Source organism: Megalops cyprinoides, chromosome 14, assembly GCF_013368585.1.
Source record: "Megalops cyprinoides isolate fMegCyp1 chromosome 14, fMegCyp1.pri, whole genome shotgun sequence".
In the NCBI taxonomy this organism is placed as follows: Eukaryota; Metazoa; Chordata; class Actinopteri; order Elopiformes; family Megalopidae; genus Megalops; species Megalops cyprinoides.
Window position 1 is genome coordinate 14450232 of NC_050596.1, and position 144179 is coordinate 14594410.

The window sequence follows — 144179 nt, forward strand, 5'->3', positions numbered from 1 at the left end:
AGTCATGCACTCCTGTCTTGCGGTTCTACAGCGGAGTAAGCAATCATAAGGAATCATATGGAAATCTCTATTTGGGGATAAGGAAATGTTTCATATGCAGTACTCGACTACCCTGGAGGCAAGTCTGTTTTCAAAGTCACTCGGATAAACGGCAACATCGTACACGTTTGATCCGCGCAGTTCTAGTTAGCAATTGTCTAGTTATCTTTTCGCCGTCGTAAAGGTAGCAAGCTAGCCAGCCAACAAGCAAGCGAGTACTATTGCAACAAAAGCCTGGATACTGACGCACGGTTGGTTTTCACGCTTCTCCAAAGGTATGACAATAGAGTAAGAACTCTGCAGATGTAGACTGCGATTCCACCTCAGTCCACGGATCGTGATGTGTTGAGTTCCCTGTGCTGATGTTGACTGTCTGACCTCACTTCTACACAGCTGTGTTTGAAGCGGATCCCTCCTGCGCTTAGACTGGGGGTTCTCTCATCCTGAAGTGTCGCCAGCATGCACTGCGCTGTCGACAGATCATCGTACGTCGGATCAAGGAAAGACGTTTATGGTTAACACCAGTTACTAAAATGGACGAGTCGTCGCTCTTGGATTTACTTGAATGCTCCGTATGTCTGGAACGGCTGGACACGACAGCCAAAGTGCTCCCTTGCCAGCACACCTTCTGCCGACGCTGCCTGGAGAACATAGTCAGCTCCCGCAATGAGTTGCGCTGCCCGGAGTGTCGGATACTGGTAGACTGCGAGGTGGATGATTTACCAGCGAACATTCTCCTGGTACGGTTATTGGATGGGATTAAACAGCGACCGTGGAACGGAGGGAGACCGTCACTGACCGGGGTGTCCCTGGGATATGCAGCCGGTATTTCAGCCTCACCTCCAGGAACAGCCATCCGAGACTTGTCAAGTTCTACTCGGAGCTCCCCGGTCAAGGTTTGTACTAACCAGCGACGGTCTGGCGTGAGCGTTTAAGTGGATCATTCACTTGTGCAAATGCAAAGTAAGCAAGTGCAGCGTAACCATGGGGCAGTATATCGTTTTTTGACGTTCGCCTACACATCATAAAGAAATGCAACTGTCGTAATGTGTACCAATGAACTAGCAACCAATACTGTAGCAACCAATCCTAGTCACGCAGATGTTAGCACTGAAGCACAGCGGTCTCAGAGTTATCAGTAGTCGCTGGTCCAGAGAGGCACAACAGCTAGGTCACTTACTTTTTATTTGTATTTTTTCACCTCCCCAGAGTGCAACACGGCAAAGTAGCCGGGTATATGAAGATGGAATCAGACAAGTGGCATCTTAGGTTATGACAGTTTGTTTTAATAATCTTCACAAGAACACGATAGTCTCCAACATTTCAGCACCGACGAATTCAATCAATTTTGAATTCATAGGGCCATTCAAAGCCAAATTGGCACTGCTAATTCTGGGGGTTACAGCGGCCACATTTAAAAGCAGGTCGCAGAATGTATAGCCTCAGTACAGATAGCTGCCTCCCCTCTCAAAATATTGGTAAAACGCTTCTGCGCTGTTAATAGGGATTTACTGCATTATCCAGTGTTATGGCATGGCAGCGGAAAGCCTGTCAAAGCCCCAATTGGACTCGATGCTTCATATCCTCCAAAGACGATTTTGTCCTCTAAAAGAGATAGTGCCTGAAGACAGCTCGGGGCAGAATGTCTGTGTGCCAATTCCTTGAAAGAGTTCGGATTAGAATAGTCAGTGTTGTTTATGATAGTGGATTATTCTGTGCTGCAATGATTTCATGATATTGGGGGAAAGTTTTTTTTTTTTTTTTTGAAAGACAGAACAAGCAGTGTATAGTTGACTGTGGTGTTGCATATCTTTTAATAATGCTGTGTTTGGTGCAGTGTGAGTAATGGGAAGGTTATGTTTCATTTCAGGCAGCTGGGGAGCAGCAGAAACACACATAAAACAAATGAGCAAAAAGAATTTGAATGGATGAATCAATTTGTGTGTACTTTGAGAAAAAAAAAGATTGAATTCAAAATGGTAAAGACACAATTCTATCTGCTATAAGAATTTAAGGTGAAGCACAGGACTCTGAGAACCAAAAGTCCAAACACTGTTAGAAACCTAGCAAACATGCTGTTGAATTAAAGCATGGCACAGACAGTGATTGGAACCATTCAGTCTTTGTCAGGTCAGAACATTTTCCAAAGTGACTTAATGAAACACATTGGGGAGGAGCCTTTCCATCCCCTGTGCTATGTGTGCATATGGGTTTGCCTGGCATCTGTGCTCATTAATAGACATGTGTATTCTGTTGGAATTCTGACACTTTTACATCCTGTCTGCTGGACATCTGGAATAGTACAAAGACAAATCTGACACAGAGGTGGTTTGAGGTACTGGTCACTGGGTTAGAGGTCAAATTAGAGTTTGCCTGCTAGTTAGAAAAAAGCAAACTGAGCATTGAGTGCCTTTTTAGCAACTGATAAAAAGTAGCTAAAGCCAATTACTGTATGTCTACTGTTTCTCTTGACCTGCATTGACATACATACCTGCAACATGGATTTGTCATAGATGTGGAATATATATAAATTTATAGAAACTGCTTGAACTTAGCAGATGAGTGTAATGTAGTCAAATGTATTTTTGAAGCGCAGTATTACAATCAGCATAGGATTCAGACATTTGGATAGTGTGAAGAAGGCCTTTGATGTGGTGGTGCTGGAGAGTGTGAGACTGGGCTCAGCTGAAAGCTGCTCTGTTATTGTTTGTTCAACCTTTTGTGAGATGGTGGTATCTGTGAACTTTAGCAGTGGTGAAACCACTCCCCCCCCACACTCCCCCCTTCCCAATGGAGAAAGTACAAACTAATCTTGTGCTGCTACAGCCAGGCTGGGCAAAGTAAGGACAGGGTTAGCACTGCAGAGGACGAGGGGAAAAGGGAAAGGCCCTTCATATCATTTCAGTCCGGGCAGTAGGGCAGTAATTCAGTGTGACAATAAAGGGATGTGAAAACCCCATGCACTAAATAAAACTACAGGGTACACAAAAGGTTACGTACCCTTATTGTTTCAATTTAAAAGCAATGAATACACAAGGCACAGTTTAGTGGAGTGTCCTCGGGGCTTGCAGTGCAGAAGCAGGAAGCGTGTTGATGCAGCAGAATGGAACAGCTTGCACACATTCTGAGGACTGGTTCCAGGACACCGGAGGTGAAATATGGTCAGGCTCCACAGCAGTAATTATTGTGCTGCTTCCAATTCACAGTCTAAGAGTGTCAATTTATGAAGGTGTTTGGCAGAGTTTGCATTCATTGTAGCAAAACACTCTGTTGTGTTGAATCTGTATGTAATCATGAATAATTTAACAACTGAACTCTGCAGAATTGTCTCTTGTTTATTTAATGGTGATGGCAGTTCTATTCAAACATGCTGAGAAACCAAGCAAAGAACTAAGCTGACCCAAAAAGTGTACAGGAAACTATAAACAGATTTTGGATTAAAAAGAAGAATACAGATTATTACAAAAGTGTCAAAAATGCCAAACTGTATTGCTTTATACTCGCATATTCTGCACAGGTGATGGATTCTTAAAAAGATAATTTGAGAATTTACAAACTATCATGACAGAAAGTTCCAGGATACAGCCTGAACTTGATTTATTTGACATGATTGGTAATGAGGGGAGAATGGGCAGAGGTGTAATGGGGCCAGCCCTCTGTGTGAATGAATAATGATTGGATGAATAAGACATGTGCTTTGGATCTTCCATAACCTATTGTTTGTATGAAGTCCAGGGTCTGATGTTAGCAAGTTGCTTGTCTTGTCCTGAACCGAGGTATTTAGACTGACATCAACACATTTCTGGGACACTCTTTTTTATATAAACTTCCATATACAAAAAAGTAGTGCAACGAGAGTATATATATAAAAATATATATTTTATTTTCTAGCTTAATAAATATACTGGAAGCATGTAAATAATTGCCATTTTGAATATTGTTATATTTACATTGCATTAATATAATTTAAATTTATTTGCAATATATTCTTGGGATGAAAAAAATATTTCACAATATATTACAATATGTTTCATTTTTGTATGGGTCCAATGCTGCAAATGTGCTTCCACAATCAAATCAAAACAGATATACACATCATTGTAAGCAAGAACAACAGTTACAACATCAGTGTGGAGCTGGCAGCATTCTTCACTGGTCTGAAGCATCTGTCATTGCTGTGTTTTTTCATTGGTTCTTCAGAAAACCCACAGCCTACATGATGCTGCAAGTACTGCATTGGTTTTCCATCCATGTTGTGAATAAAAGTATCTGCTCCTGTCTGTCAGCTCTGCAGGATTTACTGTGAAAGTTTAAGGAAAGCTATCAGGAGGCCACTAATTGATTGTGTGATCTCATATGTGCTCTCTTTTAGCCACACACACACACACACACACACACACACACACACACACACACACACACACACACACACACACACACAGAAAGAAGTCTCTGTTCACACACAGCTCCTCAGTGCCAGAGAGAATCAGGTCTCTTAGAATGCGGGTGGATGTCTCTTCATCCTGCTAGTCTGCAGCTTTTCTGTTTCAAAAAGTATAATAAGCCAAACATCTCCAACAGGCAGCTGCACTGCAGCATTTACATGGAGAGATTAAGAAATGAATCAATGCACACTTCTACCATTCAAAATCAAATTGTTGGGTACTTTGTGTTTGTGTGTATGTTTTTAGTCTTTTTAGTTCTGTATTTTAATAACTTTATAGGCTATGATCTATCATCCAGTCCCTGGGATGTGGGTGGCTTTGGTTTCTTCCCTAGGTAACGTTTTTGTATCATAAATATAAATACTCAAAAATGTCAGAAATGGTTTGGGACATGAGCACAGTGAGACCTCAGGAGGAAGAAGCTTTGTTTCGCTGTTTTGCACATTCTTTTACTTCAGCATCTAGCCTGTTTGTTTAATGGAAGTGCTATACAGAAGCTTCTGCAAACCAGAACTCTCCAGACAGAGGTAAAGTGGAGCAGCATCAAGACTGTACTGGCACAAATGTCAAAATACAGCTACGTTAAAGAGAGAATCCTTAGACAGTAATCATGAAAGTAAAAGTAAATGCTAGCCCTACTGCACGGTAGCAATCCTGCTTCACCTTGAGGTCTGTGGAATTACGAATTTTCACTGCTTTAAAAAATGAAATCTAGAATCTGTATCCCGATCAAGAAACATTTTCCACTTTCCAAAGAATTGTCACGCTGTTTATTTGTAAGGTACTTTGAATTTTAGGCCAGGTGGATGATGGCCAGGAAACCGCCAAAGAGTGCAGGGCACCGAAGGCTGCTGATACCACTGACACTGAAACAAGAGATGCGCTCGCCCCTCGCTGCTGGCCTGTCTGGCCCCCTGGCCGTCATATCAGGAAGTGAATGGACCGAGATGATTACTATTCTTTGTGGAACGGTCTGTCAGGAGGTCAAAAACAAGAGTGTATTATGAACAAGGAAAAATGCCAGTTCCACCTGGCTGATGATGGGAACGAGGTTTGTCTGCCAATGCAGCTGCTCAGCTCTGAGACTCTGAATTACCATGATACCTCTTTTACTGGTAGAAAACCCCTTTGTGAGCTGCTGCAACTGGTGTCTTGAGGAGTCTTTCGTGATCGCTTTTCTAAAGAGAAGCACTTTGCTCAGACAGCAGATCTTTAAAGACACTGCTATATAATGTAGTCAAGCTGTTAAAAGGCAAGTGGCATTTTGTTTGATGTGGTCTGAAGCATTTGAATAATGTCATTAAAAAGTGATGCTGTGAAATAGCCGAGTTTAATCGATTTCCCGTGGATGGAGGAGGTTTATTTGACAAGAGATCGTGAGGGCATAATTAATCCACTCGATGAGGATCTGAGAGGTAAAACACACGCCTGAAGGCTGCAGTTGATGATTTACTGGCCTTGATTAGAGAGGATTAGAACTTTATTAGTTATTAAATGCAGCTGTGACTTCATAGTAAACTTCACAGAGATTATCTGAGCTTTCTGCGTGAGTGATTGAATCGGAGACATTACCTGGTTAATTGAAGCATAATCAATAAATAAGATTACAGCAATGCAGAGCCAGTGAGCAATGACAGCAGCATGGTATATTAACTGGCCAACAGCACTACCGCAGCGGTCAGGATTGACTGTCCCTGGTATCTTTTCAAGAAGTTCCTTTCATTTAGTCATTTTCTTCTTAAACATTCCACTTGCTAAATCATTCATCCAAGGAACCTGCCAATTTCACTGTGGACATACTTGCATGGCAATTTAAATTTTCCTCTGCAAACTAATTTGGGAGGTACAGTCAGCATTAAGTGAGCTGTAGTTTTTTTCTGTGAAACAGTACAATTGGTTTGGTTGGTCTTCATTTATTAAAGGGGAATCTCATGTTGAGTTTCTGATGCTTTGTCTCATGACACACATCCCATGATACAGATCTTTGAAGAGGTTTTTTTTTTTTTTTTTACTATTTTATAGTTTTCATGGGGAAGTCATGCAGCATTCATAAACTGAGTATATAACCCTTCTTACATGATTCCTGGAGGTTATCTACATTGGGCCCTGTGTAATATGGAACTCTAATCAAAACACCGAAGAGATGACACAGCCATTCAGTACACCATATAAATGCTGTTCATGTGGGTATCAGGAGTTTCAAGTCAAACCACCAGAAGTTTAATGTGCCTTTGCTGAAGGCTGAAGGCCTTTGTCACACAGCAATATAATCAACTAGGACAGCATTTTAAATATTATGGAAAAGCATGCTTGTTTGTATCCATTCTTGGAAGGGAAGTTAAATCCATCCGGCATTCATAATTAAGGGACAATGTGCTTGTGTTGTCCTGTTGAGTTGTAAAAGTTTTATATGGAAATATCTGCAATGATCGTAACTACAAATGAGCATTTTAATTGTTTGCAGATGCCTGTTTTACAACATTTTTTACAACAAGGTCGAGCTTACAGTAGACTGTAACATTGATGCACGATTTGGATATAATTGTGCTCCTGTTTGTAAATTCATTTTAGCCATAAAAATGCTACAAAAATGTGACTGAAGATACATTTCAAAGAAAAATGTAAGCCTAAATGAAACTAACTGCATTTATTAGTCGAGTGGTATAGATTTTGTGGCATTTTGCAAGGTAATGCTAAAGATGATCACTGTGATTTTAAAACCGTGGATTCAGAGGGAATAATCATTTGTGGGAGTGGCAGTGGCCCCATGTATTACTTTCAGCTTTATCTCAGTTACCCATATTAGTGTGCTGCATGCATTCATGTAAATATGGTGACCAAGAAATAATCTGATGCACATGTGAAATATACAGCCTCAGTTACCTCACTGAATAGATTAATATATGCTTATCAGATCTTCAGCTTAGACTACTTGCTGGCAAATGGCACTATCCAAGCCATATCTATCCATTTTCTTGAACGGTAATGAATATCATTAAATGTGCACAGTTAGGACATATGTAAATATTAATTCATATTTACAGATGAAATTACCTATTCAACCCAACTCCTGGTTCAAACCCTGGTACTCTCCTGCCCTGACCACTGCATTTGCCTTATCTGCATATGCGATCAACACCCTGTAGGTCATCCAGAAGGCTGTTGATTCGCTGGTCCACCATGTCTTCAAATTACTCCCATGGCTCACCCATTCTGGTGTCCCTGGCTACTGTTGATGGCTTGCATCTGTTTCAAAATGCTGCTGTTAGCCTGCTGGGCAGTGCGGGGAACTTCTTCCCCTGATCTTCAATCTTAAGATCATTAGACCTTACACACCAGCCACTGCTCTTGGCTTCTTCAGGATGCTTGGCTTTCCCCACCTTTTGCAACCGCATATGCAAGGTACATACTCTGTCCATCTTGGCCCCTGTGAGATGGAACAAGCTTCCTGTAGCAGTCAGAACAACAGATTTGCTTGCCACCTTTTGTCACAGAGTGAAGACCCACGTCTTTAGGCCACACCCCCGCAACCCCTACCCGTGCATGATCTTTCATTGTGCTTTCATTCCGCTTATGTGTAATCTTGTATGTGGAGGTCTGACTGCAGGCTATGTGGCAGCTCTCTGTTTGTAATGGTGTTGGCTACATTGTGTTGCGCTTACATGTCGAACCAGGTATGCACTTGTGAATTTAGCCCTTTGATTGGCCCACATCTGGTCAGCAGCGTGCAGTTTGGGACACCATGTAAAGTTATTAAAAGTCTGATGCTGGCACTAAGCCGCTTCATCATAGCCACATTATCAGATGAACTCTAGGTAAATGATGAAAATGTACATGTAAATGGAAATTTAATTTAAAAAATGTTGTCTGTAGGAGATGTCAGTTCATATTGATACTGTTTCCCTGGAGACAAGGCAAGCCAGGTTAGACCTATTCAGGGGCAAAAGCCTTACATGAGGAGACCTGCCACATACTGATCCGGGGTCAGGATTAATCTCTTACTACAGTTTGAAATCTGATTCTCTCCCTCTTTTGTTTGTGTTGAATATTTCGAAGCCTCTTTGAGCCTCAAATGAGCCCATGCTTAAATGAGAGCTGGAAGAGGTAATGCAATGAGCAACCACTCCCTGTCGCCCTTCTCATTTCTGCACGTTCATATTTTCATTAAAACACCACACTCTCGCAATCAATTGAACATGACGCACTGGCAAAGGAGAGAGTGAGGTCATCCAGACAGAGGCCTCTCTGACCTGGGATCTGGAAGGCTTTGGGCATGCTGGCATTCACCTGTATCACAGAGTCTGCTGGCGTCCTGTGCTAAACCTGACGGAGTGTGAGGCTGTCGGCGCACTAATGACAGCTCCAGAGCAGAGCGCTGAGCCAGCTAGGCTGGCCTAATGGGTGCTAGAGAGGGGCAGCCACAAGGGATGCAGGATGAGGTAATGGCCCAGAGCGGGCGAGGGGTAAGAGAGCTAAACGCAGCTATTCCCGCCTCAGTTTGTTTGGGCTGAGCAGCAGGGTGGCGTATGGGGATTGTGTGGCAGGGGTAAGGGGTACATTTTGAGGGATTTAGGATGAAGCAGTTAGAGGCCCTGTTAAGCTGTACGTCTCATAACCATTGCAAAATTGTTTTCTGCTCGAGAGGTGGAGCATTCTGTATTTTAGGAAATTAAATCATAGAAAGGCACATGCTATTTTTCAGCATTTTGCTTGATTTTATGTTGTTTACGTCTACTCTGAAGTATGGTTTTGTCTCTTAAGAACATTTTGAATACAATGAATACCACATTTCAGTGATGCCGCAAAGATGTATTTATTGTTGCCTTCTCCAGGCTGTCTGCTTATAGTTGTAGCATTATAAATGGTGTCTTCAAGTGTCACACTGAAGGTCTTACTAACAATGTTTGATTTTTGGCAGTACATAGCAAAATATTTTTCTCATGGCCATAAAGTTGGTGTGAATATTTTTCACTTCTTCTCACATAGAGATTTAGCCTGGGGTTCTGTACAACCAGAAACTCCACAAATAGGATTCTGCAGCTCAATATAAACATCGGCTGCTTTTAAAATATATGTTTTGAAAGCTTTGAATTTATAGTTGGACCTGAAATACAGATTTACGTAAGATGATGACATACACAGCAGAAAAGAAACACGGAAAACAACCCTGCAGCTTTCTAATGCAGGAAGCTGAGACCAATCCACATTACCATTTTAGTTACAATTAATCATGAGAGACTCTTGATGGCCTTTTTTGTGAATCACAGCAGACCATTTGAGGATTATGTTCTTACTGCAATTGTATGTGAGGGGAGTGCATGTGAATCATTTCCTGGTGCTGGCCAGGGTTCGATTTTACTTGGTCTTTTTCAGCTTTGAAGGAAGGAGAGGAAAGAGGAAAGAAAACATGTTGTCTAAGAGACCAATGAAGATAAAGATCTCAATCCCTCCAAATCCATTGCTCTTCAGATAGACCACCTCATCAAGTCACCATTTCCAAACAGCATTTGTCACTATTACATACGTGTCCTCAGTATACTGGGGAAATGTATGTTGCAGCTGCAGATTGCACAGTACAGTGAAATCTCAGCCATTATTTTCTAATGATTGAAACCGCTATGTAGACCTGTACCAGTGGAATTTGTTGTGATCTGAAAATGCAAGTCCTGATCATGTAACTTGCAGTCTACATTTTGACTTTCACTCTTCTCATTTAACTCGATGTAATCATCACTGTCTTTGGTCATAACTAATGTCATTTGGCTCAGGACTGGAATGAACTGTAACAGAGAATGCAATTTCATATCAGTTGCTGTTTTATCCATAAGGTCTTCTGACTGACATGTGTACCTGTTGATCTGTATGTTGTCCCTCTGTGTGCTTGTTGTCTGATGCTGTTCTGTATCCTGTGCTGAAAGACTTGTTATTATCAAACAGGTAATTGTCAGAAATGAGAACTGGTTTTCTGTTGTTATACTAGTTAAATAACAAATAATTCCATGTTAATGTCCATGTCCAGAAGAAAAGAGAATTGGTGGAGACATTATTCTCTGGTGAGATAGTGATTGCACTGTTTATTCAGTATGCCTTTCCCTGTACTCTCTGTTCTTGGCATATCCGTTCAGTGAGATAAGCTGTCGTGGCCAACAGTGTGTCTGTTACCCATCCCAGTTTTCACATGGCCCGCTTCAGCTGTGTCTCCATTTTTATCACTGTACAGACACTTGAAGATGAGAAGACCTGCAGTTTGACACAGTGTATCTGGCTTTGATTAACAATGCCTCTCTTGGTTTGTTTTTGAACTGAATATGACTTGAAAGTCTTGACAGCTTTTCAGTCCATAAAGCATCTCAGCTACCATTCACCTGGAGTTAACTCTGCTGTTTGACCAAAAAGAACCAAAAGACCCAGGGAAAATGCTGTGATATGGAGCAGTATAATTCATTTTCCATCAAGAGATCAATGCAATGAAGTGTTCCCAATCGAAATGAACAAACAACAACAACAAATTATAAGATGCAATTTTAATCAATCAATTATTATTCTACGTTGCATTTCTGTCAGTGTCATAAACTCACCCTTAGAGTGGGAATTTAGTGCAGAAGGCATTTCCTTCTGCAATGAACCTTCTGAACATATTTTATCATAGATTTTACTACAAAGTGCTAGATGATAGATGTTACAAAGGGTTCTGGAATTGGGTTTGCAGCTATAAGGTTTTATGTTGAATTCCCAGAGTGCCATTATACTGTTTATCAAGTTCCTTTAAATGTCTGAAAATGTAAATCAATATCAGTTGTCAAGTAGATTTTAGTATTTGGTGAGCAAATAATCACTTCAATAATATAATTTTGGAGGAAAGAATAATTAGTTGAAGTTTTAACCAGTACAATAAATTAATACAATAAATAAACAGACCTGATATTTGATGCTGACCTTAACACACCTGATTGGATGTATATGTAACTATAATAATAACTATAATAACTATATTCGTCATCAGATATATGCCTAATGGTCTTATGTAATAACCTCAAGGAGTTTAGATGCATTTCATTGCTTTCTCTATTTCTGCATTAAAATACCCACAAGACACATTTTATTGCAGCCATTGTTACAGCTACTCCTGGGAGCTTTTGAGCAGAACTGATGATCCTGATTTCAGCTTTGGAAGGGAAGATATTTTCTTGCTGTGTGTATGGGCCAGAGAGGGAGAGAGAATGCTATTGTTCATTTTTGTGGATTTTCTTTCATGACAGCAGAAATACGTTAGCGGGAAAGTGTTTGCTCACATTACAGCTTTAGAATGGCGGTGTTTTCATCACCTGGGATGAAAACTGAATGTGTGGGTGATGCTGGAGGAATAATCCCAGCCTCCATGCCCATGGGCACCCTGCCGTTTCTCTCGTCTGAATGTCTACTTTGTCTCTGCCATAATGCAGCATATAGTCAAGAGAAAGTCTCACTTTATCTCATCTTAGTTTCACAGATATTTGGAGGACAACAAACAGGCCACAGAGGACACAACACGTTTTCTATTTATTTACAAATCTGTTTTGTTTGACTCTATCTGCACATACTTGGTAGTCAGTTTGGTGCCTTTCTATTGTATATTTTTCAGCAACACGGTATTGAACCTAGTGCACAATCTGATACATATTTATTTTGCTTTATAATCTTCCAGCCACCTGGTCTGTCTCTGATGGTCCATTTCTCATTTTTGTCGCTGTTATTGTGGGTTGTTATTCTTCTTACTCTTCCTATGTGTTTTTGTTTTCACATTTACAACATATATCATGTAATTTTAATTTCACTGACCTGTCTTGACCTCTTCATCAAACTCTGTGTGTCTACCAGAGAGCAAGAGATACTGGCCAGGGCTAAGGAACTGTTATCAGTAACTTTGTGTGCACATGTTTCAGACAGCTTGTTAGCAGGTGAAGTAACATATTTTGGCAGCATTCTGCTGACATGTTGCTGCAATGAGAATGCTTGGCTTTCAGATCTAACTGTCCAAGTGAAATACAACACTGTGCATAAACTAATGCCCCTCTCTCACTCTAGAGCTGGTTAGGTTCCTTTTGGTTATGTTCGGGGTGGTTTTCCATTATTCATTTTGATGTACTGGCCTGTGTCTCTTCAGGCCACTGGTTTTACTGAAGCAGGCTTCGAACATTTGAACATCAATGAAACCATGTTTCATATTTTGGCTGTATTCTAGGTTTTACATTTTTCTTTTTCTTTCTTTTATTATGTGTTCATTTAAATATCTCCTGATAATTAGATGTAGTCACCTTGTATTCTTTCCCCAAGAAAGAAACCCTAAAAACTGTCCATAAATACATTCAGACAGGAAATTAATCATATCAATGTACTGTATCAATGTGTTCCTGTCCAAATGCTTATCTCTTTCCTGTGATTTTCAATCATTATTTACACAGAAAGACCTGGAGTTTCATTCATTGCTTAGAGAAGAAAATGTGTGGTTGAATTATCTGAATATGTCACCATGTAACCATAACTGTAATATTCAAGCACCCTATTTTAAGTATGAATTCCTAACTGTGTATGAAAATACAAATGTCATAAGAGTCCTGGCTGTACTGAGAAAGCTGCACATAGTCAAATTGATAAACCACTCTAAATGTTCCTGTTACGTGTAAATTTGAAGAAATTACCATGACCTACTGTTGTGATCAGTTGAGCTGGTTGTAGGGCCGTTGGGAGGGTTTTGACTTTAGACTTTTAGTCGGTGAAGTGAGCATTTTTCTTTCTGCGATTGGTGCTAATAAATCCTATTGTAAGCAGTAACAAATTTTATCTGTGAAGTCTGCACAGATGTGACGTGCATTAGGGTTTAAACCTTAGTCGACATTTTCTTTTTTTACCTATAAGTGAAATCACATTTTCAGTAAAAGAAAAATCACATCACATCTCAAGCTTGCAAGTGTGTCTGATTTTATGAATAATTATGTTCAAAATGGTATTGAAAATATGCTTTCATTTATTTTCTATTTTTCCGCATTCATTTTCTGTGTTCTACACAGAATAACCAAGTTCAGAAGGATACAACTACCATGTTCAGATTATGATAAATGACTTGATAAATCCACAGTGACATTTTAACCCAGTGGAGCTTGCACAGGTCTCTAAGAACACGTGACTCAGAGGGGTAACTCTCAACCCATGAGGCCACCCTTAAGTGTACACATTACCTCATGAGACAGCTCTGTGTGCGCAGCTGGCTGTATTTTTGACAACTTTGTAATTTTTTATTATTTATATTCTGAGCAGATGGTGTTTTCCAGAGCGACCTATACAGGTTACATTTTTACAGCTGTTTGTTTACCGAAGCAACTCAGCTTGGCTGAAGGGCGTGGCAGCTGTGTGCATCCCTGTGTTCAAACCTGCAAATTTGTGCTCACCAGTTACTCAACCACCATGTCACAGTTTGCTCTCATGCTGTGGGCTGAAAAGATTGATGTTACGATAACACTTTTTTACAGCCACAATTGTTAGTGCTCTTCATAAATGTGAAATCAATGATAAAGAACAGCTAATATGTCATTATGCAAGCAATGGCAGATTTTGATTTAATTAGCATTTGCTCTTTTAAACAGGAAGCAGCTGTGACTGAACTTCATTTTAAATAAATCTTTAAAAGGAGCTCCCTTCTCAGAACCAGTTTTGGGACACAATGTGTACATGTCAGATAAGTGGATGTCACTTTTTAGGTGGTCTTTTTGTGCGGTCTAAACAAATTGCTAATAGTATGTGTGTTGTGTGCTGGTGTCATGTGAGACCCACTGCAATCATACTGTTCAAAAAGATCATTAACCAGCAAAACGTTCAGGCATACAGATACCTTTGTAGTCTTGGGCAGACCTGCTGATCCTTAGCCACAGTCATTTCCAGGACACACCACCTGCAGCCCTGGAGATCACTGTTCTTCCTCAGCAGTCTGCAGACAGATGGGCTGGGTCGGTGTCCTTAGGAGGTACAAAAAAGATTAACTCTCTTTCATGTGCTGTGACTAAACACCATGATGAGCGAGTGTAACACGGGTTTGTAGAGCAAGCGTTTGTTGAGAATGTGTCATCTCTGAGAGTATGGGAAAATGTGATGGGGTAAACTATATTGCCTACAGGAATGTCAGAGAGAAAAACAGCCAGCGGCCCAATGCCCGCTGACAGCATACTGTGACCGTCTCTAGACATGCTGCATTGCCAATGTTATTGTGGTGTCTCTCACTGCTTGCTTTTGGAAGGGTGTTGCAAACTGCTAGAATATAATAGTGTTTTGAAAAGATTAAAGTCAGTTCTCATACTCCTTTGCGTGAACACCTGTGCCATATGTCCTTTGTTATGCGATAAAGGACAATCTGTGATTTCTGATCACTGTTGTATGAACCACTTACTTATTTTTTATCTTAAGCCTGGTTTTTTGACTGTTTTTTTGGCTTCTCTTTTATTTTGAAACACAGCACACATGGACATGTGTGAGGGCTGTGTAGAGCACTGTTCGTCAGACCGCGAGACATCCCAAACTAAAAATAGGTGTTTAGTCTGTACGGCTGCCTTTGAGGCTTGAGTCAGCCGTCTCTCTGGGAAAATTATAGGCAAAGTGGAGATGAAAATCCCTGTTTGGGCATTCTGTCTCCCGATCATTCACAAAATCCACCTTTGTTTCACTCTGTGGTTTTCAATTCATGTCTAGTAGGAATAATTGAGCTGGAATTGTGGCTTTCTTTTCTGTCCACATGATTCTGTTGGCAAGAACTGTGCGTGTTAATGTCACGGGATATGTAACCCGACCCATCAAATGCTGCCTTGGAAACATTGTTGTAGGCAAACTCCATCAGTCAGGATCTCATGCTGTTGAGGTCTTTCAGTAAGTAACTGCTGTACCTTTCCCTCTAAGCACTTCTTGAAAGTTCCTGCATTCCCAGATTGTCCAGGAACAAACAAGTAAAACTTTGAAGAATGATGCATAAAGATAGCATCGGGAGGATTCATCATTAGCTAAGTGAATCTCAGGGCTCATTTAGTGTAGGTCCATGTGGACAAATAGAAAATCTGGATCTCTAAGGCTCCAAAGTAGTTCAGTTGGTAAGGTGCTTGCCTAGAGTTCAGGCTGAGCCCTACAGCCTGTGTTCCTTGCCCGCCATGCCGGAAGCTAACAATGACTGGGAGCCCTCAGCAGTGGATCAAATTGGTTTTTGTTCTGATGGTACAGAGCTGGGTTTGTATGCAGGGTTTCCTCATCTGTCTGCTCCAAGGCACCCTATGACTCATCTGGTGCCTGTGAGCTGTTCAGATGATGTTGATGGAGCTGAGTCTATCCTCAGATCGACACTTACTTCACTGTCGTCCACTGTAGGAAATGTTGTGTGGAAATTAGTAGTTTGTTGTGTGGGATTATTGGAGTGTTGCATTTGTCATGTGTTCCTCACTTCAGTGCTTCTGCACAAGTGCAGAGGTTGTTGCGGTGAAATGAGCCTAATATAAGAGTACCAATTCCAAAAATGGGTTATATGCAGGACAAAGCATAAAAAAGAATCTCCATCTCCCACACACCTTTATTTATTCTGAGTCTAAAAGACTGAGGACCCTTTATTCATTGTGATCAATGTGTCTGCCTGATGATTAACATTCTTGTTGAGAACAAAGCTAACTGTACTTTACTGAGGGTGGAAACTCCACAGCATTCATTGAAATACCAAAGAAACATTTGCTTTGCTTCTAAAATGCGCGGTGCGGTTAGGTTGAACCCAAGCCAGAGTCTGAAAGCTGTAGTGCTAGACTTGTGGCCTCTAAGGCTACGGGTGCAGAGAGGGGAGCAGGTGTTGGAGTGATTGTGGTTATGGAAGTCTAGGGAGGGATGACCTGGTCTGCCCTACAGAGTGCCCAGTGGTCCTATGTGAGTGATGTGACGGAGCAGCTGGAGTGGAGTGAATTTTCCAAGGTCTCTGTGGTAGAGACTGTTTAACAAGAGACTGTCAACTCCGCATTCCTCCCGTCTGTACTTCTGTGACTCCTCCCATCTCTACTTCTGTGACTCTGCCTGTCTGTATTTTCTACCTATGGATGTTTTGGCTTTGTGCACTCTGCCTATTTTGGACCAAAAATGTTCAAATGGCATGTAGTCCCTAGTGCGTCAGTGCTATCACACATACTGGCATGTGTCATCTGCATAGTTACACCAATATTTCTGTGGAAAATGCACAAAATAAACTGTGCGGTAGAGGTTTTGCTTGATGTTATGAAACATAACCGTCCAATTCTGGCTTCTCCGTAAATTGGGCAGACACGGATTGGTGTCAGAACCTCAAAAGAACCTCAGAAGCCCATCTGAAATGATTGAGACTGTTGCCATAAAGCTGCAAAGTTATCAAGTTAACTGCATATGAAGCACATGAGGACAAGAAGACCTTCATCACAAAGCTTGAATGGTCAGGGCATCAGACACATAGTAAACTCACAAGTGTGTTATTATTCAGAACACTGCTTAATATTCCAACGGTGCCCAGCTATTGCTTTCAACTAGGAGAAATCTCATTTGTTCAATTTACAGTGGTCAGGACTCACAATGTCATTTCAGCTGACAGAAAGCTTATTTACTCTGAACCTCCATGGCAGTCTTTATTTAAGTAATGAGAGGGGGGAGAGTGAAGGTTGTAATTTCTTTTAGAGCTGAAGTAGATGCTTCTAACACCCTGACTTCCAAAGAAGCACTTACAGACAAAGAGCTCAAGGTAAGACAAATAGCTGGGTGCTACTAATGAGAACAGAGCAGGTCTTCATATCTCCACTAGCAATATGACAAGGAGATGGCAACAGGCTACAGCAAATTACATTAACTCTTTTTATGCATATTTTGTTTGTGATTTAAGTGTCATTAGAAGCAATTAGACAGTAATGTCCGAAGAGGACCGCAATGCAAGACCATTGTGATGAGTGACAAATGAGAACTTTTTTGTTTGATGGGTCGGTGTGTATGAACTATACTTGACCTCTTCTACAAGGACATGCCTCTGGTATACATTTAAAGTATAGATAGGTCTGTTCTCTGAGTTTGGCTGGATGCACACAGCATGTAAGCTTGTAAAGGGCTGTTGCCTGGATTTGCCTAGTACATCCAATTTAATGTTCCCCTGCGGTACACTTAAATACAAGGTATAGTTGTAATGTAAACTACTCCTTAGTTTTAACAGAACAGTTCCAAATGCCCTTTGAACTTATGTAATGAAAAAGAAAAAAATTGTAATGCAAGAGGGAGGTTTTTTTGGCTTCACTCTAGGGCAGTGTCACTGCATCCTGGTCTGCTCAAAATGCATTATTCAGGCAAATAAAAATGAATCCCCTGTTTTAAATGCGCTAAACTATATCGTGGACTAGATCACAGGGCTTAAATGTGGTTTGCATAGCCAGTCTGGTACCTGAGCTTCAAGTCAACTGATTGATTCTAAATGAAAGTAATAAAATGGATGATCAGAGCTATTATGTAACCGGTGAATGAGAAACACTTAGGGCCAGAGTAGCATTTGCAATGAGGGAGAACACATTTCCTTTGAAGCCTATGAAAAATGATCCAATGGCCACTGCAAAGATGAAGGGGTAGTTTCATAAAAAAAAGACAAGCAGCACAGCCTTCCTCTCTGATGTAGATGAGTGTAAATGACTCTTCACAATGGCCAGGATGGGGGGGAAGGGCTGATCTTAATGATGACTCCAAAGACATACAAATAATGCAGTATGCCAGGGACACATTTGTTGTCCCAAACTGGGCCCTGTCTCCAGACAGACACAGAGAGTGCCACACAGTATGCATTCTGGCAACATGGCCTGTGATTTCACCTGTCCCTTGATACTGCCTGTATAGGCATACTGTTAGAGAACTCCAAAGAGTGTTGTGGGTAAAGACCTCTTCAGCTGAGATAGAGTTCTTGTGGGCTGAGCTTTTTGGAAGGCTGTGATTATGCCTCAATACCTGGCACCTTTTTTTTTTGCACAGAAGCTTTCCACATGGCTGCAGCTGAAATTCAATTAACTGATATAGCTTATAGTGCACTGTTAGGAAGCTCACCCACTTTTGTACCAACTTTGCTATACTTGGCAAACTTTTTAGTTTTAGTTTAAGATATTGACACCCAGGTCCACAGAGGTTTTCACCATGTTGGTAAGATGCAAAGACCCAACACCCATGGTTTTGTCTTTCCTCATACGAAAGGCAGATATGAACCCTTCATTTGACTGCCATCTTCCAGGCAATTGACCTTTGTAGCATAGTTTTGCTGTCAGCTCCAAATAAGGATTTTCTCTGAAATACAAAACCATGGCCCACAGATGAAATCTGGATGACGCTGTAGATGAATGGAACTGTCTGGTTTTGATCAGCTTTGACACCTTGCTCTCCTTCTAAACAGAGGAAATGTCTTAAGGAGTAATTAAAGGTACTTGTGGTTTTCTGTTTCTGTGTATGCATGGTTTACATGCCATGAAGCCATACAGCATCGCTGTTGCTTTATAGCCAATGGGCCTTAGGGATTGGTTTATGCAGGCAGACAAAGACAGGGTCAGCCATTTGCTATATTTGTTTTGTTAAGCAGTCCTGAGGCTTGGGGACTGCACATAATCTCAGTCACACTGTGAGCACACTCTCAGACAGCCAGCCAGTCACACACACACACACACACACATACAAACACACACACACACAGCTGATAGATTTTTGCACATTAAGCTACACAACTAGAAGGGAAAAATGCTAATTACATCTCTTACGTGACTTGAAATCTTATAAAATTATCATATATTTTTGCTAATGCCATAATCCTAGTGGGAGACTAACAAACTCTGGCTAAGTATCTTCCTTACTAGCATAAAACACGGGCCTACCTGGGATTCTAACCTGCAGTGTCCTGATTGTGAGTACCAATTCCTTCACCACTACACTTCTGCTTCTGCTTCAGTGATTTTGCAATTATGATTAAAAGCCCTGCTTTCCCTTTCAATCCTGCTTGCAAAAGGTCTGGCTGTGTTTGCTGGTCCAAACTGCTCAGCATTCATGGCTGCTGTACCCCTCCTTTTATGGCTGTGGAGTTCAGTATGCAGCCCACGTGTTGTTACTCCACATGCGGCTCAACACACAATCGTGCTTCTCCAACCCCAGCTGTGAGAGCAAGAAGCCTCAAGGCAGCTGATAAAGGCATCAGGAGTTTGCCCCACAGCTTTCATTTAGCGTGCATTTTTGGAGTTTTGGAAATTAATTTGTGGTGTTCCGGGGGAAAAAAAAATCAGTATATCTTTGAAATTGAAACTCCAGGGAAAGCATATTGGTAACATCCTTAAATGATTGATAAAGTCTAACCTAACACTTACCCTAGGTAATACTTTTTTAATAGTAGCATTGTTGGTGAGTTTAACTTATCAATACACTCACAATACATGCTCATTGTAATTCATACATTTTGAAGTGGTCTGTCGGGGAGAGAGACTGTGGCCAGCAGCACTGCAGCCCTCTCCAAGACTTTACGACTTTTTGACTCACACAGTGGAATGCTCTGTCAGTTGCTGCCAGTGTTTATGGATTTAGTACTACTGATTGAATGGAGCAATGATTAATTCACCAGGTATGTGCCGCCATTTGTTCCACAGCACTTGTCTTTTGAGAGGACTGCTGTGATTCTGGTCTCTGGAGACAGACAGCAGGCTGCCAGATTTGCCCAGTAGTTTTCTGACTTAATTAAGTCACAGCCCTAGCACATCTCTACCTTAGGGTGTGTTAAAGTAATCGTGTTGTCCACGTTATTCCACTCAGGAGCGGAATGTTAACCATGAGAGACTGGCTGTGTACCCCATCTGGCTTGTCCTTCCTGTTAGAACACTTTGACCTGCTGTGCTCTCCACCGTAACACGGAGTGCTGTTAGCTAATTGAAGGTTTATGTTTCGTCATTGCTTAGCTTAGTGCAAGTGATTAAAGATGACATACATTTGTTTAAACAGTCAGTCTGTCTGCCAAATAAACTCCCTTACTGGACAGGACAGCTTGGCTGTGTGGACACAATAAGACCATACCTCAGCTAACAATGAGAGAAAAGATGACAAAATATGAACAATAAGGAAAAACAAAGTGTAAATAGGTTATTTTGTTATGTGAGCTTGACCCTGCTCCTTTTTTTCTGTTACCAGCCCTGGCCAGCCCTGGCCAGCCCAGCCAGCGGCTTGTCTAATGACTCTTTGGGCATAGCATGCGTGTACATGTGCATGCGTGAGTTTGAGAGAAAGTGGGGACATCTGAGCTCAGAATCACACACTTGGCCATTTAACGGCACATTAACTGTTTGGGAACAAACTTCAGGAAAATGGACGCTGTCCAAACATTCAGCGGTCTCAAAGGGTGGGCCGTTAATGACATGCTCAGATCCCCCCCCCCCCCCCCCCCCACTCCCTCACTGGCAAGATTTCTCCCCCCTGAAAGCACTGCCTTGCAAGAGGAATGTTAATGTCAATCTGAGAGCAATCAGGAGCACAACATCTGGGGTTTGATCACTCGCTGGCATGCACAAAAGCGCACAGCTCCATTGGCAGACAGCTAAGGAAAAAGGTGGGACACATCACAGCCGCAGACAGGGGGCTGAGGCCGAGAGTCATGAATCATGGTGATTCTTACTCCACGTAGGATCCACGCCTCTAGTTAACCACTGTGTTTGCAAGAGCCCTTCAGCGTAACCCTCATAAATGACTAAATGAGTACTGAAATGTGAAAAAATGTTACAAGTAAAAATAAAAAAATAATAATTAATTTAAACTAAATTAATAATTTTATTAATAATGTCTGTAACTACACACACGTGCCACAATCACTATAAATGCTACAATGTTTTTTCTTGTCCTTTAAAAAATAAGGCATACAGGCAGTAACTGTTAAAGTTTTAAACATTGGGACCCAAAGAGAACCCCCCCACCCCCAGAAAAAACATAAAAGCTAATGATATCATATTGGCAAATAACACCTTAGAAGCAGTTATTTTTACTTAAGAAATAAAAAGTAGAAATAGTGTGTTATTTTCTTCACTTAATTAGTAAAATGGGGATGGTCAAAATATACAAGTAGCATATCAATTCTTGGCACTCTGAGGTCATGGTCAGGGTATAAATAGTTCATGTTGTTGCTCTTCAAGTAGCTCCAGGTTCACATAGGCAAGTGGTTCCAAACTGAAGGATATTCACAGCTTTTTGTTTTGAGCAGGATAAAGCTTCCTACTTAAATGGGGAAACCCAGAGCACAGTAATTGTGTGTGTTTCAGATACCGTTTTGCTGCTGCCAGTGGCATCACCAGTATCTCTGGTTCTCTCAGACTTAATACTGTGACAATTCCACTCCTTGCACAAATATGACAATATTTGTGCTAGGAGTACAAACCTGACCCATTGCAGCTGGAGAGTATTGCTGGAAATAGCATCTTGGGAGTGTCAGAACAGGGATCCCTTGGTGAGATTCCTTTCCATAAAGGCTTTCATTTTGCCAGTTGAGGTTTGTCAATGTGTCCCCTAAGGAAGCTATCCTTGTCAACCAGTTTCTGTCAGTGAAGGGAGGAGCCAAGTCAATCCTCTTTAATTCCTAAAAAGTGTGAACTGTTCACAGTTCTCAGAGCCTTACTGGAAAACCATCTGACCCCTGTAGGAAAGAGTAATGTTCTGCACTGCTTTCTTAGCGAACGTCCCCCAAAAACCCTTGTCTGCATGGGCCATTTCACAATCAAATTTATTATTTTCACAACTGAACCAAATACATTCCCCAGATTTGTCTGCAGTGACTTACTTGCCAAAGCCTCCCTGTGCAAAATGCAGTGTCTCAGTCTCACATTAGGAACGCGCTGGCGAACATGAGAAATGTGATTTGCAGCCCTTCATGCTCCTAGCACCATCAGTGCAGATCTCAACATAATGTGCCCAGTTCAGCTGCAAAGACTTCAAACAATTTTTAACCAGACCATGTACTCTTCGTTTGTAGTGGTTTCTGCGTGGTCACTAAAAAGAAATTCTTCCTCTGTCCTCCACACATTACAAACTTTGCATATACTCTCAGCTGAGGGAGGCAGGGCATCTGTGCATTCTTCCAACTGAAGAGAAAATTTACTATTTTGTATTTTACCTAGGATGGCTTTCTGAATTTTTTTCTTTTTGCAACTGTATGATTTGAAAAGGGGGGCTTTCAACTTGGGGCCTTATACCAAGTAGAGACTTTTGCAAATGTCTTTTACACTTGGTGAGATCCTCTCCTATGGTGTGGGGTTTCTTGGCTTTGGCTGTATGCTGGCTGTATGCTGGCTGATCTAAGAATCTAACTATGAGCAAAGATAGTCAATGATATACAAGGAAAAATACTTTTTGAGAAAAACAAATTATCTATCTCAAGGTTCTAATATACAGGCTAAGTAACAAGATGCTGGCTAACATTGCACTGACTTATCCTTTTGCTGTAAAAGCATTGTTTCTTGAAGAGTTCTGCCCTGCAATGAAAAGCTTGTTGAGTTTTAAAGTTTTGTTGCTTAACATTTAATAGCATATTTCAAGTTGCAATCAGTAATCTGACTTTCTTAGTTTTGTGAAAGCTGTAAGAAATAAACTCTTTCTTATATTTTCATTTCATATCATAAATAAAACTAATGAAACAATTAATTGTGTTCTGCTAAGTAGATAGTGTTAGTGTTAGTTTGAGGGGAAGAATGACCCAGAAGTATATCACGCAGCACAGACTGATCTTTGAAATCAGTCTAGTCTGAGCTGCTAGTTAGAATTTAGTGGGAATTGCAAATAGCAGATAGCAAACAGTCGGAGTGATCTAACAGTCAGAAGTGCTTAGATTTTTGAGTAAAGACCCTGAGACGATGTGTAAAATTGTTGTTTATTAGCACTTTTGACATGCAGCCCACCTAATGTACATGAACAACCCACTTAGGTTGGTTAGGGTTAGGCCACATGAATCGCTGTTCATGTTGAGTCTGAATCTGCTATGATTGTTAATAACTAGCCAACTGTTCATTCACAATTATACAAGAAAGAATGTAACAACAAAATAAAACATAACACAATCATACAAGGTAAACCCCCACGCCATGACTCAGACCCCACCATCCCTTGGAATTTGATAGTTGGGGCTTTACCGGCAGTGATTTGAATTCATGACAATCTGACATAAAAACCCTTAATACCTGAGACATAACAGCACCACTGTCTAGAGGAACACTAGAGGAATAATAATTCACTTCATAACTGAAGTAATTATGCATATATTGATAAACATGCAGACAACATAAATTAATAACAAATATCACTAGCAACCTTCATCTGTCTACTATATTATTGGTTAGCTAGCTTACAGACAAGTTCTTTTGTGATTCCCAAATTGTGTTTTCACCTTGATGTGGCTGTGTCTCTAACAGTCAGATGAATTAAAAACTGCATTGTCAGGGTCATACATTATATAGTATATAAATTTAAAAGAAATAAATAGGCTCAAAAAACTGGTACGTGTTCTCTGTCATAGCACCCACCCTGCACAAAATTAATTTTAACTTTGCAAGACTGCTGGAGCATGCAAGCCCTTGAGATAACGACATTGTGCGCTTCAATGGGTTGGTTCTACACTGAAAGATAATCCAGCATAAGACTATAATACAGTAGCATTTCCTAACTTTAGTCCAGCTTCATTTCAAAAGTGGTCCTTTAAAACATTTCAGGGCAATGTGTATATGTGCGTGTATAATACTGAGTTTGCATTAAATATACCAGTGTTTCCCAAGCCTCTCCTGGAGGACCCCTTGTCCTGCATGTTTTAGATCTCTCCCTGCTCCAACACAGCTGATTCAAATGATCAACTCGTTATGAACTCCTGAAGCTGCTTAATAACAAACTGATCATATAAATCAGCTGTGTTGGAGCAGGGAGAGATCTAAAACATGCAGGACAAGGGGTCCTCCAGGAGAGGTTTGGGAAACGCTAAAATATACGACTGAAAAGGTTAATGAATGCCTCCTTTTGTCTTCTTAAAGTGTCCCGACCTTCTTGACTGTGGTGTCCTTTCCCAATCCCCTCATTACTGCTGGAAGAGTGTGGAAAAAAATGCTACTGTACATACTGCATGACTCCCCTACTAATGCATCCATTTTACAAGAAAGTAACATTTACATAAGCATGAAGAGTGTGCATTAATCAAGACAAACATGAATGTGGAATCATATTATAGTCACGGGTTGCTCCAGAAATGCTGAGCATGATCATGTCTGTAAAGCTTTAGGATATTGCAGTTTCCTGAGATCATTGTAGGTGATTTGCAACAACTTCAGATTCATATTGCCTTGTCAAAGAATTGTTTATTAAGCAACAGTAAAAGTCTTTGAAAGGTAGTTCGAAAAAAAGAACTGTTATAGAAATGAAGCATATTGCTGTGAGTAAAAAAACATTCTTACAACTGCTACTTGTTTCAAGTCAGAATACTGAACTTTTTCGCCTTTTAGGTTAAAGATCAGAAAACATACAGATTACACAGAAAATACAGAGAAATCCAATATCAACAAAGCACGTCTTAGAATTTGTGGAATTTGAATACTTGCTTTTACAGACCATCTTAAAATTCTCTGCATTCCAGAAAGCCTTGTGCACAAGCCATGCCATATATCAGGCCTGACAGCATATCCAATGACAGCCTTGCTCTGACCTGAGATAATGTATGCAGAAAGGCAGAGCAATAAAACTCAGCATGTGTTTAACCTGTTCAATCAGCATGCAGTAGGCAGGTGGCTACCAAGCGATGCTACTCCTTGTGTTCTTTACACACTTATCTCAGCTGAGCATGCAACAGTCACCAGGCTGGCAAAATGAGGCAGACCTGACACATTTCTGATTAGCACTGTTAAATTCCAGACAGCTTTCCATGTGGAAAAAGGGATGTTTGTGCGATGCAAAATATTATAGTTTTACAATCATACATCATAGAATATTTTGAAATATGGAAATGGTAATGTACATTAGTAGGTAACACGGTCACCAAACAGGGATAGCTGGAGGGTTTTGTAACTTTGGCAGCATCCCATTCCTCTCTAAAATAATTGTCAAATTTGAAGCAGACTGCAATGCAGGGAGTGCAGTCCCATACAGAGCACAGATTTTACTGCCATACACATCCCACAGTGAGGACAGCCTGGTTCCGGACCTTCACTATATGATTAGCACAGACACATAGTCCCCAAGTCTACTGCTCAGTAATATTGCTCAGTCATTATTTATCTTCTCACGACCTGTCAGGCTCCGTACGTTGGTAGGAAATTGTGTTCACAGACATGCTTCTAATTCAAGGTTTGCTACACGGACAGATCAACAGAGCTCAACACAGAGCAAACCACGTTAACACCAAAGCACCTAAGCAAGCAAGCACAAGTTTGAAAACTTACTACTACAGAAAACAAACAGCCTCATTTCTTTTGTAAGCCTTGTATTCTGGCCAGCTACAGACACCAGAGAAATTTTATTTTGGGCAGCAGCCCAAGGAAGCAACATGCCACTTGAGGTCAGTTTTGTTTTGTTTGTTTCAAACAAAATTGAGTTTCTGTCCTTTCGATTAACCTTGAAAAGCAGCAAAACTCTAGAATGTGTGTACATCTTTGGTCGCTGATAAATGTTATTCAAGTTATTCAAGGTGGCCCACTTCACCAGAAACTCTGGCTCTTTTCTTCTGAACACGTCTGCATGTTTCACCTTTAGGTAAAGAGGGGTTGGAGCCTTCAAACAGTCAACTGATATAAGCTGATTCAGAGCAAAGGTTTACACATAAGCACCCACACAACAGGCTGAAAATGCTGTTTACCCATGGAGGAATCAGTCAACAGCAGATGAAAGCAGCATTTTCAAGCCATAGTGTAACTGTCTCATTATCCTCTGGAATACATGCAGGGCAGCAGGGGTCTATTAAACAGTATAAATCATGCAAAGCCTAATTATTTTAGATGTACATTGTGAGGAAATCCCAGGCCATTGGTAACGCAAAGCTCAGCTCACCTAAATTTTCCTGTTTAATAACGATGTATCAGCGAATTTCAGGTAGACAGCGTATAATAAATCACAAGGTAAGGTGTGTGTAATGCAGTGCACTTCCCTTGTGTGGAAACAGGGGCTGACGCACAAAAAGAGGGAATAGTTTTCATTCAGGTTGTCAGACAAAAAGGCTTAATCCCCTTCAACAAAATTATTCCCCTCACAGAGAGAATCCCATCTCTACAGAGCTGACAGAATTTCTCTTCCACGCTGTGTCAGATTCCATCAGGGACATTGTATTCATGGATCCGTTTCTTATCGTCTAAAGAGGGGTGTGTTAATAGCACTGCGGGAAAAAAAAATAAGATGAGACAATGCTACCTGCAGGGACACAATCATTAATTTTAGCTCTCTACTTATTTAAACTTATTTATAATAATTTATTTTAGTCACGAAGTTGGCTGTACTACAGAAGAGAGTACTGTCATGCCAACCTGCACCAGGTTCAGGTAGTTTTGTAGCTCAGCATACATGAATTTCATATACTCAGAAACCTTTTGCCTGGTCACCAAAGGCTGTGCATTTCCAACAGCCATGGACAAGACTGAAATATCCACATTGTATGTTGACGTTGGCATTTGTTAGTGTGGTTTGGTGATATCCAGCTAAAGCTAATTGAATGACTGCGTTGAAATAGCAAAAGATTGGAACAGATGAGAAGAAATACTGTGAGCATATGATCTGAATGGTTTCTGAGTGGCAGGTGGTCACGGTGCCATCAGCGTTGTGTTTGGCAGGTGAGTAAGAACATAGGGACTGTGTAGTATTTGGCAGGTGTGTAGTTGGCTGTTTACAGTATTTACTGGTCAGCGTGCATTGAGATGCAGATGTGTTATCGGCCTTAATGTATAAATTGTATTTGTGCTTTTTATTGTTCAGGATACAGACTTTGGGCTAAGATTAAAGCAGGGATAAGGCCTCTACCCACCACACTGACAGTGCCACTAAGCCAAGACAGATGATCATTGAGGACTAATTACCATTCTATATAGGATGTAGTAGACCAGAAAATGGTGATGCATTCATTCCTGAATCCATGCTGAGGTTGCATGTGGAGACAAAATCAACAATCCAGAAGGTGTGGAAGCAGCTTTTTTTGTTGTTTTTGTCCAGCATGCTATTGGATGCTCTGCAAATCAATACAGCAGCAATAGTGAAGGTACTGCTCTTGACAGCTTTTTGAATTTTACTTGAGCAGAAGTCTGTTTAAGTGTATGTTTTTTTTAAAGAAGAGCCCTAGCATTTTCCCCTCTATATGGGTATATGTATAAGCTTCAGCTGATCTGTAAAATGCTTTGTGTTTACTTCCCTTTTGGATAGTGAATGCTGAAAGCACCTCCTCTTTTGTTTCTGTTTTAACGTTTACTTCACACTGAAGCTCAAATGGTCCACAAGTCATACCCAGCTCTCTGATTGGCTCAGTGGTTAATAGCTGTTTGCTGACAGCCGGCCGCAAGGCCTAGATTCCACATGTAGAATTGGAGCAAATGGCTCTAAACTATGTTCAGTCAAGCCCACTTAGTATGGTATGGTCGACCAAGTAGACTTTCTAGTCCATCTGGATGTTTGGACTGGCCTTTTAAAGACATTAGGTTAAACATGTCTAAACAGGATAAAATAACTCTGCATCTCTCTTGTGGCTTGTCATTAAACAGTTGCAGTTTATAACTGCATGGGTAACACTGCTGTCATTGCAAAAGCATGCGAGTCACAGGCGAAAGACTGAAACCACACAGCAGAGCTATTGTCATCAGTCATTGTGAATCACATCAGATTTAGATTTCTCTCACTTTGAAGAGATGCCAGCTGTGAATAAATGCCTTCATAAAAGAAGCAGGCACCTGTCACACGTAGTAACTCCCTCTATGCAGTTAGTATGTCCAGAAGGTTGTCTTTCAGGGTCCAGCAGCAGGAGAAATGTCTTCTTTCTTACACTCCCCCATAGTCTTTCTAGCACTGTGGGATCGAGTCAGATAGACCCCACAGCTGCAAGCTGCAAGTTTAATCTGATGAAGATTGTTGAGTCCACATAGTTCAGTTGGTCACACAGCCCTGTAAAAAGGTCTTCACCTGAGCTCTACATGTAGGATTTGGGATTTGATTTGTTACAGTTCCTCCGGATTGATTGATCACCATCACAAAGACTCTGTCTTTGTCTCAGGGGGCTATTGAGTCACTGTACTTCCTTGGTGGAGTGTGTTGAGCCTTGGTGAGCTTGGTTTGCAGATCAGAAAGATACTGAAAGCAGCCAGCGAGTCCTATCAGGGCCCATCTGATGATATAGTGGTGTCCTGAGGGGCGGCAAAAGGCCATTGTCTCTTCTGTGACAACCCCACAGCAACACAGAGAGGAAGTCCGCCTCTCATGGTGAGTTTTGGCAGTAGTATAATGTTGCCTGTGAATCAGAGATAAATTACAAAGTGGATATCTGCCAGAGTGTGAGCAGTTCTCCTGGGGTACTGTTAAATGATCCTCCGGGGGGCAGACAAAACCAGAAGCAACACAATTCCACCTCTTTTATTTGCACTGTCTGCAACCTGCACTCAGACCACTGATAGGAGATAGGAGGAGGTAAATAACCAGGGTCCTTTTAATATGAGTCGTCACATTGTTCAGCTACATACAGATTAATGTGGAACTATTGGCTTAAATATCTCTGCAAATATCTGCTGGTGTCAGGAATTATGGAAGTGAATCTTTGTAGAGCTGTAGGACTGTTCAGTCCACTCAAGGTCATGCCTGAATGGATTGCTTTACCTGCAGGACAGATTATCTCCTGTAGGAAAGATTCTGAACTATGGGAATGTCTTTGGCTCAGGTGTGGTCAGTGTTCACAGGATTCAAATGAAGCAATGGCTCACTAATTCATCATTTAAGCATGCTTCTTTCTTTCTTTCGTTGTTTTTTTCTTCCTGTGCGTGTTATCAAGCCTCTTTGTGAATTTATCCTGTGTTTTGCAGTTTAATTCAAAGAGACTAACAGCTTGAGTGCAAACTTCTCTGCAGAATGCCAGTTTGTTGGGAGTGGAGATTAATAAAACATTTGCAGAAAATATATACATTTCAAAGAGAATTGGATTTTGATTGCTGTGCTCTCGCAATGGGGAGAGCATGCCAAGTTACAGTTCCAGACAATTTACAGTAGAAAGTGGGCTAAGTCTTCTGTTTTTCTTCTTGTTCTGAAAGAGCGAATAATTGCATGTGCAAATAAAATGCTTGCATATCAGCTGTTTATTATAAAACCAACCTTGCTAGTAGCAAAAACAAACTGCTCGGTAGAAATTACACACAGTGGCACATTCTGGCACAGCGCCATTTCAGACATAATTAACTTGTCCCCATTCTTAGCTGATGTGCTTTCACAGGCTAACTATGGAGTATTGAAAAAGGGGAAAAAAAACCATTCAGCATTTCATGGAGATTTAGGACATGCATAATTCTTATTTTGAAAATTCAGCAGCAGCCTCACAGGTTTAACCTTCGTAAGACACCTATATATAATGAGACAGACACTGAGACACAGTCTCAGAGGTGAGTGTAGTACAAATTTTTTTTGTTCAAATGAGAAGTGCATATTTTTGTTCCTGTTCCTTGTGTTCCAGGCCTAGATGGAAAGCCGTAATGCCTGTCACAGTGCCCCCCCACCCCAACCACCTAGTGGCTTTGATGGCTTGGGGGTTTCCTTATAGAATCTGAAACGACACATAGCATGCAAATTTGAGTGTATTTTTACATTTTCTGTAACCTGACATAAAGCAGGACATTTCCCAGCTGTGGGTGCTGAACCACTGCTGCCTCAAATGCAGTTTCCTGTTGGTTGCAGTAATTGAGTGCTAAGTACGAATTGTCCGCTAATCATAGCATTAACTGATGGGTAATGATCAGCACTTATCATGACAGTAGTTCATTCCATAAATTATTGATTAGTAATTGAATTTATTGTGTACATCTGTGTCAGATCATTACTGATTGATTGAGTGATGGGCGTTTCTTGTATAATTTCTTAAGATCTGAGGAGGCTTTTAAAAACATTAGTAATTCATATGTGAAGTACTATTTATTTTGCAAGAATCGGTGTGCAGTGTTCAAATTATTTGAATTATATTGCTAAATGAAAATATTTAAAGGAGTTGATTTTGGTTACATGTATATGACTTTCCACTGAAAATAGCATAATAAAATGTGTCGGCATTGACTGTAACATTTCAAGACACATGTGGCCTGCTCTAAAGTTTGGAGGGAGAGGTTTTGCTACTCTGCAGCAGAGATACCTATTTCTGATACAGGAGATGCTACTTCAAGAATGATATGACGGGCTGAGAACACATACAGAGGTTGTTTGAAAGACAGAGAGAGATGGAGCTGGGCTGATAACAAGCCTGCTCTCTCAATGACTTCTGCAGGCGATAAATATAGTCCTCTTCCTCTAGTTGTCTTTGAGCTCAGGGGAAACACACCGGGGCAGCACTGCACTCTGTTCCAGGTGTGTGCGCTGTTAATGACGTGTCCACCTCCATGCGGTGATCAAAGCGATGGTTAGCTCTGTGTTCTCCCGTGATCTCACATTTCTGATCCTGAGTGCGGAGCTCCTATCTCGCTACAAGGCACTTCTGTAGTAACCCTAAGCCTCTCTCCTCTTCTGCCTGTGAAGCTGCGGAGCTGACCCATACCTGTCCTAGTTCATGCCCCCCGGTCTCTGCATATATTGTCCTCCCAGAGCTGCCTGTAATGCGTGACACTCACTCTCTTCTGTCAGTACTGCTGATAACAGTGTAGCATACTCGTAACCAAAAGGTTGCCAGTTCAAATCCCCCACCGGGGCACTGCTGCTGTATCCTTGGGCAAGATACTTTGCGCACAGTTGTCTCGGTAAATATCCAGCTTTATAAATGGGTAACATGCACAAATTGTAACCTGTGTAAGTTGCTCTGGATAAGAGTGTTTGCTAAATGCATGTAATCTGTCTCCTCAGAGGGGCTGCATGTACTTTCTTTACAGGACTCATAATCACTTCCTCACCTGGTTCTCTAGGGCCAGTTCCTCATTTGTGTTGTTTTGTTGTCCTTGATGCCTCTCCACTTTTTCATTGTGAGACAATGTGTGCAAGCCTGCAGGTAAATTACTTGCCCTGTGTAAGTAAACGCTGATTGATTGCTGAGGGCAGGACTGGAGAATGCCAGCAGTGTGGCTGGGCGTGAACTCACAGACTAAACCCTGGGTTTTTCAGCAAAGTGTCTGTTAATGTGTATGAAATAAGACCAGCATGGGGTGGAACCATTGCTTAGGGATTCATCGGAGGTACATCTATGTACTGGGAGTAAATAGCAGGCCCTACAGCAAGCAACTGACAGGTCAGAGAGATGGCATTTGTAACAATTGATCAAAGCCAGAACTAAAAAACACTGACTACTGTGCTCTTCAGCTGCATTACACCATAATACATTCATTGCACGAACTGTGACAAAGTTGCTAATATGCTACATAAAAAACTCCACTGACATTGGAATTACTTTAAATAACCAGCATATTGTTTTTGTATTGTGGAATACTATTACAGATCCCCATGGATGCGGCAGTTTTCCCAAACAGATGTAGAATTATCACTGTACAAAAATCCTACTCAGAGTTATTTTCCAAATGGCTTTTATGCCTCCTGATTATTACACTGAAAACATTTTCCACAGTTTATAGGGCAGAGTCATTATTAGAATGTATTAATTGATTGTGAAATGGCTCAGATTAAATTTGACAACAGTACTGTGTGTCCCAGGTCGATTACCATTTCAGTTACTTTCGTACAAATGAATTTTGTGCACTTTGAAAACAGATCAGAATTGAAAAATAGCAAATTTATTTTTTTCCATTTTAAAAGTTAGCCTTTTCACAAGAACTGTCTCCCCTCAGGGATGGAAAGAACAGGAGTGTCATAGCATAGTGGTAATGAGCAGGACTTGTAACCGAAAGGTTGCTGGCTTGATCCCCTGCTGGGGTACTGCTGAGGTAAGGCAAACAGTACTGACTGTACAGTATCTATACAGAAATATACAGTATTGGCCAAGCAAAGCAATATGGTATATTGAAGCCTGTGGTATTAGTAAAAAATCTATTTTAACAACAGTGACAGATCTTTCATGCATTGTTGTAATGATGCTCTTGGTCAATCATGTTTTCAGAAACAGTCCCTGGTTCTGGAGTGGTACAGTATGCATGCAGGGGTCCAGCTGAGGTTTAGATGACTCAATAGGTAGCGTCATAGCGTCGGACTTTTTCCTCCAGCAAGCTGATAAATAATGAAAATAATGTAGTTATTTGTTGAAAAGATTTTAAGTGGTGCTATTTGAAATTCTGGCTGGAACCTATTCCAAGCCTGTTGGAGCAAATCAGTCATTCTTGCGTACTCAAAATGAACAAGACTGTTATGAAAGTGCTCGACAGATTCTAATATAAGCGATTGGGAACAGGAACCACCATACATTAATGTTAGCACAGACTGTAATTTATTTAACACATCCACACATCCAGGAAAAGGGAAAGGAAAATGGTTTCTTGGATTCTCCTCTGAGATTATGGCTAAAGTGAATGAAATAAAAGCCTGTCCAGATGGCATAAGAATTTGCATCTTAAGGGTGCCGAGCATTTGGAGAGATTGAAAGCTCTGTTACATTCTTGCATAAATCAACATTTTAAAACCCTTGAGATTATCAGTACGGATGACAAGGGTTGTCCACTTAATACAACACTGGGACCTTGGAGGTCCTTTTTTCTCAATGCTGCTTTGAGGCTGTGTTTAACATTTGAACATCTGATGAGTGATTAAGTAGAAGCAGACTTGGATAGAATAACTCCACTTACAGGTTTCTGCTAATGGATTTTCAGTTACAGAGGAAAATTAAATACTTCCTATAGCCCATCTACAATAAAAATTTAATTTTCCATTTTCCATACTAATTTAGGTAGCAGATGTTAATGTGAATATTATAATGCTTCATACTCTGCCAAGGGTGACAAAAAATAAGTTCAAATTCCAATGATTTAACTTCCATCAAGTCTATAGAGAGGCCCAAACCCATACAAAAATGTTATATTCAAAATATAGTTTAGAAACTATATTTTAGCTCAACAAATATTTTGACAATTTGTAAATTATTTTGTTTGGTATATTGCAATGTAATTATTCTTGGCATGAATATATTTTACAGGTATTGGCTATATATTCTTGGACATATTTCTCAGTATATTATAATATATTTCATTTTCATGTCGGGATACTTATATTGTAAATATGTTTTAATTTACATAAACCATGCCAGCCTGAGATGGAAAGCTATGTGCATCTGCAAGTGTTCCAACATCATCTAAAAAATGTAAAATGAACAGGAACAAGTGTCTCCTCTCCCCTCTTCTTCAGACTGTCCAAATTTCATACCTTTTTTTACGTTATCATGTTATTTCATGTTATTTTTGTACATTTACTTTACAATGAACAGTATTCCGAACTGAAAACCAGCATAAATTGTTTCCCTTTTCTGACAAAACACACTTCAAGCATAAAAGCTGCTTCTCTGATACTCAAGGGTCATTTGTTAAGATGAAGGGACTGGTGAGTGGAACAGCTGTTAGGCGCCCGCATCTGCTATTAGAGACGTGCATGGAAACTGTGCTCTTTGGAGAGCATCACATTTGATTTAGTTGAAAAAGTCTGCAGTATCAAAGCGCTGGTAATGTGCTCGCGTTCTTGCTTCAGTTCAATGCGTAAGAATGTGTAAGTGGTCTCCGTCTGTTGCATGTGTACTCTTTGTTAATATTCAAACACAACTCATATCTTCTATGTGCTTCTGGTTTTCAGCATTGGACAGCATCATACAAAATGTCAGTTGCGTCTGTTAAATTTCCTTGTCTTATGCTATGTGATTTAGTGAAACATTTCTTTCCAGATGTTGATTTACCTTTTTACAAATATGTGAGGAAAATGAATGAAAATGTCTCTCAGTAGCATAGGGTGAAAATTGAAACAGGTCAGAGAGCTTATTTTATTTAACCATTATTTTACCAGGTAGGCTGAGATAAAAATCTCTCCTCCAAGGAAGATCTGGCAAAGAAGGCAGCAGCACAGACAAGAGCTTATAGAAGAGTAGTGAAATCACAAGAATGATGCAAACCAATTCAGATTACATTGTTGTTGCCACATTTTGGCATGACATTTCCACAAACAGAATATTACTGGTGAAAGGAGAATCAAAGCTGTCTCCTTCATGTGTCTGTCAAGGCCTTGGCTGTGTCTAATCCCCAGGTTATTGTGCACACAGGCACGCGCATGCTTTGACATTTGCTGAGGCCAGGATTTAGCAGATTAGTTGAGACTGACTTTCATTATGGGGTAACAACCTTGACAATACAGCTCTGTTGTCTCATACAGACTTTTTTTTTTTTTACACAGTTCTAGAAATGTTGTGTTTAAACAAATGTTGTGTGTAAGCTACTTGTTCTCTGTTTTAATGTCCATAGACCAAGAATGATTCATTCTATTGACCTCTGTTGGGATGTTAACAAGCATCTGCAGTATTTGCTTACTCACTAATGTGTGTCCAACATCTAATCTGTAAGACTGATCACATCACCTGGTTAGTTATTTGGTGCCATCATTTTAAGAGGGACAGAACTACTTGTATGGGGGCAGTGTAGTTGGTAGGCAGGGATAGAATCACACCACGATTTAAGTGTTTACATGTACAGCTACAGGGTTAAGGCTGCTTGTTAACATCCAGGTCAAGATAATTTTGAATGGATCATAAACCCTTTTAGACACAGAATCATTTGTTGCTTTATATCGGCAACTACTAACTTTGGGGAATAGTCTGCATGAATTGATTAGACAAGATGATGTAATGAATTCACCTTCAGTTCTGTGACAAAACACAAGACTATACTAAACACAGAGGTATAAATAATTACATGTATTTATTAAAATGAAGAGCAGAGTTGAGCTAACATCAAAACTAATTAAGTGAGATCTTAGCTGGAATGAAAGCCAACAATCCCTGCCTGGGAATGGGAAGCATGCTCCTCATTAGTCTTACTAGTTGTGTGAAAAGAAAAAAATTGACATAGATTTAAGTCTAGATTTGATCTACAATCTGTTTTTCTTTAAGTAGAAAAAAAATTTACTTGACAGAGTAATGTGTATTGCAAAATGTCATATCTAGGATAATTGGACTAGGGTTCCTATCAAAATTATCCAGACAAAACTACCTTTACACTCCATATTATGTTATGCTGCTGTTTCTAAGACGAGGCTTATATCCCACTGTGTCTTGTGGCTGTCTGCTTTGCTCCCATTTTTTTGCGTGACTCCATGTGGGGATTGAGAAGGGAAACGAGGCGCATAAGCCGGGAGTATCAGCAGTGCACGGCTAAATGAGCAGGTCTCTATTCACTTCACAAACAGAGGATGGCAGAAGCAGCCTCACCTCGTCCAAATGCAGCCTTACACCATCTACTTTCAGTGCCATTCTAAAAAAGGGGAGATATGATGTTGACACAGTGAGATGTGCAGTAAATGGAACCAGAGGGCACCACAGTGATGGCTATATCTTATACGGGCGTCTTTAAAAGAGAGCACATCGGCCAGCGCAGAGAGCCCAGAGCTGTACAAACAACATCAGAGTTATCCTCCTAGATTTTAATTGAACATACCTAGAGTATACAAATGAGGTACCCAGCATCGGTGAATTTAGACTCTTTTTAGGGGTGCTCAAGCACCTAAATTTCATCTCAGCACACCTAAAAAAACTCATGTTACTTACCAGTCATTCATTAAAAGTATTATTGTTGTAAATTAACATATCATATGTAGAAAAATATTAATGTATTAATTGCTATCCAGTGAAATGAGTGATTTAGCAGGGGGGTTGAACACTTTTGCAAGGCACTGTATGCATGTCACATTCTCATTAGGGGCTGAGCCCCCCGAAAGGTCTGATCCTAGAATCGCCCCTGGTACCCAAAATTGCTGGCAGCTCATTGTCACCTAAAGCTTAAAATAAAATAATGAGGACAGCTGAGTGAGTCAATGAAATGAACACATGGCAAGCTGTGTTATCTACTGTTGTCGTTTTTCCTTTTTACAGGATTTGGAATGCATAGCACTGGCAATTATTAATTATCATGAAATTCTGAGTCAGTAATTAATTTAGCAGATGACTGTGTAGCATTGGCATGGGAGCTGACACGACAACTGAGCAAACAAAACCAGGGCACCATTAGGTTTCATAACACAGCAGAGGCAGGACACATACAAGAGCATGAATTATTGAGCTATGTAGAATTTATGACAGTGATAGGACTTACCAGAAAGTATATGTCAGAGAAATACACTATATGGACAGAAGTATTTGGCCACACCTGTTTTTCAGGGTTTGGGCTAGGCCCCTTATCTCCAGTGAAGGGCAATCTTAATGCTTCAGCATACCAAGACATTTTGGACAATGCTGTGCTTCCAACTTTGTGGCAACAGATTGGGGAAGGCCCTTTTCTATTCCAATATGACTGTGCCCCAGTGCACAAAGCAAGGACTATAAAGATATGGTTTGATGAGTTCGGTGTGGAAGAACTTGACCGGCCCACACAGAGCCCTGACCTCAACCCCAACGAGCACCTTTGGGATGAACTGGAACAGAGATTGCGAGCCAGGCCTTCTCCTCCAACATCAGTGTCTGACCTCATAAATGCTCTACAGAATGAATGGGCGCAAATTCCCACAGAAACACTCCCAAAATCTTGTGGAAAGCCTTCCAAGAAGAGTGGAAGCTGTTATAGCTGCAAAAGGGGGACCAACTCCATATTAAAGTATATGTATTTGAATACAATGTCATTACAATGTAATGGTCAGGCGTCCGAATATTTTTGTCCATGTAGTGTATATTTGAAAGATGGTGTGACCTTGCTTTTAACCATAATTTTTTACCCTAAAGAGTGTATTTTTTTTCAATTGTATATCAGATCACCTTAATCCAAGGGTGTTATGCACACCCGATCTGACAAACTGTTTCATGTGTGTGCAAAGTGAAATGGATCAAATAGCAGCGTGCTTTCTGAGTGAGAAGTGCCTTGCCATACACGGATAAAAAGAGAGAAAGGGAACATAACCTGAAAAGCATTCCTTTTTGGTATTTGTAAAGGAGCTGTCGGGGACGGTGTGTGACATCAGCCGCTCAGTGACAATTCAGATAGCTTCTCATGTGAGAGTGTTTGAAAAGTGGTGGGGCAATCCAAGGTAAACTGGCAGATCGTGAATGTGGGAGTAGAAAGAGTATGGCTGCCTCATCGTCGGGTTTGGAGCTTGTTAACAGTCATGGAAACACTACACATTAGGCAAAGAGACAAGTGCTAGCCCTTTGAATTAAATCCAGTTTTTAAAAGTGCTTTTAAAAACTTTACCACCTTCTGTGATTTGGACAATGAAGTAGGTAAATCAGATGCAATGCCCAGCTGGATTCAGGTCCAGCACATAAGCGTATTCATTTAAATACTCTAATGTAAAAGAAAAATACGTGCACAGAGCTTACACTACTCAGCTGAAATATTTCTATATGAAGATTGCATCCAATCCCTTTGAACTGCTGTGTAATAAAGGTATTATTGCGACTAACTTACTTTCGGAGTGTTTGGTGATTGCTGGTTTCTGGGAGAGTATTGCTGCCATAATGTCTAAGGTTATTGATGTAGAGATACATCCTGGCCTGGTTGTGTTTCTGCCGAAAGATGACTACAGTTTTGACCTGTTTGTAACAAATTACAGTTTTCTTATGGCATCTCTTTCTGCTGGAAAAAAAAATACATTTTACAAGTTTGGTTTACACCCACCTCTCTGTCTCCTGTCCATAATTATGTTGGGATGGTCTATTGCAAAATTGCATGGAGCTAAGTCTCATACAATTTCTTCATGGCCTGCAAAGACATGAGAAAATTACTACTAAATTCTGAAATGTGTGTACATGAAAATTTTCCCTACGTGTGTACTGTGTCAAAATATTTAAAAAGTTGTTCACAAAAAGGTACATAAATGGCTGTTCTCTAAAGAGGATCAATGTATTATGCATCATTTATCTTTTAAAATATGTGTTACATGGATATTATAAAATGATAACATATTTAACGTTATGATTTAACATGGAGCTTAAAATTCATTTCTGGTTATTGGAAAGCCAATATGCAGTTGCAGATTAAAGACTGGGAAAGTATTCTGTTGAATGTGCCAAGCACACACAATGCCAACAGTCCTCACTTGCTTACTTTGCCCCTGAGTTTTATTTTTATAACCACCCATAGCTCCAATACATAATACATCAATAATGCATATGCAGGTGCCCTCTGTGACATTATAACGATTAAATGCCAAATAGGATGCTGGCTTCCTTGACTGCGGTACATAATGATTTTATTCTGTTGACCTCTGGTTTTTTGGTTTTACCCTTTCCAATCTACTTTTGAGGCTGCTGGCTGCTACGTTTGTGTTGGAATGTTTACTTTAGCAGAAATGGTTAATGAGTGTGTTTGTTCAACACATTGTAAGTGTTGATTTAAATGTCCTTTCAGATTGAATCCTCTACAGGTACACACATGATCCGACTGCCCAGATCAGTAGGGCCCCCATCACACAGAGCTGGGTTAATGGAGAGGTTCAAGCCCAATCAAGGAGAAAAAAGAACTCGGCAGCTTAACACTCAGAACCTACAATCAAGTAAATGAATAGGATAGCAGGGATTGTAAAACAGAAATGTCCCTCTTTAGTTAGCTCACCCAGCTGCACTGATGTAAGTAAAATGTGAGGAGCACAGTAGCGCTTGGATAGTTGATTGTAAGATCTTCAGGCTTTTGAGTGCGTAAGAGAGACATTCTTTTTAACAGGGCATTGAAAGGGGTGCTTTAGGACTACCAGGCCTGACTTCCCGGAAAGATCTATAGAGCTGATTCATAGGGGCACAGACTGTGTTCCCGTGATCATAAAAGGGAACAGGGACCACTAGGAAACGGTGCAAAAGACTGGCTGAAAAATAAATAGCAAAAGAGGGGGGCTGTCCCTTTTCTCTGCAGGCTGTGAATCAGTGCTATGGATGTTCAACGTCCCTAAGGTGATGTGCATGGAGATCAGTCAGTGGGGATGGCAAATGACTCCATCTGCATGTATAGTTCATGCCTTGATATCTGAAAGCGTATCAGGTACTGTGGCGAAAGCCACACACACTCACACACACACACACACTCTGTGCTTGCATGGTGTGGTGCTGACAAAGAGTCAGAGCCACTCAGGCACTGCTGCACCAGAGAAGGGGATGACTTCAGTGGGGTTCAGGAGAGCGGACGGGACTGTAATGAGTACTACAGACAATGGATCCAGGAGATGAGGCCCTGGGTCTACTTACCAAACACACTCAGGACTAAGCATTATAGTGATGCCTTCGCAAACCATACCAAGAAATGTATAAGCCTTTCCATAGTATTGTTACATAAAGTTATTAGTTTGACTAATAGATACCATTAAGCCATTATCTATTCTGCATACTGTCCACATCAAGGATGCAAACCTATAACTTTTTGGTTACAAGGCCTGTGTAGTGCATCACGCTGGCAGCCATACTGGTATGCATTTTCACACTGATGTGGTGGATATGCCCCTCCTGTGTGCTTTACAGCTAGGTGAGTTCTACAATGCCGAACACAGGCGTGTTCCTTATCCAGTCCTGGCTGTGCAGTAACTATTCAAGGCTGAAGTCAGATGCTCCCTAGTTGTTAGTGTTGACCTCCGTGCTCATTTCAGCAATTTAACACTTCCTCTCGTGACTTTGTTCTTTGTCTCCGGTAGGTATTAAAATATTACAGGTCACCCACCTCGGCAGAGCACACAGTGCCTGGATTTTTAACACTCGCAGTGCCAGTAGAGCTGCCCACCCTGCACCGACAATCAGTATCTCTGCAACACATCTGTGCTGGTAGCTGTCACGGTTCATCATTATGTAGATTAGTCATATCGCATATTTCCCCTCAGATCGCTGTAAGTCTTGTGACGTGGCTTCCTCTCCCAATGCAAGGCGATAAGAGAAGCACATTCCACAAACAGCCCTAGTGTTTGCTCTGTGTCGCGTGACTTAGTGTCAGAGGAATTTACATTTAATTAAATGCAGGGTGCAGGAGGATGGAGCTGTATCTCAGCTGCACCTCTGGAAGGAACCAGGAGCAATCTCATACCAGCTCCATAGGACTTAATAAATCTGTTCATGTGTGTTTCTGAAACTGAATATCTCCAACAAGACATGTTAGACTGTCTGTGATTACAGTGTTAAGTAAGTATTGATAAGGCTGTATTCATGGTGTATGATTGCATTAGTATATGTGCACATAAACAAGAAGTTATTAGTGTGTAACTAAGTTATTAGTGTGGTGTAGGGCTAGGATTTTTCCACTGTATTGCCACATGCCCAGAAAAAACTCAATATCTCAGCATTGGTCATAGTCCATGTGGTCTAGAACCAAAGATTGCTTATCACAAAGTAGAAATGGATCTGAGAAGAACAAATGTGGCAAAAGGGAAAGTTGTGTGTTGATCCTTCTCCGGTGGCAATATTAAGGCTTTAGGAGCCTGATGTGTTGCTAGGTCAGGGATGGCCATGCTGGTCCCTCACAGACCATAAATGACAGTTGATAGCTCCTGACTAATGCAACTGGCCATGTTTAGTACCTTTCAGAATGAATGGTATAACCACTCCATAACAGTCAGATTGATTTTTTTTTTTTCATGCTCCCTTTTCTTTTTCAATAGGAGACAAAGACAAGACAGTACAAGAACTTAAGCTTTCCAATATCAACTGAACATAACAAATGATCTTTTTACAATATATCAGGCCCTGCAGCTGCCTGTATTCTTATCACATCAGTGCTATTCCCTGTACCTAATTCTTCTTTAAATTTCTAACAGGATTCTGATTCAGATACCCTTGGTTATATCTTGCGTTATATGTTGTATAGCACTGAGCTTTTACACGAGGTTCCAGTTGGGTTCCAATCACTACACACTTCAAAAAATCTATTTAGATATTTTTGTACTATTTTGAGTAACACAGGGGTTTTCAACCAAATCCATCACAGTTGTGTTTGGATAACGTCATGCAGGTTGTTAGATTTCATACGCTAGTCTCAATCAAGTCCACTGTCAACCTTGCTATTCTTTTAGAGTATGTCTTTTGCAGCATGCTGTATAAAACACTGTGGTTCCAAAACTAAAAGTACAGGTATGTAGCCATAGTGTCAATTACAATTAATTCCAGGGCCCCCTGAGTAGATTGGCAATGTTTTCAGTTTTATTTAATCATTCTAAACAGTAGGACAATGTGGACCTCTGAAATCTAGTGCTTTGGGGAGCTAGGTTTTCTTATTCTGTTGGTTTGCCAAAATCTTTGTTTTATAATGTAAAAAATCCAACTTGGTAGATGAAATCTTTACGCCATTTGCTCATCAGAGGAAGGACTGATATCAGGCCATTCAACAAAATTGACATAATATTGATCTTACATTGATGTCATTATGTATGATATCAAAAATGTTAATATAACACTTCATGATTCTTTTTGAGATCATATATTTTCTCTCTCTTTTGAATGTAAGTTTAAAAAATCTTACCACTTGTATCAATTGTATTGCTTTTTCACTTGCTGACATAAAGTAATAATGACCACCAGAGGCTGATAGGCTACAGCTGGTCGTGGTGACTTCAGATATAGTAACAAACTGACTGGGTGGACCTCTTGTGCAGGTGGAAGCACAGCATTTGTGCAGATAGATCAGGAAGGAGATTCTTCCATCACACTGCTCTATACATATTCAGCTATCGTGTTACTTGGATTATGATTTGCTTGAGACAGCAAGGGGAAAGATCTTAGTTATGGTGGATTCTAGTTTTGAATAGACTTCTCACCTCTTGCAAGTCACACTCTTCCTCTCACACACTTAGGAGGCCTCTAGGCCTGTCTTAGCCCCCTTGGCAAGAGCTGGTTTGGGTGGAGGTCTCTGTGCTCCAAAGCTGATGATTCACAGCTGTGTTCAGCTGGGCTACAAGGTCTGGGAAAAGGCGGCCCGAAACAAGGTCTTGTGAAGTAGGCCCGCAGGCCGCAGTTCTAATGAGATCTGTCCCTGTGCTCCTGATAGTGTTTACAAACGTCTGCTTCAGCTCGCGTGTCTGAATCCCTTGTGACTCCTTCCCTTCCCTTCCCTTCCCTTCCGCGATGCTGATTCCACAGGGCCCTAAATTATCAAAGCTGTTCCGTTCACGACCTTCTTAATCTCAGCCTCACTTCTCTCTCTGTTTTTGTTTGACACATTATGCGCTTCTGGGTGTCAGAGGATTGAGTTTCTGCACTGACGGAGTTTAATTAGCCATTCACGGCAGCGAGTAATCACCCATTCCCCACGCGAGAGACAGGACGACAACGGGAGGACAATAGGCAGCACTGTCATTGGCTGCTGTAACAATCTGGAGCTTTCTGCGGTAGATGATAAACGGGGGGGAGAAAAAAAGTCCATGACTCCGGGGTAGAGTGTGGCTGTTGGATGATGCGTTCTCCCCGGGAGAATGAAACTGTATCATTCACACAAGCCTTTGTGTGTTTTGGCAGAGATCTGCAATGACCTCAGCTGTTAGAGTCAGCGAGGCCAATCAACTCTCAGCACAAAACGGTGAAGAAAAGGCAAGGCTGAAGAAATCTGTGAGCAGGAGCAAGTGGTTTAGGTAAAGGCAAAGTCACAAATTACAAACGTGCCTTTAAAAGCTCTGAAGAAACAGATAAGGGAAGGATTAATAAAAAAATATGCATATCAGAAGAGTTATTTATCATCTCATAAGCCTTATACATCTCATAAGCCGCAATGCGTCTCTGAAGTATTTTATAAATTGAAAATTTTATATGTGACAGATGCACATTATTGCTGAAATGCAGTGACTCTTCCCACAGCCTTTTTCAGCTCACAACAATAAGTTCTGTATTTTTAGCCCATGAACAGCACTAGGAGAGTTAAGCAAGAGATGCCAGTAGATAGGGCACAACCAATAAAGAAGGCAGTGTGGAACATTTATCTTCTCTGCCTCGAGCTTGCAAAGGGGATTTATCTGAGTTTGCACCATCATGCAGTCCAGAAATATGTGCTTCATTTACATGTGATCAGTGGAAAAAGTACACATTTGCTCAAAGATTTGCTTGGAATGGAATAGATTTCATAACAAGACAACACTGCAACCGCCCTGCAACTCTCTTCTGCCTGGTGGCTGAGGCTAAGAAGGGTTGGGCTTGGTTAGCACTTGAATAGGAGACTGTCTGGGACAAACCACGTTGCTGATGAAAGTGGTGTTGGACGGCCAGAAGCTGGTAGTCCTCCCTCTGGACCTAATGGAAGGCCAATGCCTTAGTGCAGTAATGGGGACACTGTGCTGTGGGAAACACCATCTTTTGCATGAGAAGTTACACCAAGGTCCTGATGCTTCTGTGATCATTAAACATGCCATGGCACTTCTCACAAAGAGTAGGGAGTTTCCTGGTGCCCTGGCTAAATTCCCAATCAGGCTTTTTCAATCTGGCCATCTAATCATCCCCAAATGTAATTGGCTAAATAACTCCCTCCTTTGCCATCCCAGATGATGTGTGGTGAGCATTCTAGTGCATAATTGCTGCTGTACATCAACTGAGTTGGGTGCTACACATTAGTGGTGATTGAGGTGAGTCTCCCCCTTCACTGTAAAGCACTTTGAGAACAATAACAAGCTGAAAGGCACTATATGAATATAATCCATTATTATTATCCATTTTGTGGTTTGTTTATCACTGCCTTTGCCCCTCACCTATCTGAACTGTTCCTCAGTCTTCCTGTAAATAAGATATTTTATTACGAGTACTAGTATTAATGATGTTTTCCTCTTCTCTTTTCCACTTCTGCTGCTGCTACTGCTGTTCCTGGTGACTTTGATCCTGTCAGCAGGTAAGAGAGGCCTCTTTGAAATAGTCCAGCATCATCCACAACATTGTGTCAGTAAATGGAGTAAATGTAAATAATGGAAATAAGGATTTACATATCAGAAGTATGATGACTTTGTTCTCATGCTAAGTATAGTTAAAACAAATCCATTAAAGTGAATTTCCATTAAAACAAATGTTTTCTTGTATGCAGTATGTGGGTGAGACTGGGACTGAAGATTCTACTAATATGTAAATAGTGGGTGGTATGGTGTGGTAAAATATCCCTACAGAAGGCAAAGTACTCTTACAGATGAATTAGGCTGTTCTAAATGTAGAGAGATTAATATCCTCTCTTTGGTCAGATAGTAGTTGCCCTGTGGGCATTGGTCTTGGTACCGGAACTGAAGTGTATGGACCACCATGTATCGTGTTTGGGGAATTATATGGGCACACTCAGCCTATGACACCAGCTTTATTGATGCAACAGTGTATTTGGGTGCTTTCAGTGCATCATAAATTCCAACTTATACATATAATAACATACAACATAATCATCTGTAGTGCAAGTCACATTTCCATGTCTTTCGACAGGTGAGATGCATGTAGGGTCAAGGTTGTGCTTTAGTGCTTGAATATATCATGCTACCAAGTTTATACTTGACTGGAGGAATCAACCTTGTGAGATGTGAGACTATTCACATTTTTGTTCTTCATGACACTGTGATGGAATTTGCCTTTGGTTTACATGGACAGTTTACTATTACGGCATTATAGTTAGATTCGAGAGGATTATTTTTTGCTCTGTTTAGTTCTCTGTAGTAGAGGGCAATAGTGAAAAACAAGTCCTTCCCACAAGAGAGCGTCCAAATGAAGAAAAAATGAATAGCACTGAAAGCGGCAATAATTCCGCCTCTGTTGCTTCCCAAATGAGAAGTGTGACTGTGTCCCCATGCTTCTTAACTCGGCGGCTGTAGAATCAGCCCTTTGTGACGGGTGTTTGAACTGTGAAATACGCAAACACCCTTAACAAAACAGCCCAGGCGGTTGCAGTAAATCATTGAAATGGGTATTTTGCCCCTTCAGATATTTCTCCACCCTGGGGCGAGGAAGTCAAAGGGATGTAAATGAATATTTTGATTTATCATTTTCCAGCGGTTTCCCCACTCCTGATGAAATAAGGTGGCGTGGATGCAGGCTCGCCACGCTGAGGCCATCCCTGTGTCACCACCCAGGAGCCGCCCTGTGAGGCTGTTAATTAGCGCAACCCCGATTTGTCATGGACAGTCTGGTCAGGGACATGCCTTAATGAGGGAGCAGCTTTTCCGCAGTAGTGAAGAGGAGGTAGAGGGCTCACTGGGTTCTACAAGAGCAAAGGGAATGTCACTGGAAACAGGCTGAAGAGAGACTGAGGACACTATGCTTAATGTACAGAAACAAATGGCCAGCTGCAGCACAGGTTTATTTTTATGTTTAAGTTTATCCACCGCAGGGGTGGATGGAATGCCATTCCAATGCACCCATGCTTATGCTTTCGTGGACAAAACTATTTTATGTGGACATTCTCCCTAGGGAGGAACTGGAGCACCCATGTGAATCCTGTAGGCAAGGGGAGAATGTGCAATGTCTACCTTTCTTCTGCTCAAAAGGTTCCAAGAGGCATATGGAATAGCATTGACCTGATGAGAATACAGGCAGCTGCAGTAAAGGGCCTGATGTACTATAGAAACTTCTTACTTCGTGTTGAAAATTCGATTTTTTCACATATATGAATTGACTTTTTTTTTTTTTTGTTTTTGCAAAATTCAGTTTGGGTGCCTCATTGTTAGAAAAGGTCTAGGCTCTGCTACTAGTGGGTGCATGAAGCATCTTTTCAAAGACCAGAAGGCTGTTCTTCCCTGCCCCACCCCATCATAGACCTAACTAAACCCAGTCTTTTGTGGGCAGTGCGAGCCATCACCAGAACACCTCCTCTACGAACTGATGCCTCTTTAAGCATTCTGAGTGGTAGAATAGAAGCCACAATTAGTACTGTTTCAATGATATTGAAATCAAACATAAAAACAAAACGAACAAAGCAACATAATGATAACTTCTGTGGAATGCATTTTCCCTCTTTTGACATTGGAAGGAATTTATGCACTTAACCGAGGAGGAGAATGAAATCAAATCTGACGTATAAAAATTGCCTAAGCTAGGTTTTTAATGCTTATTTTGTTGAGAATGTCACTAAAACAATTGCTTGTATGCTGTCATCAAGGAATGACAGCATACAAGCAATACAAGTCCAGGTGAAAGAAAGAGAACCAAATCACAGATAATGAAAAGCATAATCAAAGTGTAGTATTAAATGCTTATTCACCATTGGAATAAATAAATAACATTTAACAGAAAATAACATCCAGAAACAAAGGCCTTATGATAAAGATGCATTGTACTATATGCTTTGCACCATTTACATGTAAAATAACTAGTGGCAGCTAACTAATGTTGCCATCTATGACTGCTTAGTTAAAAGTAGTTAGCTAGCTTGCCCTGATGGAAAAAATCAGTTGTATTTATTGGCTGCATTTTAGATTACTGTTTTATTAGTAACATAATTTGCTATTCGTCTTTGATAATGCATCTGTTTGAAAGACCCCTATCCATACTTTTTCACTTATTATTAACGCAAATAGTGCGTGTGTACATTTTTTATTTCTACTGTAGGTGATATACACACATGGTAATCTGTAGCTAATCCGAAATTGACTGTGTTGTGAAAACATCCCATGGGCATTGCAGTTTGGAACCAAAATAAGAATTATTTCAGAGTGACTGGTCACTCTCTGCTGTTGGACAGATTGAATTGCCAGCGGGGAAAGTGCTATAATACCTTTCTATGAAATAGCTTTTATGAATGATGATTGCTGCTGCCACAGCAGAATGCACTTCCCTGATAGAACAGAGGCCAGACTCTGAGATGCGATGAGGACACTCGCACTGTGACACACAGCTTGACCCGAGTGGCAATCCCAGCAGAAATACAGTGCTCGTCTCATGAGGCAGACCTTGGAGACCAGGGAAACCCACCTCCTCTGTACTCTGTGTGGTATGTGGTGACATGCCAGTGCCAGTAAATACATATTCTGCTGTAAGGTGTCCGTTCTTGAACTGGAATATTTTGAAAGCAAGGCAATATTGTATAATTAATGCATTAATGCATTAATAATTAATTAAAGGTTGATCAATACGACAGTAAATCCATAAGTGTCAGAGTGATGGTAATTAAGGGTGCTTGGCTGACACTGTGAAATTTCAGAAATGCAGTAGGCTTAGGTGAGGAGATGCTACTTTCTTTCTGACACTAACATTTAGGACTGTGCTTGCTAATACTTTTATGGGGTGACAGGATTTGTCTTCACAGAAGGGGGCAGAAGAAATATTTGAATTTACACCAGCTGTTTCTTCTCCCTACAGATTGCTGGCTTTTGTAGTTGCTTCAATGATAACAACTTGGAAGCATGATTCAAAAGCAGGACCTCTTCAAAGGATGAGGTTAAAGAATTGTGACCTTGATATTAAGCAATGTAGACCAATACCATACACACACACACACACACACACACACACACACACACACACACGCACACACATGCACACACATGCACACGTACACACCTACCACAGGACCTGAAGACCAGTATATGAGCCACTTTGTACCCCCTTCACCAATAATGTTTGTTTTCCTTTTGTGTTTATGACGATCATCAGAATTCTTTCACTGCCATCAACTCCTTTCAGCTTGTTGCCTGATAAACGCAAAATAAATAAATATAACAAAATACATTTACATAAACAGACAAATTTCTGTGTTTTGTTTGGTGATTTATTAAGCATTAACACAGCTATGTTGTGTGGCGGGCAGCTACTCCTGTGGTCCCTAAAATTTGTAATTTATGGAGAAATGAGGCTTTCATCAACGATTCAATAATGCTGGTGGAGAAAATCAAGATGACATTTTAAGCACCATCTAATCACGTGATAGCCTGTGAATGCACTGTTGCTTTTAATCAACATTTGTTTCATATAATCATATACAGAACAGCAGGAATAATTCTGCTATGTATTTCATGGGCAGATGTTAAATGATTTTGACTTTGTGTTTTTGCCCCAAGTCAATATAAATGTGTTCCAAAAGGGGTTCTGCTGTGCCATGAATAATGAATCATTCTACCTCTTTCCTCAAACCGGCAGGCCAGAGAGGAAATCTCCTGCTTGTCGTGTCATCCTTTATTGTTTGCTGGGTTTAGTGCTTCTCACACACTTCTTGGTGGATAATGTGGTAAGCTGATCACCCACCTGTTCTCTCACAGCAAAAGTTATTGCCTCACTCTGGAGGCCAGAAACCATCAGCATGTACTTTGCATTATTGTCATTTAGCAGATGCTCTTATCCATTGCTACCTACATAGGTTACAATGCCACATATCATCCATTTATACAGTTGGACATTTACTGAGGCAATTGTAGGTTAAGTTCCTAGCCCAAAGATACAGCAGCAGTGCCCTAGTGGGGAATCGAATCAGCGACCTTTCGGTTACAAGCCCTGTACTTTACCACTGTTCTACACTGCCACCCCATGTAATTGGAAAGATATTCCAAGGCAGATGGCATACATCTATGTGTCACTCAAGTTTGGGCCCTTTGTTTGGCTACTTAATTCTGGTGTGACTTTGATCGTTACCCAGAAGTACAGCCTGACTGTCTGTTGGAGATGAAGACATAATGCAGGTAGAATTTAGTGGATTGTATTTTTTTTTCCATAAATCAATTGCAACACATGTCTCTGTTGGTTTAATGGGTATTTTGCATGTTCAGCTGTTATGTAGTTGCATGTTGTCTCCGTAAGCCTTGTGGTTCACAGAAAGCATTCATTTGGTGGGCTTGGAGGTGCACAAAAGTCAGTTACATACATACAGTGTGAGTAGGGCTATGAGTTTACCCAGGGGAATTTTTCATAAGTGTTACTCACAGGATGTGGGCAATTACTATTATGCCATAGAAGCACACATAATACAACAACACACACAAACATTTAAAGCTATTTTTATGACATAAAGTACATTCTATTGGCCATAGTCCTGTAATAATTTAACCTCTGATATTGGTCTTATCATTTGTATAGGTGTAAAAATGTTTTGCACGTGCATAGAATGTTCTCCTATTTGGAGACAACCTGCCATTGATTCTGATAACACACAAAATCTGACATTCCAACTGTTTAGAGCTGTTATGGCCTAGTTCTCCTCAGACATAGGGCATAGGCTTAGCCACATTTAATGATGCACAGACAACATGTTCTGCTCAGTTTGGATCAGACAGGCTTTCAGAAAATCTGGCAGTGGGTTTGCAGACCGATCTCAGCCAGTCAGTATAGGCTTTAGTTTTTTCTTCTGCTTTCAGGCACCTTTCTTTGCAAACAGGTTGCTAGGTTTGTGAAAATCTGAAGCAAATAGCATGGAACAATAAGGGCATCTTTTTCCCACTGCCCATTCAAAATGAAACAAGGACCCTCTTTAGTATTCCCTGTTTTAGGTTTGGTGTTTCTGTTCTGTTTTTTCCTATGTCATGCCTGTCAGTTGTATTTTTTGGTAACACTGTGTTCACAAGATCAGTGACAATGACAAAATTGCAACCTTCCTAATGAGATACAGATTAATGTAGTTGCAATTAGAATATTCAATGGCCACCACAGGAAGCAGAAAAGTAATGAGTGGAACAATGTTAGAAGTAATTACAGGTTTCTCCAACTATGACACTTGCAGTCTTGTCGAATTCTAAAGAGTGGATGATGACCAATCCTTGTAGAAGCCCCTGAACGGATGTGAAGGAAGTTTTTAGAGCAGACAGAACCAGCAGTCAGCAGTGACACGGGACCTGCAGGCTGACTGAGAGCAGACAGACTGGCAGCCATTAAGCAGCAGTTCATTCAGTCCCCTTGCTGCCAGTTTCCCTCACACCTGCCTAAGAGTGTGTGGGAGAGCGAGGGCATCCCAAAAGGGATTAATAGCTCCCTGCCAACCCAAGCATGTGTGCTGTTGTGATAGATTTGTCCATGTTTCCTTGTATTAAACATCTTCATCTGACAGGCAGTGAATCACTGAACCTACATAGGGGAGTACTTTTGAAGTTTAATGATCATTTGTGTTTAATTAAAGTGATTTCGTCCTTCTTTCTGCCTCATTTAGTGTAGACAATCCTAGAGTGGCCTTATGCATTTATTTTTTATTTATTGGACATTGTCTGCAAATAATACTTGAGCAGAGGATATTACAGGTAATTACACTGCACAAAGTCCACATGGGTAGTCTTTGCAAGGCCATGGGACACAGGCTCACATAAAATCATTCATCCATAAAGATGTCCTGGAGCAAGGTCATCCTTTATTTCAGGTATTTTTGAAATAAGGGGAAGATGAAGAGACAAAAAAGAAAAGGCTTTGTGGGAGAGGGTTTGTGTGTTGGCGTGACAAGGGAGTGATGTGCTGCTCATCTGTAATGGGGTGATTCCAGGTGACTCCATCACAAAGCCTTCACCATTGTTGCCCCCAGAGTGCCTTTCTCAACAGTGATACAACAGTGCAGAATGACAGGTGTTTCAGTGATAGGATGAAGACCTGCAGTGAACTTCTTATTACCTTCATGCAGCCTTTCTTTGTGTGCATTCATGAGCTCAACTGTGTAATGCTGTTTGTTTGGCAATGAAAAACCACGTGTCCCAGAAACCTTTGGGCAGGTACAGAGCATGCAGCCATATTTACATCATGTCCTGTCCAAGCTGACCCAGATCATTTCTACAGCGATCTGGACTCCACCAGAGCAGCTTTATCACCAATAACTGACATAAATGCTGGAAAAGTGGGAGAGATGGCACTTAGTTTCCTATTTTTTTAAGTGCAGCTTGAACGGGTTCTAAATCGCCAAGCCTGGGTAGGCCAATTACTTTAGTAGCAATAAAATCTGGCACGCTTATTTTCCAAGGACAGAAAGGATTTTTCTGTTGAATTGGAGTACAGGGGTTCTTTATAAGAAGAACAGAACAGAAGAATAGTGCATTGACCAGCAGCAGGTGGTCATGTCACATCACTTCTAGCTACCATGTAGCCATCTTTTGCATATTGCAATGACATGGAAAAGCAACGTGAGATTTTTGTGTATGTGCACCGAAGGAGGAAGGGATAATTTCCCAAGGATTAGTAGCAAGTCAGTGTGTGCTGTATTGTGGAGGTGTTTTGGACAGAGAGAGTGAGAGTAGGGTTTATAGTATGATTGTGATCCTTAGGTCTCACCGTTGAGGTCTTGAGAGCCGCAGCAGCCCCCCAAAAGTCTCTGTGAAAGTCCAATCAACATTGAGCTGCGTTTTTGTTACTTGCATTGTTGAACTGCATTTTAATGTGGCATACACATGCCCCACGTGACCTAAAATAGATCCATAATATGCCAGGAGAATTATGGAGGGGACATTCTCTCACGGACATCACATCTCTCTCTTCCTTTGAAAATAGACCTTTCATCATGACGGCACAAATTTTCTGCTGAGATGCACTGTCCTCATGGTGTTTCTGAACATGTAGTTGTGTAGGTTGCTGGTTTGACATCAGTTCAGTGAAGTGGTTGCAGCCTTCAGTGCTGAAATAATCCCCACTGTCCTAAGGAATTAACCAAGGAGTTCAATGCAAATCTTAAAGAAAGCAGGCTCTGCAAACCCTCCTTTTAAATAGATTCAATTATGCAGCAAGATTAAAAATGAAGAAAAAATGAATATATTGAATAGAATAGGCTCTGCTTGTTAATTATTCCACAGGATTAATTATGCTTTTGCTGGAACCATTTCAACTTTTAATCCTGTTTGGTTATAGTGTTGGGGCAAAGAGGGGGCCTTTGAGAATAGATTTAATTACAAGCCTGGCTCAGAAATGTGCTTTGCTCTCCTTGTTTTTTGTATGAATGCCTTTTTTCTGGTAACTTTTATTTGGTTCTTAATTCAGCGTTTTAATTCTTTTATATTCACCATGACATTCTTCTGGCATTTGATTCCCCATAAATGGGGCGGGCAGTTTGTGAATGATGGTTATTTGGGTTAGTGGATTGTACCAACATTACTGTGAGGGCCCTCAACGACAACCACCAGCACAATCCTGTTTTGCTGCTACACATATACAGATCTCTTCTCTGCAGATTAGACAGCGGGTAAATTGCTATGAAATCGACAGCCGAATCTGATCAGTGTTGAAAGGACCTGTCACCTCCAGTGACATCATAGAACAGTAACAAAATGCTTTGATTACAGGAACAAAGGCACAGCTGTAAAATGCTGAGAGTGTGTGGTCTACAATCATCATTGGTGCAGGGCATTGACATGAGCTTCTATTCCGTCTGCACTGTGGTTCTTCTGTACATGTATTTTGACTAACGGGTGGAACCCGTGTCACCATTCCATTTGTTTGTCAGAAGACAGGGAAATCACACATGACACAGTGTTACCTTGTCTCATCATATGATTTCCTGTATTCTAACTAATATAAACCAGTTTTATATGGCCATATTGTTTTACAGTAATTTTAAAAATGAAACTCAGATGTGCCAGAATATACTGAGTTAAAATCAAACAGTGTTGGTGCATGTCTAGTTCATCTACCTTAACGGACCCCCTAGGGATCTTTTACAAACAATTGTTGACTTTTTCCAGAAAAATGTTGGAATAATCTGAAGATCTAGTCAGATATACATGTTAGAAGATAAGTGGGATGTGAACTACAGATGGTGATTCCGAGCAGAGTCGAGGGAGCAGTTAGAAACGCTGAGATTCAAGCGTGACTTTTAAAGGCGTTGTTCCGGGTTGAATCAGTGGACCGTGAGGCGGATGAGTCAGGGCGCAGCGGTGTGCAGAGACACCAGTCAAAGGCCTCATTAAAATGGAAGCTGTGAGCTGACGTGTATCTTTGATGTTGGATTGAGTGGGTGGCACTGCTGGGACATCAGACATCATTTCCCTCTAGCGACGCCTTCACCAGTAGCTAAGGCTTCTGTGGTCATGAGTGTGGTTCAAGATGGCAGGAATGAGCACATCCTAGTGAAACAGAACAAGCGCTCCGGAACATTTGACCCAGAGTCATGCACATTCTTACAATCCAAGCAAATCGACTGCTTAATTACCTGCTTATAGGTTTTGCTAATGAATACAAAAGCAATTTTGCAGTCATATGCCAGATCATTATTCTGAATTTATAGTGGCAGTGGAGGGTGTAATCACTGGTGCTGCTTTGTTTCTCTCTTTGGGCAACATCTGGAGGAGTATGCTGACATCAGCTGTTGGATTGATCACTGGAGTGGAAGACACCTCAAGAATGCCTGAAAATCAGCATGTTTGGTTTTCATGGCAATTTCTCTGCCTTACTGAACCCACCTACATAAAGCTAATTTGCTACAAAGGGGTTAGATTCTCCAGATGTTTATCCTTATACTGTAGCCTACTTCAATAAAGACCATTGCTGCAGCTTTGAGTAGGAGTTGCCATGGTTCAATGGCAATTATAATGTCTTTTTTTCTGAATTTGCCTGCTATAGTACCCATTGTTTAATGATATTATTTAATAATAAAAAAGAATTATTAAATCTTTTCTCTGGTTCTTTCATGTTTCTGAGACTCTCCAGGAACACTCTTATAATCATGGAACTAATTGGCTTCCTTCCTAACCATTTTGGTACCCGTTTTAAAACTGGTACATGAAGCTCAGACGCAAATTTAATTGATGTTTCCAAAAACCTGCCTCCGAAGCAGTTAAACTAGATAATTAAGAAGAATGGCAATCGAGACAGTTGTAATCCTTTGCTCTAGGTAAGCGTGTAATGAATTCTTCAGCCTGCAGCCACCCAGATGGTCTTGCAGGTCTCCTGAGAGACTGCAGACAGGTACTCTGCCCCTCAGGTGTCATGTGTGAACACACTGTCACTTTGACTCAGGCCCTGAGGTGTGTGAAGGATTAGTGAAGGAATGCATTGGGATATGATTGTGTCCAGTTCTCTGAATGACACAAAAGGGCAGTGTTTGTTATTTGAGTTAAAATAATATGTTGTGAACAAATTTAAAACAGCAGTTTGTTCGCAGCCTTATCAATCTTCCAAATTCATACATAGCAATAATCTCCTTGGATTTTTTCACATGCAAGCTCCTCAGCTTCCATGCAGAAAAATTGAAAACACAATGCAGCCAGTGTAAAAATATTCAAAAGAGTAAGAAAAAAACAGTAGGCTAATATTTTAAGGAACGGTGTGGTTGGATATGTTCCTCTCAAATGTTCATTCACGCACATGGGCATAAATGACAGTAGAATGGGAAGGATATCTGCAACTGTTTTGTGTTGCTGGGCTGTAACTGGAGAAAGGACATCAGCCCTGGTGACGGAGTGCTTTGTCAGGTTGTGTTACGTGTTTCTGTAGCACACACCACATCGAGGCTCCCTGAGCAAGAGGACTGGTGCTGAGTGTGCTGACCTGAGGCAATCAGGTGGTGATTAGGACAGACAGATGTACTGAGATGTGAAATTGGTGTGTGAAAGGCCTCTCATATTACACTTGACAAGCCAGCAGAGACACAAGCCTGCATTTAGTTCAACCATAATGCACTTTGCACTGAACCTAATTTTGAGTGACACATTTTAAGCGAGGCTGTTTCTTATTCATCACTTTTCAATCTTGTCCATGACCAATGAACTGCTGTTATTGTAGCATTAAGGAATGTATGGCAATAAAGTATTTTAATAGATTGATGTCTTTGTCAGTTGACAAAAAGATGTGTGAGTTGCTACATACTGTAGTGCTGGAAAGCATAGTACCAGTCAAAAGTTTGGACACGCCTGATTAAGATAATGGGAAACATGGATTCAAAGACATTTTGAATTGACTTATACTTAAATGCTTGATATTTGTTTCTGCATTTGTGTTGATGACTTTACTATTATTCTAAAATAAAGAAAACCCTTCTATGAGTAGGTATGTCCAAACTTTTGACTGACATGCTAATGCAGGTCTGATACCCAAATGCATCTCCAGTCTGTATCTCCAGTGGTTCTTTCAATTTGATGGCCAGAAAGTGTGAAGCAGATTTAACACTGAAGTCAAACTCTGAAGAGGAAGCTGGTGTCACGTTACCATCTGAGTTTGAAATCAGTTCAGATCAAGGGCATTATGGGACTCTTAAGCTCCACCTCCACTGTGAAGAACATTCTTTTATTTTCTTTGTGCAAATTCGACTTGTTTAAATGAAGACATCTTTCAAACCCAGAGAGACAGAATGAAATCCTGTGTGACAGGACAGGTGTGGGTGATTGTGCAGCTGAACCACAGATGTTTTTAGTTCCTGCAGTGGAGTGACAGAGCAGGGTTTTGGACGGCTCTGGTGGTTACGGTCAAATTCCACAGCTCGGTATAGCGCCATTAGCACACCGCTGTGACTAATCGCACGACATAATTTGTTTGTTGATAAACCCCTGCAAGACTTCCGAGTGCTGCTATACTCCCTGTGGCCAGGCCGTTACCCCCCCCAAGGCACCGAGAAGACGGACAAATGAGTGAAGGCCGGTCCACCTTTTTCCCTGCTGACTTCTTCGTGGAATGTGTCGGTGCGGAAATTGACATACTCTGTGTAGATGTTGGCTTCTCTTAATTGCTAACTGTTTGTCAAGCAGCGTATCCCCTGCTGTCACGTCAAGATTGAATGGCTGGCGCTGGCAGAACTGCTCGCACGCGTAGCTGGGTGACATGACTAATATGATTGCTTTAGCGTATTTTGTGCTCACGTTCAATTATAATTATTCAAACTGTCTGTGTAAACATCAGACGTGACTTGGTTGTTGATGCACCTGCAGCTGTTTGTCATCTTTCTGCCTTTGCAGCATATTCACCAGGACTCAGTGTTACAGGTGCTTATACAGTTGGCAGCAGTGTAGCATAGTGGTAAGGAGAGGGACTCGCAACTGAAAGGTTGCTGGTTTAATTTCCCACTGGGGCACTGCTGCTGTACCCTTGTGCAAAGTACTTAACCCAGAATTACCTCACTAAATATCCAGCTGTACAAATGGATAACATGTAAAAAATTGTAACCTATGTAAGTCACTCTGGATAAGCACGTCTGCTAAATGCCAATAATGTAAGGTAATGTTAAACCCATAGAGATTCTACAGACCCCTATAGGTTCGCCTATAAGGATGCAAGGCAAGCAGCTGAAATGTTGCTGCCACACAATGATTAGGCTGTATAGGACAGCAGTAATAGTCCAGCTAACACCAGCTGATTAACATTACATAAAATTGTAACCCATGCAAGTCGCTCTGGATAATAGCATCTGTTAAATGCCAACAATGTAATGTGATGCGTACAGTAATACCGGAGGAAATAGCTTTAGAAAGCTCTCTTACTGACTGATTCCCTCAGTGAGTGGCACTCTCAGTAATAATGTTTTACCACCTGATGGTGAAGCAGCCACCAGAGTAGTTGCTACAGATATGAGCCGTGCCTGTATAAGGACACAGGGGTCCGAACGCTCAGTGCTGTATAGGTATGGGGTGAGGGCCTAACTCTCAAATATATCTAGTTATGGATTAATGGGCCTAACTGTCAGTACTTTTTAAGTATGGAGTATACTCTGGTGTCCTGTAACTTGGCCAGATAGCATACCTACCATGCCTGTTACGTTTTAGAAGTTAATGCACAATCTTTATGATGGGAGTTTGTGCTAGTGAGCTACTGTCTTGGGCAGTGATTCTGTCTTTCTGACAGATGTGGGTTGAGTTACACGTGTGTTATGGTCACAAGCTGCATGCCAGTGACACGCCTTTGCCACCTCAGCTCCCGAGATTCAGCACCCATCCAAGAGACCAGGCTGCTCATCCTCCAGTTTCCTCTGATAATCCGCCAACCCCAGATGACCACTCTTACTTCCAAAATGATCATACTCCACCTCAGTCTTTAAAAGTATTAATACGGTCGCTGTATGCAAAGGGCTTGTGCACCCGCCTATATGTGTTGTGTGCCTGCGTGTGTGTGCTTGCATGTAACATGTCAAGGTTTACTAAGACGGAGGACAGCCTCTCTTTGAAACAAGAATTCTGTAAAACAGCTTCGTTTTACTCACTTCAAGGCCTGACATGGCTGTGCCGCAGCAGGAGCGGATATGGAGATTACAGACCCGCACAGCACAGATCACATGCACGGGGCAAGCGGAGCTGCTGTAATTCCAACGTAATGCCTCCATCTGTTGAAGCGCTATCTCAGATCATCAGGGAAGTTGGGTGTCTTTTCAGTCTGTCATATTCAATTAACTATGCCTGGGTGTGTGTATTTTTTTTTTTTAATTCATCTCAGTCTTTATTTGCTTTCTCCCAGAGCTCCCTGCTTCACTACATGTCCTCCAGTCTGCCCCAGGCCATGTGCAGTGTTGGCTCTGAGAGATGTCTGTGCACACACTGCGGAGCCTCTTGAAAATTATCTTGTGTTTCACTGTTCATTATTGCAAATTGAGCCCCTGCTTTTTGGTGATGTTTCGTAACGTGGAGATCTTAATACAAGAAAAAAAAATGGCAAAAGGAGGAAAAGAAACACATTTCCCCAACATCAAAAATGTCTCCTGACATTTTTTTACCCTTGCGCTGGAAGGACAATTGAGTGGCATACACATAATCGAACATGACTGCAGCACATATTGAGTTGGATATGTTGAAGGGTAATCTTGATAAGGCTCTGATTACATTTTCTCAGAGGAATGTGGCACATTTCTTGCTTGTTTTATTGGAAAGAGGCCCAGAACCAGTAACTTGATGTGCTGTTTCATTGCTTTGTCTTTATTGTACAAATTAGACTAAATGCTGTCCATGTGGTAAGATCAAAGTCGTCACCAGTATGATATTTGTAACTGCTATTTTTTTGTTCTTTGCTGCCAGTGAGTATGTGTATATGCATTCATTAGGCATAGCCTGAAATTAGTTGTATTCAATATGAAGTTTTCAGTTCCTTTGACTGGGATGATGTAGCTATCAAGAGGGCTGAAGTAAGGTGATAATGCAGGATGATAACTCTGCCAAAGGGATTGTTGTGAAACTTGTTTTAACTGTGCATTTACAGTCATACTCATGATCCTTTTATTGTCTTGTGCCATTACCACCAATGCAATCAATGTTCTCAGATGCAGTCATTGAACCTGTTGCAGTGGTGGCATAGCAGGAGTGATCAGCCCTTACAAAGTGCTGAGAAATCCTTCCTCCTTTATTTTGCTAGTGGGGGAAGCTTTATAGAGTACAATCAGCTGGATCAACTGTTCTCCAGAACATCAACATTTAAAGTAGAGAATCTGCTGGGACTGCAATGGAGTGTCCATGTGTGTGAGAGGCCACAGCTTTCCCCTTCATCTGCTGTGACTGAGGTGAACCCGGGGCATTTGTGTGACTGCACAGTGCTTGGTTTTATTGCTCCATGCCATGCAGAATATGCATAGATTAACTGATCTTTATGGTATTTGAATCAGCTGATGCAGCAGGCACAGCAAACAGGATGAGTCATCCCGATGATTTGAAGGTCAGTGAATCCATGCAGCGTGATGCCCTAAAATGCCATCAGTATCTCTCTCTCTGAAGTCTGGGTCTATGAACGCCATTGGCTGTTGCCATGTGTAGGTGGGCTGCCGTCAAATATCTACAAGGGCAGCTGAGGTCTGCTCCTGAGTACTGTTGCCAGTTGCAGCGCTGAAGTGGCTTTTAAAAACAGATGAAACTGCGGAGCGAGTTGAACAGCGTCATTCACCTTGTGGAAATATGTCGGATGTGGAGTGCATCACACAGGATTGCGGTGGACTGCAGCTGGGTGAGCCATACGTCATTCAACGCATGTGAGTGCACTCGAGTTAATGGGCATGGTGAAGAGGCGGGCTGCAACGACACGGTGAACATTGCAGACAGGTGAAAAAGCGACGGGCGCAATTTCGGTACGGGTTCAGAGAATCTACATGATTAAAAGTCAGTTCTCATACATTTGTTTGCATATGAATCCTTGCCAGACCAAAACCCAGATGACATTCCCCTCACAGTTGACAATGAAATAGCCTCTATTCAAAACATTTCTTTGGACTCCTTGAAGGAAAAGATAAAACATTTTATCATTTTATCTTATCAACAAGGTAGAGTGCTATAATTGGCTGCTACAGTATTACTATACATTTTTCCTGTGCCACAGCACTCAGGTAGGCCCTGTTTTTGAGATACAGGTACTCTGGAAACATGGACAGTAAACTGATGATTTGTGTTTTCATGAGAAGCCCTGAGAAACACTTATCTTCTCTTACCCACACATCTGATTTCATTGCTTCCTGCCAGCACTCCTGCTGTGTGGTGGACAGGCAACACATGCATAATTTTTGGAGGAGCCCCTACCATAATTCTGGCTTTAACCAGGGGAGAGAGGGGAGGAAAGAACCACAGTAATTATTTTCACATTTGGCTGGCACTTTAAAAACAATGAAACACAATCTATATGCAGTTAGTGTGGCACCATGCATCTATATCATTTTTTAACAATGGAATAGAATTTGTGGTATTCATAAATAAATACAATGGAAATGTAGTAGATAGTATAGTTCACTGGCTATAGTTTACCCTGTTTAACATAACCACATAGGTAATGTCTCAAAACTCCTCTCTAATTTCTCTGTTTAAAACTGCAGTAAGGGAACAAACCAGCCTGGTGTTGCTTGGAACAATTCCAATATGTACAATTACAGTCCATGCACACTCTCATACTGTTGATCTGCTTTCCTGCACCACCACTCAAACAGCAGGCTCTGGGTATTATCCCCAGAGAGGGAAGGAATGGACAGAAGGATGAGCCCTGCTTTCTCTCACCTGTCAGAGAGTCAGAGACACTGAGATTTCTTCAGCTTGCCAAATGTTAACTAGTGAGCTGACAGTGGAAGCCAGAATCTGTGTTGTCTGGCTGTGGCCCTTATTTAGAGAAGAAACTGAGGAGACTGAGGAACATGTCCTTCTGATTTGCTGCTCAGTGGTGTATGTTTGCTCTATCCTCGGTACGCCTGTTTACATTTAGAGTTTAAAGTACGTTTTTTGTACACACAACTACTAATGCACCAGAGGGCAGGACTTATCTGCATTTTGTGTTAGCATTTGATTTTTTTCTTCTTTCTATAACAATATTGTGACAGTTTATGCATTTAAACCATAGAACAAAATTAAGATTTGGCTAATGTTTGTCAGGGAAAAGGAATACATGCGTTGAAGTTGGAGTATTACAGCCCTCTGTTATAGAATGACTCAGACATAAGCACAGCCAGGACAGATGCAGGTGAATACTAGACAGCTTGTAGTGTTGAAGCTTTTTTCCTGATGATATTCTGCAATGTGCAGACTCACACCCCCAAGAGGGAGGAATAACACACTTGTGGATGTAAGCTCACAGTGTGCTTCACCTTCAATGATGTTACAGATCAGTTTCCAAAAAGCCCCACAATAAGAACTGAAGAAGAACACAGCCCCCACCTCCTGCTCTAGACACAATTCCATAACTTCTGCATATCACTCATGAAGTCAGATCAGGACCTAGTTGTAATTTTGAAACTGCAAGCATCATAACTATTGATGAGGTCTTTTCTGTGATAACATCCTAAACCCATCCAATGTCTGAGGGTATAGGAATTTTATCATAATATATACGTAGCCACATTAGTAGCCACATTATTCTGTGAATCATGAAATTATAGTCTGGTGTTAAGATTTTGTGATCTGCAGCTTCCAGGTGGCTCAGTCAGTTAAAGTGCTTGTTTGAAGTGCAGGCCCAGGTTTGAGCCAAGATGTGTCAACCATAAACTGTGGCTGAGAGCCCATAGTGCCAGAACTAGGCTTTATTCTGCCAGGATGTGGGTGGGGATGCTGGACAGGGTGACATCAAGGGCTCAGATGACATCAAAGAGATGTGCATATCCTCTGAATGGTGTCTGCTTAATGGTACACTGTGGGACTTGTAGTACAGCATGTTTGCATTCAACTTGCCTTCCACTCCTATGCAATTGCAGAGGATGTTAGAGTGAGCCCAATGCACCATCACTAAGGTTGGTGAAAAGGGGGGGAAATACTGTAGAAAATCTTTGTGATGATTGTACAGGAACATTTCATTCAATTACAAGCAGTTATTCCTTGATCTTTAGGAATGACGGTATTACTGATGTTTATCTTTATGACTAACATATGAACAGAAATGTAATAAAATGTAACACACTTTATATAAAACAGTCAAACAGTCAATAGACTTCCACACAGAACATTCCCTGCCGCAACAGTAAAAGCCATTGATAGATCCAAACAGATGTCATGCAAGAGGACATGTCATTCGCAAATGTGGCCCCCTGAAGTATGAACGTTGTTGAGGTTAAAGGAACCAATCATCACTGTTTACACCGTGTATTGTATAAACGTTAACTTTGTCAGTTACACAAAGTGTCTGACCAAATAATGCAGATTTCTGTCCCTTTCCATCTTCCTTTCTGTCTCTCTCTCTCGTCTCCCTGAGGAGGTGATGAAACAGCGTGTTATAATGAGGCTTGGATTATGCAGGGCTGCAGAAAGAGCGCGTTCCAGGGGACTTCTCCCGTATTAATATTTAAAGACCCTTATAGAGTCATTTAGATCAGTGGCACTCGTACAACATCTCCACTGTTGCCGGCACATGCTGTTTTATTACTTTGTGGGCCGAAGGGGAACGAAGGGAGAGATGATGGTACATTCTGATACAGGCCCCTTTATTGGATCTGCACAGTTGCCGAAAAGACAAACAGAGAGGTGATTGGAGAAGGGACTGAATTATTTATTAAGCGTCCTGTTTTATTGTGTGTCTCCTCCTTTTTTTGACTTTTTAATCTGTCCAGCCTTCCGTTACTATGTTCTGAAGCTGAGAGAGATCATTCTTAGGTTGTGTGTGGTTATGGTCATGGGGAGAGCTGATATGCAGGTCCCGTTCAGGGTAATATTTACCTTTATGGATCATGGCATGTGACATCAGCCTAAGTAGTGCACCAGGTGAAGAGTGTGCATACATAAGCACTGCCCCAATAATGTGATCTGGTCACATTAGCTCAACCGTGGTTAGAGGAAGAAACCGTGCCTGACCTACCCACCCTTTACCCAGCTGAGCGAAGCCAGTCTGTTCTACCAATGTGGGTTCCCAGTCATTGTTGGCAACTGACCAGACTAGAATACATTGAGCTCTATTGGCTTCTGCCTTGCAGCACTGGAATATTATCATAGTTGTCTGTGCCTAAATTACTTTTACTATGGTCAGAGGCCTTGGAAAACTACAGGCCTTTGCCTGTGCTGTGATAAGGTAAAGGAAAAAAAGGATTGTAGAAAAGGCCTCTGAGGCTTGCAGGTTCGTTTCTCCAGTGGACCGTTGAAGCCTTGAGCAACATAAACAACCACACTTGTTTCAGCAAATGGATAATATTTAAAATGTCAGTGTTATGGATAATCCTGGATTAGGGCATCTGCCGAGTTAATAAAAAGTAATACTCAGAGGCGTTATGGCTCAGTTACATTCAAAATATAAGTGTCTCTGCAAGTTCAGATTTAAATACTGTCCACTGGATTTCATCAGAATAATTTGAGCCTATTCAAATTATTCCAATCTGTTGTGATAACAAAAGTAGAGAAACTTCAAACTGTCCGACCAGCGGCTGAATCATGCTGTAGAGAACACACACATTTCGACCTTCACACTTCATTACATGCACAAGCCCCTTGACCTTGGACGCACAAACCCCCACCTCCCCATTCAGGAAACCACTGTAATGGGATGATTAGCCTTGGACTTTATGGGATTTTCCAGCAGTGTGATCATATTTCTTACAGCCCAGCAGAACTTACCTCCATATTTCCAGTCCACTCAAACAGAACTTAAGTCCTTTTACAAAGAAACAGGCATATTATTTTTGTGTTTCAAATGCTAGTGGAAACAGAAAGTAATATGCTTATGTTAAGCACTTCACTTATAATGCTATTCACAGTGAAATGAAAGACTGTCTTTGCAGTGGCACCCACAGTGTCCACCACAGGTCTGTGCAGTAGCACCTATAGAGTCCACCATGGGCCTATGCAGGCCAGCTCAACATATGCCGCCACCCAGAATGGATTCTTATGTTTGCCTACGTAACTCTCTGCCTGTAATCCGCTGTCCTCTGCCATGAAGCGGTCCTAATGGAATCCCAAATAAATGTGTTGCACATTAGGGTATAATGATGCATGCGTAATGAGGCGATGGATAGTTGTGAGCTACTTTCTTGCAGAGCAAATCTGTCATTCTGGATGTTTGGTTCCCCCCTCTGGTCCATCTCTCTTTCCCTCTCTATCCTCCCTTCCCATTCCTCCTTTAATCCTTTTTCATGTTCACCCTGTCTCTGCCTCACTCCCTCCATGATTTTAATTCTTTTTTTCTTTCCATCTCCACACATAAGAAAAAGTAATGAAGAGGCATGCGTTTGGTTTCTTCTTTTTAAGTTAAAGGTGCCTTTGCTTTTTTAATGAGGTAAAACAGCCTGTGGTCCAGGCAAATTTGCCAAGGGACCTAGGTGAGCTACAGAATAAAAAAACACGATGTGTGTGTGTGAGTGTGTGTGCGTGTGTGTGTGTGTGCGTGTGTGTGTGTGTGTGTGTTCATGCTCGGATGTAATGGGAGAGCATGCTAGTGTGTGTATGTTATCTGCATTGTTTGTCCTGTGAAGCTGCCTGCATGAATCGAAAAGAGCTGATGATCGATAACACAGGATCAGAACAGGAGAGGAAATTATTATTGCTGAGATGAGGCTGATCGGATGAAACACCGTAGATTCAGGAAGACAGGCGGCGAGATGCATTACAGAGGTGTGACTATATTGTAAGGATAAACTGGAGGGGGGGAGAGGATGATTCATGTTTTTGTTTTTACTCTGAAACCCTGCCTTGTTTATCATCATCACGTTGGCAATGACAATCCCAATACATTACCTAGAGCATCTATGGTATCTTTTTTGCTTTTGGTTTGTGGTACATTACTGTCAACATGAGAGAAGAAAGGCTTTGGGAAACCGGGCAGGATTCTTTTTCATTCTGAGTTTCTCAGTAATTTTTTTTTTCTGCCCTGCTTCAATTTGGTCTCTTTGGTTCATGAATATGGATATCAGGCTGATGTCCCAGCCACCACTCGTCCTTTTAGTCGTTGGTCGTTCTGCACAATTAATGGGTCTCTGTGGTTTTGCAGTCAGGAGGTGTAAAGATCTAGAAAATTCCTCACTTTCAAGTAGCATGTTGCTCCAAATATCTGTGCTTGTACTGAAGCCTGTGAGTTCAGTCAGTTCAATAAATGAGAACATAATACCTAAAATGTCTCCAGAATATCCCTAAAATATCTCAGGCTTATTTAAGGGGATGCTCTGGTTTAATGTTGTGCTGGTACCTCTAGTGTATTTAATCTACATATTTATGACCTGGAGTAATAGCTATAAGGTGCATATCTTCGTGATGATAGGGTACCCAATAAGGTGTGTGTAGCTCAGGCACAAATGTGTGGCTGAGGAGCAGATCATGCCATTTTCTGAAAGTGATTGTGGGTCTGGATGATCTGTTAACACTTATTCTTCATTGTTTGATCTTTGATTGCATTTTGATTTCCCCCTTATTTTGTCCTCACTCTCTTTCCAGAACATACCTCAGCTTCCCTGTGGGAAAGCTCTCTACAGCTATGAAGGCAAGGAGCCTGGGGACCTCAAGTTCAACAAGGGTGACATCATCATCCTGCGCCGCAAGGTGGACGAAAACTGGTACCATGGAGAACTGAACGGCAGCCATGGCTTCCTCCCTGCCAGCTATATCCAGTGCATCAAACCCTTATCCCAGACGCCACCCCAGGGCAAGGCTCTATATGACTTTGACCTCAAGGAAAAGGACCAGGACAAAGACTGCTTGAGTTTCACCAAGGTAGTTTGTTGCAAATATTTGTTAAGAACATGTATTATCCGCATTAAATGAAGTACTTTTTATTTCTTTGAATCAGTGGGAGGAATGTTATATAGAGTCATTCTCATTCTCTCATCACTCTCACTCTTCTCCCTGTTGAATTTGTTTTCACCTTGAGCCCTGCTCTCATTACAGCTACTTTAGCAGACCAGCCAGTTTAATTACACAAGGTTGTTTGCATCAAACAGCTCGTCAGTCTGATGAACTGATACTTCAGCTGCATTTTTTCTCCAGTGTGCAGCACTAGCATTCCATCTCAACCTGTAGCACTCTCTTTTGTTAGTTCACCAGCTTAAACAACAAACACAGATATGTCTTTGCAACAGTCACTTCTTAACAAAGTTGCTGTTGAGTAAAATGTTAAGATAAAAATATGCAGGCCCTGAAAATACTGCATGTTAACCTTGCATTCATTTTTTTTTGTAAAAAAAAAACAGTTTCCAAACACATCAAAATCTATTCAATATTTATCTTAGAGATACCAGCAAATTAAAATGCAGCTTGCCACTGTTAGCTTAAAATATACAATATGCAATACTAAAATTACAAAAAACTACCTTAAGTGAGCTGTACTGTTTAATCAGTACATCTTTGTACATTGTGCTTTATTTTGTTATATATCATAATGTGGTACAGTACCAGTCAAAGGTTTTGACACACTTTGTTTATTTTTACTATTTTCCACATATTAGAACAATAGTAAAGACATCAGAACTATGAAATAACACAACTAAAATGATAAACAATCCAAAACTATTTTATATTTTATATTCTTCAAAATAGCCAAAAACTATTTTTTAAAACTAAAAAATTTCTCTAAGAAACACATTTCAAGCATTTAATCATAAGTCTTATCATAAAAATGTCTCTGAATGCATGTTTCCTATTATCTTAATCAGGTGTTTCCAAAGTTTTGGCTGAGACTGTGTATGCCTTGTCACACAGAACCTTTGTTAATAAGTTTTTCATGATGTGGTTATGCTGTGCTCATGAACATGTTATATATGTTTTATGAAAACCTTATGAAGTTACCTTTGATGTAAAGCAATGCATCTGACAATAGTGTGAAAGGGAGGGGAAAACAGCCCTTTTGTGAACTGTGATTATTAATGTAGGGGAGCACCTGAGTGCCCCACTGGACCTGTGCCCTTGAGTGCAGGTCCTGGAATAACACAGTTTATTACAGTACTATATCTGATAGACTCATCAGTCACTCCCACACAGCAATATTCCCATGGGTTCTCTCTGACCCAGACTGTGGAAGTACATTAAGCTGGAAATTTCTTTAGGAAGCCTCCCAGCACTGTTGGTGTTGCCGTGTCCTTTCAACGTGAATTAAAAAACACCATCTGTGCTATCATATAACAGCTCCCTGTCTCTCTCCTCCAATTAGATAGGACATGTCAGTGATACTATGGACATTATACTTACCTGTGTCCTTGCAGGATTTAACAGATGGTTATTTCTTAAACAGACCGCTTTTCCGCCCGTGTTTTTAAGTAGGTTTTGCTCTTCATTATCATTTAGATCATGGTGTCCAGCTTCTCATCCAACACCACATCTATTTACTTAAAAAGTGCAGATAATTATTTCTGACAGTGAGCAACAATTGATTTTAGTTGCGCTTCACAGGTTGATATTGAGCATGACAATTGCAGCTGATTGTCATTTTCAGATCTTTTCCTGTGCAGGAAAGGTCAGTTCAAGAGATTAAATGGAAATTATGTGCTGCAGTCTTGTGGACAAAGGCTGATCAAAGTGCATTTTCATTTTCTTTCAAATTTGTCCAAGTCTGGCAATGACGCTAAGAGTGAGAGTGTATTAAGGATTCAGTGAGCCGCTTTCCAGGTAGCCAAATCTCCTTTATGATGTGAGTAATTATGTGAAGTTAAAACTGACAATAGAGAGATCGCTTTCAGTGGGATGGTAACAATCAGCATTGCTCTTTGTACAGTACAACCAGTAAGGGAGAGGGCTTTGTACAGTACAGCCAATGGGGAAGAGGGCTTTGTACACTACAGCCAATAGGGGAGAAGGCATACGTTTGACTATTCAATTGTGAATCCCTGGTGTCGTTGCCTGATTTGTATTCACTACTGGTCTGCCTCAACTCCGAAGCCCGTAATTCGCTTGTGCTATTTATCTTGGCTTGTGTAGGCTGGTGAAGGCACGGGCGCTTGTGCGTGAATGGAAGGAGATGCCTGCAGTCCGATGCTCTCTGTGTTCTTTCATCAGCTCCCCAGAGGAAACGGTGGAAGAGCAAAGAGGCTCTTTCCTCACAATGCAGATCCAGTGCAGACAAAAAATGTATTGAAAGTGTTTGCATTGTGTAGTCAGTGCACAGAGACTGTGTGCACTATCCACACTGGGCGTGGAGGGCTTCAGTAATTTCTTCAAGAATGTGAAGGACTACAGGTGATCCCATCTAAGATCTCACAAGGAGTCTCCATACTCCAGTGCCATTTCATTCTTTTATTCATGCATCCATGTATTTATATTATCAGCTTATTTACACAATAATTTAATTACAAATAAGTGATAAGATTAAGTTAATCAATTTGTATTCTGCATAGGAATATGTTGAAACTGACAGCCTAATGGTACAGCATGCCATTAATTAACATAGGAGAGCATGTGATTATCTAGTACATAAATATTCAAAATTAAATGAACAAAATTATGTGAATTCAATATTCATATTAAATATTCACATAGGGGCAGATTTAATGTTTAACTGATGTGGAATGGTTATGTATTGCTTTGTAGAGAAAAAAACTCATATTCAAATGGAGAATTAAAATAGACACATTACGTCTTTACAACAGAAGGATCACTTTTTTATGATAGACACACATTTGGACATTAAAACAAGAAAAGTAATGCTTAGCAGTGTAAAGTTAACTGGCCGTTCTCTGAATTTTGAAGATGGGAATTTTGAAGATGGGAAGAATGGTTGGTTTGAAGACCAGATGTTACTGGGGCTACCAAACATTCCCTGATATTCACATACATGTCTGCACAGATAATATTTCCAGTTATAGGGTTACATGATGTGGAAGCAATGGAATCAACCTAATCTGATACTGCAAAGGAAAGTCTTACCTCTAAGTAATCTGCCTGTAGCCTCCATTAAGGTACAGCTTGTGTGCATTTACTGGCCTGTGCAACTATCTGGTTACATCATACTGAAAAAAGGCACTGTTCAAGATACAGTGAGGAAGATTTATGGATTTAGGGGTGTTTTGAAGCTACACTATGGCCCTCTCACACACTGCTGAAACCAGAACCAGTGGAGCCCGGCCGATTGGGCTGAACACACCGCAGATCCTTTGTGCCGCCAGCAAGAAGGAATCGATCCGTTTCAGATTCTGTGTCAAAGGAGGACCAGGCCAATTGCTTGTTCATAATGGTCCTCAGGGACGTGCTCGGGATTATCTTCATTATCATTATTCCAGTGCAGTAGGACCAGAGGAGTGAAGAGAGGGCTGATTTACGAAAAATGCACTATGATTGTGTGTAGCATGTGAAACCCCCTGGTGTGAAGAGGCTTGAATAAAAGATGCCCCTTTTTTTGCTCATTTCATTCTTCTTCTCAGAGTGAGGATCGGCTCGTTCTCTCCCCGTAGGCGCAGCGGCTCAGTTTGTTATATGAATTTAACAGGGAGCCCTTAATCCACAAAGGGAGGGAGTTCCCAACACTACTGATAACTAAAATGGGTCAGTTAGAGTGCTCCCAGCTCTCCCAGAGTGCTTCATTAGTGGTGCTTTCTCCACCTCGCTGGACAGAAGGTTTGGGGACATGGCCACCTTCTCTTACATTAGACCTGACGCAGGCGTGTCATATCTGTTCACGGTACAGAAGGTTGGGGGAAGTAGCCTCTTCTATCACCTTAACCCTCCATGGCCTGTCTGTTCTTGCCACACACTGTGCCAGTTCCAGTCTCCTTTCTTTCACTCCCTCTGTGACCTGAGCTTGTGTACATCCCCACATGTCACTGATCTCTTCCCTCCCTGTCTTTGGGCAGTAGCCCGAGAGCTTATGTAAGCCATTATTACAACACAGACACTTTTTTATCATAGCAAAGCAGGTACATAACAGAAGGAAAACCTTACATCATAATACACATACTAACAATAACAATAAGCAGCATTGCTGTATAGGAGTGATCCTGTATAGGATTGATCAAGTACCAAGAGATAAGTGTAGGATGTGTGTAATGCTAACTTTTAGGGTTGGTGCTGGACACTGGTGAGTGATTCAGCAGTTCAGATAGTTGCAAGTGGCTCATTCAACCACTGGGGGGGCCGGTAAGATAGAGAGGTACTGTACAAACTGCCACAGAAGGGAGGAATGTTCAGATGACCAGAGACTGGCCAGCAGAGAGCCCATTTGGGGGTGTGAAGTTTGAAAAGTCAAAGGAAAGAAGTCACAGTCTGGAAGCACTATCGAGAGACCTGCGCAGGAGTGTGGAATTTGATCCAAACTCTAATTCTTACCCAGTGAAGGGAGATGGAAGACTACTTAAGGAAACTTAACAGCAGCCAAGCAAAAGTGTTCTCAATGAGGTGAAGTGGTCTGGTGGCTCAGGCAGAAAGGTTGCCTAGCAGGGAGTGGCAGTACTCCAGATGGGACAGTACAGGCCTTCATGAAGAACAGGGTGGAACAAGTAGTTAGAAACACTCAAATTCTTCCTGTGTTGTTCAAGAAGCATTTACAGGCTCTGATATTGTAGAACTCTCTAGGAATATGGAAAGGTGAGTGTTTAGTTAGTAGGTAAGTGTGCTAGTGTGACACTGTTACAGAATGCAATATAAATAGCAAATGTTTGACTACCTTTGATCCATATTTTATCATGAATTATAAAACAACCTGGCTTTTAAGTTCAGTGCCCTCTAGAGTATCCTGAATCAATAGAATAGGATCACTGCTTCCCACTGCTTTGTGTGTGTGTGTGTGTGTGTGTGTGTGTGTGTATGTAACTGTGTGCGCTTCAGTTAACTAGGCATAACTACGCATACCAGCCCAGATACACATACACCAATGTCCTGTAGAATGGGGTTACAGTAGCTGACTATGGGCTAAAAAAAAGCTCACCCTTTTTTTTTATTTTGACCCGCAGGATGAAATTCTGACTGTGATCCGAAGAGTGGATGAAAACTGGGCAGAGGGCATGCTGGGAGATAAAATTGGAATATTCCCAATTTTATACGTGGAGGTAAGAGTCGTGGCATTTGTGTTTCCCTGCTGACATCCTTGCCTTGCAGCAGAGCAGGTTATCTTCAAGGAGGGCTCAGATGACCTCTGAAAAGACAGTCAAGGCATAATTGCCCAATCCAGATTTTGGATTCAGGTGTTTCAGCAAAGGATTCTGGGATATCCAACGGCCTTGTTTCATTCTTGCTCCTTTTCCCACAGGACTGTTGTCTTTATCTTGACCTCAATACATTTACGAAGCACGGCTAGAGGAAGCAAAAGTCTAATAAATCAAAGAAGAGCGTCCTCTACCTCGTTCAATGTTATCTACTGGCTCTGGGTATCCAGCCGTGCATCTCATAAACCTGAGTTGTTTTTCGATGGAGCAGAGAAATGCGGGAAAATGAACAGCCGGGGGCTTCAAACTGTCAAGGAGACTTATGCCTGCTGAGAGTGTAGAGGTGTCTGCTACTTCATTGAGAAATATGAGTGCCTGGGCCGGAGTGTCGTGTCAGGAGAATAGGCCTGTCAGAAAGCACATAAAGAGCCACATTAGAGGTATCACGCAGTGATTGAGTGGAATGAGTTTTATGAAGTGAGGGGAGATGTCGAAGAGAGGCAAACAGAGGGACGGTGCGTGCCACGCCAGTAGGCGGCTTCCATCGCTGCACGTACTGCGTTTCGCACGAATGAGAACCAGAGTGACTTCGGATCAGCACAGAACAAGAGAAGAATGTGACACAGTGGACTTCCCTCTGCATCATACTAAACAGCCTAGATTTCAGCTCCCCAGACATGACCATAGATGGTTGGTAGGGATGCTAACCATCTACTGTTTAAGCACATATGGAGTACACAACTTGAAAACATTTTAGACATTTCATTTCATTTGTCATTTACTTTAATTCACAGCAAACAATTTTGGAACACTCAACAACAGTTCTCAGGTCCTGCTTGTGTTTATTTGATCTCTAGTCACCATGCCTGTGATTTCGTTGCTAAAATCATGCAACATATCACCTAGAGGACCTAAGAGGCACTGTCAAATATACTATTTTGATTCATTAGAAAATGGATCTATATTTTGGCTTATGGATTTCTGATCACTGATCTGGAACCCTATAACAAATGCTATACAGTTGGATTTTTGTGTACTACAAAGAAAGAATGGGTTTGTGTTTGGTTGTTATACTGATCATGTTAGATAAAATATAGATAAAATATTTTTTTCCACATGTAATTTCATGACCATTTTAATATGTATGTATTGTAATATGTATCGTTCAAATGTATCATAAAGTCTTGGCTGCAGCTGGAAACATCAATATGGTGTTTGTGACACAGCGAGAAAAAATGGTTAAATGGCCAAGGGAGGCATATAATTAATACAGATTATTGAGGCAAGTTACAGCTGACCCCACAGCGCAGGGATTTTGATTAAGTTGCATTTCAGACTGTAAAGACTGGGGGTAATAAAAGCAATAAACAGACTGAGTTTATTTTGCAGCGAGCAAGTGAACGAGAGAGAGAGCGAGACAGAAAGACAGACGGACAGAGAGAGACAGACAGAGGGACAGAAAGAGGGCTGTGGAGGGGTTACATACATGAAAAGGCTGGGGGATAAGGTCGCCTTTAGAGTAACATCAATAATAGACATGATTTCATTGTTGTACATACTGGCCTCCCACAGGTGGGTGAGGGTGTGGATGTGTGGTTAGCTCTGTGGTGACTAGGAAAGATGTGCTTATTTGGAGAGCAGAAGTGATGGTGGTGGGGGAGTGTAATTGATGACACTGAAAGCGTGGAGTGTGTAGCACAGCTGTGGGTGGGATACATATCCAGTGTGGTGGGAGTCAGGCAGAGCAGAACGGGAGAGGGCACTCTGCAGTTAACCTCTGCTGCTTTCTTATATTGACATAATGAATCAAGGCTAGTTAGAGGCCGCTGGTCTTTCATTCCAATCCTATGTTATTGCTGCATCAGTGGTGTAAATGGGGGGTTAATGGGTTTCATGTGAGTTTAATAGAGGTGGGCTTAGGAGGAGAAAAGACCGACAAGGTGCTCCTTTTTGAGCTTGTTTGTTTTGTAGATTTTGGACTGGTGTTTTTTTTTTCTCAGATTTGGTGTTATGGTGGTGTTCTCTCTGGTGCACATAACTTAAGACAGTTTTTAGCAAAATCAGACTTAGCTATATACATACAGAGAGAAAGAAAGCTCTTTGTCCTCTGATAATGATTGTTATTCACTACACAGAGTAATAGCAAAATGCTTCTTACCAAACAGAAACAGAAGCCTTTATAATTTTTCTTTGTTTTTTTCCCTTTGAACATTCCCTTCACTGTCTCCATTACAGCACCATCTAGCTCAATTAGGCAGGTGTTAAAATATGGCGGTTATGAACAGGATGAGTGAGTGAGCTCGCAAAACCGCAGATCTTGTTGTGCCCGGCCTCATTGACATTCGGGCCGCGCGATTTGTCGCTGTGTCGTTAACTTTTCAGTGGCATTTAATCAATTCACAGGCTCCCGAAGTGCATTTTAGAGCCTGTGGATGTGAGGCAGGTGAGGCAGCTCTTTTTTAATGTGCAATCCTTCAAGGTTGCTAGGGGTTACAACACCACAGGAGAGTTTAAAAATCACCTGCTCTCCCTCACCTCACTCTCCCTTTTTTTACACTGCCGATAGAGACATACCGGCCAATTTGGATTCTGTCCTGTGTCCGTGGTCAGAAATCAGTATTCAGCACAAGCAAGTTGACTAGACTTAATGTGGGAAGGATTACATTCCTGAATCGGTAGCAACTGTCCCATTTTTCACACTGCTGAAAGCACCATTGTTCCATGGAGTGGAATAAATTCATTATAACTGGAGATTACCTTGTCTGCATTTTACAGTTAATGATCACTTTCACTTTGTTCACTTATTGTTGAACAATGCTAGTCATGACACTAAAAATAAATCCTGCCAATAAACAAGTAACTATACATATAGATAGGGTTTCTGTTACATATAAAAACTACAGAGAGTTATTGTTCTAATTGACCGATATTACAGGTCTTAAACTTGATAAATTTATCTGTTTTTGCAGAGTTTGCTTATGAAGACATAGTCATAGTGGCTGTAACTGGACTTTTGCTTTCACCTCAGAATCATCCAAGATCGTCTGAAATAAGTGACAAGGCACTGGGTCTCTTGCATGTTGGCAAAACACCATTCAAGGTTGTGGATCACGTTTCGTTCTTCAGACAGAATCAAACAGAAATTAATTGCCCCTCATCCAGCTCTGTAGATTTGTCTTCTGTGACTTGTGAGGCGTGGAAGAGAATGGAAATTACATTTTGATTTTGCATTAGCCTTGACATTCAAATGAGCACTGGTTATGATATTGCTGTAGGTGCAACATCTTTTTACTATAATCAGAGTTGTTTGATGTCAGATAGCCAAGCTATGCACACATTACAACAGCAGAACATATTCAATACAATATCACATTTTGTCTTTCTGTGAGATAAAAAGCAGACAGTTGTAGAGTGGTATGGTGTGATGACAGTCATACATAGTTAGATGAAAGGTATTGCTATTTCAGGCTTTCTGAAAGTAAGCAAAGCCTCCTTTGACCTCTCTTGAGAAGTGCACTGCATGGAGTCAAGGGTAAAAGAATATGCATTATATGACATATGCAGAATATGTCATTTCCATTTATTTTTTGATACTATTAACATATCTATTCAAATAGAAATGTGCTGTTGCATTTCATATTAAAAGAACTGTGTTTAACCAAAAATGGTGATTTGTATTGTGGTTGCCAAAGCCCACAACAAGGAAGGTTGCCTGAAATGAAATGGATACCGAGAAGAGGGGATTGAGGAAGGTGGGATATTTGTCCAATTCCGATACATATGTCATATCAGGTGATGATGATGCTGGGATGTGGCATAGTGAGTAGGGCTTGAAGAACCAAGGCGGAGGGTCACGATTTTGATTCCCTGCAGACCGCCCTTAAACCGGATTCTTAACATGAATCTCTTCTGTAAATATTAATATGAATGCAAGGAAATAAATAAATAAATTTTAAAAGCTAAAGGTAAGCTGATTAAGTAATGCAGTGTCTTAATGGCCCTGTGCATGTGGGCAATGGTTTAAGGTACTGTTCGCTTAGCCAGACTGCTCCCTGCTGAATGCTACACATTGTAGTTTAACATTTCATAGGCTTTTTCCCTGCAATACCTTCTGGAATTATAATGCGCTATCTCAAGAATAGTGCTTTAATTGCATTAGTGATACAGTGTGATAAGAGGTGAATGACCCATTTTAGCAGGAGAGAATCTGATGCTCTTTAAACCAGGGATATTTATCATGAGTGTAATTACAGTAATTAGAGTTTGATTGCAGGATGGGTTTCTTCGACAGTGTTCTGTGTGTTCTGGTCAGAGACCTTTCCTGTGCAATCCTGCAAGAGAAGCCCTTCAACGATAACACACATCACATAAGCACTGCTGTCAACCAAGAGTATTTACAGGGGAAATGGCACTCTGTTTTGAAATGTCAGTAGATATATAGGTCATGTTTGAAGGTCAGTGTCTATTCAGTGTTTTTAGAAGGAGCATACTGTATGTATGCAGCGTGCCAACCAGTCAGACAACATAAAAGATTGCCTTGTATTGAACATCTGCCCATTGGACAACACAATGCTTACTCATGGTTGATTTGATTGAATTAGAATTTGAAAATAATCTAAAATGTACTAAAATGAACTTAACTACACAAAACAAAATGTACTAAGGGAGAGTGTAATTGATTTAGGAACATTCCACAATGAAAAAATATCTGTCTTTCCATATGGCAGATTTTCACTTTGAGTAAAATATGCACAGCTAATGACTGTAGATGACAATACCTGAGCAAATGTACTGTGTGAATAAATAAAAGCCATATGTATGCATACATGTACAAGGGCATGAATAAGTAAGCTGCTTAATGAATTCATAAGCTCTTATAGTGATTGTAGATTTTAATAAATGTGCGCTCATATTTTACTTTATCCTGTCAAGTTCTGTATAAACATCAAAACTCATCCTAGATTCTATACAGGAATGTAAATTCACCACACATCCCGCATGCTACCTCTCTCTGTGTCTCTCACAGCTCAATGAGCCAGCCAAGCAGCTGATAGAGATGGACAAGCTGAGCCCTGTCCCGGGTCCCAGCACCGAGCCCGGTTCTCCAGCAGGGCCATGCTCCGGGCTGGGCTCAGGGCCGGCCTCCGCCCTGAACGGCAACGGCCCCGCCGCCGGCGTGAACCGCCGCATCGAGGGCAAGAAGAACGCCAAGAAGCGGCACTCCTTCACCGCGCTCAGCATGACCCAGCGCACCGCCCAGGCGCTCATCAACCGCCACTCCATGGAGATCAGCGCGCCCGTGCTCATCAGCTCCTCGGACCCCCGCGCCGCCGCCCGCATCGCAGACTGCCCGCACCTGTCCTCTGGCTCGCCCCCACAGGTAGGACTGCCCGCTCGCACGCTGACACCTGACATTGGCCCGCATACACTCACCCACCAACAGTTTAAGTGGTAGTCAATTAGTATGCTTCTAAACTGCACATTATTTTCCATGTATTTATTCCAATATTTTAGTGCATCCACGTCTTTCCAAGCTTCTTGACAAGAGCATTCATGCACAGAGAAGTAAACATCATGCACTGTCTAAGATTTCCTGCCTACACAAACATTCGAGGTACGCACACATACGCAGACGCAGACACACACACACACACACAAGCACACACACACACACACAAAAAAAAACCACGCAGCAGATGGGAAATATATGCATACAAAGCAGTGAGCAACACCTCCCTCTTTTAATATTTGGCCTCACTCCTCGGTGCATTAAATATTGAACACTCCCCCCTGGGAGACAGTAGTGTTTGTTCTACACAAATGGCTCCGTTTGCTGGCGAGTCCGGCCCAGAGCCTGTGTCTGGCAAAGAGGAGGTGCTGGGTGAGCAGAGGTCTGGGCGGTCATGACAGCTGCTCTCCAGTCTGGGAGAATTTCATCCTGCTCTGGAGTGACTGTTGAATTTTACACTGCTCTGGAGTGACTGTTGGATTTTACACTGCTCTGAAATGACTGTTGAATTATATACTGCACTGAAGTATGTACTGCACCGGCGGCAGTGTAGCATAGTGGTTGAGGAGCAGGACTCGTAACCGAAAGGTTGCTGGACACTGCTGCTGTACCCTTGGGCAAGGTACTTAACCCACAATTGCCTCAGCTGTATATCCAGCTGTATAAATGGATAATGTTGTAAAGAACTGTAACCTATGTAAGTCGCTTTGGATAAAAGCGTTTGTTAAATGAATAAATGTAAATGAAGTGACTGCTGGAATGTGGGCCCTGGATCCAGACACCTCAGGATTGCCACTGTTTTTATAAAGGGTCGCTGGGTTGTGCAGGAGAGGCTGTTGACAACATCAGACTCCACAGAATGTGTGCTGAGGAGGATGGGAGGTTAGGGATGTGATATGAATGAAGAAGAAATAGAGACTGAACTGAACATTCTCTCAAGTGGTTTTATTTGCACATGAGATTTGAAATGAATAGCATTGCACTATCCCTGCTTTCTCTCAGGGATCCAAGCCTCATAGCCCAGCTCTCCCATCCAAGGCCCATTGTAGTAGTGTTGTCTTATGTTTATGTCGCAGGAAATGTGTTTTATAATGCTTCATAAAGCGTTATCTTTGCCTCTGCTACGAAAAGAAATACCAAAAAGATTCACTTGTTTTGAGACTCTGTCACAGTAATTAAACCTTTGCACCTTGCACAACAGTTTTATTATACAACAGACTTTTACAAAACATATGCACAATACCTCCCAGCCAGGGTAAATGGCATGTAGGGAGGAAGAATTCTCCCTACCTGTCCTTCTGACTTGTGTGGTAGCTTTCTTATGATACTGCACTGCATCCAATGTGATCCACAAGCTCTTAGCCTGCATTCATGTGGACTAGGGCCCAGCCTGACTTATGGCTTAACGACCATGTAGCCCACATTGTAGCTGGAGGCTGAAACATCGTTGGAAGTTATAGATAGATGCATAGGGAGTGGCGATGTTGTTTCCATGGTGAACTACCCACCACTGCCACAACCAAAGCTCTTTCTCTCATTCCTCATTTGTTGTGTCCTGAAGAATTCCCTCACTCTCAGCCCAGTGAGACAGTAAAACATCATGCTTCAAGGACGATGTGGAGAGTTGGGGCATGTGACCTCACAGATGGGAGGCCCCTGACATTCGACCTGGATTGGATGGGATATCATTGGAGGAGTGGGAATTCCTCAACCAATCAAGGAAATATCTGTTAAAACATTGTCTAACTGTACTGTGATGGAGTTTATTCAGGCTGACTGTCAGCAAAAATACATTACATACGTGCTTTATGACTTTTTCCCATTATAATAACATATCTATAGCATGTTTGGTATTTGAGCAGAGAACTAACCCTAGTATATGTATCCACTGAAAACGTATTGGGAAAGTTAAGGTATTTTTTGGTTGTTTCACTATTAAAAATACATTAAATTCTGGGTTTTAACCCACAACTACCCATTTTTTCTATGTACATGCAAAACTATGCTCTGTTCAGCCTGGCTGTGTGGTATATGCACGGCACTGTAGTTTCAGCTTTTATGGAGGATAGTCCTATGTATTGCATATTACATAGAAACTTTTAATGACAGTCTATTTTTTCCATTTTTGACAACTGCAACTATCCATTTATGCACTCTCCCACTACTCATATGTGTGGAAATGGACGGAGCCTTCAGTTTTATTTGTTAACCTTATTGTCTCACCATCTGATTAGAAATTGCATTTGTACCATTTAATGACTTGATTTTATGCTGTGGAACAGAATGGTGAATGACTATGACCATTTTCAGGTTTCTATCAGTGTCTTTCTGATGAGCTCGCAACAATTCCTTGTTACAGCATTTTTGAATGTGATCAACATAATGGTTTTCTGATGGGAAGAATGACCTCATGTTTGCTGTGTATGCTGCTCTTTCCAGAGAATGGATAGGAGCTCATTTGTATACACACTGTAGGAAATGCTGTGCCTTTCTTCCTTCTACAGACAAGAGGGATGTCTGGATCTGTTCTTGGCAGGCGGCTTTTGAGTCAGTCAGCAGATTTTACTAATTATCGTCTCAATGAAACCAATTTAACAATTCTTCTTAGGTGATAGCATTAGCTGTCAGTGTGAATTGATGTGCAAATTGATTGGACTATAGACCTTCAGGACCAGGAAGCTGTCCTTTATTTTAAAAAATGTATGTGTGTACATATGCATGTCTTTGTGTGTGTACATGATATAGACCTGACTGTATTCTCTCACCTCATATCTTCTCATAGCCTTTATTCCAAGGTCAGGCAGAAAATAAAACCAACCCTGAATACTGTAATTAGCCTCAAACAATGAACATTTTCACATTAAGATATGCTATTGGCTGCAACCCATCTCAAAGTTTTTAAATTTACCTGGTGACCCAGTGACCCACACTGCCTTGTTATGGACCACCTGCCGTGACCTGAACATCCCTTTTTCTGTAGGACTCCCCCTCTTTTGTTGGGACATCCAATGCAGCTGCTGTGGTCCCACCAAGAATGACCTCTATGGCTGGGGAGATGCTGGCCGCCGCTAAAATCCAGCTGCCCTTGAACATGTAAGTCTACTGACTGATGCGTGTTACCATAAGCATGACTGACGCTGATGTGTGGTATCATAAGCATGACCAGCACGGATGTGTGCTGTTGTAAAGCATGACTGACACTGATGTGTGTTATTGTAAGCATGACTGACACCGATGTGTGTTGTCATAAGTATGATTGATACAGATGAGTGTTATCATAAGCATGACTGACACTGATCTGTGTTATCATAAATGTGGTGGAATAGCTTACAGTAGCTGTTCACACGTGGTGTTGACATCTAGCCAGTGCATATAATTTATATGCTCCAGAGGTATTGTTGGAAATTCTGTGATCAGTGAAATCAGTTGAAATGTTCCTTGGTTTATCAGATTTAACACGATAGAAGTGCAGTTGTGCAGCTTGCTGACTCCAGCACAGCTTTCCTGTTAGATGTTCAGTATCAGTTACAATCTGATCTCTTTTTCAACAACCGCAAAAAAGGGAAAAGACATATGTTGAATCTGAAACAAACGAGCCTTGCTGGTTCCAGCTGTAAAGGCTGCATTTGTTCCTGTTCCTCTGTGGAGCCATGTGGAGCCTGGATTAAATCAGATAAATTAGCCTGTTTGCAGCTCTACAGTAGAAAAGGGGTAACCATGATTCCCGATGGCTGTATTCCTTGTATATTAGTTTGATATGCTGGAGTTTGGATATCAGTGATGCGGTATTCCTTGTATTTTAGTTTGATATACTGGAGTTTGGATATCAGTGGCATATTTCATTCGGGATGATGAAGTCTTATTCATTTTTGAATGCAGTGCAGAGCTTTGAATGAGAGTGATACTGTCTTGTTTTAACTGACTATTTCTCAGCACTGCACCAGAGTTTGCCTGAGGACAGGAAGATCAGAGCCATTCTCTACTGTCTGTTTATCAGCAATGTCCCTTCCTTTAGAGAAGCATCCCATCATCGTGAAGGACACATCCATCCCTGAAATTATCCATTTTGACCCAGCAACCGCTTCCGTTGTCACGGCAAAAACCTACCTGTTGCCATAGCTACCTAGAGGCTTTGCATCTGTTTCCGATTGGTCCAAGCTATGTAAAGGCTGTTTGTTCTTCTCTCTTATTTTAAGGCAGGCATAGCTCTCTATGGGAGAAGAAATCAGATGAGAGTGTTTCGTTCTCCATGGTCTGTCAAGCCGGATTGTAGTCATCGCGCTTGAACTTACCAACAAACAGAACAGTGCCCTGGGGGTGCCAGCACGCTGCCAAAGCATTTCACAGGCTTATTACATCTCTCTGCTTATGTGTGTCTCTCACGGGTTTGTCACATCTCACTGCTTATGTGTTTCTCTGTGTGAAAACATGAATCCCTCTCTTTATTCGACTGCATTTGCAATCGGAGGTTGCTACTTTAATTTTTCCCCTGACCCCCCCTAACTCGTCCACTCTCACGGGATGCAGCTGTTCTTCAAACCGAGGCTTAAACTAGAGGCAGCATAACGATAAATAGCCTTATTTCAAAGAAGGGGTGAAGTCTTTATCTTTGGCTGCGTGAAGGTCTTTGAACTGTTACAATGTCATACACATTCTGTGTGTGTGTTTTAGAGATCAGAGATGTTTGTATGGAGAAAGTACAAGTTGTCCTGAGTGCAGACAAAAAGTGAGTGACACTGTTGGCGCTGCCAGCCAGTAACCTTGCTTCAGCAAAACTCTATTTTTCAAATGCACAAAGAACGACATCATGCATATTCACATCATAACTCATAAATCGTATCAAATTGCGGGGCAACAGTGTAGCATAGTGGCTACGGAGAAGGACTTGTAACCAGAAAGTTGCCGGCTTGATTCCCTGCTGGGGCACTGCTGCTGTACACATGGGCAGGGTACTTAACCCACAATTGTTTCAGTAAATATCCAGCTGTATAAATGGATAACATTTTTAAAAGCTGTAACCAAAGCTGTAAGTCGCTCTGGATAAGAGTGTCTGCTAAATGCCTATAATGTAAAATAAAAATTAAGTTCCGTGTTATAATTTCGGTCAACAAAGCACCTGCAGCCCTGTCCTGGTCCAGCTGTAGCCCCCAACCGTCCTGCCCCAGCTGATCTCTGACCCCTGTGTCTCTCCCTGCAGATACCTGGCCTTGTACGCCTACAAGCCTCAGAAGGCTGACGAGCTGGAGCTGAGGAAGGGAGAGATGTACCGGGTGACTGAGAAGTGCCAGGATGGCTGGTTCAAGGGCACCTCCCTGTGCAGCGGCTCCTCGGGTGTCTTCCCAGGGAACTATGTCACGCCGGTGTCCAGGTGACGGGCTGCTCAGTGTGGACAACAAAGCTGAATGAAATAATTCATTTCATAAGGTTTTCAGGAGTCTAAGCTGGAGTGCTCCATGTGAATGACAGTGAAGTGTCATTCGTGGGGGTGCCAGTATAGCATAGCAGTTAAGGAGCAGGACTGGTAACGAAAGGTTGTCGGTCCGATTCCCCGCTAAGATACTGCTGTTGTACACTTGGGCAAGGTACTTAACCTCAGCAAATATCCAACTGTATAAATGTATAACGTGTAAAAATTGTAACCTATGTAAGTCGCTTTGCATAAGACTGTCTGCTAAATGCCAATAATTTAATGTAATGTTAAACTCATAGAGATGCTACAGATCCCTTAAAGTTTGCCTATAAGGATGCAAGGCAGGCAGCTGAAATGTTGCTGCCACACAGTGATTAGAATATATAGGACAGCAGTAATAGTCCAGCTAACACCAGCTGATTAACATACTGCAGGTGTGTGGCTCAAAGACAGACACTGCACTGCACCAAAGCAGACAAAAGCAATTACTGCACAAAAGTGGGCCACAGCCATTGGGGGCTGGTGGGGGAAAAAGAGCCCATGAAGGGTGAGGCGTTTCTTAAAGGTCATTCAGCGTGTCTGTATCTCACATCCTGACTGGAGCATTACTACAGAATTCCCTATGGTCAAAATGCTTACCGCACATGTACTGATTATACAGTATGTGTGTATTGTGTAGTTCTTGTTAGCTGTTGCAGACCATTTATGGAAAGGTTTAGGTCAGGGACAGTGAAATGAGTGTAGTCCTTGGTTATTGCTGGGACTTACTCTTGTGAGCAGCATGGTAACACCCCTCTCTTTGACAATCACAAGGCTTTGTGGTCAGAATGAAATTCACCTGCATCTGGACTCTTGAATGTAAACACCCTGATGTCATAAGTGTGGTATCTGAAAATCAGCAGCTTGTCCCCATGCGTTCAGGATTCAGCCACAGTGTCAGTTTCAGTGAGTAGATTTGTCTCATATTCCATGTCCACTGTTTACAAAAGCATACAATACAAGTAAACAATCCCCTTCCTTTTATTCCACCCACAGTAACTGGTGGCTCAAATGACTCAAAAGGGGGTATGAGATCTTCAAAAAGTCAAACCAAGGCAAAGAAATGCCCTGGAACTTTAATTAGCGCCTGTGATCTTCAGCAGTGTGCATGCCCTCTGGAAAAGTGCAAACAGAAGGGTTCCAGTGTGCTCTCGTTCTCTCAGTATGAGAACGACAGTGTGAATAGAACTGGCATCACCCAGTGTGCTTCAGCACATCCCAACTCACACATACACACACCATGAACCCAACACACACAGGCACACACAGACACACATACACACGCGCACACACACATGAACAGGTGCAGTTGGGAAACTAAACACATACCATTCTCTCACTTCAGGGAGCCCAAGTCCCCGAGGTGGGGCTAGCATCACTGAAAGGGAGGGGGTGCTGAAATGTGCAATGCGCTGTGCTTAGAAGAAATCTGTGCAATTGGATATAATCCAGGAAAAAGGCATGTATTTTTAGAAATTACTAATTGGCTTCATGAAGTCTCACATTCCCATCTTTAGAGGAATCCATGCCGGGCAAAATCGGCATCCCCTTTCAAAATTACACCCCCATTATATCAGTTCAAAGGTGCTCTGAAATGCTTTCAGCTTCTCTGCTTCCAAAACGTGTTTACCAAAGTTGCTACTTGGATTTTAAGTCATTTAAACAACATAAAAGTCTCTGATCTTGCTTCCTGTACCCCCTGCCTCGCCGTTCGGAAGATCCTCTCCATGGCATGTGGAAAAATATGGGAGAGCTGACAAAGTGCATAAACCAAAGTGAAGTACTTCTTTCATCTAGGACAACAACAGTCATTAGGACACATTGTGACATATGGAAATTTATGTTAGTGTCTGCAAAAATACACTCTCATGAGCGTGAGATGGACAGTCTAAAAAGTGCCCACTATACCACTGATTGTTCTGAGCCTGTTTTTCATTGATTTGCATGATTAACAAGTGGCAGTTTAAATAAGGATAATGCATTTTTGGCTGATGTTTTGACATTATCTCTGAATATTTAACATCACATTATTTTAACTGTAACAAAGACACTGGGTTACACTAAATGATTTTGATTTGAAGAAACAGATTAGAGATCAGTCTTTCTCCCAATGTTTATGTAAAATATTCATGTGCAGAAAGGGAAGACCACCACATTTTACACAGTTTACACAAATGTGTTCTCTGTGGATTAAACAGGGATCACTAAATTTGTAGATTAAATTGCATGCAAGATATTAAAAATAGATTCAAACCAATTTTATTTTCCAAAGTGCAAGCTCATGACCCTCCACTTGCCCAAAGAGTATAAATGACCCTGCAGTTTAGTGACCAGAGGCCTTCCAGACAAGACTCACTGCTTTAGTTTGGGGTATGAATGGATGAGTCTGATCCATTATTAGTTTAGGTGTGTGGACCATAGATGCGTGCAGTGCAGACATCATAGCTAATAACTTTGATTCCTGCAGCAAGCAACATCCTTCTCCAATACTCAGTTTAATTAATGTTCTCTGAGCTTTTAATCTTCACACACTTCGAGCAGCAGCCATTTTACACAAACTTTGATGAATTATTAATTAACATCAAGTTCCTGTTTCTTAATTGGATAAAGTGATATAAAACCCTAGCGGTATCAAATGGCTAGCCCTGACCCAAAGTCAAATTTAGAACTGTTTTATATTTAAACCTACATTCATACACGCCATAATTTCATGTCATTAAATAGGGATATTGGATTTCCAAAATATGCGTTGTACGTTACTGCAGATAGGTGTGGCATAATATTTTTTACTTAATAGAACGCAATGCAGCGTAGCTGCTGTGAGTGAATAAACATCATGCTGAGGTAAAGTCTGCAGGGGATGATTATCTGGCCTTGTCCTGAGGTTATTGTTAATCCTTACCCTTTTCCCCCTCTCTCCACAGGGCCCCATTCGCAATGGGACAGTCCCGTGCCTGTCTCTCCAGTTCGGCCCCGGTCTCAAAGGTGGTCCCCAGCTCCCCCGGGTCGGCCGGGCCCTCCAGTCCAGTGCTCCTGGGGTCCGCGACTCGCCCCATCCCTCCGCTGGCCAACGCCTCCTCGTCCCCGCCACTGCAGCCTGCAGCCATGCACCTGAAGAACTGCCTGCGTGTCTCCGGCCAGCAGGCGACCGGCCAGGCCCGCGCCTCCATGCAGCTGGGTGAGTTCAGCCCTGGCGCTCCGCGCGTAATGTGAGTTGCAGTCCAGTCGGAGCAAACTGTAGTTCTCCATCACTGGACTGACAGCTGGCCAGGCTCTCATTCTGGGATTTATGAAGTTTATCCATGTTTTCCTCATGTCTTTGCAACCTCTTTTTCAAAGTTCAACTGGAAAACTTTCACAACTTTCTCAATAAGACCAGGAGGGTTTTGTATAGACCGGTGTACAGTATTGTCTCGGAATTACCGTTCCACAGCTCCACTGTGTGAGTTTCTAGTGTAGCTGTAAATGTTCCCTTGGGGCAGCCTCTGAGGGGTCTCTTTGGGAACAGTGTTGATAATAACCTTATTTGTTCCCAGCATGTGTGTGAGTGTGACATCAGGCAGAGGTTGACTTATGGTGGTATAATGGTAGACTCCAGCATTTCAAGTCCTCCTTCACTCCCACTTGTTTAATTAAGCGCATATGGGAACATAGCAATAGCAGCCCTGGAGAGTTGCAGTAAGTCATTTTTTGTCTAATAATGCTCCATGTGAGCATCAGTGCAACAGTAAAATGTTGCACTGATTGGAGCAGGAAAGAGTAAGTAGAGCAAGCCCCATTGGTCAGATCTACAATACCAGTCAAAAGATTGGACACACATACTCATAGAAGGATTTTTCTTTATCTTTGCTATTTTCCACCTTTTAGAATAATAGTAAAAACATCACAACTATGAAATAACACAAATGGAATTATGCAGTGACCAAAAAAGTGTTGAACAAATCAGATCTGTCTGATTTTAGATTCTTCTTTAGATTTTAGATTCTTTAAAATATTTTTTTTTTTGGAAAAAAAAATCATACATAGGCATCAATGTCACTATTTATATATGTCTAATAAATACATTTCAAGCATTTAAGCATAAGTCTTTAGATCAGAATATCTTTGAATGCATGTTTCCCATTACCTTAATCAGATGTGTCCAAACTTTTGACTGGTATTGTATGTCTGGCTGACAGAAAAAGGAATGAACAGAGCAAATGGAATGCACTTCTGGAAATATCAAAATCATCAATGCCACAAGGACCATTGTACTTACTTTCTACATTGGAATGTCTTATAAATGACGTGGTCATCATTAAAATATTTAATGACATCACCATTTTATGAAAGGTTATTGCTGAATCCTGAACTGTTACCCTTTAGTATCTGGTTACACCTGCATTATAAACATTTTTCAGTTACTGTGATGTATCTTGACACAGCAGCATATTATGTTTGTAAAAATGTTAAGCAGGTCCACCAGTAGTTGTCATGCAGTGTTAAAAATAGCAGCACATCTGCAAAGAATGAAGTCACTTTGATCCTCAGTATATCTGAGTTATTGTGATGGTATCTCCACAGTCCTCACTGAATCTGGTCATACTGAACAGGTTAGTGTCTGGAAAAATGCTCACAGTGAATGTTGATTTTTTAAAAATATTATATAATTTTTATGTATTCACAAAAGTAAAGGTGTGTGTATTATGGTAACCTTAAGTTTCATTGTAGTGGTTTGCTTGGGGCAAAGTAATGATGAAGCCAACAACAACAATTTGACTACTCAAAAAACATAGTTTTCACAGTGTGGTTTGAATTAAATATCACTGTGCTTCATGTTGAGAAAAGGAAGCACTCTCACTTTTTTAAGACTAAACTTTCTCCTCAGACCAGATTTAATTCTCATGAATGACTATTAGTGTACATGTCCACAACTGAGCTTATGAACACAGTCCCTATATTATAACACATAAACCATGTAGTATGAATGCCAGGATGCTGTCCTGTAGCCTGACTGGTTTATTTGTAATGACACATGACACGATAATACTAAAGTTAGGACAGCTACAGCTGCCTTGTGTAATTGTAAACCTGGCAGGAGAGTTAAAGGGAGATATTGTGCATGGCTCAGCAAGGTTGTCAGACACTCTTACCATGTCTATGCTGATGCATATGTTTCATGTAAATTCACATTGAGCCAGTCCGAATGTGACGACTGATACATGTCAAATGTTAGGAAAAGTTCCGTCTGTGTATGTGCTGGCTCAGCCCTCCAGAGCTTTTCTGAGTGATCCGTATGAAGGAGTGATGAGCAGAAATCCCTGCTGTCTGGTTGACATCTGTGTCGCTCTTCTCCTTCTCCTTGGTGACAGTGCACAGTCCTCCCGCTGGCAGCCTGGAGCGCCCCACTGTAGCGGTCCCCCCTCTGCGCCCCCATAGCTCCCCAACCCGCTCCCCGGGCCCCTCTGCGCGCCCGTTCTCCATGGTGTCTCCCCAGCACCCGTCCCTGACCCCTGCCATTCCCCTCACCTCCGCTGCCGCGGCCATCACCCCGCCGAACGTCAGCGCCGCTCACCTCAACGGCGAGGTGCTGGCCAGCCCGCTGCAGCCCACCTCGCCTGCCCACCCCCAAGGTGCCGTGGCTAGCCTGCCCAAAATGGAGGAAAGGAAATCTGAAAAGGTGTGTCCTCATTTCCTGTTTCTCTTCTGCCAATGCCAATTCCTGCACCTCTGTCTGCACTTCCTGTCCCTGTGTGCCTGTACTGTACTAGTGACTGATATATGGTAGTATACTTGGCTTCCCTTGTCTAGTCAGGTTGCAGAGGTTAACTTAGGGTAGGGCTTGAATAGTTTTATGCTCACACTTACTGGTCTGTGAGTTTAGTTGGCCTGGTCTGACACATTCAACTACAACTTGAATGAATACGTGTACTGTTGTGCTGGAAGTCGCTCTGGATAAGAGCGTCTGCTAAATGAATGTAATGTAATGTACTTCTTACGTCTATCTGGTTGCCCTGCTTGTCTCTGTGTATCTATTCTTCCTGTCTGTCTGTGCTCAAGCCATAGAATTATGAACACAGTTGCACTAATTTGTCCTCATATTAGCACATTTTTCTCAATCCCGACAGTGCTGTCTGGGGCACTGATTTGAATACATGTTATGTGTTCTCAAGAATAAGAGCTTCAGGCAGATTAGACTCATTATACAAATAAGGCAATTTCCTATGCTGGTGAAACTCATTGTGTCTTAGTTTCCTAGACAGTGGCTCTCATGACATGTGAGGTGTATTTGTATCTGCTTCAGCAGGCTTCTATTTAGCATCAGTACCTTTTGTTATAATCATTATTGGAGGAGTTTCTTTGTTCTTACTGTGCCCCACCCTCATCAACTGACACAGAATGTTCAAAGAAGTGAAAACTAGTTCAAGCACATGTGATAAACTTTTTCTAGAGTGACATCCCAATGTCCTGATTTTTTGAACGCTCTGGTTTTAAAGCATATCTTCTCAGCAAAGTGTCTGTTGTGTTTACTGTACGTTGCCTCAACTGTGCCTTGAGCTCAAGCATATTAATGCAGCTGACTGTTATCAGTGGGTTGAGTTGCCCTCATTGTGTCTTTACCGTAGGTGTCCCACTGTTTTCTGTCACTTGCAAATCACCCATATTCAGCAGTCTGCCATTGCGTAGAATGTACGCGAATCTGAAACTGCTGGATATAAAATCTCAGCTGCAGAGCTAACGTATGATTTGTCTGCTGCAGCCAGATTTCACAGGCGTGATGTTATGGATTTGCTACTGTGTGTGAAGGGTCATCCATTCATCTCAATTACCATGCCTCATCCTCACAAGCGATGGCAGACTGAAATAGAGAATCGTCTTTTACATGGTTTTTAATGAGTATCGAGCTTGCCAGTTCAAACAAATCGTCCGTCAACAGCTTTTTTTTAACTTTGTTTGATTAGATGCATTGCACATAATTTGAATCACAGCAAGAGGATTTGAAAGATTTCAGAACTTGCTTTTAGCTTATTTAAAAAAGTTTGTTCTTAAGACTAAAAATGATGGTGTGAAGTGAAGAAAAGTTATTTTAATCTAATACATGGTGCACGTGAGTATTACATTATTGGCATTTAGCAGATACTCTTATCCAGAGCAACTTAGATTACATAGATTACAATTTTTATGTTACCCATTTATACAGCTGGACATTTACTGAGGTAATTCGATGTGAAGTACCTTGCCCAAGGGCACAACAGCAGTGCTCCAGCAGGGAATGAAACCGGCAACCTTTCGGTTATTTGTCCCGCTCCTTATCACTATGCTACATTGCCGCCCACAGTATGAATAGTGAAGGATGTACTTTCAAAAACATTTAATTCCTGATTTTTTTGCCCCTGTCATTGCCTTTTTGGTTTTTTGATGGTTTCTTGTGTCTGTCATTGCTCTCCTGACAGATTGTTTTACCATGTAAACATCTGATCTTTCCTATCATGCTCTTGAGCTGCAATTTTGAGCAATGCCAGCAGATGAGAAAAAAAGCTTGTGGATTGATTAATTTACAACACAACTAAAAAACAAAATTCTACTTACTCGGAAGAAGCAAAATACAAGACATGTGTTTGTTGTTGTTAATAGCATTGATTAATAGAGTTAGTACCATGAGTTTTTTTACCATGAGTGTTACTGAGGGGTGATCCAATCTTTCTTTTTAACTAGTCACAAGCCAGTGCTGATTACGTATCACTCTCATACTAGATACCATAATGGAACACGACTGGTTTGTGAAGGCTAGTTTTTACTTGAACAAAGATTAAAGAAGCCAACATGGTGAAATAAGGATTCCAACATCTTTGCAGTATGTGAACCAGAGATTTCAGTTCACATCAGATGGCAGGCATTGTGAAATTGCTCCGTACTCGCATACATTTTTTTTTATACTGTACTGTAAATCCATTTTCATTGCTTTCATCAGGAATCGTTGACAAAAATGTTTGAAAACTGAATTATTCTCTTACCGTAGGTGAAGGCCCGTGGCAGAATTTATCATAAATTGTTGGCAGGTATTGAGAGTATGCTTTGGCTGCTGCTATGCATTCTGGATGCCCTGACAAGCTGTATTACACTAATCCTTTTCCATTGTCCTCATCTGATCACATTCCTGATGGTCTGGCTTAACGTGCGCTTCCCCAGGTGAACAAATGCCTACTTGCCATGTTGTGTATCTCTCGTGGAGTTATGTCATTCTGACATTGCCTGCCATTTTCTGTATTTTTTCTTGAGACTTGAGCCATTTTGACAACAGTCTGAGACTGGTGATGACATCAGCGTATTAGTCATATCAGTCAGTTCCTCCGCATTCAGTGCAGTAATATGGGAATACATACTCTTTAGGGAAAGTTACAGTATGCTTGTGACATTTTTGATAAAAAAAAAATCATCAGCAAAAATATAGTAGCCAGCAGCAGGAAGATGGGGCTGTGAAAAGGAGTGCACAGACAAGGTAGGCTCTGCCTCGGCTGTTGTCAGCCTGTCTGGCAGATTTCTCAGTGTTGATTATTCACAGAGAATAAGCTCAACCTCACCTCCAGCACCAGCATCCAACAACAATAATAATAAGTCAAGGTTGTGGCCTGTAAGCCGTGGCAGAAAGGCAGTTGTTTTGGGGGGGTGCGCAGTAGCAGAGGTAAGCTTGTTTTTGGGGCAGTGGCAAAAGTGAGTTTTTGAGATACGCATTGGCATGTTTGTTGTTGGGATCTGCAGTAGTATATGTAAGGATGTTTTCCTGGTAGGGGCTTGGCTTCCAGCAGCAGATAGAAATGGTGCGTGTGGTGTGCTATTGTATGTATGTGGTTTCCAAAGAATCACAAGAAAAACCCCACTCCATCACTGAGGAGACACAAGGTCATTTACAGGGAACAGCTTGAGACATGATCTCCTGGGACAGACTGACACACTGATAGATGCTTTCCCCTACCCAAAGGCAGAGAGCCAGTCTGTGACACTTTTCCACAGTAGTAATTATACGGGTCGTAAACCTGTACAGAGTGTGTATCTCTGATTGTCCTGGGTGCAATATACAGCCTGCTTGTTTATTCATTGCTGTGTTAAGTGTAAATTACAGGCATGATTTAACTATATGTTTAATACATATTCATTGGAATCCTCTAGGCTGAATTAATGATACAATTATATTTTTATTGAATGAGTGCTGTATAAATTCTAAAAATAAGATCAACTGTTTGGCAACCATACATAGGAAGCATAAGTGATGTTTGAACTGTAATTCCTGGGTTGCAAAAAAAAAAGAAAACAACCCCACAAGGTGCAGTACATTCTATGGGAAAATATGTCTGCAATATTACATCCTGCCGAGTTACCACAGAATTACACTGTATGTCAAAGATCAGCGACACTCTCCACTGACTTAAATTGACAAATGAGGTGAGGTGCACCAGGAGGCTGGCTTGAAGGCAAAGACATGCTAGCTGTTTAACAGCCCTTTTCTTAGACCCTTACAAAGCCTAACTGTTTAACAAGTGTAGCTAGGGATTTCTGTCCCTAATCAATCAAGCCCAACTACTGACAGAGGCCTGTATGGTTTGCATTAACACAGAGCATCACAAGATACCTGCTATTAACACACTTTGCCCTGCTTAGAAATGGGACAGCTGACAGGGTGAGAGAGGAAGAACTTACTGTTATTTTCCATTCCCAACAGCGTAATGCTTCTAAAGATAAATGTTGGTTGTCCTCCCAGATATCCCCTTGAACACACGACACACAGGCAGTCTCTGTTTCTATGTTTGTGTTGTGTTTGTCTTTGGAGCCATGCCTTTGTCTCACCTGCTTCTTCTCTTGGTGCCTGTGTCCTCATTTTATGACATTCCGTATAATTCAAACTGTTACAGTTAACAGTAAGTTGCTTGTGTGTTTTAAGCCCCCCTGTGGTCAGCCTGTGAACTGCACAGGAGACTGTCTGGGGGTGCTCAGCTAAGTTGAAGCCTTCTCAGATGTCAATTGGGTGGCTTTCAAGGGTAAAGGCAGACAGTGCTTGTAGCAATGCTGGTTGCGTAAACTCACAGTAATACTCCACAAAACAAGAAAACTGGTCCATTACCAGGAGGAGGGTGTTAAAGGAGTCAGTGTCCCTCGTATGATTGAATTACTGATGTTATGCATAGCTCTTGTTTTTCCCCAAAATGAGGCATTAGTGCTGAATTTCGTATGCAGGGTCCTTTGTTATTTTAACTGAGCCCTTACATGATGATGTCACATGAGGTGTAATGCGTTTTGCCTCTGAAAATAATTTGAGAGAACACAATATTTTTATCAATGAGCATCTGAGTTCTGTTCTTACCTCTTAATTTCTGCAGATATAATTTGTGTGTGAATGCGTGTTGTCCTTCTGTGTGTGTGTCCAATTGTGTGTAATTACATGTTGTTTTGCATGTTTGTGTCTGAAATTACATGTTTTCTTTGAGTATGTGTGTGTTTCTTCTCTCCACAGAAAGAGAAGAAGAGCGGAGGCCTCCTGAAGCTGCTCTCGGGCGCGGCAGCGAAGAAGAAGTCCCGCTCCCCTCCGTCGGTGTCCCCCACCCACGAGCCCCAGCCGCAGGCGGCCGCCGAGGCCCTGGTGCACGGAGCCGTGGGGCCCGAGCTGCACTCCATATCCAGCCACGGCCGGGCAGGGTCCTGCCCCATCGAGAGCGAGATGCAGGGGGCCATGGGCATGGAGCCCCTGCACAGGAAGTCCGGGTCCTTGGACCTCAACTTCTCAGTGTCGCCCCCGGCGCGCCAGCCCTGTGCCTCCCTGCTCGCGTTCCGCCCTGAGCCCAAACCCTTGTCCCGAGAGAGGTACGTGATTTACTGCCCACAAATGCGGCTTACTGTTTTTTTTCATACACTTTTCTGTTTGTCTTGTTGTTGACGCAGTGCCCATTTGAAAGCGATTGACACCAGGAGTCGTACTTGGATCAGAGCTGTGAAAACAGTCTAAATAGGATATATATTTGTGCAAAACATGAAACATCCTGGATGTGGGCATTGGCAGAGGAAATATATTTCACTAAATTAAAATGACTAAGAAAATTGCTTATAGCACTATATTATTTGCATCAGAAGAAGTGTGAGGGAGGAAAGGCCCCCCATGGTGCAGTGCTGTGTTTTGATGTGGAGATCACACTCAGAATCTTTAATTCCATTCCTCCTGCACAAAACATCTCCAGCAATCATTTTGAGTCAGATTAAGCCAACACTCTCCGCGTTCCTTCAGTCCAGTCTGAGCTGTGGAGGTATTTAAAGTGACAGCATCCTTTGCCACGTGCACGCACACACCCACAGACACTTTAATATAGTCCAAAACATTGGTAGGTAGCTAGTTATAGACTTGACTGATCCATCAGTCACCATTTGCAGAGCTGCTGTGTAGAAATATGAGCAAAGTGATTCTTGATTTTCCTCTCCCTACATAGAAGCATGCATTGTCTTTGTAGTGACCTTATGAGCTCTCTGTGTGTTCTTACCTCACATGTGCACATACCCAGTTTTTTCACCTCTGAGCCATGTTCTCATACTCTTATTCCATACCTAAAACGCATGAATAATTTGGCAGTTTCCCGGTAATGCAGCTGGCTCCTCTGGAGCTGTATTCCACAGGAAAACAGCATGAGGAGGATCGAACACGGGGTCTCCGCCCAATGTTTGTCAGGCTGTCTTTCTGTAACGAGAGGTAGTCCAGGACCTGAGGAAGCACCCCTGGGCCAGGGAGAAATATAATAACTGCAGAGCTGCATCCTCCCTGTGCTCTCTCAGCTGACTGCCTCTGTCTGTGCCTCTAATGCAGAGGAATCATGGCAGCCCACATCCCTCAGTGCACTGAGCTCCCGGCCTTCCACGGCAGGTCTCTGTTCCAATGCGGCACCGCTCCCTGAGAGTCAGCCAGGTTTTTAATTCCAATTAGCACCCCTCAACATTTTTGGAAGTCTCAATATGACATGCTCAGAGGAGTTCCCACCCTGAAATAGCCACAGCCAACATGGAGGACGGAGCTGTGTACAAAGACTTTTACCCAAAATCTTGGTGCAGTCTTTCAGAGAAAAGGGTTAGGCCTTATCATTAGAGGAGCATAGAGGCACCCCCCTGAGAGGAACATATTGATGTAAACATTCACAATAGCACTTGCAGCATTGACATGGAAAACACCTTATTTCTAAGTTAAGTAGCATTCAGTAAGCTTTACACAGCAAATTGTTCTACTGGGGAAGCTAAAGCGAGCTATCATTTTATCACAGTATTGAACTGGTATTGCCCCAGTGAGAGCCTGGCACAGCATTTGAGTAGCTATCTGTTTCAAACAGGGCAACAGTAATCCAGTCTGGATGTTAGTACCGATAGTCTCTGAAAAAGCCAGTAAGCTCAGTGCTCTGATTCCAAAAATAAAAATAGCACACTATCTACACCACATTGTTCTCGAAAGTAAACTCTGCAACTGTCTGTGCCCTGACACACCACATGAGTGTTGAAATCAAGGTGTGGGACTCCACTGCTGTACTGTAAACTCAGCAGGTGACAAAAAAGAGAAAAAACTGAAAATAAATCTTCCGCATAGGCATTTAATCTAAACTTCACAGTTCTCTCATTTAGGTTTAGTGTACATGGGTCTTATTTCTGTTCTCAGACAAAAATGAAAACTATAATAGGGAATCAAGTGAAGGAAAGTAACAGAAAAATCAAACAATTATCAAACAAAGACTTAATTTGCAGTGTTTCCAGTCAAACAAATTTTCAAGTCAAGATGAAGGAATTTAAAACAAATGTGTGAGGAGCACACTGGCTAGTGCAGTGGGACACTGTGTCCCTCAACACCTGTGACAGTGTTGCAGTTCACAAGCAAACAGCGCATTACTTTGGAATCTTTCCCTACAGTTTGGGCTGTCACGTTTGTGAGGAGAAATGATCAATTCAGTTTCCTTTCACTTTGAAAGCAGAAGATTGAATGTAGCTGGTCAGTGCAGCGATATTGCCTCAATTTCGCAAGAGCCGCTACAGGCTTTCCTGAGCCATTACAGGGACACAATTCATTCCCCACCATAGAAAATCAATTCAGAAATGACATGCACCATTTAGCTACTGTATCCATTCTTAGTCACCTCTGTCACACATGGCAATTCTGCGCAGTTGTGTGAATAAGAGTTCTATGATGATCGTCTTTGTATAGTGGGCTGGCCTGCAGTCCTTTGTTAGTCTGTTATGCATGAAGTCAATATACATTTTAGAGGAGGGGTTTGGTAACTTGTCACTGATTGGATGTGTAAGAATTCTGCTAAATACAATTTTTGTTATAACAGAATGTATTTGGCAGAGATACAGTACTAGTAAAAAGTTTGGACACACCTGATGGGGATAATGGGAAACATGCATTCAAAGATATTCTGATATGCTTGAATGCTTGGAATTTGTTTCTTAAGCAAATATAAATCGTGAAGTTGATGCCTATGTATGAAATTCTTTCCAAAAAATTTTATTAAAAATATTTTTGAAGAATCGAAAATGTAAGATCATTTTGATTTGGTCACTGCATTTCTGCATCACTGCAATTCTGATGGCTTTACTATTATTCTAAAATGTGAAAAATAGTAAAAATAAAGAAAGAAGAGTGTGTCCAAACATTTGACTGGTACTGTATTTCAACAGATTGGTTTACTAACAATGGAGGTTGTGACAACACGGTGAACGAAACTGAGTGACCTGGCTGTAGAGTATCATTAATAGGATTGGAAGAGCTGAGGAATGGTTATTGTGCATCAGGAAAGATATGTAAAATTCTGGCTTTCAGTGGTACTTGCACTGCAGGTGGGTGTGATCAGCTTGTTAGGGGGATTTCAGAAAGACAGTATGTGTTTGTCAGTGTGATTTATGGATGATTCCCTCTGTGCTGTCCATGAGAGACTGGGAGACTTTGGGCCCAGACAGTGACACATGCTGTGCTCACACTATGAGATGACATATCCGCATTCACTGTCAAAAAGTGAAGCCTCACTTAAAATAATTCCACTGGGCAAAGATGGTGGAGACAATACAGTGCAACTAACACAAGGCCCACTGGCTCGTGGAAACTGTCTCGCTTATCCTCATTTTGATGTTTGTTGTAAAAAATAAAATGAAGGATTTGTCTGCTTTCACAGAAAGGAACTGTAAATCCAGAACATCAAAGGCTCAAAGTTTCTGCTTGTATTCTACAGGACACTTGAATAAAGAAAAAAAAACATAAATCAAGAGAACATCAGAATTTTATTTTGTTTCATAGATGTGGATTACATTTAGCTTTATGGCCTCTCTCCAAAGTCGTGTGGGTCCTCATGGTCCTGTGTCCCTCTCCTCAGGTATCGCGTGGTGGTGTCCTACCCCCCTCAGAGTGAGGCAGAGATCGAGCTGAAGGAGGGCGATATTGTCTTTGTGCACAAAAAGCGGGAGGACGGCTGGTACAAAGGCACCCTCCAGCGCACCGGGCGCACCGGCCTGTTTCCCGGCAGCTTTGTGGAGAGCTTCTGAGGGGGAAAGACTCGGTGCAGAGGCAGCCGCAGGACTGCCCCAGGAGAGGGCCTTTTCTAAACAGGCACTCAGAGGACAGCCCCCAAGAGACGGCATTTTCTAAACGATTGCTCAGACAAAGCGCCAAGACTGGGCCTTCTCCAGGCTCCTCGTGAGTGCTCATTGGTAACAACATGGAGAGGACTTTAGCCCATTTGTATGAATATACCTTGAATATACCATCAGAAGAGGGGTGTTTCTGTATGGGCACACATGTGGCACACATGTGGCCCCATTGGTGTCCCCACATTACTAACCTCAGATGATTGGCATCATAGCACAGGGAGCACAAACAGATAAGAAGAGGAAAATCCTAATCATTCACTGCCAGTGTTAGTGATGTTACTTTCCCTCAAAGAAGAAAGCACAGAGAGGTCTTTAATGCTGACTGCAGTCAAATTCACCATCATAGACAGATGCATACAAATGAGCCCAGACTGGTACGGAAAGAAGGGGTATGTCACCGATCCCCCAGAATCCCCCACCCCCACCCCCAGCTCACACAGAGGCCTGGCTCCAGCAGTGCCTTCCATCCCAGAGCTGCCGACACCAGAACCAGCATCCCACCATGGCACCCAGGACCGCCTGACCTCTGCTCTCCTGAGGGACCGCTGAAGCTTTTGCAAATGTAGTGCTTTTTGTCATCTCTATTTTACTGTAAGTTATTATGAAACAGCTGCAGTGAACTGTATGGAAGCTGCCTGCATGGGTCACAGAGGAGACTAGGTCAGTGTTACTTATGGGTTCGTATCCCAGCCAAACCAGAGTGCACTATAGGCAAATGTCTCACAGTAAAGGTAGAGGGGAGCTCATGAGAGGCCTGGGGAGGTCTGCACTTAAATGCAGTGCTGCAGAATATTGCCTCGTTATGTAGGAGGTTTGGATTTTTGCACATGAGAGGACTGGCATTGATATGTTTACCTCCTTGTTGGTACAGTACATTGTGACTATAGTCAAGTCTGGGTGTAATATATAAGCACATCTTCAGTTCATGAAGAACATCTAGCCAACATGACAGCTGTTCCCCAGGGGAAAAAAATCACTCATTGCTAGAAAGTTAATATAGCACACTTTAAAGCACAATTTCTATTTTACCCATAATGCTTGAATTTTTCATCAGCTAAACCTGACTGTTTACAAATACAATTGCTTATTCTGGGTCAGGAGTACATTTTGAATACAGGCTACATTTTAAATGGATGAACTTTGGATTTGTGAACACTCTGATCATAATATATACTGGCTGGCAAGTGGCATTTTTCAACTTCGTACAAGTACTGTACTATAGTACTGTAGTATAGTACTTCTAAAATCAATCATATTCAATAAGCTTGGATGGGATGTGACTGATGGAATGATTTTGTGTCATAATAGTAGACATTAAAAAAAAAAAATCAACTTGCTAATAATTTGCTCAATAGTGATACACATTTCTGTGGCAACACTGTGACAAAAAATCCAAATTCATTTTCATCAGCAAACGAGTTATTTTGCTGTGAATATCTGATACAGTTCCTATATCTTGCACAGAAGATTGTAGCGGTGAAGAGACGGTGCTGTAAATTACCTTTACCTAGTTTATCTAATTATGCTTTAAAAAGGCTGCGCAGACTTCACCATGCACAAATCGAGAAGGGCAGAAGGGAGAGGGATAGAACCCATGTGTCTTATAGATGCTATGAAATAGTCATCCATTTTGGTGCTCCTATATTGTTCTCATTAATGCTTGTTATAAAAGCGTGTCTTGAAGAGCCACGTCATAAAACATCTGGAAGTTTCTTTGATGCTTGTTTTATTCTGGTTCCTACAATTTCTCTCTGAGGGAAGGACCTCTGTGGACCCACAGCCTTTGTCCAGAGGTGTGAAGACTGGTGAGGTTTGAGTGTTTGCACAGCGGAAGCAACTGGTGCCAAAAGCACATTCTTGCTATTCTAGGCTTCCCAATGTAGGGTGGACAAGAGTAGTGTTTGGCAGAAGCACAAGGAGCAGCTCTCCTTGTTAAGGACACATGACTACATTGTCACATCGGTATCTGTGTGTTAAAATATAAAGTCAAAGAACCTCAAATCAGTCAACTGTGAATGGTGTAAAACTATACAATAGTTCTTGTACTGGAGAGCAGAAAAGGGATTAAAAGTAAACGTGGTATATTATTATTGTATATTATGGTATATCATTATATTAGTATAATATAATGGAACAGAGACTCGACTCCTTCCATCGTCTGTCCAAACTTAAGTAAGTAATAGATAGACACACAGGAGCATTTGACCTCATGGTCAGTATTGCCTACTCCATGGAAACATTAACCAGGGGCACTGTGATTGATACCCTAGCCTTGGGATACAGGCCTTGAACAAAACTTATTCCCAGCCTACCTGGTAATAGCTCTTCATTAGGCTTATGAGCAGAGAGGGAGTTGAACCTCTCCCATTCAGGGCCTCATAGGTAATGACACAGCAAGCTGGTGCAGGAAAGGCATTGACAGATTTATGGGTCCTCCTGAAGGCAGTGTGGGCCTCTATCCCTCTCTGTGTTTAGAGTCATGCTCCACATCTATGAGGTTTCAGGTCTCAGGTTTCTGTAGCTGGTCTGAGGTGCTGGGCTCTTCTGTTCCATCCCAGCATCCTTCACTTTGTGTTGAATGAAGACAGAGAGCAAGGCCTTGATTTTATTTAAAGCAGATCTGTTGAAAGACTTTTTTGTGCGTCTATATCCAATTCCTGTGTGTTTTCTTTTGACACTATGATTAGGGCCAAGCCCAGGGCCGTGGATTTGTCGTTCTGCTGGTTGAAGTAAAGCACAACCTCATCTCTACATGTAAGAGGCAGCACTTCCTCATGTTGACCCAGGCAGGGGGGGAGAGCACTGCAGCTGTCTACCATCTTGGTATTACTGTTCTCCTGCATCCTCTATGGGGCCGTGCCCCTTTCAGGACGTTGCGCGCTGGTGACAAGCTTGCGCGTGCTCTGCTGAGAAAGGGTTAACTGAACATCAAAGATGTGCATAATTATTGGTAGTACTTTTACATTATTGATAAAAATCTCTATTGTGGCATTGTATTTTGGCAAGATGCTGAGGCTCAGCCCTCTGGGGAATGGCTTCTCAGTGCTGGTATTCTTGCATTTGGCCTTGTGTTCATTTTCTTGCCATTTTGTATTAACAACCTGTGGTTTGTTTGTTTTGGGTTGTTGTTTTTTTTTTTTCAGTCAAGCGCATTTTAGCAATAAATGCCTTCCTTTTAAAATGTAGTACTGAGTCGTCTTCACTCTATCCCTCCATGTACATTACATTACATTACATGCATTTAGCAGACGCTCTTATCCAGAGCGACTTCCATCACAACAATGCAAAGTGTATCCATTCAATTTATACCAACAACTGTGTCAGACCAGGCTCACAACATTCCCAGACCAGTGAGTGTGAGCATAAAACTATGCAAGCAAGGACAACCACAACTACTGCACTAACATAGATTGTTAGTCATTTGCAATTCTGTTTTTGAGATTATTAAAACATTATTTTGATAGAACTTCAGAAACACAAAAAAAAAAAATCAGCTTAGCTAGGGTCCTTAGTGTGCTTTGAGACCTGTGAAATACTGAAGTGTTATAATTTCCAGCTTCTCTGAGTCACATGTTTTCTGAAAATTTCACGTGTCAGTTAAGGTTAGGGTGATGGTAGGGAAATGTAGTCAACCTACAGACTGTGGGTAATGAGGAGAGTATATTTAGAATGTAACATTTATACTTCCAAGTTATTTTTATGAACAACAGCATCTCTAGAACTGTCCTCATCTTTCACATCTGAAAGAGTTTGTTAATCTTAAGAATGCTTGGTGAATGAATTTAAGAATGAATGGTGCTATTCCCCACTTCCCTATCTATTCTCATTATGAATTAGCCAAGCTGGACTGGAAATCTCTCCACTTGTTGCTGTTAGCTCTGGCTTTGGTTGTTTGCTGCCAGTTTCATCAGTGTTAGGGGTTTGAGTCATTGGTCAGTCTAATCATACCTCTTTTTCAGTATATCTGTCACATTTTCATTATCTGTAGATGCATTGTTGGGACTGGGGGCAGTTGTGGACGTGTAGGACCAAGGCAGGTTTTGACTAATCCTGGAGAGATGTTTAGGTCAGGTGACAGACAACCCTCTCAACCCCCAATGGGGGTCTCCTCGAGAATCTTCAGCGCTCAGTGTCTGAAGGGACTGGATGTGTAAGTGGAATTTTAACATTCTCTGCCACAGGCTGTAATGGAAAAATCAAAAGCCGGCCATGCATTGCTGAGGAAGAAACAGTCAAGATTGCTGTCTGGTATAAACAATCTAAATGTAAATACAGCTGATTATTTTTTGGTTCCAATACCCAATGATATTGATTTTGGAGGTGGGTTTAGTGTTTGCCCATTGTGTTTATAGGAATTATAGCATAGGTTGGAGGGAGATTGCTTCCATCTTGGCTCTACTAAATAAACCTGAAGAAGAATCTATTTTTTTTATTTTGCATTTATGGAAACAGCCACCCATTATGTACCGTAGCCTCCGTGTTTATTCATAATTCTGACTAAATAGGATGAACAAACATGCTATCTTGGATACAGTTTTTTGCTTAAAAAGGTCACATTTAAAGTGCCTGTATAAATCACTCACCTTAAAGCACTCTTTAAAACAAAATGTGAAATAACAAATTTACATCAGTAAGTTTATTTCCCTATTTAGTTAGGGGCATGAATAAGTAAGGAGGGCACTTTACTGTTCAAATTGATTTAGAGAGCTGCAGTGGCATTTAGAGAATGCAGGTCTGTTTTCGGTCTCCCTCAAGAGGTCGCAGACTGAGGCAGAGAAAGTCACCCTGACATTGTGGAAATGTTTGGTTCCGGCCATAAAGAGCCGCAGCTCAGGACTGTTACAACCGTAATGAATAAATAAAGTCGGCAGCAGCAACTGATATTGATCAAAATTTTCATGCCTCTGTTGCATTCCGGTTCAGTTTCTCAGGCTGCACTCCAATATGTTGAAAACCTACCTGTTTTACTAAAGGCAACGTGTTTCAAAATACCAAACCTTGGAGGAAAAAAAACAGTTATCCAGTTAAAAAGAACAAACCACCCTGTTATTAATGACACTCATTACAAAGCATTGAAAGCATTCAGCTGAGTTAATGACTGTGTATGGGTGTTATTCTCTTTTCCTACATGAAAACATCATCACACGTTTTACATATTTGCTAAAACTCATGAGATTAGATATGGGATTAGAACCCACAACCCAAGGGACTGCAGTCCAGAGCTCTAACTCCTATTACTTAACCCTATAACACACAGTATCCACTCACATCAGCTATGTAAGCAGATGAGGGGCAGACAGACGGAACTGTAGACTTGTGTGCCAAAAGTTCTATTTCAATATCTTCTGATTCATATGGATGTCAGGTACAAGTTCAAAATGTTCCTAAAATCACTGCCATACATCAAACACGCTGTCCCCCTTTTCCAGCTGACACTTCAAAAGAACTGTCTGATATCTGGCAAACACATCTACAGCTCAAAGTGATAATTAGAGGAAATGTATGGATGAAATATGAAGTGGAGCTCGTTTCTTGTTCATTCGCCTCAAACGTTATGTTTGCTCAGCGCGCATCAGTCTGCCCAGTGAATTTATTCCTTATTTGACTCAGTAAAAATGCATCATTGTTCAGAAAGTGCAAGGACCGAGGAGGCAGAAAAAGAGCAAGTGCAATCCTTTCTGGACTGTTTGAGTTCTCATCCAGGCATCTGTCATTTTTTGGAAGAGGGTGTGAAGCTGTCAGAATATTAAACAGAAGGGACGTTAGCAGTTCTGTCAGTCTGGACTGCACTGAGAAGCTCTCTGATCTCTCCTGCCTGGCTTCTGACTTCAAAGGCTGGCAAGGCCCCTTTCTTTCTACTGCAGGAGAGACAGAGTCATCAGTCACACACAAATGCTCAGTGTCCTCAGGAATATTGGATCAAAATGTGTTTAAAAAGATGTTTAACGAGTTATAAAAAGACATTGCCGATATGTCTTGATTTGTTACAACTAGCAATAGGGTGTTAAAGCAAGAGCGGTGCAATTTTATTATTACTTTTAACTTCATATGAAAGTATAGTAATGCATTAGGAATACTGGAACTCTAACCGCTGTCATAAAAACCCGTGGCAGGGCAGAGAATGAGAATGAAGAGCATCATACAAAGGATTTTGGGTTTTGTTCCAACGTGTTAACTGCTCACAAGCCCCATATTTCCTCCTTGGCCTGTTACCCTGGCAACCAGTCTGCTTCAATTTAGCATCCCCCGAATGTCTTCCGGCCTAAATCTGTTGTAACTGTGGTGTAACCTGGCACTGACTGACAACTGCTTGAAGCATGTTGGACCTCTTTTGAAAAGTCTTGAAATGGACAGCATTGTGTGCATTATTGCCTCACATGAAACTTCCTCTATCTACAGTACAGATGTTCTTAAGGACCAACCACAGCATCACTGCCCTCTGACTCACTTTAGGCCTGCATACAAACATGTTACCTGCTACTACTGCATCTGTTATCTCTACACCGATTTCTCTTTGTCATTTAGTAGGCACCAATGATGGAGCTTTGGGCATATAAAACATGCAGGAAATCACTTTTGGCAAAGCGAATGCAATCCTCTGATACACTCACATGCCAGTTGTGACGATAGTTCACACTCCAAGTCACCCAGTACACCACAGTGAGCTGAGCTCCCACTGGAGGATGGGAGTAGATCACTGATGTTGTCTAACCAACCTGTGGGTGCCAGAAGAGTGACAGGGTACACAGGGAGATAAGCAGCCCCTACCAACATGCCCACCCCTATCAACAAAGCCAATTGGTTCTGCCTCTGTGAGCTCCTGGTTAGGCACCTTCACCTCTACCTAGGACCACTGTTTTAGCTTTGTGAAAGAGGCAGTTGGACATGTGGTTAAACTGGGTAAAGATGTAGCAGAAAACAAAGATGAGTATTTTAATTTAGGTTGGCTTTGTGTATTACTTTGAAATAAGTCAGGTCATGACATTTGCCAGAGGTTAATTTTCAAATTCATACTGACCTTTTCCAGGAAACTTCTTAATAAATATCAAACTCCAATTATAAGACACATTTGAATGGTAATCATGCAGTAATCATGACTTTTTAATTCCACAACTTTGATTTGGCTATTTTATCAGTAGACTAATGGTGATATAATTGAGTTCAGCTGTGCTTGTACTACACAGTTGATGGAATGCCTCTGTGCCTATAATTTGTAATATATGAGAAAGGAGATTAATAAAGTCTACAGCTCACAATGCCCAAGGACTCTCCTGTGGTAAAAGCTGAAATATCATTGGGAAAATAGCTATATAGGCTTTGTTCTTTCCTGAAGTGATTCCACTATAGCATTAAACAAAGAGATCACACCATGGGAGAACAATGATTTACTACCATAATATAAGCACAAGCACGTCGCTTTTTTTGCACTTACTGTATTCCCACCTGATTGGAGTTTTTAGCCTCTTAAATGAAAAACACCTCTTCCGTGCAGAGGTCAGCTGGGTGTCACTCGCGTGAAATGTTCCTTCCATGCAGGGCGGTGAGTCACTTGTTCACTGACGCAACACGTTCAGAGCCCTTTTTAAAGTAAGCTTTTAAGCCATCAGAGTCCCTGTGTATGAGTTATGGGTTTCATTAAAATTAGACGTTATGGTCAATTTTATTATGACACACTGTAGAAAAGTGCTCTTCCATAGATGCACCGGGTATTATAAAAAAAAAATTGATGGCATCTACTTTTACAATGATGAAGCAAAGAACTGACAGGATGACAAGGATTTTTGATCATCATAATATTCTTTCCAGCTAGGAGAGGAAAAAGCACTGCTGTTGAAACAGAAACCTATATGAGGACAATTGTCCCAAAGAAAGAATAATACAGGCAGTTAGCACCACCTGGTGTTTGGGGACCCAGCACATATCCAAAACTGGCTTCCCATTAAAGCTTCATGCAGACAAATGTTGTCAAGGTTTCATTTTGCCAAAACGTAGAACTTGGTTTTAAGATTTACTTTGAATTGCCCTGTCACTAAATTACACATATGAAAGCAACAGATAACCAGGCTAAATAAACAGCTTTTGGTTTCTCTGCTGTTATTGTTGTAACCTGTGACATACATTATGATGTTAAAGGCAACAGATGACAAAATACACCAAGATACAGTGTATACATCAAATCAAAATAATCCATATCCTTTGGACTCAAAGTGAATAAAATGGTAAAAATTAAGGATGCGACCAACCTGTGAATTAACCAACTGTCAGTCACAAGCACACACGTAAATCCTGACCACCGACAAACTTCTCATGGCTTCATGACCATTATTCCCATCTCACACCCATTTATGCAATCTGCAAAAAATACTTCACATGCAGAATGAAACAAGGAATGACAAAAGTTAAGCACTTTTGAGAAATACAAAACTTTATTTTGCCAATTCAAACACACTCATTCCTCACCAACACTGTCTGCTTTCTTAATTACATTACTTAATGTAAGAGTACCAAAATGGAGTTAAAATTATGTTTTGGTGAATCTTTGGTGCATTAGTGTTTGTAAAAAAAAATCTACACTTCAGAACCATCTATTATAGTGGTGTAGATGTGGCTACCAACCATTACCAAACACGCAATATATCTTAAAACACTTTTCATGCAATGTGTCTCCCTTTTAATTGCAGCTGCCGATAAGTACTTCCAAATACTAAAACAAAAGTTAAGGCACGGTGAAGCTTAAAGGCAGCATGTGAAAATACGTATGTACTACAGGTTTCATATCAAAAGTTGCATAGTTTGGTTAAGCTGCTTTTTTTAATAAACACTCTTCAGTGGGTATCCTCCCAACAATGTGCCAAGCCCCTCCATACTGCTGTTTCTACAAGTCCTTTCCAAGCTATGGTACAATAATTGTTGAAAATAAAGGAGAGATTATTTTTTTACACAAGGCTATACAAAGTGTACCAATGTGAAAATCTCTTTCAGGCAGTGGAAGGTAGGCAAATTGGGGGGGGGGGGCTGAGCACACAACAGACAAAGGTACATGATCCAACAGCTGGGAGAAAAATCTCAATCACTTCCATGTCTATGACATATACAAACAAGCTCTCTAATCCTATTAGTGTGATACATTTGACTCCCACAAAGAGAACACGTCAGGTCAGCAATACAACTACGTTGAGGCAGTGGTTTAGAAAGGAATAAGGCATAACAGCATTGTGGTGTATAAAAAAAACTAAATGGTAATAGTGTATATAAACATCTTGGCACAGGACTGCACAAGCAGCAGTCCAGATTAATCCAGACAGCGTACAGAGACTAGTAATTATGTCAAGAGCAGTAAAGGAATGCTATTCTGTGTTCATGGGTCTCCATAGAGGTCAGCGGTCTATGTCCATCGGTGTTTTCTCACATGAACCCAGAGCTAGAGGGGAACAACAGCATCACTTTCAAAACTTTCAATGAAGGTTGCATAGGTTCATAACTTTAAATAAAGGTTTTCACACATCCCCAATGATAGCCCTAATGAGACCCAGTTCAAGGCCCAAGTAAGAGCAACTTCAAGGTTAATATCCATCCAACTGAAAGGCAGACAAGCTTTAATAATTACAAGTGCCTTGTAATTATGTAAAGTGTAAAAATTAAACTTTTGTTAGTGAAAGCAAGTTATTCCTAATAAGAGTCTGGGTTATCCTTGTTTTATCCTCGCAATAGACAGGTCAGTGCCTGTTCAGCTCAAAAAAGTGCCACTAGATTAACAAACAAACCAAAAATGAGAGGATGGCATTAATACGCATTTCTCAATATTTAAGTGTTCACAGTGAAACAGAGGAAATGCTTACTTTTTGCGATCCTTGTCCTTTTTGATGTTGGCATTAGTGTTGAAGGACTGGGCCTGGAGCAGCTCCGTGGCAGCCTTCTTCTTGCTGAAAGTGTTGATCTCGTCCTCCAGCATCTTCCTCTTCTCATCCAGCTTGGTCTTCTCTTCGTGGTGCAGCCTCTTCAGCTGCTCAAATCTGTTCTGTAACTGAGTATCACAAAGCACAGACTGCACTTTCAACACCTGATCACAAGGTGAGTGACACTGACTGCTTTTGAACACAAACGAAGCTTGCTTGCACAGCGTACAATACAATCACAGCTAGCACTCATTTACGTGCTGAGGTAAGGTCAGCTGGACCTGTGAAACTGGGTGTTTTCAACTGTATGGAACAGCGTGTGTGAGAAACGCACCTCTCTTTCTGCTTCCTTCAGCTCCGTCTCCTTCTCTTTCACCCTCTGGACAAACATCTGCCTCATCTCCTCCTCCCTCTTCTGCAGCTCCCCCAGGAACTCCTGCCGCTTTGCCTCATACGTCTGCTGCAGGCTACATACACACAGATAAAGCTCCAGTCAAGGAACAGGAGTGCTGAGAGACTCTCAAGGTTGGATTTTTACTGATGCTCTACTGCTGAGTGGTGAGAGACTGAACGATCCCACAACTAAAAAAAAGTAATTTTTTGAGTATGTGGCCTACTTTTAATGAACTGTATTTTAATACCCTATTTTTCTCTTTACAAAGTTTTGTCTGAATTGCAGCAGGCCCTTCTCGTATGAGTTTCGGTGCTGAACTCACACCTCCACAGTAGATTTCAACATACCCGATCTGTTACGCAAGCCCCATCACACAGGCGGTTGGTCAAAGACATGCTCTGTGATGGGCCTGCCCAAAGCGCAAGGTTTCCTGCTGCCTTGAGTTAATTTGTTTCTAAGATCTTAATGTGTGCCAAAACAATCTGATTCAAATTGGAAAAAGAATGTGCTATCCTGCTTTGTCAGCAGCCATACTTCTCTGTAGCAGTCTCCTGTCTGAAGCTAAGAGGGGCTGGACTTAGTGCTTCCCTTACAGGGGGGTTTGTAGCCATGAATGTTTGCTGGGCTTACCACGTTATTCAGCAAATAAATCAACTTAAATAATTTAAAACAGCCTGAAGGACAAGCTCTACACGGCAGAATACAGAATGGAAATCTGGGCACTGAGGCTTTCTTCTCAGGCTGCAGTATCTGAGTCGGGGGCTTTTCAGACGTTGTTTTGAAAAGGTTAGAAATATCTCAAGAATGCTCAGCCGCACAGGGTCAAGTCAACAGTTCCCAGGGAACTGTGTCCGCTCAGACGGATGCTTAGGGACAGGCAGCTCCAAGGAACTGAATTAAATACATTATGAAACGCATACACGCATTTTCCTTTCAGGTCGTCTTACCTGACTGGCTTGCTCTCGGGGTCCGTGTCCTTGAAGCCCATCTCCTCCAGCTTGCAGCGGCGGTACAACTCGTAATGCCGCGTGTGCGTCTGCTCACGCAGGTCCTCCATGTTCACGCAGATCAGCATCTCCCTCAGCTTCACGAAGTCGCAGTGGTTCTCGTTCTCCACTGCAAATCAAATAGGCATTCGCACCTCCATCAGCAAACCCTCAGCCTGATAAAACTAGGGCTTGAATAGTGTTATTCTCAAGCTCTGGGAGTGTTATTAGCCTGGTATGACACTGTTGCTTATTCACCTTGAATGGATACGCGTATGTTCTATTGTGCTGGAAGTTGCCCTGGATAAAAGCATTTGCTAAATGAATGTAATGTAAATACAAACGTAAAATTAATTTAAGTCGTTTTAAAATTCACTCCCCACTTCAAAACAAACAGCCATTTGTCTCCCTTCCTGACTGAGGGTAGCAGTGGTCTGCGCATCATTTCCTGGCCGGTTCCTACCTTGCACCACACCCCAGGGGTACTGCCGCGCTTTCACCATTTTGTTCCCAATCTTCACTTCCTCTGTGCTTCCCACCACAGCGAAGGGGAGGTGACCCTGGAAACAGCAGTCCTGTGACTCAAGCCAGCAAAGCATTCTCCTGCTCTAGGCTCACAGTAATCTATCACAAATTCCCGTCTTCTAATGCCATAACCCAGATGTGAATGGATTTACTGTGATGACTGTCATACCAGCATGCAAAAGATCCTGATTTGATTTTCAAATGAGAAAATTAGGACGTGACATGATGATCAAGCAAATCTACTGTGGCTTTGTATTCATGTCTGTAGTGTACAGCAGCTGAACCCAGTATGTAAAAAAAAGTGTTAAGACTACACTTGCAAGAAAGATTTAGTCTCATCTTTTTTATTGTCATCAGTAGTTCTCAGATGAAATAGCACTCACATTCATGGCGGTGTTTATCTTGGCCACTGTCTCGTCATCAGTAGGGAACTGGTAGATCTGAACCCCGTTGCTGACCAGCTCACTCATTATTTTTATCTTGAACTTATGGAGCTCGCTCTTGGAGATGGTGTCTGCCTTGGCGATGACGGGAATAATGTTGACCTTTGAAAAACAAATGGCAACAAACAACCAATGTGGAGGATTAGAAAGGACAAATGGTATAGATGGTGAACATTACAAGGTACAACACCACAAATAATACACCATCTTATCTGGTCATTTATCAATAAACCAGAGCAAATCTGGCACCATGGTGTGCTTGGTTTGAAGGATCCCATAGTCTCATTCTCTCCTATTCCACTACAAATCCCTGAAAATTTCCCACACATTTCCCACACATTTCTTGAAGGCTTTTTTTTAGACCAAATAAAAACCCCCAATCAATTTCTAATTCTGCCCTCTTTTACAAAAAAAGAAGACATTAAGTGCTTTTAATCTACATTTTTGTCACCTCTTTCTTACCTGTAACTAGTCTTGTGACTATTCTCTGTACTTAACACTTCTATCTATCAGTGCATGCCACTATTCTACTGACCTAGACACTAAAAAAGGAGACACAGCACTAGAATTTCTGCTCCTAAAACTAATTTATTCTTCCAGTGCACACAGGACAGCATTTCCATCCCAAGAGGATCTTGATCAGGACACCAACAGTGTGCAGGTTTTTGGTTCTTCCTGATTTTTTTTTTTTCCAGACAGTTTTCTGTGTAACGCCTGAGGAAATGGGATGTGCGTTTCCTTTGTAATATTTACCCAACTCTCCCAAACTGTTCACCTCTTTCTCTCTGAATCAGTTTCACTCCATTGTCTACTGAAGCACAGAACTTGTCAACCCATTCAGCACCTCCACAATAAAAATCTGCTGCATTGTAGACCTCTTACGAATGACAAAATAAAACCAAATTTCAGTGCCAGGCTAGAGGACAGAAATCTCATGACTCATTTGTATGGTATGGATTTTTTTCCAACAGTCTAGACAGTGATCACCCAAGAAAACACTCACGCCAACAAAAGGGATCTTTACGGCTTCACCAGCATACAAAAGTGTGACCACAGGAAACAGAACATCTCAAAATAACTTTGGGACTGAAGCACTAGCTATTATTTTGGGGCCATAGAACCAATGCTTTCAGTCTTTACTCCACTCAGAGGAATGAGCCAAGTGAGCCAACAAACAACCCTGGGTGAACAGCATAAATATATACTCAATTACAGTGGAAAGACTCCGTTTTGAACTCAATGTATAATGGAAAGAATTGATATTGAAGTCACCGGTCTGGAGAAAAACTATTGCCAACATCTAAATCATATCCGTTTCCTTTACAATCTCCTAAATCACCAGCAGCCTGAATTGTAGTTACAACAAAAGCATTGTTGTTAATAAGACTACGAATATGTAATTATGCAGTACAACAGGGTCATTTCTTTCCTGTACATTGGTATGACAAAATCAATGCACTGCGGAACATGTTCCAGCTGTAACATGAGTTAAAAGCATACGGTGCTTTGGGAGGGTGCTGCATAAACTAAGTAGATCAGAAAGTACTTTTTGGTTGAAACAGTGGAGGTGGGAAAGATCATTTTAGCTGTACTTTGACTCAGCCATACAAAGAATGTGATCTAAACTGACTCTTGCTGGTATACAGTCACAAGCAAAGACATGACACCATGTTACCATGAAGGATTCTGTGAAAATGGTCCTGATTAGCTTAGTTTTCAGACTAAGCTAATCAGTGAATAATATTATCCATTGCAATTCATTAATTTATTAAGCTTACCTGAAACACTTTTTGGAATTTCTAATTTACAACTGCGAACAATTTCAGCTACAACTACTATGACTACCACCTCAAATAAGGACAATCCTTGGAATATCAATACCATTCAGATTTATGATAGTTATTCACGGTTGAACCAGCATTTTAAAAGAAGAACCATTATTAGCAATTAATTTGACAATAAAATATCCTCTATGACAGAGATGAAAAGGCCTATTAATAACAAAATTAATAAGCAAAATAGGTTCCTATTTTGTGATCAATGCCTGCTGTAATCTTCATGCTATGTATGTTGGTAAACAACTTATTTTCCCTTGTCCTGGATACACTTTTGAGATAACAATGAGCATGTTTTAACACTACTAAACGAATCTCCCATCCATACATACCGGAGTCTGTAAATTAATGCATTACACCAACAACATCCAATATTGGAACATAAATATTTGTGTTAAACCAAGGTGACACCAAAAGGTGGATTAACAATGAAACCAAGATCAGACACAAATTCCATAGACCAAGTTGCTCATGTGGTTTATCCTGTGTGATCTTACAGCCGTTTCAAGCATGTTCAGACCTGCACAGCTGAGACTATAGGAAGAGATATACGTTTATGACTGAGTGGAATGCGCCAACGTGTGACAAAGAAGTTAATTTATAAATTACTCCAAGCATAACAAAACATCCGATAGCCTCCAGTACCCATTAACTGAACAGTCATGCAAATTGCATGCAAGTGTCTAGACGGATTGTGGGGATTTCAGTCAACAATCTAACCTTACTGTCCAGTTTCTTCATGGTGACCAAATCCAGAGATTTGAGCGAGTGTCCGGAAGGGGCAATGAAGTAGAGGCAGGCGTGGATTCGGGAGTCATGGTAGTTATGCAAGGAGCGCTTGATCTTCAGTTCCTCCTGCAGGTAGGACTCAAACTGGGTGTCTATGTAGTCCACCACATGTTGGTAGCTGCGTGAGAATACAAAGCCAGACTGATCAGTGAGTAGGAGGCCTAAAGGCAGACCACCCTGAAACTAGACGTGGCCTGAGTAATCCCCAGCTTCAATGGGTCAAATAAATTTCAATTGTTCAGTTAACCAAATGGAATAAGTAGAAAGTCACACAAGAGATTTAAATGCTCTCATGGAATAGTGAGCAGCGGGCATCTCCAGAACCAGGCCTGCCACACACCAAAATGTGTGATGACACAGAACATACAAGGAGCCCTGGGCTAAATATCACTTGCCTATTTTAACATAATGTCAAAGGAGCAAAAACAACAACTGGTGATCTCTGACTGCAATGCACTGGCGCCTACAGAACAACTAATAAGAACGGGAAAGAGAGAGCAGAGTATGCTTGCCTCTCCTGCTTGTTCATCTGGTCGCCAAAGCCCACAGTGTTGACGATGGTTAGCTTGAGCCTAACGTTGCTTTCCTGCAGGTCATACGTCTGGGCCCGCAGCTTCACCTTGGGCTCAAAGTGGGACGACTCAAAGTTCTCAAAGTTTGTGTTGAACAGCGTGTCCATGAGAGTGGACTTCCCAATGCCCGTTTCACCTGGAGACATACAAGAGAATCCATCATTCGAGTGTAACCAATCCATTTTACCTGGCAAAAGACTGTGCAAGCTATGGAGGCTGCAGAGTGATGATGGAAGCAATTTTGCACAGCAATTCTGTTTCAGGAATTATTAAGTTAGAAACACAACAATTTAGATGTTACCCATTACAAGTTAAAATGGTTTTAAGCTACTGATGAATGCAAATGCCACTCTTCTGCCCATTGACCCCTTTTCTATTACGCAGACATCACCATCTGGTTCTTACCAATGCAGAGAATGTTGAAACAGAAACCCTGGCTTGTTGATTTGTTGACCAGTTGGTCAGGCAAGCTGTCAAAGCCAACATGACCCGACAAGGACAGGGGACGTGCATTTTTGTCCTGCTAGAGAGAAAAAATACCTCAGTTTAGATAACCATCAACGTTTGCGATATCGAGACGGCTTTTCTGGAACTTGCTAACTACCTTGCTAGCACACCTCCGGTCAACTCCACCACACACAAGACAAGCGAGCTAGGCAAGTCTAAACCTAAATGTAACATTTCTTCCTCAGTTGCCAAAAAAATATGTACAACTTCTTTACCCTACCAATTAAGGACAACTCCCTCCCTGAACTGGCAAGTGTAGCAGCTGACTGATCGAGCCATAAATTACTGGAGGGGTGATTAGTAACTAGAAATCATTAAAAGACAGGCATTCAGTAGCATATTTCTTAACAAATAAACACATTAGTATTAGAAAGACGCGATAACTTATCGTCTGGTCCAGCTGCTTATCGCTTTTTCTTGCGGACTGACCGTTAGTGCAGAAACAGCGTAGCAAAAAGGCTCCCTAATGCAAATGGTCAACATGTCCACTATTTTCGTTTGTCCCCCTAAAACTCATTATCTAACTCACGCTGACAACTAAATTACCTCAGCTAGCAAAGGCTGTGCTTGCTAGCACCAACATCATTGCTTTGAATGGGGGAAAATGAGTTTACACCGGATTAGTCTACATCTCTTTTATGGTGTAGTAGCGTTAACTAAATATCTAGCGAACCTTGACTTACTTCTGAAAAGTCTGGAAAATTGTCGAGCTAGCAAATTTAGCATGGTAGCCAGATGCTAAACATTCTGTTACAACTTAACATTTTCATCACAACAGCCAGCTAACATCGACTCCCGGCATTAGCAACGACAGCACGTCATTTGTATGCGTTTATTTTCCAGCTATCTTACTGAAGTTAGCTACGCTTGTTGACATGACAGTTCTACAGACATACTGTAAAATAACGTTAGCTTAGCCAAAGCTAGACCTAGCAATCTAGCTACTTTTATCCCATCTGCTAACTTACCTAGCTAACTCCGTTAGGTAGTATAGCATATAACTGCTAGCTAGCTAGAAAGTTGTTTGTCGAATTGGAGCCAGTTTGAAGTAAGATAACGTTGCCTAGCCAACTTGACATCCCTGGGAAAAGATCCTGCAAATGCTAGCAATTAGGCGGTTTCCCGGGACAAACCCGGTTGTCCACTAAGTTTGGTTTTCTTTCAAACAATTCATACATGCGATATCTTGAAAATGTTAAAACACGTACCAACTGCCGAGCAACATCAGACGACGCCATAATCTCAAATATTAATTTGTGCTTACTGTCTGGTTTGAATTGCAGCAAATTTGATGTTGCTAACTTTTTAGCTACCAGTATTTACCAGCGAGTGAGATTCCACAGCTGGGAAATCCGGCAAGCCCAGTCACTCCAGGAATTCGGTTTTTTTTCATCGCTCCTGGAAGCACTCACTGTATGGGCGACTAAACTTTCACGGCAGTTAATAAGCATGGAATGCACATTGTAAACAGTCGTGTCATTATTTATTATAAACTTCAACCTTGAAAACCACACTATATAAATAAAAATAGATTTATATTATATATTCTATAGTGAATATATATCAAAGCTTCGTACTACACCCCATCGTTTCAATGGTATGTACCAAGATATTCCGGAAGTGAGCTAAGAGACCCTGAAGGCAGGATTGGCGTATACGTTTCACTGAACCGTGGCCACCCCGGTATGGTATTTGTAGTCTAGACTAGACCATAGAGCGGTCTTGTCCGAAGGCTGACATCGGAAAACTGCAAGATTTGACGGTGAAAGTAACTGCTCTATGTTTTAGGGTGTCTGTCAAAAAATATGGCCACAGACCATTTTCCATAGAGGTCGATGAGACAATTTAAGGGCAACACCATAAAAAAGGAAAGCTGTTAGAAACAGCAGTGATCAGATAATATACATGACCGCTGGGTTTTCTGGAACCAAATAATGTATATCGTATTTTTCAGAATAATATTACTTTGCATTGTGCATTTAAAATTCAAGATAAAAGAACAAAACATAAGAAAATAATATCCACAATGCACTGCCCCCTCTCTCTATACCTGTGTGTGTGTGTGAGAGTGTGAGTGTGCATGTGAATATATGTAAGGGGAAAAAAAAAAAACAAAAATAAAAAAAGCAAAATGCAAAAACATGATTAGCATTCCTACTGTGCCATCATTTCATAGGCCTGTAATGACCTTGCTGGTTTTCAGATTAAAGATAAGGTTTCTATGTTTCTATCCCAGAGCAGGATTTCACCAGTGCTCCCTTTACACACATGTCCCCCTCAATGGAAAATGGTTGTACTGAGCTACAATGGTGTTGAAGTGAAATTTCTCTGAGGCATTATAAACTAAAGAAGTGCAATTCTGTTTTGACAGTGGATTTCTCCATAATCATTCTACAAAAGAATAACCTGGTTTTCTAGATGTGAAATGGCACAGTGGCACATTTGTGCTACTCATACAATTATTTGTAATGTGCTTGCTTTAAAAATTTATTGTCATACATCGAACCATAACAACCAAATTTTTCTTGGAATTTCATAATCACGGATTCCTATAGGCCACAAGTACAACATCCTTTGTCATAAATGGAACCAGCTGTTGTTCTTTACAGAGCTGTCTGTTTGAATTTTTATACACTAAGGTCAGAGCCAGAGCCAGACTTCAATGACAAGCAATGGCTCGCTCGAGCCTTTCTGCCTTCAGGGTGTCTCTGATATGAAAAGTTTGACATTTAGCCCTTCCAATATGGCAGGATGTTGAATCAAGCTCAGACCGCCTTCAGGACATGAGTGAAGACCTGCTGCTCCCTCTCTATGTTCAAAGGTTCATTTATTTACTCAACGCACTGAGATTGTTTTCCCTGCAGATATAACAGCGCGTGGGGTTCCTGCTGTGCAGGGGAACTGGAATCAAAACAGTTGCCCAGCTGTTAGAAATAGTGAATAAGCAACTGAAATATTGATAGACAAGTGCAGATAGACCTGATGACAGCATTCAGCCTTTATTCTCCAAGGCCGCTTATTGCCTTGACAGAAGGTAGTGCAGCTTCAACACATATTTGCATGCCATTTCAGAATCAGAATCAGAATCAGACTTTATTGGCCAAGCATGCTTCTGCGCATACAAGGAATTTGACTCCGGTTCCAGTATCTCTTGTAGTGCTTGCATACAACGTCAAAGTGACAACAACTTATACCAAACAACAGTAGTGTCACAACAGACAACAACAGTAGTGACGCATTTGTGGAAAGTATAGAATGAATGAGGTTTATATGAACAGCCATTGCAGAATGAACATGACTTAAAGTATACATGTGCGCAGGCTATGGGTATGTACAACCATTAGTTATACAACTGTTGCACTGTGGACATGCAATAGCAGAGATATAGTCTTGTGGCTGGTTTAACAGTTCAAGAGTATGATAGCATGTGGGAAGAAACTTTTGAGTTATGAATCAATGTTTTTTGTGCATCTCTGCAAGTGATGGCTGCCTAAATGGAATGAAAAGAGTTCTAAATGGATATGAGGTAATATGTAAAAAAAAAAACTAGGCCATCTGAAAAATAAATAAATATTCACCCTTTAATTATGATCACATAGAGTGTCTTTACCTCTGCAGTCTGGTGTGTGCTGTGTCCCTTTACCAACACTATTATCAGTGTCTTCTCATAAAAAATGATAATAATAAAGCAACATTTTAGTCCAAACCCAATGAAAATATCCTAGTGGGAAATGCCAGGGTGCTCGATGAGAGTGTTTACAAATGATTGCTGAATCCCACCTTTCCACTAGGTGGGGCTATGCAATCACCCTGAAAATTCTAGTGTCAGAATCTCACTCTCCTTCTCTTTCATGACATGCAGTCACAGGCACCTCTGGTCAGTATGAGCTGTTATTTGTTGGTTGTATAATTTCGGGGGTGGGGGGGGGGTGCTTTAAAGACTTATGCAAGCTGATCCAAAACACAGAGGCAGAACAGTCAGCATCCTTTCCGTGTCTATTTTCATCTGCTTGCAGGGGATCACCGATAAGGTGACAAGCTGGTCCACGGAAATCAGAGGGAATTATGAGAAGGCGGAGCAGATATCCTGCCCAATGATCTATCAGAGCTCCACTCACCCTAGACTTATTCTCTTGCATTATTCAAGCCAAGGACACTGTCTGTTTCAATCGTCTTATGGCTGATGCAGAATTCATCTTAATGCATGGCTGGGTTCATGTGCAAGACAGCATAGGGGTTGTGATAGTTAGTGAGGGAATGGTGGTAGTCCAGCAAGAACTTACCAGTGAGAAAACTCAAATTTCAGAATGAAGAATAACCTGCTGACATCTCCCTGCAGCCTGCATCATCTTGTGCCAAGATGCAGGAATGATAATGTTCAGAAACAGGTTCAAAGTGACAATGCTTGAAGTGAAATGATTCCCCAGACAATGTTCCTGGTCATCACAGGCATACTGTGAAATGCTCTCCATCACTGTCACATGCAGTGTTTAAGATTTATCTGTATATGCTGATCTCATACTATAGAGGTGATGGGTAAGTCCACAGTTACTCCTCTCTTGACTTATCATGTTGGCTAGAAGCCATAGTAGAGAATGATGCTCTGTTTGACCAATGATAACAAGTGAGAAAAAGAATGTATGGCAAGGATGGTGGTAATGAAAATAACATTAAGATGCAAATGTGTTTCATAATTGAAGTCCTACCCCTTGACAGGCAAAGGGGTGGATGGAATTTAAAAAATAGCTTGTTATTCACTCCAAGTTAACTCTTTTGTATAGTGTGAGAGAATAGTTAAACATAGAATTTGACGTCTAACATCTCCTGCTTTGCTGAGATGTTCTACCTACTATTGAATTTCAAGTAATTAAACATTTTAAAACCTGGTTAGAACCCAATCTGAAGCAAATTAATTACATAACACTTTGCCTTCCTGTACAAATTGAGCTGGCAAAATGGTGAAGTGTCAAGAGGTGAAAAGGCATATATACAGAAACTTATGCCAAGTATAAAATGTGTTGCTATGTGGAAATTCGAATGGGCAGCTGATTAGCACACAACCATCACCACATACAATGCTTGTAGTCATAATTCTTTCTTTTATACTCTTTAAAACATTCAGTGCGTATGATTTGGAGTGTTACTGGGTAAACTATATACTGCTGTATACATTTTCCTACTGGACATAGCAGCACTGAATGACTTTGCACAATGCATGGTACCTATGTAATAATTGCCTATGTAATGCTACACCAGTTGCATTGCATTTTCTTAATTTTTACATCTCATAACTAAAGTATTGTTACAATAGTGGGAAATATTAAAGGCTGAGTTATTGACAGTACTTCCTGCTTCAATATGCCTCCCTCTTCCTGTGGAAGTTTTTCCTTTTTTGTGTCTCTCAAAGGAAACCTCTATAGAGCAGGCCACCCTCTTGTGTTCCTTTTCCTGTCTTTGAAGGTAACAACAGTGCACTGTCCAAAGTGCAAAATAGCACACCCCAATCAGCATAGATGAGCTTTGAGGTCCCCAAAGATGGTCTGGATGGCCAAGCAACACTATCAGTGTCAGTGAAAAGCAAGAGGATTAGGTTCCATGTATTTTTATTTATTTCTCCCTGTGGTAATTTGTATTGCCTGTCATATTCTTGGAGAAAGACTGCCAGGAAATCAATAGCTCATTGCAAGGAGATGTGAGTTCTGTGCAGGGCAGACTTATCAAGGTGTCTCTGATGATGTCAGGCAGGTAGAGAACAGATGAACTTATCAGAACACATCCTCAGAGAGTGTGCAGAGGTCTTGTCTTTTCATGTATTGTTTGCTTCATCTCAGATTGCTTGAATGTCATAATGTTTCCTTCATTTAAATTTACAGCTACTACACTTCAGCTGGCCTTCAGGAAGTGGAACCTTGTTTACACCTGAAAAGCTCCTTCTTGCTTCAGAGGAATACATCTTTGGCTAGCTTGATTGCAAGCTATGTGCAATTCTGTATGCGTATAATTGTTTTTAGTCACCTTCTGTTAAATTCTTCACACACTTATTCACATAAATTTACATAAGGAGAGCTTGTATTTTTGCAGAGTCTTGGTGCTGCTGTAGCTTTGAAACCGCTCTTTAAACCTCTCTCTTTAAAACCCCCTCTGCGTGACTGAAGACCTCCATATTCAAACATACACTCTGTCAAGCTATATATGGGCTGGATGTCTGGTCTGGCTCTTCAAAGGAAATTCTACTGACTGACTGACTTACGGACTGATGTCTCAAATATCTCACTTCCATTTCTAACATGAAATGGAAACAGTTCTGGTGATTTCTTCATGCCTGTTTATATCTTTCCATACTTTCAAATTGTTTCATATACAAGAATAAATCCTCCTGAACTGGGTTGCACTCATTACATTATGCTCCATACTTTACATATCATTACACCAATAACAAGCTGTTTTTGAAACAGTGGACGCACTCAATTTACATTATGATGAAATGAGACCATTTTTCAAAGGAAGAGACTCAACTAATATTGACACAGAAATGTTTCACATTGATATTGGCATAACAGAGATAAGCTCCAAGCAACCACAACCACACAAGAGGCAGCTATTGTGCCTTGCATGAACCTTGTTTGAATCAAAGGTTAAAGTTAAATGTATTCCACTGCCCTTTGTAATTACACACTGTGGAGTTTTTGAGCAGTGCTCTTGGCCTATTTTATGCAAGATGGAGTAGCATTAATTAGCATCTCAGTGCTGTTAACTTTTCACAGGATAGATCTAAATAGCCTGCAAATGTCAAGACTAGTTTCTATCACAAAGCATGAATTCAATGAATCTCATTCAATGAATCTCAACCTTGCTTTTCAGCGTCTGATCCTCAGTACAGACTCCTATCCAGACAGTGCGTCTGTAATGCTTAGGGACAGTGGGTTGTGGAGGGTTTCTGGATGAAAAGCAGATGAGGCTTGTCGCTGAGCAACATGCTGTAAGAGGAAAAAAATAGTATGCATTTGACTGTGTGCTGCTCAAACATCTGCCAACCAGTACGGTTTGCCATTAAGTATGGTTTCTCCTGTATTTAGAGGCATACAGCCATGTTTGTGTGGAATAATGAAAATAATAGCCTGATACTATAAAGTGAAATTACAGTAAACAGACCAGCCATAATAAGTAATGGAATGTATTTAGAGCAATGTGCTGCCTAACTAGCTGGGGAAGTATGAGACATTATTGATTTATTAGATAAAATGATCTTGAGGCAGTGGACTTGTCTCCTATGTAAATGTTAATTCTCACTAGGGTTGAAGCCACTGACCTTTTTAACTGGCTTTTAACTGGAATGACCGAGATGCACAAACAAATTGTAGTGTTACTGATAGACTTTAAAGTCTTCAATGCCCAGCCAGTGCTGTTTGGTTCCATTTTTAAAATTCCCTTATTCCCTATAAATGAGTCAAAAATTCTCCATTTGAAAAAAAAAATCAAAGAGATTTCCTCCATGCCACACTAACTACCATAAAAATAATGACCAGACACATTAAATAAGACAGTACTCTCTGTATTTAAAAGAATGTACCCTTCCACTAAATACCTGCTGATTTTATGAATAATCAGCTTGGTCTAATTAAAATACAATGTTCGACAAAAATGCTACACCATCTTTATAAAACAGCAACACTAGCTGCAATAGACATCTTTTATTTTTTTAGTATTTTCTTTGCCTTTTCTTTGCTCTATTGAGTGAATAACTAAAACAAATTCTTGATTGCACAAGCCCTGCCATTTGAATTTCACGGCCTGCATTTTTCCATTTAGCATAAAACAAAGTCATTAATGGGAATAGAAACAGATGAGCTACAATAATTGCATAATTAATGCAGCCTTCATTGAGAAAGAAAAGTCTGTCTAAATTCATTTCCTCTTGAAGGTTTGTTTTTCTTCCACTGCTGAGAAGAGAAGCAAAGCTGCTGACCCCTTAATGATGAAGTGAAAGGTCACAGAATGAGCACAGCAGAGAAGATGATCCAGTCTTTTATTACATCTCTCCATGTTCTCTCAGTACATTTCCATTGTTCTGAATAACACCCTTGCAATTATACTCCAAGAACCATATTGTTCCTGACTGAGTGCTAAATAGGCTTAGCTAAAGGTCAGTATTTGAGGTTTTCCATTACTGGACAGGGCTGAGTGCCTGCTGCCACATTCTCACCTTATGAAGCTGGGTCTGTTGGGGGCCAGTGTCAGAGAATGGGGGCAGGCCTCTGCGAATGAACACCACTGTATTAAACCTTCACCTCCACCATAGCTGTCTTTATAGGTGAAATCTCTGAATAAGAAACATGATGGATGAGAAATATTACTTCAGACTGGGATGTCAGGTATTCCATTTGCTAAGCTACAGGTTTGTGTGGCATAGTTATGGGGTTAGGTAGAACCAGTCTACTCATCCGCTTGGCAAATTCCTTTTCCAGTTTTCTCTGTGTAGAGATTTCCACAGTGCACAACACAATTCTGATGTCACAATAGATAATGCTGTAAAATTACGTGTCTATATTTTCATATGCAATACTGTTGATTCAGTAACACGAAAGAAGTAAATTCCCTGCTGGATTAATTCTGCATCACATGAGTGAAGGAAAGTAAAAACGTAATTTAAAATCGTAGTGAAGTCATTATGTGGAACTTGAATCTTCAGTTGTGACATTACACCACACTTGTAGGGTGCACAACTCAGCTGTACATTAGCCCAGTTTTTGATCACCTCCAGAGTATATGCTTGCAATGGCAAGGATGTTCACCCAATTTTTGATCCAATTTTGTTTTGAATCCCATCATTCAACAAATTGATTTAGTTTGCAACAAAGAGTTCTAGTACAAAGAAAACATGTGTTGGCCCAGAGCTGCACATCCCACATCTCAGCTGGTGGCATAAATCTGCTTCAACTCAGATCTGCTCTACAAGGTGCTCTGGATCTGAGATTGCGTCAATATTAAATTCAAATATCATTTTTAACATTTTTTGTCCCTACCAAAGGACAAAAAAGGAAATCTTTGGAACTGTTGTCTCTAGTCAGTGGATGTTTTCACACAGTATTGCTTCAGCCTCTCATATGTATTAAACATTGAGGATATTATGAGAAACTCTAAATAAAAACTGAATTTCATTTGCCTTTTTTCCCCACCAGGAAAACGGAAATTTGGCCCAGGCTACCATGATTATGGGCATGTGTGTCCACAGACGTGATAAGAGGAGAATGTAATATATCGATATTAAAAGTCATTGTGTCTTATCATAGAACCGAGGGTGAAAAAAAAGTGAATATAAGGATACTTTACCAAGTGATGAGCAAATTCATAGGACACACAGGGACAAATTCTGTTTTCCTGTTTTCCAAGTTTGTGCTATGAGGGGCATAAAAATCAGATGTTGGAGCATGAAAAGCAGACACAAAGTAATACCTGCAGGCTTACCATTGTGTTTCAAACTAATATCCTAAGATCCATCCAGGGCCATCACCTCTTTACATGGTTCATTCATTATGCATTAGTTTAAAACTAAAATGTGCAAATGATTGTGCACTGTATTTGGAAAAAATGGCATCCAAGTTCTTTTAAACAAAATGTTCCGCGCTGAGAAGCCACTGACCACATATCACATATTAAATTAGCATTTTAACGCAAAAAGATATCCTTAAAATCTACTATATTAAAATATAAGTTACCACAAGCACACACATTGTATGCAGAAGGTTTAAAAAATGACTTGCTCGGGTGCATGAGTTTGAACACGCTCTGGTTTCTCTCTGTCAGCTGGGGGAAACCATACTTTTGTGGCTGAGGCAAAGAATGCCTACAGACTGGATCTGTGTCTGAACTGCTGTGCATCAGCTCTTGTGCCTGTGTCCCTCATGGAAATGCTGAACAGGACTCATCAGGGCTATGGCTGTGTTCGTGCCACTTGCTAAAAGGCTGCTAACACTATCCCCCGGGTCACCCAGGGCCCACTCACACCACATAACTCAGACACACAACCCTCTGCTTATCTCACCAGGCTGCTGCCCTCTTACCCTGCTGAATTTAAAAGGAGCCCTTTGGCATAAACAGCTCATGGTTGTGGCTGTTGTGTAATGACCGGTAACAAAGAATTCGCTATGCAGCTCTTTATAGTCTTAAAAAAAGCATTTATATTATGAACTTGTAAAACAAAATTTATCCCATCGTTACAAAGATAAAAATGAACCTGAGAACCATTGGATATTACAGAAAAGCAAAGCAAATATCCATCATACTGCAAAAGTGGTGGTGACATGATCATGTCATGCTACTGTGAATTAGAATATTATGGTTATTATAAGTTATAGTGTGATAAAAATGATGTACCCAGTTGGGGAACTACCATGATTCATGTTAGTGTAAATGCATATGGCTTTCACAGTTTTCATTGACAGAGCTCATACTAGGTTTCTGGTTTACCATTATGTTTGTGTGTGGTGCATGTGTGTATTTGTGAGTAACTGAAAAATACTATAAATGCAATAAAATTTTCCTTAGCTCAGGATGCATGTGCAAACTGAGAAATCAGGCATTGCAAAGCAATCATTCACCTTTCTGATGTATTTTTCATCTGCTACCATGTCATCATTTATCCAATGTAAAAGACATTTTATGTCAAGTCTTACTCAAGTCATTTTCTGTGCTGTGTGTACAATGCTAGAACTACAACAGGAATTAAGTGCTCAAAATCTTCAACTGTATACTCTTTTAGTCTCACAGAGTGATGATGTGAAGTCTGTCTTGAAAAACCGTGTTTGGTTCAAAGATAGAACTCCAAACTGTATATATGGAAGGATTTTTTAAAATGTAATGCCTCCCCACACAGCAGCTGCCTCTGCAAATTACAGTATTCCAAAGGTAAGCATTTTACACAGTCAAGTTTCTATTCTGCCACCTACTCCCCAAGGCGGGTGAGGATTTTAGTTCTTTTTCTGAGCACACCCTGACATGCTGTGATTAGCCAGTTGAGTTGTAGCTGGATAGGGCCTTATCTGTGCCGTACAGCAGGTTAGCAGGCAGTGGCGGCTGACATGTTCGATAATGCTGACCTTACCTGCTAAGCTCACCAGCTCCTCATTTGTGTCTACAGCAGATGTCTCTGAAACCACCCTGGCGAAAGTAGGTTCAGAAACCCAAAGAACACCATGTTAGGTAATAGACTATGCTATCAAAGGTCATTTGGTTCTGACAAAGCAGTGGCAATGTTGAAAGAGTGTGCCTGGCTACAACCTCTGACATTGTAGAAAGGTTGTATTGTCAGTGATTATTAATGTATTATATAGTTGTTATTATATAGTTGTTACTTGAAACACATACATTGTTCTCAAGCATCTGATTCTCTTATTATACATTCTGTACGACCTGTCATTTAAGCGGAACCTTCACTTGTAATCCTTTTAATTAAATCACTTGGGCATTCCTTGCTTGATTATTCATTACCTCATTTACCTTCAGTCAATATCCAGCACCGCGAGCACATGCTACAATCTGAATTAGTTCATGTTCATTTTAGTTCATTACAATTTCTCTCTATAGAATGTGTCAGTTAAAGTCAGATGTTTAGCACCATGTTATTTGTGTATCATTATAAATTATTGCACTTCTGACCTCTTATTTTTTACTGCAAAAGTATTTTTTCTGCATTTTACTTCAGCATTTTACTTCAGCTTCAGCACATTTAAGAGTTTGTCAGATATACATCGAGTGGGGTGCCATCTCTTTTGTGTTTTGTTACAAGGCAGAGTGCACTCAGATCAGTGCAATCTGTATCTGATAACATTACCTGACTTGCTTGAATACACATCCAGTCACATAAATGAATAATCCTAGCGGTATTAACTTGTAACAGAGGATATCAGCTGTGTGCATTCTGCCTTGTATTGTAGCTTATCTTCTTATTAGCTTATCTCTTATTTCATTCATCCTAGTGTATAGCAGCCTTATTCGCTTTCCCCTAAACGTTGATTGTCGTTTGGCACCCATATGATGCCACTCCTCTGTATTCTGTACTTTATTCCATACCTGCCATGGGAAGGATGAGGTGGAGCAGGCTGTGGCTATAGTCAGAGGAGAGAGGACTAGTTATTCTCACAGGTCTTCCATCACACCAATGAAAGGCATTTGGCTATGCTGGGATTCTGCAAAGGAGCATATAAACCTCAAAACCATAAAGTGCACTATAATGAAATCGCACTTTGATTAAGCCCCTTTGTTGAAATGTATAAATCAAATATTCAAACTTTAAAAAAGTATTTTAATTATATAAGTTTGTAAGTCCTCTAGTAACCTGATGAAAGATGTTTTAAATCTCCCTGGAGAGCTCTCCAAGTATCCAGGATGACCAGTCTTCCAAAACCAGGGACCAGAGAAAAGTATTAATAGTCTAAAATGTCAGGTGAAAACTGAAAAACATTGAGTTGGTGTGAGCTTTCTTATGGCTTGAATCGTATGATTTAAATAGAAAAGGAGCCAACTCATAGGGAATGTGTGGTATTTTTTTATACATTAGAATAATCCAGGGACTCCTCATTCATTTTAAAACCTTTTGTTCCATTACTCATGACTATGATCATTAAATGGAAGGGATGAATTATTTTCCATATGAAATCAATAAGTCAATAACCAATACTGTTGTTCTGTTAATGACCAATTAATTCAGTCACATCAACATTTTGCAGCACAGTAGTAGTGTAACAAAAAAACTCTTTCTCGAAAAAAAAAAGCGTCTTTATCCTGTGCAAAACAGCTTGACAGGAACTGTGTTTACTTTAATGCATAAAGGCCTTGCAGGCCAGCTGTGGGCAAAAAAGTAACTGCACTGTAAGAAGCTATTTGATACTATAACAAAACCATACTTCAGTGTGAATGTTGAACCTGACGGTTTAATACACTAGACAAACCAACTGGAAAAGAGTCCATTGCTTCCAGCCATATGAAAAAAAATGAAATTCAAGGTGTTGAATTGGTCAGTTGACATTTTAGGTATACAGCCTTACACATCAGTATTATATTTTGTCCTTAAAGTTACTTTTTCTGCATTTCCTGGCTGCTGCACATTTGATGTGGAAAACACAGCAACTGGGATGTTAGCCTGCACCAGTTATTAAAGTGGCTCCCTGTTTGTGTGTAGGTCATTGTCAGGTTGTGCAGGTGAGGTGATGGCCTTCCAAAGCTTTGCTTTTTATGGATCCTTCCCCTTCACTCTCCCCAGACCGAAGGCTTTATGAGGTCATTGTCGTGTTGCGCGGCGTGATACCCGAAATGTTAAGGAGTCACTGCAGAGCGCAGCCTCAGATGAACTAACAAGTGAGATGAGTCATCTGCAGCATTTCCTTCTCAATCACCTTTTGGCAGCAGATGAAAATAAGATACAAGATATTGCTTCAATGCCACGAAATGAGAAACATCAGTTTGGGACGGCACAGTCAAACTATCCTACAAATTAAGTTGACATCCTTCAGAAGATGCTTCAAAGCGGATGCATTTCACACAGTGCTGCTAAAATTCCATGCAGCACATTTTGAACAAGATTAGCTTACACCAGAGAGAAATGATTTCTGGTTCATTATCGTTTGTAAAAGATCTTGTAAAAAGAGCATCATGGACAGCAAATGCAATCCACTTAGAAGCAGAGGACTGAGCACAGTCCAGAGAATGTACACTGCTGGAACAGATGGAAATGTTCATTGAGCTCTGGAGAGGGACCTGCTAGGATATACTCCAATGGAGAGTTTTTTTCCCCCTCACAGAATGTGCTGTAAGCTCACCTTACATCAGTGTTCTGTAACTATTACACCATATAGTGGAAAAAAAATAATAAAGGCTATTTTAATAAGGGCTAGTTGAAAAACAAGAAACCCTATATAATTTTCTTCAATACCATAAATAAAATGCTAGCTTTGTTTACAAATAGAATCATAATAGCATCGAAAAATAATTGCTAAACACATAAATTCACTTCGGAATGATCACTTTGACATCCTGGCAGTTCACTACGCCTTTGAATATAAAGCCATGCTCCCAGAGAAGAGAGAGAGGCCAGAGATAATCATGTGACCTTTATTTCATATTATTTCACTCGAATCCAGACCAATCCCTGACCAATGCTCATTTAATCTTATGACAGTACTCTTAGGTTCACACATGACAGTGAAATATCCATTTATGACAATACAGAAATATTGTGCAAAAAAGATCAGTTGTTCACAGTGGCTATGGTTCAGCATTTCACAGACAAATGTTGTTTGCTTGATGCTCATTTTTCATTTAAAGTTTGCTTCCTATAGGCCTGGTAATTGGTGCTGCAGTGTGAAGGTTGCAATGTCCTTGGATTTCATTGTGCCAAAGGGTCTGTTTTCCTGCCTCTGGCTAAGTCCTATGGAAAAGCGCATAATTTAAAGCAAAACTTGAACAATAAAAATGTATTAACATTCATAAAGAAGAGCGTGTTAAGATTTCCTCTCTTACATGACATGACTCTCTCTCTCTCTTGCTCTCTGATGTTGTCTTTGTACTGACATAGAGCAAATCTGAATAATACTTGTCCATACATTGGTTTAGCTTGATCACACACAGACAGCAGTTAAACACACAAATGACATCTGTTTCTGAAATGATAATTCAGAATGTGAAACATCAGACACAGACAAGCGCTTAGCTGAGAAGTTAGCTTCTCGGCGTAGACGTTTCTGCTAACAGTAATGCACATAACACAGCAATATTTTTTCATTATGAATATACCATCAGTTTCTATGGTAGAGCACAGGTGGCAGGTGTCCCTGCTATTCAAAATATGCTTAATAAAGCAGCCATTTGGTCAGAGCATTTGTGTCCCCATAGAAAAAACTAGATTCTTCTCACTGCAGTAAAATGAAACAAGTAACAAACAGACAAAATAAAAGGAACAGTACAGCAATGTATAATGACAACAACGCATCACAGTATCACTGAATAAATGGGATTCTAGATAAATATCATCCAGAGTAGGATGGAGGGAAGAGATGAGTCACCTGCAGAAATATAATGCTTCTTTTCTGGAAGATTCTGAAATATCTGTGCGTGTTCACAGTGCAAGAGCGGGCAGGACAAGCCATTATCTTCAGTTATTTGCTTAAGAATGGACATTTATAACTGCAGCATGAGGGGGCTTACATAATGTACCAGTTTGTCCCCATTTTGGCATTGAAAATGAACCGCCAAAGACTTTCAAGACACAGTTTATATTAAAATTGATATGTTGAAAAATCATGTTGTGTTTTAAGCATCTACTGAGGATAGTATAAGGGGGACAGCACAGGATGCAAAGTCCTTCCTGTGGTTCTCATCCTGAAGTCCCTCAAGGGCAAAGATGCACAGCTCTGTCCCCACCAGATCCTCATTATGGGCTGATGTCAGTCTCCCAACCCCTCTCAGCTCAGGGGATGAAGCAGCAGAGGTTCCTTCTGCCAAGGTCTGTGGAACAAAGAAACACTTCAGATAAAAATGGGGTGCCAAACCAGTGTGATTTGAGACCTGGTCTTTTATATACAGTACTTACTGTCATGCACTATGGAAGTAATAAATCAAGGACACTACTATTAAACAATAACACATTGTCATCTTGGCAAGATAAAACATGAAAACAGTATTAAATTTTAACAGTATTAAATTCCAGTATTAAATTTTTCATAATCCTTGGTTCCAGTTCTGCATTTCCCAACTTTCATCAAGTGATTTTAGCCAATGAGGGAGCTGAACCTATTTCAAGCATCCATTTGATAGTTTCATACTAGCACAAAAAGAGGAAGGTTAAGTCCATCTCTTGAACTTTTTGTTTGGATTGTATTAGTCGGTGTATAACCATGACCTCTACGCATTCCTACCAACTCATGGCAACAACATCCAAAACATCATTGAACACATGACGTCCTGCTTTTCAACTCTTTGAAAAAATTTAAATTCAGCTTATAAAATCTCAGAGTTGAATTTTGAAATGACTAAGAAAGTTATTCATGTTCACCTCAAATGGCATTTTCATTTTGATGAAGAAAGAGATAATTGAAAGAGATAAGTGTTGAAATTCCTCTGTAAGCCTGTCGTCACACTTAAGTCCAATGCAGAGGCTGCTGCTATGAGTCATTCTAATGCAGGGAGATGCAGACAGCTCCAGGGAGATGACAACTCGGCTGGATTCTTACTATAGATACTGAATCAGTCCCACGCAAGCACCGGTCTTAATCCCTACTCTGAGGGGAGCAAATGAAATAAACAAGCAATTCTAAAATCCACAATAATTTCCCAGAGTCAATCAAGTAAAGATCACAGCAGGAGCTGACCAATGGCGGTAGCTGTTTCACTCAGAAAATACAGCTGTGCACATCTGTATTTTCTGAGTGATATAGATATAGCCTTCAATATACAGGATCGGTCACACTTTGACTCCAGAGTGTAGAATACCTATGAGCTGCCTTTTTTAGTAAAGGATCAAGGTTTAGAGGAACCATGCTGTATCTACAATGTGAATGGTAGAAACAGTATGAGAGCAGTGTACGTCTTCTCTTATTTAAAAGTGGCCTTTTTCTTCTTCAATCTGGAAAAAAATGTATTCATTCTAAATGACAGTTGAGAAATGTAAATTGTCCACATTTTCTGTTCTCCATATGAATGCAGGTAAATATGATTTACATTTAGATTGAAAGGAAAAAATAAACTGGTGAGGGATTTTCCAGGGAATTAAATTCAGATATAAAATAGGTCTTTTTCTCTTTCTTATAGATAACAATGCTTAAAAAGACACAAATTTAGCTACCCCACCTCACGTTAATGCCTGTATGGATCTATCCTGAGCTTATGGAGAACAGCTGAATCAGAAAACAACAGCTTGGCATTCATGTCCTGTCCAGTAATTCAATCATCTAAAAAGAATTAACACTGATAACCTTCCCAGAAGTGAGGATGAGAGGTAATGATTTTGGCTCAGATTCTGTATGTGATAAACTCCAATAACATCCCCAATGCACCCCTAGCAAGCACAGCAGCAGGTGATTTAAGGAGGGGAGTACTGTCACTCAAAGCCAATGCACAGACTAACTGGCTGTCAATCAAATCCCTGCTCCATTTTGACCCCAGGACTACCTTAACCAGGATGTGAATGTAGGTCCCTGAGAGAGCAATATACCCGTTATATGAATGAATCTACAGCTCCATGCACTACTTGAATGAGAAAATTCAATAGGTATTATTAACCATAAATCTTGTCACTTGATTTTTTTGGGAGACTGGTGAAGTGGGTTGATTAAGATAAAAAACAGAATGGAGAAAGTAATTCATTTATTATAAATAAGACAAGTAAAAGGATTAAATGGTTAAACAAAGGACTAAAATAGCTGGAAAACCAGGAATATACCAGTTCCACAGTTGCAGTTCACACAGGTGCACGCGGCATTGAGCTGCTTGAAATGGTGGGCAATCAAAATTTCCCAGTCTATGAGCGTAACAGCAGCAGAGTCTATGAGCAACAGTCTATGAGCCCTGCAGACACGCTGCATCTCCAGCCACCATCCCCATACACTCCACAACAGACATCTCCCCCTCCAGACACCAGGAGCCTCTTCCCAAAATCTCCCCCACCGGTCCTCACTGCAGCCCCCGGGAGCCCCTGAGCTGCAGCCTCCAGCCAGGCCATGAGCTGGCTGTTCCACAGCCACCCAGACTGAGAGCAGCATCTCTCCTCCTGGCTCAAAGCAGTTGTCCATGGCAGTGAAGAGAATTTAGACAGAGAGTAACAGATCTAATAATATGGAAAATCACATCCTGCAGCTTATACGAACCAAGTTGGGCAGGTTTGTGAATGACGAATGGTGGTTATGTCATGGGACTTACTGCAAGTTCAAGCTCTGGATGGGGGGAAAAAAAACAAAAACTTTTGAACAAGCTACTTTACTTGAACTATGGTGAAAATCTTTGGATTCTACAAAGAGGTCCCTGGATGGGTACTCCAGTATATGTCCTCCATGCTTATTATCATAGACCCCCCAACACACAAACAGACAGACGGACACACACACACACTCACACTCACAGTCTTGGGGATGAGTAGCCCTGTTTCACTCTGATGTCCGTTTCACTCCAGCGCTTCCTTTCACAGGTAATCCACAGTGGTGTTTCTAACTGACCATCCTCGTCGCTTCGTTGCCAACGCACTCCTCAAAATTCCATCCCTCGAGACGAAGGAGATTAAGGAGCAGCATTTAGTGAGAGGGAGAAATATCACAGATTAAAGAGGCTGTTACTCTAGAGCAAACTGTCAAACAGCCCACTACTCTTTTAACTCTTAAACCTGAAACTAATTATGGTTCAAGCAATATGGGTTAGCTTGTTTACTGCAATGAGTAGATGCCTCAATAAGTATGTAACAATATGTACCAATAACACTCAATTTCACCTGTATGTCTGCTTCTGTAGCTGATTTAGTAGCATGTACTTGCATATTTTGTGCAGTGTGATATTCTGCTCTGTTTTAGTGATTTTTTTTTGCTTAGCAAATGCTTATTACATATCTTCCATACAGCAAAATATTTTCTGACATAATTCAGGTTATGTAACTTGCTCAAGGATACAACAGCAGTACCACAGTATGTTGGAAACAAGTGGTTGCCGGACTCTCTACGCACCGCACCTTGTTGCAGTTCCTTTTATGACATGATGCAGGGCTATAACTCACAGCACACACAGGCAGAGGGCTCTAATGATCCAAATAAGGTTCAGCTCACCGTGCCGCCTCTACAGAGACAGAAGTCCCAGTACCAGCTGAGTCTGCTAACTGCTAACAGGTGTTCTTCCCACAACACTGTCACAAAGCCGTGTAATTATCACAAATTAACATCCAGGCCATTTAACCTGATATCTGGGGCTTGACACTTAATTTGAGCAGCTCATTACCAGATTTCATTTCGCTGTTCTTGTTCATTTTGGTACATAGTCATTCACATCGACGTGCTATTGGGCTGTAAGACAATGTCTCGCGACATGAGTCTGCAGGCAGTCAATGTGAATGTGATTCACAGGGAGGATTAAGGTGTATTGTTGCACTTAATAGCATGGTCCCCCTTAAAACAAGTCTCTTTCACTTTGGCTATTTGGGCTTGACAATGGTGTTTGTGGCCCTAATCTATAGAGTTGCCCAGAAGGTACAGAAGTAATCAGAACTAGGAAATAAACATTTCTCAACCTGTATGTTGCTGACATTGTACTTGTTTCCATTCCTTATTGATCAATTCCATAAACATCTGAGAGTCTCACTTTAGTGAAAGTCACTTTGGAAATGAAAGTTTTGCTACTCAAAAAGAATTTATCATTTTTATAATACAATTCTGCAACCCCAACCCCCTGAGACAAATGTACCACATCACCACATTTGGACTGTAGGACTCTAGCACTCATTTGATGCAGGTCTGACTCCAGATCAGGGACATCAAACTCTCTTGGTTCAATCTTTCACGACAACAGCCCATCACGCACATGACTATTATTTTGCCTGACGTCTGGATGTTGTCCCAGCTTAGGACTGTTCAGCTCGTCACTTCAACCAGTCTTCTAACACCAGGAGAAGGAACAATCAAGCGTGATGGAGAGTGAGCTGGAGCAATCCCTCAATGGCAGAACTGTAGCCTGCAGAACCCACTAAGTGGCAGGAGTGTTTGAGAAACCTTAGCTTGTTCATTCACACAGTTTTGCTCTTACCTGACTTACTTTAACAGAGTCCTGGAAATTTACAAGGTCAGTCACTACCCTTTCCACACTATTTGGCTTTATATGGTGTGGAAAAAATGCCCTTATCTTCTGCATCTATCAGCACATTGTGATTCTTTTTTTTTTTTTTTGGAAAAAGTACTTGTAGAAAGGTTAATTATTTATCCAGCTATAGAGAAACAGAGGACACCTGCTTCAATGCCTCACAGCTGCAGAGAGGCAAAAGTAACAAACAATATGCAAGGTAAAATATTGTTGAATTGATTTCTTAATGGATTTTTATGTTCAGACACATATTATACATAATATCCTTCAATGGTGTATAATTTCCATATGATGCATGTGTAAAGAAAAAAACAACTCTCAATGATTTCTTCCTAAATCAACTGAAACTGCAGTGCCCTCCATATTTATTCATATGCTTTATTCATACCCCGATTAAAGAGCAATAAAAACATATTATAACAGGGAAAAATGTACGTATTAGATTATATTGCCTACTAGAGGGTATGCATGCCTATCTTCATTTTTGTAATCCTGACAGAATATGCAGTCCCGATGTAGTGGAGCCACTGGGATTAAGTTACCACAACGTAGTCACATTTGAAGGATATTTGAAAGTCAGTCTACCTCTTCCAAATCAAAGGTTTTCAATTTTAATCGTGCTGATTTAATAAGATGAGATGCAATTTAGGCAGCATTGACTGGGTAACACTTCTACACTTCTAGACTGTGGAACTGTGAATGAGAATTGGTGCAAATTCACATCACTTATTCACACCCTGAATTTTAAATTACAGCATTTCAAAAAGTAAGGAAAAATAAGCTGAATAAGGAGCCTCACCATGGTTAAATAACTTTTTGCCCAAGAGTTCAATATAGAAGATACAAAATAAAGAAAAAGAGAAAAGTTTACTTCAGAGTTTGGAATGCAATGCCAGTCAATGCAGTGCCAGAAACGCAATGACTTGAAACAATGTCATGACCAAATATATGCAGGCCATGCAAATCAACACCAAAAAGAGAATAAAAAAACAGTGAGTGCACCTTATTAGACTACATCTTGAAAACATGAAACTATGTGATATTCCTGTTGTAAATTTCAGGAATAATAATGGTCAGTATCAACACTGTACAAAATTCCTATAAATGATACCATTATTCCTATGCAGTTCAGCATGCTTCAATCATATGCTTTACCTTTTGGTTCCACAATTTTTCTAGCTCTCATAGAATATAACACATGAAACAAAAAAAAATAAATTAAAAACTCATTACTGAATTACGAAGCAATAATCAGTGACTGGCCTCACAGAATTATTTGGAGCCATTAATCCTCCCCAAATGCACAACTAACAAACACGGTAGGGGTCACCTAACATTTATTGTGTGTATAATGGCTTTTTGAAGCAGAGTCTAACATCCAGACACATAAACTGTCCAATGAGTTTTTTCAGTCTCACAATTGTGTTAGGTTCCTGCCTGTCAAACAGCCCACTTTAAATTGCTTTAAATTAGAACGTGGCCCTTTAAAAAAATGAGAGAACCACCATTTTGACTTAAATCAGATCAGCCTATTTTGTAATTTGGAAATCATTTTTAGAAATGCATGCCCAAACAGATCCCCACTTCATCATACATTTTATATGTCTCTAAAGCTGAGTGCATTATGACCCAATACTCTGTGATTTGTGAAATCTATGGCAGAACACAATGATAGCTGTAACTACATCATTTCAAAACCTATCAGAGTGGCTAATAAAGCACATAAAGCCATTCATCTCATTTAAACCCTTGCTCTCAGAAATATGGCTTTCATGGCTTTGCTAAATGACAAAACACCACTTCTTTGCTTTAATACATCTAAGGTGCCAATTATCAATAAATTGGCTTCCAAGCCAAATGGTGTAATAATAATAATTTCATTATGCGGGTCTATATTAATGGCACCTTTAGACTGTGAGTTAATGCTACTGCCCATACCTAAGCACACTCTGTTCATGTCTTGGTAAGGCACTGGGCCACTGACTTCAATTATGCACACCTTATGCCTGTAATACTAATATCATTCTTCCTCATTCTAATAGTACACACAGTATACAGTGTAACCACCATATAGAAGGCCAGCAGCAGATTCTATAGTACATGTACAGTAGCCCTCCAGGAGCAGGAGTATAGACTCAGGTTGAGATGTGCAGAATAGTCACTAAAATCCGCAGACAGAGAGTCCTAAGGCAGTGAAATGTAAATTTCATTATGAGTCATAGATGTGCGTGCTTAAGGATGACAGTAAGGCAATGCGGCTTGGAAACTAGACATGTCAGCAGATTCCAGGCTTGAATCCCAGGCCCTTCTAGTGTTTCCATGCAATTGCCTCAATTGCTTTAGTTAATATCCAGTAGTATGAACTACTAAATGTTGCAAATGTTCTAAAAGAAGGATTGTACTGAAATAATTTTTGAAATGATAGCTGATCTCCAGAGTGTCATACCTCTGTTTGAAAAACAGTTACTCTGTTAAAGATAGCTGTTGCCTTGTCTGGCTTTTCTCTCTGATTAAGTGGTACTAAAGAGGCTACAGTATTCCCCCAATCTATGGGAATGATTACCAAATAAATGGTAATGCAACATCAAATTAGTGGTGCTTACATAATGAATGAAAGAAGATGAGGTGACAGGCAGTTTTACTCAGTAGTGTTCATAACACTGTATTAACAGGAAAGGCAACATCTTTCAACCGTTATTACCAACCCAGAGTCATTGAATCAGTATTATCCAAACTGCATTGCTGATTGATATAGAAAAAATACTTGCTAACCTACTGTTGTAAGATTCAGCTATAAAAGTATAAGTGCTGGACAATCAAAGAGCATCTTGCCACAGCCTGCATTTCAGTAATGAGCAAGTATCGTGTGAAATTATTGTCACTTGTTATTTATCTTTGAACAAAATATTCAAAATATTTTGATTTTATTAAATCAGCTGTGTTTTGTTCAACACAAAGGCCTTTGAACATGATGGGACTTGTCCGACCCACTGTTGGAAGTGTGCCAATGTGATAAACAAAATTTGTGTGAGTAGCTTTTTGTTACTATTACCCTTGCCTAGAGATACCTGAAAAATGCATTGCAATACATTTTTAATACATTGTGAATTTTTAAATGCTCAGTAAGCAAAGAATTAATTGCTTCCTCATATCCTCCTGCATACAGTGCCATATAATAGTAGACATATTGTATATTATATTTTTCCAAATGTCACAGCATTTCAATGAAGTCATTAAAACAATACATTATGTTGCATGTGACAACAGTAATAATTATTATATATCTGAAAAAAAAATAATTCTAAAAAATCAAGTCTACCTGGATGAAATTATGTAAGAGTCCTCTTAAAAAGGTGTATTTCTAGCTGAGTTGAACAATTTTCTGCAGATGGCAGCACCTCCTATTTGTTTCTGCCAGCTGTTCCACAATGTAGGGGCATCAAAACAAATGCCTCTGCTCCACACAAGCACACGCACACACACACACACAGACACACACACACCTTTTATTATTTACTTCGGAAATGTGGAGAAGATTTGCCTCAAGGAGACAGAGGGCACATCAGCGCTCGTCTTTTTTAAGGTCCACTATGTAGTCTTGTCTTGTGGCAAACAATTTAGTGCTTTAAAAACAATGAAGAGAATTTAATCTAAAACCCACAGGCAGCCATAGTATAATGCACGCTTTCCTCTCAGTTCGTAAAATACAGGCTGCCGCACTCTGTACAAGGTGCAACTTTGGCAATATTTCTCAAATGATAAAATACCACATTGATTACATTATTCAAAGATTCAAAGCTCAAGTCAGCATCTAGAATAATGCCCAGATTCTTAACTGCATGTTTGATATTTACAGTCAGTGGCCCTCAGTTTTGAGACATTTATTTTTCAGTTCCCTTGATCCAATCATAATGACCTCTGCCTTATCTTGCTTCAGCTGTAAGACGCTTTGTGGCATCCAAATGTTAATGTCTGACATGAATCTTTCTAGGGAGCTGACTGCACTCAGGTTGAAGAGACATATACAGCTGTGTATCAACCGCACAGCAATGACAATAAACACTATGTTTGCTGGCGATTCTGAGAAGGGGGAGCAAACACAAGGATATTAAATTCAATTCAGTTTACTGTATCCTGTTTAATTAACCCAGGAAGGTTTATTTCCTCAGTTTTTAGCAGGTGTGATGTATAGTCTCCCCCTAACCTTTTAAAGAAGGTCATTGTTCATTACAAAACATTCATAATGTATTATACATGTATTATGATTTGTTACATAGATATTTATGCAGAATATGGATGCGCTCCACAGAAAGGTGTATCTGAATACCTTCTTGCTTATATCCTTGCTGACATGAAAAACAAAACCCCACTGTGAAATCTTATTGTAAGGTTACACTTGTATGCCAGTAGTTGAACATTGCCATATTTCTGTATTTATCATGTTCACAATGGAAAAAATGCCTCATTAACTTCAGACATTTATCAAGTCAGATGCAGAGCAATTCAACTGTAACAGTATACTTTTTGCTAAATAACTACCCATCATTCTGTAATGAAACAAAATAAATGACTGACTGAGGAAAAATGAGTCCAAAATTGTTTTTATTCCACAGTGAGAAAGCTGAAGAAGAATATGACATGCCCAGTGCTTAACCAGCTGTGTACACAAGCAAGTCAACTGAATGAGGGAGTCTTCTTTCAACCCTCCAACTGATTATGTGATCTATTTACAGCTCCTGTGTGGGTATGGTACACATGTGATTTGGAGAAAACTGACTGCATAGTCACTAGCACATGCCCTGAAAACCCTTCGAGGAGCTGGAGCAAACACGTTATGACAGTGCAGAGGCTTGTTTCTCTCTTTTAGCTCTGCTGGAATTGATGCCATCCAAGGTATAAAAGCGACAGCTTTTTTCCCCCTGACATATTCAGCCTGTCCATACCCTGCAGGGAATTATGGAAATCCTGTCACACTTCCTGGAGCAGAGGGATTTGTGTGCCATAATAAGCAATAAATCACACTGCCATGGCTAGCCTACAAACCCCATAATGCACCTCAGCCCCAAAGTTTCGGGTTCATATCTGGAGCTTAAATCAATTCAATTAACACACCTGGCAGTGAAAATATTTGCCACAATGTGGTGAAACCTGACTGCTCTTCCTTATTTTAAAGGGACAGGTCGTTTAAGGGGTCCCTTTTCTGTCTGTGTTTTAGGCATCCCGCACATGAGCCCTCTTGTGCTTCCCATTGCTAGACCACTGTCTCCCTGCAGATTATGTACATTGTACCCAGTCTGCAAAATACCTGGTGGCAATTGGGGGGTCCCCCCTACCCATACCTGCCAACATTTAGGTTTCAAAATACGGGAGGTTTTTTTTGGGGGGGGTTGTCGATAGTAAATAAATAAGTAGTTAAATAATTGTATGCTACTCGACAACGCTTTGTTGCACAGAGAAACAACTAGCAGGAGTGTGAAAATGAATGAAGAAATTAGTAAAGATATTACTTTGCAGAAGTTTGATCTGTCTTCATAACGTGATTACTTCAGTATGTACAAATATCTGACTAACATCTTTACAAAGCTCCGGTTTCTCTCTTTCTTGTGATATGTGTTCCATATCTATGCAATGACAAGTTCATGAGTAATTTATACAAGAGTAATGGGTGTGGAGATGGACACAGAGCTGTACGCAGATTGTAACTATGATTAAATTTGATGTAAATTCAAAGTTATTTTTCTCGCCAACACTTTTTTGCATAGACAAGCAACTAACATCGTTAGTTGCTTGAAATACTTCATGAAATACTTCATGAGCAATTAAGATGAGAAGAAGGGATGTGAATTTGGACGCAGCCTGTGTCTGTCGGGCTTTAAGGGTTAAAAGACATTTTTAGTGACAGTTACAAGTGACAAATAATTTTTGAAAGATTTTTCCAGACACCCCCCAAATTTTTTTTGTTGAGGCTTGTTGTTGAGGCTTGTTGTTGTGCCAATCAAGGGGTCTTGGACCCCCTGAGACCCCCTGTATTTCACACCCTGATTGTACCCCCATCTGCCTATGAGCTCACAAGTACCCATGGGAAGCATAAAACCTATTTCGGTTTCAATATATAGCATAAAGTAAACAGTTATGGTTTCTATGGTCTCTGCTCTTTCCTTATGTTGTCAATACAATGCTTCCACTTCAAAAATGGGTAAATTTAACAAAATAAGTTCGTTGTTTTGACTTCAGAAGCAAAATTGTTCGCAAACCCATTTTGAATGTGGTTTCATCGCTGTGCGCCAGCGTTTGCATATATTCAGTAATAATCAGGATTAACTAAATATTTTGCAGCACAATATATCATTTTACAAGTAACCAGTGTACAACACCATCTCTCTGGAGACAATATTGATAGGCCTATACCACTGATTCACAGTAAAAAGTCACTCTTTATATATTAAGTAGTTTACTGGAAATAAGAGTCAATAATGTTACCCTAACTGATCTAACTAAACCACTGGTATCACCATGTATCTCAGAAATGGTGCAAAACATTCTTTTTAAAGCCTATCCTCTGTCATGTTACCTTAAATTGTATCTGAATGAATTCAACCATTAGGTAAAAGCAGTAAAACATACACTTAGGTGGCATACAATTAATTCACTTAACTGAACTGCTGCTGTAAGGACTGTTTTACCCAGGAAACCTTTACTTAAAACCCATCAGGGAGAGCCTGGTGTGAGGGCTGGTTTCTGAGTTTTACAGAACGAATTCTTTAACAATGCAGTGTGGCCTTTTCACAGGACTAATTCTTTAACTGCATGGTGTGGTGTACCTTAATGCTGTGCCCTCATTCGATCAGTCGCTCTTATTCCACCTGATAAGGCTTTTAGCGCTAATTCTTAATGACAGAGAAGGGCAGAGACAGCCCAACACAATGAGGTGCCACATCACTGAAAACTTGGCAGTGTAGCAAAAGCTTCTTTCCAAATGTTCATGGTGGATATACATATGTGTGAGAGTTTCCATTGCAAATGATGTCTAATCACAGTGCAAAACTAATTTTCTTTTAAAAAGATAATCAGTAGTCAAGTGTGAGGGGAGAAAACATGTGACAAAGGGACTAGACTGTACAGCAAGAAAATTTGCTTTCTGTAGCACAGTATCACAGCTAAAATAAATAATAATTAAAAACATTACTGAAATTTATATGCAATGACTCGGGTAGGGTTATAGGAATACACGGTCAGAGTGTGTACTCCAGTTTTCCTCATTACACAGCAAATCAGTGATTTAGACTGCTGTGGCAGACAAAACAACAGAAAAAATGCTTTTCAAACACTGGCATCAAGTGCTGTACAAATACACTTTAGACTGACTGGCCCCACTCTCTGTGACTGGGAGCCACTTGTAATGACCACATTACACACTGTTACGGTAAGACTCTGTCAATTTAGCTATGGATGTTTCTCATTTCCATGGAGTAATCCAGTATTTCTAGGCAGATTAGCATTCTCTCTACATTTCAGCCTTGTGTTTTGAAGACAGGCTTGTTAGTCCTGACAAAGTGAACTTTACATCACATGAAGAAAATTGTCAAAGGACGTCTGACATTAAGTCCCTACATGAATTGCAAATGATAACATTTTTCACTGTCCTCTTTTTGCCTTAACAGTTGTCTGGGGGTCTGCATAGTAAATTCCATCTACTCTCATGAGAATAAATAATTAAGGCACAATTATAATCATTCATTTATCCAATATAAATTACATCAGCATAAACATTAGGCCCTGAAGGTGGGAGTTCCTGCACAAATTTATCAAACATCACTCTGAGCTGACACTTCTTACCTTCTTACAATTCTTACCTTCATTCAAACACAGGGGCACATATAAAATTGCCTTTTCTCTGAACGGGATAACATTGAGGCGAACGATGCAGCTGATTATCAGCATCTCATTGTCTGATGTGTTGGCGTTTCAACAATTATGCATCTTGGGTTTGCACCAGTGCAGCTGTCTTGGGTGTTCGCTCCATATTCCAAATGACGCTTCATTCTGAAAAGGACAGCACTTGCTCAGCTGACCTGCTGAAATGACTGCTTGAGACTTGCCCTTCATGTTGAGTCTTTGTGCATTCACTCCTTAAAGCATCAAAGTGCACGGACAAGTCTCAGCAGAGCTGAGTCACCCTTATAAAAATCTCTCCAAGGGTAGATTTACTAGGGCTGTTTGAAATGTACCGAATACTTAACTTTGAAAACAGGGAGGGTGTATGTCTCAAGGATAGAGTGTGGTTTTGTCTGATTCTACTTTTCTCCATATTTGTTGATGATGGTGGTGTGATGGTGGTACTCCTTATATGGCCGATGCTGTTTTATTGGACATATCAAATCCCATCTAGGTAAAATCCATTCGAATAACAATTATGCACATTTGAAAATGAGGAACATAACGACAGAATCACATACCTCAGAAAAATGAACTCATCTTCAAGGCCTTCCATGTTTATTTCAAAACAACAGCCCTCACAAGCATTCTCACCACCTGCTCTGCTGGTGCCTGTGGGCTTCTCTGCATACATCCACGCATGCAAACATAAAATGAACCCAGTGCATCTGCTCCGTTTTTATACTTCTCACCTACCAACCTAATTTACATGCAATAAACACATTTGTTCCCCCAGGATTTTGAGTGAAAGTCATTGGGGATGTATCGTACTACAGACAGGGCACACTTCCAGCACAGTTGGGTTGACTCTTAAAGATCCACAGAGACACAGGAGGCATGTGAGTTCTGTAAGTTTCACTTACATTTACACATAGCCACATAGACAACTAAAAAAAAACATGAACAGAAAGAAGATTATGGATCTTTTCATGAGGAGTGCAAACAGTGTATGTCAGGGAGAAGAGTGTGTTGACAGAAGCAAAGCACTCCTTCACTTTGTTATTCAGATGCAATCTATGCTATTATAACCTAATTGTTTTCATCCAGGTGTAATAAAGACAGACAACTTGAGTGGCATGAGACCATTTCAGATGAAAAAAGAGCACAAATATAACAGAGCGGTGCTGAGCACGCCCTAATCTCTACTTGTGTAAACACAGTTAAATCTGAGCATATTCTAATCTCTATTAGTGAAAGCACAGCTAAACCTGAGCATGCCCTAATCTCTATTAGTGAAAGCACAGCTAAACCTGAGCATGCCCTAATCTCTATTAGTGAAAGCACATCTGAACCTGAGCATGCCCTAATCTCTATTAGTGAAAGCACAGCTAAACCTGAGCATGCCCTAATCTCTATTAGTGAAAGCACAGCTAAACCTGAGCATGCCCTAATCTCTATTAGTGAAAGCACATCTGAACCTGAGCATGCCCTAATCTCTATTAGTGAAAGCACAGCTAAACCTGAGCATGCCCTAATCTCTATTAGTGAAAGCACAGTTGAACCTGAGCATGCCCTAATCTCTATTTGTGAGAGCATGGTTAAACCCAAGCATGTTCTAATCCCTTCTCTTAAGAGTAAGGTTGAATTTGAATATGCCATAATCCCTTCTCTTGAGGGTATAGTTAATCCTGAAAATGTCCTAATCTCTAATTGAACATACCCTAATCTCTTTTTGCGAGAACATGCGCCCCAATTTCTACTAGTGAGAGCACATGAAACCTAACCACGCCCTAATATCTTTTTGCGATAGCCTGTTTAAATAAAGCTCCAATCTCATTTTTGAGAGATTAATCACAACCTGTTGTTTCTAAGACTGTATGACGCTTCACCTTTCGTATTTTAAACTCATAGCAACCACATACCTTTGTTTTGGATAGTGTTTCTATGAGTTGCTAATGCACAAATCCAAGCCTGTACTAGTTTAGGTTGGTTCTGTGTGGTCCATTAAATCCTTTAGCAGAGCATCTCCCTCTTTTTCCGGTTAAGTACTCTTCAATGACAAGATCAAACATTTGCTGTTGATTGACCTTTTCATGCTTCATGTGTAGCGTCTCTACTTTAGTCAAACTGGCCCAGGCTAAGATGAGCCAGTCATGACTACGAGGGCATAGTGAGTCATAGGCCAACCCAACTCATCGACCTGAGCGCGTAATTAGGGTGCCATTTGTATTCAGTCTTGCCTGACTACCCTGCAATTACAGGGACTCATATGACCTTGGTAGATGAAACAGCATACTGCCAGATTGCTCACATGAATAGTAAAACACGCACAGTTCTGTTCACTGTGGGTAATGATGATGATGATGACTGAGTTGAGTTGTTGAATTATCAATAACAAACTGTGCAACAATCTTCATAAACCATTTACATCACTCAAATTCCCATTGCACTGCAGTGCTCTGAGAAAGCAGCACCAAGTACCCATACCATTTGTATTTATTTACATGAAAGTCACCCTGGACAGGGATGGCTAATATTCCATATATTCTCCATTTACTCTGCTGGAGGTTTAGTGGAGGCCATCTACCTTGCCTAAGGATAGTAGTTCAAAGATGCAACCTACTAGAAATAAGACAGCTCTGTAAATAGATCTGAATTTCTGCACACCTTACTCTAACATTCTTGAATGCATTTTGATTCAGTTTGACATATATTGATATTTTCCCTTTATGAACCAGTACTGTTACCATATGTTGGCACATAAGATACACAGTGATGTATAGACATAGTGCAAATCTGCAAGTGCTGCCCATATTTTGAATGAAGCCCATATTACAGTATGATCAGTGACCAAGTGACCAAGTGCCCAAGTGTCGAAGGCTGTGACAAAAACACAGCCTTCGACAATCGACAGCAACCAGAAACGATGTGAAGTGATGTTATGACTATTACACTCCAGTCGTGTCCGGCATGCAGATGTTGGAAAGGCAGAGGACAGCCATACTTGTGTATCTTCCTTTTGTGAAAATAATGTTGTCAGACAGCATGCTGAATGCAGCAGACCCTCAGAGGCCTAATCCTATGCGGCGGCAATACAGTGAGAGTCTCCGAATGGCCTCCATTAGGACAGAGATGAAGTGCCTGTTACAGATACACAAAAGCCAGTAAACAGCCTCTCCAGAGAGGTCGCTTACACTGACCTCTGCTTTCTATGTGGCTCTGAGGCTCCATGCGCTTTGTCTTTAAGTTTTATCTGAATTCAGAATTGCTGGTTCAATGATAAATTAACAAATAACAATCTAACAAAATAAACTCATTACTGTTTTTTTACTGAAACCAGAAGTAACACATGTAATAACAAGATATATGCTAATTTACACACACACACACACACACACACACACACACACACACACACACACACTCACATAGACACTCACACACAAACAGACACACACGCACATATACACAGACACACATACACCACTAAAAGCTTTGCATCAAATAGAACTGACCCTGCAGTCCACTTTTAAATGGATATAAATGGCTCTAGAAGTCCAATCTTTATATGGCTCTAGATGTTATTGAACTTGCTGCTTCTAAATTTGAGCAAAACAGAAATGTTAGTCCTTGGCCCAAAAGGCTCTCATACTAGCATGGCAAAATTTGTGGTCAATTTTGACAGTCATTTACCCACCCCTAACCTGCTTGTTAAGGATCTTGGGGTTATATATATATATATATATATATATATATATAGATTATTAGATTGGAATTTTTCAGCTATAAAACATGCCAAAGTTTATTTTTAGAGATGCGGAAAAGCTAGTTCACTCATTTGTTACCTCTTGATTAGACTGTTGTAATCCCCTTTTATCACTCAACATCACCTTCAACCCCTTGAAGCTCATTCAAAATGCTGCTGCAAGAATCCAAACAAGAGCAAGATGTGCCCACATTACTCTCGTTTTGGCATCCGTTCAC

At 40.9% G+C, this 144179-nt stretch overlaps 2 protein-coding genes across 2 annotated transcripts; one reads left to right on the plus strand and one right to left on the minus strand.

Moving 5' to 3' along the window:
* The first annotated feature begins 499 nt into the window (after positions 1 to 499).
* On the plus strand, positions 500 to 97736 carry LOC118789350 (E3 ubiquitin-protein ligase SH3RF3-like). The gene is made up of 10 exons (XM_036545732.1): positions 500 to 935; positions 65334 to 65609; positions 70769 to 70864; positions 75987 to 76340; positions 79450 to 79562; positions 81667 to 81837; positions 84843 to 85096; positions 87270 to 87577; positions 92405 to 92751; positions 96279 to 97736. Exons 1-10 carry the CDS (start codon positions 573 to 575, stop codon positions 96445 to 96447), a joined length of 2451 nt encoding a protein of 816 aa, XP_036401625.1. The 5' UTR covers positions 500 to 572; the 3' UTR covers positions 96448 to 97736.
* A 7220-nt stretch (positions 97737 to 104956) lies between these two features.
* LOC118788810 (septin-10-like) lies at positions 104957 to 113849 on the minus strand. The gene is made up of 10 exons (XM_036544916.1): positions 113708 to 113849; positions 112398 to 112515; positions 111933 to 112128; positions 111352 to 111538; positions 108737 to 108898; positions 108292 to 108388; positions 107790 to 107958; positions 106783 to 106915; positions 106392 to 106576; positions 104957 to 105973 (listed from the first exon to the last, which is right to left on the minus strand). Exons 1-10 carry the CDS (start codon positions 113735 to 113737, stop codon positions 105958 to 105960), a joined length of 1293 nt encoding a protein of 430 aa, XP_036400809.1. The 5' UTR covers positions 113738 to 113849; the 3' UTR covers positions 104957 to 105957.
* Between the last annotated feature and the right edge of the window lie 30330 nt (positions 113850 to 144179).

Excerpts from the sequence above, each read along its gene's own strand:
- LOC118789350 (XM_036545732.1), top strand. The coding sequence starts at position 573 with ATGGACGAGTCGTCGCTCTTGGATTTACTTGAATGCTCCGTATGTCTG. Across the intron at positions 65,610-70,768 it reads ACTGCTTGAGTTTCACCAAG|GATGAAATTCTGACTGTGAT; the intron begins GTAGTTTGTTGC and ends TTTGACCCGCAG. Across the intron at positions 87,578-92,404 it reads AGGAAAGGAAATCTGAAAAG|AAAGAGAAGAAGAGCGGAGG; the intron begins GTGTGTCCTCAT and ends TTCTCTCCACAG.
- LOC118788810 (XM_036544916.1), bottom strand. The coding sequence starts at position 113,737 with ATGGCGTCGTCTGATGTTGCTCGGCAGTTG. Across the intron at positions 112,516-113,707 it reads CTGATGTTGCTCGGCAGTTG|CAGGACAAAAATGCACGTCC; the intron begins GTACGTGTTTTA and ends TTTTCTCTCTAG. Across the intron at positions 108,899-111,351 it reads TGAAGAAACTGGACAGTAAG|GTCAACATTATTCCCGTCAT; the intron begins GTTAGATTGTTG and ends TGTTTTTCAAAG.